We start from the raw sequence: 133088 nt of genomic DNA on the forward strand, positions 1-133088 counted from the left end.
GAGCGTCTCAGATCCATGTGTCAAGGCGGTGGAGTGAACGACACCACTCGAATTGCAGCTCGTTGCTCCCAGTGGGTACACAATGGAAAGAGGTGAACACTAGGATTGACTGAGAAATGGTCAAATCCATATGGCCAGGCGTTGCAGATGACAACATCAAGAAAGGCCGACTCAAGCTATCACAATGCATTAATGCAGACATACGAGACAATGGAGAGAACATATATCTCGATGTTATGGGTCATCCTATGCATCATATGGATTGTCCGTTGTGGTTTGCCAAGATGTTATACATGCATTATGTCTTGGGTGAAGCAGTGGACTTCAGCTCAAGGACACCTCATATGACGGTTGAGGACATTCGAGGTAGTGCAATCACTGTCACACGGCAAGAGATGTCATTGGCACTAGAAGGTGCATCAATGGAAGTGCACCAAGTTAAGGAGGAGCTTCAAACTCAACTCAGGCAAGCATCACAAGCTACACAAGGCTCTCATGCAGAAGCAACCCTAAATAGAGACTTGCAAAGGGAGGTGAAGGTGCTATCTCGCCACGTAAAAGAGTTAGAGGCGACTATAAAAAAACAAAATGCTGCCACATTGATTGAGCACCCAACATCTATTGAGGCCCCTCCAGCTTCTGGTGAGCACAGTTGTAGATCATTCTTTCATGAGTGGTGTGGTCACTTCAGCTTGCCATGCGGACATATGTACCATATATCATGCTTGATGCAAAGCATGATGAATAACTTTCATTGTGCTATATGTGAGTATGAGATATCCAAAAAGATATATGCAATGTTCAAAATGTCTGAAGACTATAATAGGCTTAAAGGTTAGCGTGAACAGGAGAATGAAGATATTCTCACAAATATTTCACTATCACTTGGATAGTTTTTGTAACATTTGAAAACATTTACTCGTTGTCTTGCGAGAATTTATTAGTGAATTGTGAATTGTCTTCACTTCAGCTTCAATTATGATATGTGATAATGCAAATATTTATTAGGGCTTTGTATATTATGAAGCTTTAATAGTGATTTGTGGCCTTGTAAAGGTTTTTAACACTAGGTTGGTAATGGGACACTTTTATGTCCTGGGACACTTTTATGTCCTATTAAGTGACCATTTTCCTTGAATTATGTCAAGAGTTTCAAAATGGATTTTGAGGTGCTATCTATCTAGAAAGTTGTCTCATGAGCTGAAAAAAACTCAACATTTTTTTGGAATATCAATTCTATCTTTAACATTGTCCTTGCACAACATTTCACAACCTAAACTGTGTGAAACAACGGGTCCTGTTTTTGACTTTTTTCAACTTTTTGCAACTATACCACTCTAGAATTCATGTTTGTGAGGTCTATAATTCTAGAGAACTATCTTTGGTAGTCCTCAACATGTCATGATGCTTCTAGGGAGAAATAAATATTAAATTTGTATGTTATGACCAAATTACAAAAATTGTCAAATCCTGTTTTTTAGCCAATTTTAGCTCTTCTATGATTTTTTTGGTGGATTTCATGATATCCAAATGCATTTTTTATTTTCTATGTCGCATATTGTAACATAAAGCTAATATTCCTTGAGTTTTGGGGCACCTAATACCCTATTTTGCATAGTACACAACGATGGTTGATTTTTTCAATTATAGAAGAAAACGAAACATTCTAGTATATCAAGTATAGCTTTTTTAATATTGTTAGTTTCTTGTGACAACTACATGCATTTTGTAGGTAGTAACCATATCTAGTCATAAGGATCAAATTTGGCTAGATATTAAATAGTTTCTATGGGATTCTACAACTCATAATGTTGAACCTAGTTTTTTCATGCTTGTTGTATTTAACACTTCGACATCTTTGTCCCCAAGATTCCCCTTGGTAAGAAATGTATTATTCTTTTGATATGCTCCATGGATCTTATGAACATAAAGGACAATAGGGAACTAAGAAAACATGCATATATTATTTGTATTGAGCGTGGATATAGAAACTTTGATGATAGGTTTGCAGAATGGTAAAAATTCAACTTTTTGTACCTATTTATTTTGGCAAAACAAAAAATAGTGAGTGAGAAGCAATCATATGTTCTGATCACCAACCCATTGAAGTTAACTAGGGAATATATCTCAAGTCCTACAAAAATCCCTAATCTTATTTTTATGCAACAAAACGTAAGAAATGACTGTTTTGATGAAAATGCAGTGGTCCATCAACTTTGGAGGCTTGGTGTGACCAAAAGATGATATTAAATTTTACGAGTTTCTTATTTTTTCCATGTGTAGTAGGCCTTGAACTATAACCTCATGAAAGGATTTTACAAAATGAGTGGATCTACTATGGTTTTGGAGGTTTTTTTCAAAACCCTGAAAGGACACTTTTATGTCCTGTTAGGTTACCAACCTAGTGTTAAGGGCTTCGTTTATTATTAAGCAAATGTCTAAACCTTAAACTAAATATAAAAAAAAGCTTATAAGATAAAGAGTTTATGAACTTAAACAGAAGTCACTCAACGGATTCGATAATCTATTAATTAAACCACCGTCGCTTGCTGCGACGGGTCAAAGTTGGTTCAATTTCCAAATTCTCTTCAATCTCTTCTAAAGTACATGTAGTTTCTACTTCATGAGATTCCCCTTGCAGCTCACTGTCTTCGTCCACCTCATCATTGGTTACATCATAAGTCCAGCGCGGCATCTCCTCTTTGTAGTTCTCAGCTTGCACTCTTGCCAATAGCCGATGGTTGCAGTACATATACACCAATTTTTCAGCTCTTGAATTTAGAAGGCGGTTTCTAATGGTGGAATGTACATATTTATATGTACTCCAGTTTCTCTCAGAACTTGAATTGGATGCACATTGGGCTAGGATTCTAACAGCTAGGCATTTAAGGGTGGGTGCACTACCACCATTCATCATCCACCACTTCCACGCTGGTTGCTCCGTGGCAAGTTTCTACACAAATTCTGTACCAAACTTACCCTCTTTGAGTTTAAACTTCATAAGATCAGTAACAGCTGATGCATGCTCATCAGGATCATCATAAAACCTGCCTATCACATCATAAAAGTCTTCCAACACCTCCTCATCAAGTTTGTCTATTTCCATTGCCCAATACTCTGGATCCAATAAGAAAGCTACGCTGTGTAGTGGACTATGTGCTCCAACCCATCGACCATGCATATACTTTCTCAAAATTTCTCTCCTCTTTTGAGTGAATGGTGTCTTCCAAGGCTTCACAATTGGCTCCTGGGGCTCCTCTGGATTTGCAAGGCTTTCTTGAACAGTCCACCAAGCCATCCACACCTTACCTATGTTAGGCAAGGCAGAATCCAGTTGGCGTAATGCGAGCATAATTGGCATCATGACATTGTGCACATCCACCACATCATTCCACAAGTGGTGATCAGCTAGTAGATCTCTAATCACCCCTATTTTGCTTTTTATCTTCTCCCTTTGACAGGCCTCCCATTCTGAAAAAGTGGCACAAACAAATGTCTCCATCACAACATTCTTATTTTTTATTAGTGATTCTACCGTATAGTAGTTGGTGCAAAATCTAGTTTCGCACGGCAGTTTTAACATAGTAGACATCCTCTGACGGTACATGTCAAGAACCCTCTTACGCTTCAAAACAAACTTGACTATTAAGCGAGCATTGTCTACTATCCATTTGAACCACTCTGTGTCCTCCCCTCTTGTACCAATCTTGCAATACCAAGTTCAAGCTGTGTGTACTACAACCAACACTATATAGGTGAGAGAAGCGACTTTCAAGTATCCTCCCTGCAGCCCTGCAATTTTTGGCATTGTCCATGATTACTTGGACAACATTTTCTTTTCCAAGTTCCTCAACTGCGTAGCTATAAAACTGCCAGACTTTATTTTACCAGAGCTATCCACAGCTTTGATAAAACATTCACCATGAGGACATACAAGCATGATGTTGATCAATGGCCGCCTTTGAACGTTGGACCAACCATCACTAACTATGGTGTATCCAGATTGTTCTCTTGCATTTAATATTACCCTTTGAATATCCTGTTGTGTGCTTGTGTAACATTTATCCAACAGTTGGTTTCTCACATGGTGATATGTTGGAGGGGTAAATCCATCACCATACTCCCCAATGTGTTTCCAAGCTGACTTCCATGCATCACGGGTGACAATGGCCAATGATCCCCCAGTGAAATAGACGGCTTTAGCTAGTGCAAGTTGTGCTTCTTCTAAGGCAAGCGTTTTGAAGCTCGTCTGTAAGCTAACCTATCTACTTTTTGACGATCCTACTTGAAAGTCAGGAGATCCATGGTTTGGAGGTGTAGTTCCATCGATATGAGAAGTTGGTTCCCTGCTTTGAGTGCTTCCATTGGTGGGCGTTACACCCAATGATCCCTCGTACTGGTTTGATCTTATCGATACCAGGGTGTGATGGTCGAAAGTAGAGAGTTTTGATCTTTTTCTCGTGGAAATTAGCTTACCAATTAAAGCTTTTAAACGCATAGCTGCTTCTTCTGCACCTAAGACCTTGCACTTTCCTCCTTGGATTCTGGTATTGCCACCTAGCAAATGATCCCTTATTCTTAGTGCTCCTCCAGATTTCTCTTCGCCACAAAAGTTACAATTCCAATCTTGATACTTATTTAAATTTGTGGCAAAATTCCACTCGAGTCCTGGACTTTTTCCACCTGCCTTTCGCTTGCCCTGCGAAGTGGTGCCCTGCAAAGCAGGACCTGGCATCGAGGTAGGAGGTCTCCTCAAGGAAGCCAGGCTTGAGACACCAACATCACCGCTCACATTCCCGGTGGAAGACATACTTATCGGATGCCTAAAATACCAATAAACATAGCTCAGTATGCTATCTCTTCTTTCAAGTATTATTCAAACCAAACATTAGTGTTATAATCAATATCACACACAAGCGTAGTAGTGAAGCCTGAAGGGAATAAACCTCAATCTACTCAAACATGAGCAAGAAAATACAACGGTGAATCAAATATGTGATCAGTCCATCCCAAAAGTAGAGATATTGACCCAAAGATTCACCTTCCTACCCCTTTCAGGAATCAATCTAGTCCAAACAAGAACTAATGACCCATGATTGGAGCTCTAATCGAAATAGCAAGCAAATACAGCGGTGAATCAAACATGTGATCAGTCCATCCCAAAAGTAGAGATATCAACCCAAAGATTCACCTTCCTACCTCCTTTCATGAATCAGTCCAGTCCAAAAAAGAACTAATGACCCATGATTGGAGCTCTAATCGGAATAGCAAGCAAATACAGCGGTGACTCAAACATGTGATCAGTCCATCCCAAAAGTAGAGATATCGACCCAAAGATTCACCTTTCTACCTCCTTTCATGAATCAGTCCAGTCCAAAAAAGAACTAATGACCCATGATTGGAGCTCTAATCGGAATAGCAAGCAAATACAACAGTGAATCAAACATGTGATCATCTATCCCAAAAGTAGAGATATCGACCCAAAGATTCACCTTTCTATCTCTTTTCAAGAATCAATTCGGTCCAAAAAAAGAACTAATGACCCATGATAGAAGTTCTAATCAATATAGCAATCAATTTAGCAAATATAACTGTGAACCAAACATGAGATCAGTCCATCCCAAATGTAGAGATACCGACCGAAAGATTCACCTTTCTACCTCCTTTCAAGAATCGGTTCAGTCCAAAAAAGAACTAATGATCCATGATCAGAGTTACATTAAGTTTTAATTTTTTTTAAAGACTATTCATTTTTTTACCTTTAGTTTTTCTTCTAAATTTTAAAGGATGACCAAATTTAGAGGAAGAGGTGATGTGATGTGATGTCTACTACAGGGTCATATAGAGCCGCCAAATATGGAGGGGGTACATGAAGGGTCCGGCGGGATTCTTGCTTGTCCCGTCGGGCCCGCCGGGTTTCATGTTAAACCCGCCGGGTCTGTCGGGATTGTTGGTTTTCCCGTCGGTTCTACGTTTTCTACCGGTTTTCGTAGGTCATGACATTAGATATGTTATTAACATGAAAAAAAATAGTGATAATAACAACAATAATTAACGTTTAACAAAATGCGTCATCGCGTAATTAAAATCCATGTTGCTCACATTGCTAGTAAGCACAATCAAGTGGCCGATGCACTTTCACGACGACCAAAAGTCAATGTGGTGTCTATAGCAACTCACAATGATCTATCTTCTATGATAGATGAGTATGCTACTGACCCTGACTTTAAAGATGTAATGTCAACCCTTGCTTTGGGAAAGAAAGAGGAACCATTCACCTTGAAGGATGGTTATCTTCTCCATGGCAATAGGCTATGTGTTACCCACTCCCTTCATGAGAAAGTCATGGATGAATCCCATGCTCCTCCCTATGAGAGGCATAGAGGCATTCAACCTACTCTTTGAGGGGTAGAGACATACTTCTATTGGCCTACTATGAAAGTGGACATACAAGAATATGTTTCAAAATGTGTGGTATATCAAAAGACTAAGTATGATACAGGAACGAAACGTGGATTACTCCAGCCAATGCCAATCCCTAATTCACCATGGGAAAGTATATCCATGGATTTTATATCTGGATTACCCAAGTCTATCCATGGGAATACGAGAATATGGACAATAATCGACAGGTTTAGCAAGCAAGCACACTTTATTCGTGTCAAAAAGACTATAGTAAGGCGCACCAAATGGCAACCATCTTCATATCTTAGATTTTCAAACACCATGGATTACCAACATCCATCGTGTCAGATAGAGATCCTAGAAAATCTAGGTACAATATTGAATTTCTCTTCAGCCTACCACCCACAAACGGATGGCCAAAGTGAGATAGCCAGTCTTACGATACTCGATCTACTAAAGACTTATGTTACAGAAGTAGATCAACGATCACAATGGGAGAAGTACTTACCCCTTGTAGAGTATGCGTACAATAATACTGTCCATACTACTACAGGAAAAGCACCTTTTGAGATCATAGAGGGAAGACCTAAAAGTCCCTTGCTACTTGAAGTACATGGGAAGATTTTTGTTGCTAATGAGTATAGCCGTGACCTACAAGAATCTTTTCAAAAGGTTAAGGAGGCTATATCCATCTCTCAAAAAAGGCAAAACATTGTTGCTGACAAGCCTTAACATTCAAAGAAAATGATTGGGTCTTACTTAAGTTTCCAAAAATTCATTCGACGAAAATGATGGGAAAAAATCCTACGGGCCATCAAAAGTATTATGCTAAATTAGCAAAAAGATAGTATGGTCCTTTTCAAAATTTGAAGCCAATCAATGACATGGCTTATCAACTCAACATGGCTTATCAACTCAAGTTGCCCAAACATTGGATCATACACGATGCTTAATTTCATGTGAGCCTACTTAAGCCCCACAAAGGAGAGCCACCAAGAGAACCAATTATTGAAGACCCTCCAAAAATAAAAGACCAAGAAGAGGTGCTACAACCCAAAGCTATCCTTTGGCATGAAGACAAGGTACTACAGCATGGTAAGATTATCCGACGATATCTTATTAAGTTCAAAAATTATCCTTTTGAAGATGCTAGATAGATGCAAGGAATACGTCTTAAGGATAGTATGAACCTTGTCAATGCTTACAATGTTGTACTAGATTAAGCAAATGTAAACGCTTTCTGAATGAGCAATGTTTTTGTCTTATAAGACTAATCCTCTTTTGTGCACAAATTTAAATAGTATGCATGCTTAGAATCATGTTTGTGATGACGACGTCACTCAAACACCAAGTAGAATGTATCGCTCTACTTTGGGAGTATGACATGGACTAAAGAGCAGACATGCTTGTGGCAGCTACATCTCCCAAGCACCAAATGGACTAGTCATTTATTCTAGAATGATGTCGTAGGGTGAAAAGGTCATTTATTCTAGAATGATGTCATAGTGTGAAAAGGGATCCTCTACCCACTAAGAAACGTAGACTAATGACTAAGACTTTATCTCTTCTACCTCATAGTCGAGGATGAGTATGATTTCAAGAGAGAGGTAATGTCATAAAATCTAATATCTAACGAACCCAAATTATTTTCTCATATTAAATTGATCATTTAATGTGGGAGAATAAACGGGAACAAGGGTTAGAATATAAACATGTGCTTATGGATCTGTCTCAACACGGGGCCAAGGTTAAAGGGGTCCAAATGAGAGATGGTCTATTAAAGAGCAATGCCACCTAATGGAGATTAAAGACCTTAGGGTTAGCTTCATTAAGGACCTCCAAAAGTTAGTGTTAAAAAGTCCTTTGACCTTAGGCAAGCTAGGGTACCCCTTGAGGTGGGAACCCTACTCAAGCATGAGGTGCTTGTTGACTTGCTAACCAAAGTGCTTAAAGTGTTTGTGGGAACCTTGCCAAAACTTGAGGTGCTTGTCATGCTTAAATGACTAAGGTTAAAGCTTGAAGAGTTCAATTCAAACATAAACTCTCAAGAGGCATACATGGTTTCCACTTAATTGACTAGGTGCTTGAAGTGTTCAATTCAAACATGATATCTTAAGAAGCATAAAAGACACAGGTCCAAATGATCCTCCACATGTGACCCTCATGATGTGCTTGAATCCTATTGGATAGGCTTTAAAGGGGTCCAATGAAAATTTAGATGCATAAAAATAAATAATTAAGTTCTTTCTCTTAAAGAGGAAAAAGAGGACACATGTCCAAATGAAATAATTAAATAATACGAGAGACAGAGAGCGCATGAGAGGGGGGTATACTCTCCCATACACACACACACACACACATTCTCTCATTTTGTGGAGTGCAAAGTGCAAGAGCTCCATCTCCTTCTCCAAGCTTGTTGAGAAGTGGAGAGCCTACTGTTGTATGCGTGTAGCGCGTGTACGGAGTGTGTGCAAGAGAGGGGAAGAAGAGAATGGGGAAGGGGATAATACACAGACAGCCTGTGTTTTGGGTTAGTGGAGAAGAAAGACAAGGGTCAACCCTCTCTCTTTTTCTCCCTATATTGACTAGGTAAAATCAAGTATACAAGGGTGGTTTCCCACGGCCACCTGGCCTACACCCCAACAACCTCCCACTTGAAGGTCATGGTGGCCAATAGTGGCATTAGTATAGTTAGTCTATACAAAGTTGATGAAGCATTGTTGAGGCTTCATCCTACACCCATAAGTTCTATACAATGTGTAAATCGCTCCGAGGATAGGCTCTTTGTGAGAGCATCTGCGGGGTTGTTGTCAGTGTGAACCTTGACAAGCTCGATACGCTTGCCAGCCAATGCATCTCGTATGACATGGTATCTGACCTCTATGTGTTTTGACTTTAAGTGAAACACTGGATTCTTTGCCAAAGCAATGGCACTCTGACTATCACAATGTAGTACTGGAACCTCGTGAATGCCCAAATCTCCCACTAGACGAGCCAACCATATGGCTTCCTTACTGGCGTCAGATGCAGCAACATATTCTGCCTCAAGGGTAGATGAAGACGTGCAATCTTGGAGACACGATCTCCAAGAGATAGCTGCTCCAGAAAATATGAAGACATAGCCAGATGTGGATCTTCTACAATACATGCAACCCGCATAATCCGCATCCGTGTACCCTACAATAGATGCATCACTGTTTTCGAAGCGTAAACACTTGCTAGCTGTACCTTTCAAATATCTAAGGATTTTCTTCACTGCTTCCCAATGCTTCTTGCCAGGGTTTTGCATGTACCTACTAACCACTCCCACTACATGTGCAATTTCTGGTCTTGTGGCTACCATAGCGTACATCAAACTGCCAGCTGCTCCTGAAGAATATGGTACTTTCGCCATTTCCTCTTTCTCAGCCACTGTCTTGGGAGAGTCTTCCTTGCTAATTTTGGAGTATGCTTGCATTGGGGTACTCAATGACTTCCCCCCTTGCATACTAAAACGTTACAAGACTTTGTGAATGTACTTTTCTTGAGATAATTCAAGAATTCCATGTTGCCTGTCTCTCTTGATGTGCATACCAAGAAAGTGATTGGCATCTCCCAAATCCTTCATTGAAAACTGAGTGTTTAGCATCTTTTTCAACTGATTGATCTCATCAATTGATTTGCCTACGATAAGCATATCATCTACATACAAGATCAAGATGATTAAAGAACCATCGTTCAATCTTTTTGTGTATAAGCAGTGATCCTCTTGACTTCTTATGTAACCCTGAGATTGCATGAATTTGTCGAATTTTTGATACCATTGCCTTGAACCTTGCTTGAGGCCATAGAGTGTCTTTTTAAGTCTACAAACCAAATCTGTCCCTGTTGGTTTTTGGGTTTCATATTCGAAGCCCTCTGGTTGTTTCATGTAGACATCTTCATCTAGATCCCCGTGAAGAAATGTTGTGTTCACATCCATTTGGACAAGTTCCATGTCCTGGATAGCAACCAAGCCAAGCAGAGTGCGAAGTGTAGTCATCTTGACTACTGGAGAGAAAATCTCATCAAAATCCACACCTTTTTGTTGCTTGAAACCCTTGGCAACTAGACGAGCCTTATATCGAGGCTCGGGATCTTCCGCTGTATACTTCTTTTTGTATACCCACTTGCAAGGTAAAGCATTTTTGCCTTTTGGTAATTCAACCAAATCCTATGTCTCATTAGCCACAATCTAATTGTATTCTGATTTCATATCCTGCTCCCACTTAACGCTATCATCCATTTGTATAGCTTCTTTGTATCAGGTTGGCTCTCCATTGTCAGTGACCAAAATGTGGTGTATACTCGGCTCAAAATGCTTGAGCGCACGTGATACTCTCTCAGAGCGTCTCAGTGCTTGACTGTTGGACTCTGCTCTCTCCAGAGCAATAGTAGTATCTTGCACTTGAGGAGTAGGTGCAACACTACTGAACTGAGTTGGTTCGGAGGCTACATCCTCAAAACGAACACGTCTGTACTCAACATCTTTGATGGGCTTCTTGTGCATTTTTGATTCATTGAAAATCACATGTGAGCTACGAATGACTTTGTTTTATTCTGGGTGCCAGAGACGATATCCCATCTCTCCGTTTGCACCATAGCCAATAAAAATGCATTTGTGTGATCTGGGATCTAACTTTCGACGAAGTTCTTTGGGCACATGTTCATATGCCTCACATCCAAATACACGTAAATGCTCATAGCTTGGCCTTTTGCCATTCCATAATTCCTCTGGAATTTTGAAATTCAAAGGAGAACTAGGTGACCTGTTGATGATGTGCACTGCTGTCAGAATAGCTTCTCCCCAAAACTCTGGAGTAAGCTTCGCCATAGATATCATAGAGACAACTCGCTCTTGAATCATATGATTCATTCTTTCAGCTATCCCATTTTGTGCAGGTGTGTATGGAGCAGTAAATTGCCGCCAAATGCCTCCTCTATTGCAAAAATCCTTGAACTCAGTGGAGACGTATTCTCCACCATTGTCCGTGCGAAAATCTTTGAGCTTTTTTCCTGATTGGTTCTCAACCATGGCGAGGAATTTTTGGAATGTCGAAAAGACTTCTTCCTTACGCTTAAGGAGATACACCCACACCTTTCTGGTAGAATCATCTATGAACGTGAGAAAGTAGTTCGCCCCCCCTAGAGTTTTATGTGGCATTGGACCACACAAGTCACTGTGCACCAAGTATAGAGGTTCGCCTAGTTTCTTATTCAATGGCGAAGATGTCAATCTAGTGTGTTTGCCATATAGAAAATGCTCACACAATGGAAAGTCCGTGTAATCTAACACAGGTAAGTAGCCAAAACGCTCAAGTGTTTTCATTCCCTTTTGGCTAATATGCCCTAGCTGGCTATGCCACAACTCAGGAGATGGTAGCTCAGCAACATAGATAGAGCGTTCGTCCACACTCGAAACAAACAAAGAGTACAGGGATCCATTTTTATTACCTTTCATCATGATAAGGTTGTTCTTGTGGATCATCCAAGAACGATTACCAAAAACTGTAGTGTAACCAAGATCATCCAATTGCCCTATACAAAGCAAGCTTTTCGTAAGCTTGGGCACATGTCTGACATTCTGCAGCACAAAAGTAGTGCCATTATGCATCTAAAGTTTCACATCACCAACGCCAATAATGTCAAGCTCATACGAATCACCAAGCTTGACTATTCCATGCATGGATGCATAAGAGGAAAACCACTCTCTATGCGGTGTGACATGAAAACTTGCACCAGAATCAAGGATCCAATTCTGTGCATAACCCTCATCTTGTGCAACCAAAGCATCTAGAGTGAGATCTGAAGTGAAAATGAGAACATCTGAGGCATCTGTTGTCACCTCGGCATGAATCTATGTGGGCATAATGAGCATCACTGGAGGAGGAGCATCCTCTACTGCAGTGGTAGGTATGGGAGACTCAACAATATTGAGCTCCTCAATCTTTACTGTACTTTTGCCTTTGCCAGAATTATCCTTTTGCATGTTTTTCTTATCTCTTAGGAAACTGCGACAATCCTTTTTGTAATGACCCTTCTTGTGGCAATAGTAACACTCGACATTTCTGGCATTGCGGTCTCTACTTTGGTTCCTGTGTCTGCTAGGACTACGAGGATTTTGCTCTCTACTTTTGCTTTTGTATTTTTTCCTGTCACGGCCTCTTGCCTTTGTTGAACTGCCAGCCATATATGCATCACCATGACTAGCATTATCGAGAGATTTACGACGAATCTCTTCAGTGAGCAACGTATCTATGACAGCATTGAACTCTAACTTGCCATTCGGAGCCGAATTGCTAATGGCTGTGCAAAAGATATCCCATGAACTCGGTAGAGAGCATAGCAAGAAGATAGACTTGAGTTCATCGTCAAACTCCTTAAATCCCTAAGATGTCAACTAACTCAAGAAGGAGTTGAACTCATTTAAGTGACCGAAAACTGTGCTACCTTCTTTCATGTTGAGCTTCATAAGCTTTTTCATGAGAAAAACTTTGTTGGATGCACTTTTGCTCTCCCATGTTGACCTAAGCTGTCCCAAAGTTCCTTGGTTGTTTTCTTCCCTATGATAGTGAAGAAGACTGACTCGGCTAGATGTAGACATATCGTAGCCATGGCTTTTGCATCCAAAAGCTCCCATTGAGCTTGTGTATAATCATCATCCTCTGCGCGCTCTTTCAACCGTTCTGAGAGGCCTTTGTTTATCAAAACATCTTTCATGCACTCTTTCCACATGGTGAAGTTGCTGACATCGAACTTCCAACTGAAATACTCCTCCTTTTCTGAAGAAGAAGCCATCGCTGACAAGAGGGTTTGAGAGGTGCCAAACTATGGCGAGAAGCTGTAGAAATTTGGGCAGAGTAACCTTTGTATCGAGAGTAAAATCTCAACCGAAATAGACTCAAAAGTGCCAACAATGAAAGTCACGACTCGCGGGAAGGAAATCCGGCAGAGTCTCCTTTGTATGAGGAGTCAAAACTCAACTCAAAATGCACATAAATGTGCCAACTGCACTAACTGGGCATCTGCTGCACAAAACCATTGCTATGTGACTACCAACTCGGTGTCAAAAGCATAAAAAACTGTCCAGATACATATCCTATGGCGAGGGTACCATAAAGGGGAACTCCAGCTACCTGTATCACCAAAGGTGTCTCAACATTCGAGCACACCCCAGCTCAAAGAAAACCTCACGCTATCGACCCTCCAAAGGCTAATGCAGACACAAATGGACTAGCCATAGTCTCAGAAAGGGCTCTTCCGGTTCGAGTCTCAGAAACGGCCGAGAAAAACTGCCAAAATAGCCAAAAAATAGCTCCACACGTAGTACAATGGGCAGTGTCCGCAACTCAACGTACATGAGTAAAACCGCGCTCAAACAGGCACCAAGAACTGTTGCATGCAGTGAAAGTGATCCCTGCGGGGATATCTGCTCTCAAAAGAGCTCAATAGCATTAGGTGTGCTCACAACAAAATGCATCTGTCAACGCATGTGTCCACAGAGAATCTGTTGTCGAAATGACTGCTAAATCACCTGTGAAAGCACTGTGTCTGGTAACCTGGAGAATCTGTGAGTGAATGGGCTGAAAAAAAAAAACCCTGTAGCCTGTAACCTTCGTGCCGGTGTCGCTATGTGTCGATTTCTGCCGTCGGGCAAAAATATGCTAGTAGAATAGCCGCCAAAGGTATCATAATTGTAAACTGTATCGTACAGTGCGATCGGTGCGCTCGGTGCCTATGCCGGGTGTCACTCCTCTATGAGAGAAGTATCTCACCCGTGCATGTCGCAAGCACGATCGTCGATCGCGGGAACGCGCTCGTCTAGGGTAACGATCGGTGTCTGGGTCAGATGTCGAAGATCTGCCGCAATGAGCAGTGTCGAGCCGGTGCGCATGAGCGATGTCAATATCGATGTCGCCTTCCGTCGCCGAGCGGAAGTGGCTAGTCGAGTAGCTGTAAAACGCTAATGCTCGAATCCGATATGTCAAGATCGCTCTCAAGCTCGTTGGACTCGGTGTCAATGCATGCCTTTTTTTTCGAGAAAGTATCTTCCAATCCTTAATCAAGCTGTCTCTCTCTCTCTCACAACTGCAATTTCTTAAAAACTGTCTTTCTTTTCATGAGCTCGAGGAGAGGGGTCGGGGGATTTAGTCGCAGGCTCGGTGGGAATGAACCCTTGCATACGGGATTTAGTCGCAGGCTTGGTGGGAATGAGCCCTTGCACACACACTATGAAGTTTGAAATTTTAAAAAAATCAATTTCTCTGCTCTCTGCCTACAGCTTTAGAGTCGACGACTCTGTGTGTGGCGCTACGGAACTGCGTGTGCGTGTGTGTGTGTGTGTGTGTCAGTTGACGGGTGCGCGTGTGTGTGCGGAAGCGTGTGTTTCTACTCGATTTCCCTGCATACATTTGACTCGCTCTGCTCGTAGCTTTGCAACTCCCACTGTGTGTTTGTGCTTGTACACATGGTCTCAAATCTCCTGCAATGCTCTCCAAGCTCCTATGGAGAGAGTGTGTGTGTGTGTGCACGCTATACACAACACCAAGCAAGTGCTCTCGGCTGCCTTGCTTGCCCGATTTTGCCCACTACTGAGACTGCCCGCTTTCCCCTACTCTTGGTTGATCTCGACCTGCTCTGATCACAAGCAATTCCACTTGCTCTCACAAGCCTTTGATTGATTGCACCCGATTATGCCTCGCCCAAAACTGATTGCACCACTCTCTGCAAATCCCCAATGTGTGTGCAAAATTTCTCGATATGATGGCTGCAGCTAGCTACACGCACTCCCAAGCTCACACCGAGCCTTGCAGAGAAATGATCTGCCTTCTTCTCCCGCGAGCTCAATACGAGAGCTTCGAGCTTACACCAAGCTCGCACAGCACACCAATAAAACGCAGCAGAAATTGAAAACGCGAAACCTCGATCCAATTACGGTCGGAACGGAGAGGGGGATGCACGGGGAGATACGTCGGGAAAGAGGGAGCGTCCGCACGCGATGCTACACCATAGCTCTGATACCAATTGTTGTACGCATGTAGCGCATGTACGGAGTGTGTGCAAGAGAGGGGAAGAAGAGAATTGGGAAGGGGATGATACACAAACAGCCTGTGTTTTGGGTTAGTGGAGAAGAAAGAGAAGGGTCAACCCTCTCTCTTTTTCTCCCTATATTGATTAGGTGAAATCAAGTATACAAGGGTGGTTTCCCACGGCCACCTGGCCTACACCCCAACACCTACACCAACACTCTTGGCTATGGAATGCAAATCCAACCAAGAGCGATGTTTCAATGATTAAGCTTGCCATCTTCTTCATCTTCATTACTATGCTATTATGCTATGCTAAGCAAGAAGAGTGATGATAAGTGAGGAACTATTTCTTTCTCCTATGGCTGATTCTTCTTCCTCTTCCCTACCCTCATTCCCCACTAGCTCTCTCCACCTTCAAAGGTGTTTGAGGCCATGGGACTCAGGCTTGGAATAGTTAATGCTTTTTCTAAAGTTTATGTTATGCTTGTGATGCAAGAAGCTTTCCATCTTCATTGCATCACCTAGGTCACAAGGAACACAAAGATTGTATTGTATCAAGTCTCTCTTGATGGGAGAATCCATCATACAAACGCCTTTTGGAGGGGGGACCGGCTCCAAGTAAATCCAGTCCTTAACTATTGTCATGTTCTCTAATACTCTCTCTCTTGCAAAAGTATTGTTCATGCCAAGTTAATTAAGTACTATCTTTATATTGCTACCGTCAGTTAAGTTCACCCTCTATGTTCTAAAAGTAATCTCACAAAAATGCTCACTCTAATTCTCTTAATTCCGCTATTCTCAAAGTTCATAGGCCATTTCCATTACATGAAGTACTTGCAAAAGTGACGTAGATTAAACCAGTCGTTGATTTACAATTCTCAACACAGCCTGCATAGTCAATGTCCATACATATCCCCTAATGGAAAACTCTCCACAACCTTAGCATAACTATCTATTTGTTGTGCCATTCAAGTATCTGAGAATCAAAATTTGACAACATTCCAATGCTTTTTTCCACGATTGGACATATACCTACTGACAAGTCCCCTTGCATATGCAACATATGGTCTCGTAGACACCATGGCATACCTGAGATTTCCACAAGCTAAAGCATAAAAAACCTTAGTCATCGTTGCTTTTTCCTCAATAAATTTAATTTTGGGAAAATCATTCTTGTCGAGTTTCAAATAGGCAAGCAATGAAATACTCGATGACTTTTCCTTTTGCATATTGAAATGTTCAAGCACTTTTTGCACATATTCTTTCAAAGACACATATATAAATTTATTCGTATGAAATCAAAGTAATGCGTGCATACCCAAAATATGCTTGGCATCACCAAATCTTTCATTTCAAATTGACTGTGTAGATTTTTCTTTTAGGTCAGTAGTGTCCTTTAGAATGACTATCAATGAGCATATCATCCACATAAAAAATAAGCACAATACTTTTTTTATTTCATGATATTTTCACTTAAAGGCATGGATCCTCAATACTACCTGTAAATCCTTGGGATTTCATAAAACTATCAAAATTATGATACCACTGCCTGGATACTTACTTTGTATCGTAAAGACTCTTCTTTGATCTGCACACTAAATGTTCCTTTTCTTTTTGCACAAACCCTTCAGATTGCTGCATAGAAATATCCTCATTGAGATCACCATGTAAGAAAGTTGTTAGTACATCAATGCCAACTAGCTCTAGGTCCTCTGTAGCAACTAATCCAACCAACAAACTCAGTGTTGCCATTTTGACCACTGGAGAAAATATCTCCTCAAAATTTATGCCATACTCTTGCTTGAATCACTTAGCTACGAACCAAGCTTTGTATTTTCCAACATTGGATGCAAACTTCCATTTGTAGACCCAGTTGCAAGGCAATGTTTTCTTACCTTTTGTCAATGGAACCAAATCCAAGTTTTGTTCTTTTTAATGCTAGACAAATCAGTTTTCATTGCAAGTTCCCAATGAATCCTATCCTTGGCTAGCATGGCCTTTTTGTAACAAGAAGGCTCACCACTATCTATCAGCAACACAAAATCCACACCAAGAACAAATCACTTTAGCGGATGCAAGGCTCTTTGAGATCTCCTTGATTGACTAGTCCTAGCCAACTTAGTAGCCCTATCATCTTAAGCATTTACTTGCAAAACACTGGCTCTTGAACTATTTGCATAGGAGGTGATACATCGGAGAAATTGACCTTCTAGAATTCAACCTCTTTTATTGGCTACCTATGCATCTTAGTCTCATTGAAGAAAACATCACTATTATGGATAATAGATTGACACTTGGGATCCCACAAACGATATTCAAATTAACCATCCAGTCCATAACCAATGTAGATGCATTTCTAAAATTTTGAATCTAGCATAGCAAGAAGATTCTTAGGTACATGTTCAAAAGCTTAACAACCAAATGTCATGACCTTTCCATACAGCAACTTATGTCCTGACCATAACTCCTCAGGCATGAAAATTGCAATGATGCATTTGGTGATCTATTCATCAAATAAAGTGTTTTGTAAAGTGATTTTTCCCAAAAAACTTTTGCTAAGCTTGTTTGTGACAGCATCGACAAGAGATTGAATCAGCATGGGGTCACATACATCACTATGTACAATCTCTAAGGGCTGAAAACTGAAAATTTTGAGGTTCCTATGGGCTGAAAACTGGTTGTTGTGATGATCTGTTGTGGGGACAAGGTGATGACAATGATGACGAGGCTGAAAACGCTAATCAAGGCGTTGAAGTTTGGTGTTGGCATTTTGATGGCTGAAAATGTTGATGCAAGGGTCTGAGAAAACGTTGGTGTTCCGGTAAAAGCGGTTCCATGTGGTAAAAATGCCAGGATGGGCCAATCTTAAACAGCTAGAGATTAAGACTAGCAGATTTAGGAGAGTACTAGTAGAGGATAGGATATGCCAATTGTGTCATATAGAGCCAGAGACAGAGTTACATCACATTTGTCATTGTCCAATATACTATGAGATACAAGGCCACTTTCATTGTTTATTCAAAGAGGGCTTTGAACCGCTAGCTAGAGTCATGAGATATCAAAATCAGACTTGGACAGTATCTATTTCACAACATCGACGGAGACCACAACTGAGGATTTGATCCATACTATCCCAACATCCAAAGTACATATGAGGATAGATTTATCACCCATTTTATCTCTCTCTTGTATTGGGCACCCATTGTATCAGTGATCACACATACCCAACACAATTCTAGCTAGTAACACTTCTTGATTCAATTTAGTATCTCTTTTTTTGTACTCGAACATGGTATCAGATTCACAAATTTGTAACAGATTGGTCTCATAGGTCTTTTTTTGGCCTTTTGAAGATGTTAATATATCATTTCGTTTCTCTCATGGCTTCTTACAAGACTGTTAAAGGGAGAGATGGACCATAGAGGGTCTAAAAGACCCTCTTCACTCTACTATTAGGGTGAAAATTTAGTATCTCTTTTTTTGTACTCGGACATGGTATCACATTCACCAATTTGTAACAGATTGGTCTCATAGGTCTTTTTTTGGCCTTTTGAAGATGTTAATATATCATTTCGTTTCTCTCATGGCTTCTTACAAGACTGTTAAAGGGAGAGATGGACCATAGTGGGTCTGAAAGACCCTCTTCACTCTACTATTGGGGTGAAGCAGGAATGCCCAATTTCTCCAACTTTGTTTGGATTGTGTATTGATGAGATTGGACGGAGGATTCATCAGAGACTTAAGACTATTCTAGCACAGCATGGGAGACACCCATTACAACTATTTACAGAGGTGAACATTGATGAAGCTCTTCAAATGACTGATGCAATACTTTCTTGGACAACGCTCAATGCCAAGAATCCTCGAGCATTGATGAGGATGAGAATGATGATAATGATTTTAGTTTTTCACTTTACTTCATGTCTATTCTTTGCACCTAGACATTGTATCTTTATTTTTGTACCCAAACATTGTATTAGATCCACCAAGTTTGTATCAATTTGATCTCATAGGTCATTTTGGCCATTTTAAGATGTTTAATAGAACATTCAATTTCATTCCTCTCTCTCTCTCTCTCTCTCTCTCTCTCTCTCTCTCTCTCTCTCTCTCTCTCTCTCTCTCTCTCTCTCTCTCTCTCTCTCTCTCTCTCTCTCTCTCTCTCTCTCTCTCTCTCTCTCTCTCTCTCTCTCTCTCTCTCTGAATTTTTTTTTGTCCATCTCTCTCCAAACTTGCACTGTAGCTAAGCAATCACAAACTTTTTTTTGATAACCAGTTGATCTCTGCATTCTAAGAAGATAGATTAGAACAAATGAATAACTATAAAACATTTGAAACAACACATAGTTACGTACGGCCAAAGTATGTGGAGTCGATGCATGTACAGCTCCAGCAGCTTCCTTCACTAGCGAAAAACGACGACACCTCCAATGGCACAACACGTATGTCTATGTCAATGTCACAAGTGACACCATAAGAGCCGACACACATCCGCAACAGTCCCTTATGGTCAACATCAGGTCATGGCAAGGGCGTGGCAGATACGTGGGACCCCAACCGAGAGGGTGTTAGTGTCGGTGTCGGTGTCGGTGTCGGTGTCGGTGTCGGTGTCGGTGTCGGTGTCGTCGGTATCGATGTCCGGGTTGGGGTCGGAGCAGGTCTCGAGGTCATACAGGTACGCCATCGGACTTGTCAAGAAGGGACACTATGTGCATAAATTAACAAAAAGATAATTAGATGAATGTTTATGGGAATATTATACTTCTATAATTAAATATCGAACTAATATTGTGTGTCCTGGTCCTTCTATGTGACCTCGCCATCTGATGGCCGCTAAGTAGTCTATATTGGTGGTTGAACAGTGGTAGCTAGCTCTAGAAGAGGGGTCTTGCTATTATCACAAGTGTATCATGTTTTGGTGAGACGAAATGATATACTTATATGCACAATATATACATACATACATACTTTATATAAAAAGAGATTCAACATGTGTGCTACTCTTGCTAAAGGGTCTCGAGAAGAGCCCTCGTCTGTGCATACAGGTCTCAAGACCTCATGTAGCCAGTGTATGGTAGCCTCCAACTCCTCATCGTGGAGCTGCTTGTACTCTATGATGTCCTCTTCTATCTTCTCCCTTTGAACGCCGGCAGCTTGTAACATGCCCTTCACCGCCATTAGTAGCCCCACTCGACCTAACGTGGGAGTCATCGAAATGATCTGTTCAAAAAAATTAGGTTTTAGTCAAAAATAAAATGATCCACAAAGCTTCTCTAAAGATGTTTTTTCTCTTATCAAAGAAAAAGAGAGAGGCTTTACACTTCCACAGATCTTTAATTCTTTCCTTGCTTCAACAATTGCTTTTAGCATGAATGATGGTTCCTTTTACTTTCAACGAAGAGAGGGAATTAGAGAGAGCAATAGAGATGTATAGAGGGAGAAAGAGAGAGAGAAGAGGAAAATGACACCCGAAGGGGTCTCAACCAACCCTCTCAAGGACCCCCCACACCGTTGCCGATATGGTATTTGCTTTTGATTGTTTAAATGGAATGTCGTTGCAGTAACTCCTCACGAAGTGGCACCTCCTAGGCTGTTTTGATGCACCATTGGATACATATCGATGTGGAATTGTGGATGGTCAGCAAGGGGTAGATCTTGGTTTGTGTACTTTCCATGAGGTCTCACCCAGACATGTAGATAGGCATTACATGCTTTTGGATTGGGATTGGCTGCATATCCCCGGATCTCTTGATGTTTTGATGAACAATGTCCTTGGACGCACCCTCCCTATCTCTCACATGGATAGAGATCACTACTCATACATCAGGATCAGTTTTAGCTAAATATGAGGAGCACCTGGATACAGGCAACATAGGAGTTGTGTGCACAAAGATGGCTTTCTATAGAGAGCATCTTCTCCCACTAACAGAGGCTGGATATGTGATCAGACCTATGTTTCCCTACGTTGGAATCTAGGAAGAAAATCCTAAAGAAGAGACCAGCACTCAAGCAAACTGGGATATTTTTGGGTGATGGGGTGAAAGCATGTTAATGTGTCGCGCTTTTTGTGCTAGTTAACATATGCCAACAAGCACATATTGTAAGCATAACACATGGATAGGACAGTCATGTTTTTTCAAGTGTGTGGGCCACCATCATGAACTATACAAAGTGTAATACTTGGACTTCAAAAAAATGAATCGTAATATTTTTAAAATCTCTAACAGTTAAGCTCAGTCTTTACGTTGAGGTAGTGGTGTAGTCATGAAGCATGGAGGGAAGAACAGCGCAGGGGCCATAGGTCAGAGAGAGGGAGGAAAGCGATTGTGAGCTGCAAGCAGGTCTGCAGCCAGAGGCCAGCAGTCAGCCCAAGTTGAGGATAGCTCACCAGTGGAGCCAGCCACCTCCGACAACAATCTTGACAGTACTCCACCGAGAAGGAAGTCGAGGGGCAAAGGTTTTGTTGCTTCTCCTCCGCGCAAAAGATTGAATGCTTCTAATTCCCAAGGATCCCCAATGTCAAAGTACATGCATGCAGGGAAGGGGAAGCAAGACTCAGGTACTCCCTCTTTCTCTCTCTCTCTCTCTCTCTCTCTCTCTCTCTTCAATGAGGGGGCTAGAAGTTGTAAATCAAGCAAAGCATGACACATTTCTCCAGCATGCCCCAACTACTAATTTGTTAGTGAATCCTCTCACCCATGAGAAAATTGTGTTGCTAAGCATATGTTGCAATCAACACAGAGGACTATGCATTTAGATTATATGCTTGTTTTTGCAGTAGCCCCTGGCTGCAATGTAGTTGTGGATTCTCTCACACTGATCAGGTGCTTGTGCATTGCCTTAGGCATTCAAGGTGCATGCTTAGATGATTGCATCTAAGGAGAGCCCGTGCAATTTCCTGTATATAAATTACTTGACATCCCTATTCTAGTGGGGTTTTGTAAGGTTTTAATCTTATAATCCTGTGTGGTGTGCAGGCTGATGGAAAGCTCCCAAGCTAAACATCCCATTGCAGGAAAAGTTTTGTGTAACAGCAGAAGAGTTTAATGTTGTCCATGGCCTCTCTATGGACGATGACGACCCCAAATTGGTGAAGTGGGAGCAGGTTACAGATTTGGAGTGGTTCAATGTATTCAGAGAGGCGAAGGATCGCAACAAATATTGCTTCAAATGTAGTAGCATTCGTGGCGACATGTACGACCAAGCACTTCAGCTGCACTACAGGGTGTACCAGAAGCCCCCCACCAACATGGAAATTAATTCGGCTTTTGCGAAGGGTTTTGTAAAACAATTCAGTCCAGTGGAAATTGCAAGTGGCTCAATCATGCAGTTCAATTGGGTTGAGTTTGTTGTCCAGCATTTGCAGGACCTTGGAGAAAAAGGATACTACAATGCCCATGTTGAAAAGTGGAGGGTGCGTAATACCCACCCCTCAAGTCAAAAAACAAAGAAGGGATCCGCGGAAACAAAGGACGATTGCGATGGCCAAGTAGCTCCGAACGTTGTTTCTGCTGCCAAGGCAACACCCCTCTCTATTAACAGCTCTCGCAAAGTGACAGCAAGTCTGTCATATTTCGGGCTGTCTAATTTGCAGCACATCATGAGTGCAAATGACCATCTCAAAAATCGACTACAAGATGCTAAACAGCATCTCAAGAATGCGGGTCAGGAGCTTAAAGCTACGAGGGTTCTGAAAGCAAGCCATGATATGGTCAGCCCTGTAGTATCTTGCTATGAGACATAAGCTTCATGATACTGAGAATGAATTGCGGTGTTTAGGCCTCACTGACAATGTGGATACAAGGAGAGAAATAGAGCTCAAGGTAAAGATCGAGACACTGGATGGTTTGGGGTTTCCTCACAGTGAGGACACCCCCACTGCTGTTGATATTGACATAACATGTCTTCATGTAAGTACCGATGGTTTTTGTGATTGAACCTTATGTTTTTAATATGTGCACAACTATCCTATGTACTTACCATGCCTCTGTTTTGATTGGTTTGTAGATTAATGTGGAGGTGCAGGAAGCGAAAGTGCACGCCTGTGATAGTCAATTACAGATGCTCATGCAGATAAGTAGGATGATACAAGGCTCCTTCATCCCCACTACCCTATGCAAGATAGCTATGGACACTTTTACAGAGTGTATAGGAGGGGTACGCGATGGGACAACAAGCAACGTGTGTACTGGCTGTGGTCTACCACTAGAAGTACACGAAATCTGTGCAATGGTTAAAATGCCATGTGAGCATACCTATCACCTAATTTGCTTTGTTGTTGAATGCTCCCTGGGGACCAAATGTAAAGCTTCCACCTACCCCAGCAGAGGATACCAGCTGAATGATGTGGCAAGGTCACAGGGTAAGGACCTCCAATCACACAGAGTTTTGGTAAGATAATGTTAAGGAACAGTTATCCAGCCTTGATTCCTACACTAGCCCTATGTATGCTAGTTAGCTTAGTGGGTATGGTGTCTAGCATATTGTGTATGGTAGTTGTCAAACCTAGTTATGCTAGTTAGCATAGAATGTATGCTAGTTAGCTTAGTGGGTATGGTATCTAGCATATTGTGTATGGTAGTTGTCAAACCTAGTTATGTTAGTTATCACACTATGAGATATAGCTAGCATACATTGTCATGGTGGTAAGCATACTGTGTATGCTAGTTAGCACAGATAGTTATCCTAGCTAACATATTGTGAATACTAGTTGGCATTTTTTGTATGCTAGTTAACATAATGTGTATGCTAATAAGCATACCTTCTATGCTAGTTAACAAACTATGCATGCTAACTAGCATAGAGAGTTTCCCAGTTAGACACAAAGTATGCTAATTAGCATACCCTGTATGTTAGTTAGCATTGTGAATACTAGTTGGCATTTTTTGTATGCTAGTTAGCATATTGTGTATGCTAATAAGCATACCTTCTATGCTAGTTAACAAACTATGCATGCTAACTAGCATGGAGAGTTTCCCAGTTAGACACAAAGTATGTTAATTAGCATACCCTGTGTGCTAACTAACATACAGGGTATGCAAACTAGCACACGCAGTGTGCTAACTAACATACAAGGTATGTTAATTAGCATATATAATATGTTAATTAGCATCCTTTTTATGCTAATTAGAATATTGTATGATGGCTTGCATGCAAGTATGCTAATTAGAAAAAAGGTATGCTAATTAGCATGCATAAGCATACCTTTTGTTATAATTATCATACTTGCATGCTAGTCATCATACACAATGTTCTAATTACATAAAAAGTATGCTAATTAGCATACCTTGTTAGCTAGTTAGCATACATGGCTAAACACAATGTTCTAATTAGCATAAAAAGTATGCTAATTAGCATACCTTGTTAGCCAAACACAATGTTCTAATTATCATAAAAAGTATGCTAATTAGCATACCTTGTTAGCCATGTGTGCTAACTAGCTAACAAGGTATGCTAACTAGCTAACAAGGTATGCTAATTAGCATACCTCTTATGCTAATTAGAACATTTAGTATGATGGCTAGCATGCAAGTATGATAACTACAAAAAAAGGTATGATAATTAGCATACTCAGTATGCTAGCTAGCATTTGGTGCATGCTAACAAGCATTCAAAGTTTAGTTAGCATACCTTCTTTGCTAGCTAGCAAAATGTGTATGCTTGTTAGCTTACCTCTGTGCTAGTTAGCATACATTTTGAGCTAGCTAGCATAATTTGTATTATAGTTAGCATACCTCTTTGCTAGTTATCGTAATGTGTATTTTAGTTAGCATGCACAATATGCTAACCAACAAAAATGGTATGCTAATTGGCAGAGACGTTATGTTTATTAGCATAATCTATCCTCTGGTTAGCATACCATCTATGCTAGCATACATTGTATGCTAATTAGCATACCATTTATGCTAATTAGCACACCATCAATCATAAGCATACCATTAACATACATACAATTTTGCCTATTAAAATTTTATATATGCTAATTAGCATACATTCTCTGCTAGTTAGCATACACACTATATTCACACTTCCTTGTTAGCATATTTTGTATGCTAGTTAGCATATTGATCATGGTGGTTAGCACACTTTGTATACTAGTTAGCATAGTTAGCATAGACAATATGAATGTCTATAGGATATAGATGCCTACCATACATGGAATGCTACTTGTCACATCTTGCATACAAGCAATCATAATGGTATCGATGAAAATTAATGGGTGAATGGAATACACAAGTATCAATGATGCACGATATGAACCTGACAAGACACCTGTCAATCAAAGGAAAGACGAGAAGCTTTGTAATGATGAATCTGATGAGCTGGATAGACAGCATGAAAGGGCAGATGTAATTCCACAGCATGCGACAGCACATGAGGCTGCTGCAGATGGTAAAGAAACAGATGATGATGATGAAGATTTTATCATGATTACTTATTCCAAACCCAAGCCCCCTACAAATGATCAAACAAGCGTCTCAGAGGAAACAGTTAGGAGTGTGCAGGAGGAAGGTAGGAGTGCTCAAGAGGAAGGCTTCAGTACTGACAGTGGGCTGACTGTGCAAGACACTGGTGATGACAGCCCCCTATAGGGTTTTGTAAACAAAGTGAAATTAAAGAGAAAAGGTGGCTTGGAACAGATTCTGGAAGAACTTGGGGACGAGAAATTTGCTGCCCCTTCGAGCACCCTGGATGACATAAACGAACACAGCAGAGGTGAAAAGAAAGCAATTCGCTCATGTACTTGCAAGAAATTATGTTGAATCTGTTCCCTATTGTGTCCAAGTTATGTAGTATTAGCAAGATCCACACCCTGTGGCATGTATCTCTCTAGATATTTGTAATGGAAAAAATCTTTTCAATATTATTTTACTGTGCCACAGTTCATTAGTTTTTGCTTGTCATTTATGATGTCTTTATTCGATACCATTTCTGTGTCACAGGGCAAGAGAAATTGCAGTTAGTTGCCCTACATGATTTGAATTATGCCATTGCATGCAAAACCATACGAAAGTGGCGTATTGCCAAGGCTAGACAGCTACAAAAAGAAAAAGCTGAGATTGAGAAGCGCCTAGCTAGCTATCTTAAACGCTTTTTAAAAAAATGAGTACTTCAGTTATGATCATCCCTCGGGGGAAGTTATTTTTGCTGAGTGGTAAGCACTGCCAGACCCAATATGCGTGCCAAAGCCATTGCCAGACAAGGGGCGCGCTTTGGTTCTTGATTTAAATGTCATGCTTGTTCAAGTTGTAGAGCCAATTCACTGTGACATTTCCCCTAAACATGTAGGGGAAATGATAAAGTACAATGTGCAAGATAGGAGGTTGGTATTTTGTTGCAAAGACAGCCACAAATTTTTGGATTGGTGCCTCTGTTTTTTCCATGTGTATATATGGAGCACCAGCATGGCACCTAAAGTGAATGCAATATTAGAAACAATATTGAAAGAGCAGCGGGATAAGCTGAGAGGTGTTTTTACACAGAGTCATTGTAATGGCCAGCCTTGGCAGATATATAATAAGCCTGTATTCTTGAAGGATTTGAGATTCACTACAAGAGGTTGTGTGCTCTTGTGACGCTTATAGCGACGAAAATGCACTGGGTTTTTTAAACCCCCGGCGTCGCTAAAAGCGTCGCTATTAGCGTCTATAAGAGAATGTCGCTATAGTAGTCGCTATTGGCATCGCTACAAGCGTTACTATATGCGTCACTATATAGCGACGCATATAGCAACGCTGTAGGGCCATAGATAGCGACGCTTATAGCGACGTTGCAGAGCCTAATATAGAGACACCCATAACGACGCCCGAGATTAAAAAATTTTGGGGGCAGGGCACCACCCATCAACCATATTGAATGTTTCATTAGTCTATTTACCTTTGAAAAAAAGTGCAAAGGTAAATATAGACCCAAAATAGTCACCCACAAGACAATATAATCATTAACTCCAACATCCATAGTACGTATTGTTTGCAAAATAAAGATACAAAAATGACAAGCGTGAATTGATGGAGTAATAAATGACAATTGTACACAGCAGCAAAATCACTTGATTGTTAATCATTGCAAATGTAATAGTTACAAACCATTGTCATTATTTAAAATATATACATGGTTTTCAAAAATACATAGTTACATGGTCTCATGATACATAAGCTACGACAAAAAGAAACTAATGCTATCTAGCTATGGCTAACTGACGTCGTCTAATCAGACGTCTCATCGCGTCCAAGCGGTGTATCTGTCAGATTCTGCAAAAAAAAACAATAAGATAGCCCATTGTAAGTATAAACATATGGCGAGCGACGTTTATAAAACAATACAATAAATAGAAAATAATAAACCCTAATACTAACCATGCCGCCGCGAGAAGTCAGTATGTCTATAAGGGAGTTTAAGGCCTTCCTGCCTGCGTACTCACGCTCATACGGAGTGGGATCACGTCCTATAAACGACCACTGTCAAAACATACAAAGAATCCATTATGTTAGAATTTCAAATCCCATAAACCCTAAACTATCGAACATAGATGCAAAAACACTTACAAAATCAGCCTCAAATGATGTCCACCCGCCGCTCCCCAAGTGGTGCGAGCTCCCTGCCTCTACTCGCGCTCTGGCTGCCTCCTTTTGTTGCTTCCACTTGTCGGGATTCTCGCGCGCTTCTTTCTTCACATGCTTCCAATCTTCTTTGGCCAGCCAATCTGGCCTGTTCCATCCATGCTTGATTGCTTTTTGCACTTCGGAACGCTTATGCTTGCAGCATTCGCGCATTCGAACCTTCATCACATCTTCATTGAAGCGGTCATCCCGTGTTGGAACGGGAAACTCGTCATGAAGCATGCTGATGACTCTGTCTTTTAATTCATTCAGTACTTCACTCCAGGTGTTTAGTATGTAGTGTCTAAACACCTGAGAGCAAAGACCGCACATGCGCGAAATCACCTTCTTACCGTCATCATCCAAGATGATGCCGCCGCTGAAGTCGACGGAGTAACGCAAGCCCTCTCGCCGCTGACGCGTGAACCTGGGTGTCTCGACAAGGGTCTCTAGCAGCGTGTCAACGGGGGTACGGACGCCAAGTGTCTCCACTGGAGTCTGAGCCCCGAAGCGAGGAGTGTCCATTGGAGTGACTCCTAGAGGAGTAGCTAGTGGTGTGTAGCTATGGGGAACGGCACTCACCCACGCAAAACCTGGTTTCGATGGCGATGCCGTGCCTGGTGTCGGGACAGGCAAAGAAGGGGAGGGTAAGGCGCCTCGTCGAACACGAGGCGGTATTCAAGCATCGGTGGCGCCACCCCCACAACACCGCCACCGCCACCACTAGAGCGTCGGTGCCTAGACGAGTGTGAAGATCGTCTCGTCGACACCGAAGCTTCGGAGCGCGCTGAGGACTCCGAAACAGAGGGAGATGCGGATGGAGTAGGAACACGCGATGGTGCGCCAGAGCGATGACGCTCCACGTACCACTGTCTCTGCTGGGGTGACAAAGAAGAAAGAAACTCGTCATCATCCATACCTGCATTAAACACACGAACATTTAAACTTAATATTGAATGAATGGAGTAGAAAACATGGACAAATAGATAGAGAGAGAGAGAGAGAGAGGAGGAGGAGGAGGAGGAGGAGGAGGTGCTCGTCGTCTCTACTAATGAGAACATACCTAGAGCATGCGTACCTGGAGTGGACACAAAGACCATTAAATACAATGACGCAATGACGCATATAAATACAATGACGCAATGACGCCACCACAAGATCTGCATCAAAGGATCGTCGTCGACTAGACTGTTCAAATTTTGCCATGATTCCACAATCTTGAGTAAAACGTTTTTTGTCGATCCGTTCCACCCTAAAATGTCGACCTTTACACCATGCTGTTGTGTATGACTTATACTACAACCAACAAAGATTATGAGTGGCCGTTCAAACATCTAGAAAGTTACTAGTCGTACATTGCTCATGAGTCGGGGCCAGTATGGTAACTCGTACCATAGAGATAGTCTCTTCATCCCTGGGGGCAATCCGTCATCACACATCTCCTTCTGCTCTAACCATGCTTGTGCAGACATCCTCGGTGGCTCTCTTCCCAAAAAGCCATCGCGTAACACATGATTCTCTGGAAGATACGCTTGATGACCTTCATAGATTTGCTTCTTCAGTGAGGGCGCCCTACTTGCATTCAGTCTAGGTCCACATGTGACACATGCTCTGTATCCGCTTGTTTGAAGCCCTGCATGTATACACATGATAATATATCAACTTGAGAAAAAGCAAGATTTACAGTGTCTGAGTGAGGAGTGTAAATAGATCACCTGAGCATTCTGTTAGTCCGGGATAGTCATGCATGGTCCACATTAGAATGCCTCTAATCAAAGCATTCCGTCGACCTGTGTGTCGGCTCATATCCACCACCTCTATGCCAATCCACAATTGTTTTAGCTCTTCCAATAGTGGACAAAGATACACATCCATATTCTTCACTTTATATCGCCCTGGCACAATCAAGCTTAGCCATAGGTGCCCCTTCTTCGTAGTCAACCACGGGGGAATGTTGTAGTTGACAATGACAACGGGCCATACACTGTAAGATGTTGATCTTTGACCAAATGGATTTACGCCATCCATAGCCAGGCCTAAGCACAAATTTCGAGCTTCCCTGGCAAAATCTGTCCATGTTCCATCTATATGTTTCCAGGCTGCACAATCTGCAGGAATCCGTAGCACACCATCCAAAGATTTATTCTCCTCATTCCATGATGCTAGGGCGGCCATGAACTTACATTTGAAGAAATGCTTGATACGAGGAAGCAGAGGAAAATGACGCAAAACCTTTTGCGGAATTTTTGTTCCGTGGAGATCTACTTGATATCTTTCGGAATCACATTTCGGACACTTCTCCATGTCTATGTATTCCCCTCTGAAAAGAATGCAGTCATTAGGACAAGCGTGGATCGAATTGTAATCCATCCCCAAGTTCTTGCTTCCTCTCGAGAATCTGGCATCACATTATCAATTGGTAGTATGTGCTCTTTGAGCAATCTACACAACATAAAAATACGGTACAATTGTGTAAAAATCTATCAGATCATTATACATTATAGAGTTTTATTAAAGTAAACTAATTGTAATAGATCACCTGAAAAGCGATGTGACGCTAGTGTCACTCCATCCAAACTTTGTTTGCATGTTGAGAAGAACCAGGAGCGCTTTCAATCTAAACACACGTGCTCCATTATACAATGGCGTATCGGCTTCACTTTTCATATCATCATAGACAAGCCTTTCTGAATCCATGATCGTCTCGATCATTTCATCAATTTCGGGCTCAAACATTGCCTCATTGGGAATGTGGTCTGCATGATCATCCCCCGAGCTGTCAGAGGCTACATCTTGTGGCCTCACATATGCTGCTTGACCAAAGCGCCTGCGAACACGTCTATTGGGTTGCAAGATTGCTGCATGTTGGCCAGCGTCAGAGTCCGACGAGTTATAATTGGCAACAACTCGATCTATAATAGATGGATCGAACTCGCCAAATTCGTGAACGTGCTGCAAAGAAACGCGTCTTGTCCGTTGCACAGCATGCTTGCAATGGTTACAAGGACATAAGATCCTCGTTGAGAGATAGGTGTTTCGGTTGGACGGCCCCACATCCTCGTCACTACTCATAATGAGGGCAAAAATCTTATAACCTGGACAACAAATTTAATCTTCTATTGAAATTTAGAATCTTATCTCTCTCTCTCTCTCTCTCTCTCTCTCTCTCTCTCTCTCTCTCTCTCTCTCTCTCTCTCTCTCTCTCTCTCTTTGTTCACACTGTAAACTACCTCACATTCTCTAGTCATGTCCAATCCCCGCACACCTCGGTCTAGAGGTGCACGGAGATCAGAACCACCGGGTTATAATCTCGTCTTTATTGGTCAATGCCTATATTTGTGGGTACAAGAAATCTACACATCCACGTCTACATGATACTGCATGTAGTAGACAAAACCCCTTTGCCTCTTCTCTAGCTATAGCATTTCATAGCATCTTAACATCTTTTCATAGTAGATCTTTGTTTGTAGCATGCAGGTACGTCATTCTTGCAATGTAGCTGATGTCTGCTCAAGGTTCTTATTCTAGATTTGACGGGATGTGCGTGGTGTGTGTGTGTGTGTGACCCTTGAAATCGTCATCTTGCATCACTAATTTCTGCGTATGCTCAATTTGCTCTTCCATTAGCTGAACATGAGGGCTTATTGTATGGTAGCAGCAGTCGAACATGCAGGTGGAATTGCTAGTCCGCATGGACTGTCGAGGCTGTGAGCGCAAGAAATTTTCTCGCCATTTCTTCTAACCTTATCTTAAACGATTTCCTCGCCATTTCTCCTAACCTTAATTAAATAACCTAAATCTAATTTAATATAACAACCCTAAACCTAAATTAATAAACCTAAATCTAATCTAAAATAACGTAAATCTAAATCGAACGTAAATAAACCTAAATCTAATCAAACGTAAATCTAACTAAAAATAAACCTAAATCTAATCTAATTTAACTTAAATATACCTAAATCTAATTTAACAAAAGTCTACATCTAACCTAATCTTTAACGTCTTTTGGGATAGTTCCCTACGACGTTAAAACTCTCTTCTTCTTGTGTGTGTGTGTGTGTGTGTGTGTGTGTGTGGGTGTGTGTGTGCCAATAAAAAGAGAAAAATGGTATAACCTTTCTATCACCCAAGTGTGGTAGATTGGTTATGCCATTTTCCTCTTGAATAACAAGTCTTGGTTTCAACTCCTCGTCTGCTAGATTTTTAGGTCTCTTTAATTAGTTTCCTACGACGTTAAATTAAACTCTCTTCTTTTCGGGTGTGTGTGCACGCCAATAAAAAAGGGAGAAAAATGGTATAACTTTTCTATCACCGAAGTGTGATAGATTGGTTATGCCATTTCTCTTATGAATAACATGTCTTGAGTTCAACTCCTGTCGACTAGATCTTTAAGATCTCTTGGGATACTTTCCTACGATGTTAAGACTCTCTTCTTCTTCTTCTTCTTCTTCTTCTTCTTCTCTCTCTCTCTCTCTCTCTCTCTCTCTCTCTGTTTTATATATATATATATCTCTCTCTCTTTTCCTCTCTCAATGTGTGTGCATTTTTTGATTATTCATGTATGTGTGCATTTTTTTGGTTTATGCATGCTCTCTCTCTCTTTTCCTCTCTCAATGTGTATGTGCTTCTTTGATTATACATGTGTGTGTGCGCATTTTTGGTTTATGCATGCTCTCTCTCTTTTCCTCTCTCAATGTGTGTGTGCTTTCTTTGTGTATGCATGTGTGTGCGTTTTTTGTTTATGCTTGTGCTCTCTCTCTCTCTCTCTCTCTCTCTCTCTCTCTCTCTCTCTCTCTCAAAAACACAATGTGTGTGTGTGTGTGTGTGTGAAAGAGAGGGAGAGAGAAAGAGGGGAAGGGACCATGAGAGTGAGGAGAGGGAAGGAGCATACCTTGCTCTCCTTCCTCTCCTCGTGTGTGTGTGTGTGTGTGTGTGTGTGTGTGTGTGTGTGAGAAGGAGAGAGAGAAAGAGGGGAAGGGAACATGAGAGTGAGGAGAGGGAAGGAGCATACCTGGCTCTCCTTCCTCTCCTCGTGTGTGTGTGTGTGTGTGTGTGGAGAAGAAGAGAGAGAGAGAGAGAGAGAGAGAGAGAGAGAGAGGGAGAGCGTTACCTTGCTTTCTTGAGCGCGCGTCGAAAACTCAGCTCTGAGATCTGAGTTTTCGGACAGCCCTGTCGGTGTCGCTATATGCGTCGCTATGTTACCTGTAACATAGCGACGCTCATAGCGATGCATATAGCGACGCCGTGCATTTTCATGTTTAAGCGTCACAGTATGAGCGTCGCTAATGTTAAGCATAGCTTGTAGTGATTGTTTTGGAAGAACAGCAACTTTGAGCCCCAAAATAGTCTAATTATTGATGATAGTATGTACAAAGTGTGCCAGAACCCTGAAGGAATTTGGTTTGTTACTCCTAAGATAGAGGACCAGACCAAAGAACAGCAGCAAAACTTCCTGATAGATACTTTGAGCAGCTGGCTATTCCTATGGCTGCAATCAGAGGATCGTGCTGCGTATATAGCTGAAAATGCGTTTGATACTGCCCTAGATGTTTTTCACATCAAGTGATTAGGAAGCTAGAATCAGAAATGCACTGGCGCAATGAGGCCCAGCGTAATGAATCCATGCGTAAGAGACAAAGGGAGGCTGATGAAGCTGAAAGACATAAGAGAGAGAGAGAGGCTACAGAGGGAAAAATTAGAGAAGCAGTAGCAAGAAGAATAAGAAAGAGAGTTGCAAGAACCAAAAGCTCAACAAGAAAAGAATTCCAGCGAGACCCAAAAGCTCAGCAAACAAAGAAGCAAACGAACACTGGGCAAAAGTGAGTGTACAAGTGCGCTAAACCACGATCTTATCCAGAGTAGGAGGCTCTCTGCAGTTTTGTAACATTATCAGGGAAATTTGTAAATTGCCTTTCCAATGTTTGTAACTATTCCAAAATTCACTTCAGATAGTAATGATCAGATCCTGTACTATGCTTGTTTTGAAGACAATACTATGTGTACTATTGGCGTCTTGAAAACATTGAATTTGTATAGATTCTTGTTGGAAATCAGCAAAGGTATGCTAATTAGCATAACGTTTATGCTAGTTAGCAGATTGTTTATGCTAACACAGCCAAAATAGTATGCTAATTAGCATACCATGTATTCTAATTAGCATACTCACTGTAGCTAATTAGAATACATTCTAATTAGCATACTGAGCTTTTTTGTTTGTGCTAACTTCCACTCACAGCATACCATAGTATGCTAATTAGCATACATAGTATATAAAAACTGCCATGTTTTCTCCTTGAAACCAACAATGGTATGCTAATCAGCATATTGTCTATGCCAACTGGCATAAACAATATGCTAATTAGCATGCTTGGTATGCTAATTAGCATTCCTCCAATTAGCATACTGTGGATTTTTGTTTTTGCTAACTTCCACTCACAGCATAGTATGCTAATTAGCATACACAGTATATAGAAATCTTCCATCCCTTCTTGAAACCAGCATATAGTATGCTAATTAGCATGCATGATATGCTTATTGCACTACAAGAGGTTGTGTGCTCTTGTGACGCTGTTAGCGACGGAAATACACTGGGTTTTTATAACCCCCGGCGTCGCTAAAACCGTCGCTACGAGCGTCGCTACAAGAGCGTCGCTATAGGCGTCGCTATATGCGTCGCTATACGCGTTGCTATATAGAGACGCTCATAGCGACGCATATAGCGACGCCTATAGCGACGCCTATAGCGACGCATATAGCGACGCTTACACAGAAGACTATAGCAACGCTCATAGCGACGCTACAGAGCCATAAATAGCGACGCTTATAGCGACGCCCGAGAGAAATTTTTTTTGGTGGAAGGGCATTGAATGCCCTGCCACCCATCAACCATATTGTACTTGATTCACTTTTTAAAAAAAGTGCAAGGGTAGATAATAGACCCAAAATAGTCACCCACAAGACGCATTGTTTGCAAAATTGACAATTGTACACATCATAGGCAAAATGAATTGATTGGCAAATGTAATAATGACAATTGTACAACATCATAGGCATGAAGAATTGATTGGCAAAAGGAACTGCGGTGACAAATGTAATAATATACATGGTTCAAAAAGACGTATAAAATCCGTCTCATGATACATAAGCTATGAGAAACCCTAAACTAATGCTATCTAGCAACGGCTAAACTGACGTCGTCTAGTCAGACGTCTCATCGCGTCCAAGCGGCGTATCTGTCGAATTCTGCAAAAAAATACAATAAGACAGCTTTCAGTAAGTATAAATATATAACGACATTTATAAAACAATACAAAAAATAAAAAAGAGTAAACCCTAATACTAACCATGCCGCCGCGAGAACTGAGAATGTCCATCAGGGCGTTTAAGCCCTTCCTGCCTGCGTACTCGCGCTCATACGGTGTGGGATCACGTCCTGTCATCGACCACTGTCAAAACATACAAAGATTTCATTATGTTAGAACTAAAAAACTCATAAACCCTAAACTATCGAACATGCATAAAGAGCAATGTGAAAACACTTACAAAATCGGCCTCAAATGATGCCCATCCACCGCTCCCCAAGTGGTGCGAGCTCCTTGCCTCTACTCACGCTCTGGCTGCATCCTTTTGTTGCTTCCACTTGTCGGGATTCTCGCGCGCTACTTTCTTCGCATTCTTCCAATCTTCTTTGGCCAGCCAATCTGGCCTGTTCCACCCATTCTTGATTGCTTTTTGCACTTCGGAACGCTTGTGTTTGCAGTATTCGCGCATTCGAATCTTCATCAGGTCTTCATTGAAGCGTTGATCCCGTGTTGGAACGGGAAACTCATCATGAAGTATGCTGATGACTCTGTTTTTTAAATCACTTGGTACTTCACTCCATTTGTTTAGTATGTAGTGTCTAAACAGCTGAGAGCAAAGACCACGCATGCGCGAGATCACCTTCTTGCCGTCATCATCCATGATGATGCCGCCGCTGATGTCGACGGAGTAAGGCAAGCCCTCTGGCCGGTGACGCGTGAACCTGGGTGTCCCGGCAGGGGTCTCTAGCGGCGTGTCGATGGGAGTACGGACGTCAGGTGTCTCCACTGGCGTCTGGGCCCCGAAGCGAGGAGTGTCGAGTGGGGTGGCTCCTAGCAGAGTAGGTAGAGGTGTGTAGCTTCTAGGAACAGTCAGCCGTGCAAAACCGGGCGTAGATGGCGATGCTGTGGGGGCGGGCAAAGAAGGGGAGGGTAAAGAGCCTCGTCGAACACGAGGCGGTGTGGAGGCATCGGTGGAGGAATCCCCACAACAACCGCCACCGCCACCACTAGAGCGTCGGTGTCTAGACGAGTGTGAAGCTCGTCTCGTCGACGCCGAAGCTTCGGAGCGCGCCGAATGCTCCGAAAGAGAGGGAGATGCGGATGGAGTAGGAACGCGCGATGATGCGCCAGAGCGATGACGCTCCATGTACCACTGTCTCTGCTGCGGTGACAAAGAAGAAAGAAACTCCTCATCATCCATACCTGCATTAAACACACTAATATTTAAACTTAATATTGAATGAATAGAGTAGACAATGACGCAAAGACCATTAAATACAATGACGTAATGACGCATATAAATACAATGACGCAATGAATTGAGTGATAGAAGAGGCAAGTCGAAAACTCAGAATTTTCAATCAAAAGATGTGAGCGCGAGTAGAAAAGAGCGTTATACACCATGAAAGGTACTTAGAGAGCCAGAGATTTTACAACACGGAGCAAAATTGTTCAAATACAATATTTGTGGCTTTAAGAGATCTCTCTCTCATCCTCGCATAACTCAGCATAACTTCCTATATCTATATAGAGCTCTCCGTTTAAACACATATCCTCTGTTTCATTTTGTAGCTCCTCTGCATGCACCCCATATAGAGTAGTAGCATCTTGATGCTGGTCTGGCACCACCGCAGCGGCTTCTGATTGAGCATCTTCTCTGATCTCCTCCATTGATGTCGTTGTGATTGGCACATGGTAGCCTTCATACGTCCTTGCACTACGAGGGGCTACCTCTATGACGTACCACCAATTTGATGTAGACTTTGTAGGATGAAATATTACCTGCCACAGCCACATAACTTACATGAGAGCTTTCAAGCACATAACTTATAAAAGGGGGATGTTAATTATTTACATACTTACTTGTTCACAATGCTCGGGTAGTACGAAAGTGTCTCTTAGGTCAGTCCATTTCTTAGTAGAATCCACCTCAAGAAAACCAGACTCTCCTCTATGCACAGTAGCGTTGCGACCCTCCATGATTATCTTGAACCATTGCACGTCGAACAAGTCGACAAAAAATCCTCTGTAATCGATCCTCAAAATCTCTTGCAGCGTGCCGAAGTAAGTGAGTTCCGCCACCACAGGATCTGCATCAGAGGAATGTCGTCGACTAGACTGTTCAAATTTTGCCATGATTCCACAATCTTGAGTAAAACGCTTTTTGTCGATTCGTTCCACCCTAAAATGTCGACCTTTACACCATGCTGCTGTGTATGACTTATACTACAACGAACAAAGATTATGAGTGGCCGTTCAAACATTTATAAATAAAGTCACTTGCTAGTCGTACATTGCAAACTTACCTTGGTCGCGCAACCCCGAGAGTACTCCCACTCTTCTACAGTCACTTCGTCACCGCATTGTTGTGCGCTTTTCAATTGGTTGTGCAACCATCTTAAGCTCATGAAGGTTGGTAGGCTCTCCAGAACCACTGGATAGTGCATCGGTGGTCGTCTTCCCCGTCTCCACTCGATTCGTGCCCTTTGTCGCTCTTGCTTTGCATCCTCATATTGTGAAATCCACTTTTGCATCACTGGATTGTGAAGCATGCAAAATCGGTTGATTTTAGCCTCTAGATCTTCCGTCATCTTCTTCTCAACACCGAGATTGCACATGACAATCCCAGATATGCGCTCATCATCTATGGTTCGCCATAGCGTGTCCCGGGATTTATCAAATCCGTCTAGCCACTCTCCAATGTACACTAGGGACTCTGATACCAACCAACCTTCTGCCATGCTACCCTCCGGACGTGCCTTTTGACGCACATATCCCTTAAGCGTTTTCATGAAACGCTCTAAGAAGAACATCCATCTGGAATGAACTGTGCCAGCTATTTCCACCTCATCAACTATGTGAACAAGAAGATGCACCTGAATGGTTAGCATTGTAGTAGGAAAATGTTTCTCAAACATGCACACAAGCTCCGCAGCATTTAGTTTGGCGAATGGTATGGAGTCTACGTTGATCTCCTTTTGTGAGATCCATTGCACCAGCTTTGCAAGTTTGTAGATTGTGTTACGGATGTCGAGAGACAAACATCCCTCAATGGCAACCGGTAAAATAAACTGTAAAGTATGTGCAGCAATGATATTAAAGTCCACATTTTATGCAATGATATTAAAGTCCACTATGAACGTACCTGACACATTTTATGCCAATCGTGTGACTTCAAACCGGTAAGCTTTCCTTCTTTAGTAAAACACGTTCGGAGCGAGTGCATTACGCCAGTGGGGGTCCGCAAAGATCGAATGGTCTCTTTTACTTTGCGTTCTTGGGCTCCTGTGAAAATCCATGGTGCTTTAGGGAGTTTTATCGATCCATCAGACGCTGTTTGCGGCCAATATTGCTCCATACGATCCACATTTCTAAGGTCAACTCTGGCTCCCAAAGTATCTTTCTTGCCGGTCAAATGGTCCCATAGTAGATTACCCACATTCTTGAATATGTGCATTGGATCGAGCAAGTGATTGATCATGAGTCGGGGCCAGTATGGTAACTCGTACCATAGAGATAGTCTCTTCATCCCTGGAGGCAATCCGTCATCGCACATCTCCTTCTGCTCTAACCATGCTTGTGCAGACATCCTTGGTGGCTCTCTTCCCAAAAAACCGTCGCGTAACACATGATTCTCTGGAAGATACGCTTGATGACCTTCGTAGATTTGCTTCTTCAGTGAGGGCGCCCTACGTGAATTCAGTCTAGGTCCACATGTGACACATGCTCTGTATCCGCTTGTTTGAAGCCCTGCATGTATACACATGATAATAGATCAACTATGGGAAAAAACAAGATTTACAGTGTCTGAGTGAGGAGTGTCAATAGATCACCTGAGCATTCTGTTAGCCCGGGATAGTCATGCATGGTCCACATTAGAATGCCTCTGATCAAAGCATTCCGTCGTCCTGTGTGTCGGCTCATATCCACCACCTCTATGCCAATCCACAATTGTTGTAGCTCTTCCAATAGTGGACAAAGATACACATCCATATTCCTCACTTTATATCGCCCTGGCACAATCACCCTTAGCCATAGGTGCCCCTTCTTCGTAGTCAACCACGGGGGAATGTTGTAGTTGACAATGACAACGGGCCATACACTGTAAGATGTTGATCTTTGACCAAATGGATTTACGCCATCCATAGCCAGGCCTAAGCGCAAATTTCGAGCTTCCCTGGCAAAATCCGACCATGTTCCATCTATATGTTTCCAGGCTGCGCAATCTGCAGGAATTTGTAGCACACCATCCGAAGATTTATTCTCCTCATGCCATGATGCTAGGGAGGCCATGGACTTACATTCGAAGAAATGCTTGATGCGAGGAAGCATAGGAAAATGTCGCAAAACCTTTTGCGGAATTTTTGTTCCGTGGAGATCTACTTGATATCTTTCGGAATCACATTTCGGACACTTCTCCATGTCTATGTATTCCCCTCTGAAAAGAATGCAGTCATTAGGACAAGCGTAGATAGAATTGTAATCCATCCCCAAGTTTCGCAAAATCTTTCTTGCTTCATCTCGGGAATCTGGCATCACATTGTCAGCTGGTAGTATGTGCTCTTTAAGCAATCTACACAACATTAAAATACGATACAGTCGTGTAAAAATCTATCAGATCATTATACATTTAGAGTTTTATTAAAGTAAACTAATTGTAATAGATCACCTGAAAAGCGCTGTGATGCTAGTGTGATCACTCCATCCAAACTTTGCCTGCATGTTGAGAAGAACCAGGAGTGCTTTCAATCTAGACATACGTGCTCCATTATACATTGGCGTATCGGCTTCACTTTTCATATCATCATAGATAAGCCTTTCTGAATCCATGATCGTCTCGGTCATTTCATCAATCTCGGGCTCAAACATTGCCTCGTTGGGAATGTGCTCTGCATGATCATCCCCCGAGCTGTCAGAGGCTACATCTTGTGGCCTCACATATGCTGCTTGACCAAAGCGCCTGCGAACACGTCTATTGGGTTGCAAGATTGCTGCTTGTTGGCCAGCGTCAGAGTCCGACGAGTTATAATTGGCAAAAACTCGATCTATAATAGATGGATCGAACTCGCCAAATTCGCGAACGTGCTGCAAAGAAACACGTCTTGTCCGTCGCACAGCATGCTTGCATTGATTACAAGGACATAAGACCCTCGTTCAGAGATAGGTGTTTCGGTTGGACGGTCCCACATCCTCGTCACTACTCATAATGAGGATAAAAAACTTATAACCTGGACAACAAATTTAATATTCTATTGGCATTCTTCGTCTTATCTCTCTCTCTCTCTCTCTCTCTCTCTCTCTCTCTCTCTCTCTCTCTCTCTCTCTCTCTCTCTCTCTCTCTCTCTCTCTCTCTCTACCTCACATTCTCTAGTCATGTCCAATCCCCGCACACCTCGGTCTAGAGGTCCACGGAGATCAGAACCACCGGGTTATAATCTCATCTTTATTGGTCAATACCTATATTTGTGGGTACAAGAAATCTACACACCCACGTCTACATGATACTGCATGTAGTGGACAAAACCCCTTTGCCTCTTCTCTAGCTGTAGCACTTCACTTCATCTTAACATCTTTTCACAGTAGATCTTTTCACTGTTCGTCTAACTCTAAACCCTAAACCGTAAGTAATTCTTGCGTGGACTCGATCTAACATAAATAAGCGTAAATCTAAATAAACGTAAATCTAACTAAAAATAAAGCTAAATCTAATTTAACGTAAGTCTAATGACTAGAGGTTGTCTAGATGGTCATTGTGTCGGGGATGTAGTGACTCTTGCCGCCCTGAAGATCCACCTTCTTCCCTATCTTCTGAAGACATTTCACCAGTACTTTTCGATCGACGGAGCCCACCATGAGTGAAGGCAGCAATACCCTATATTCCATTGAGGGCTTTCTTCACCCGCTTCATGCAGGCATCGCAGTCTATGGAGACCTAAATCTAATCTAATATAACGTAAATCTAAATCTAGCTTAAATAAACGTAAATCTAGTTAAAAATAAACCTAAATCTAATTTAATGTAAGTCTACATATAACCTAATCTTTAACGTCTTTTAAGATAGTTTCCTACGACGTTATAACTCTCTTCTTCTTGTGTGTGTGCGCATGTGTGGATGTGTGTGCCAATAAAAAGAGATAAATGGTATAACCTTTCTATCACCCATGCCAAGTATGATAGATTGATTATTCCATTTCCCTCTTGAATAATAGGTCTTGAGTTCAACTCCTCGTCGACTAGATCTTTAGGTCTTTTAATTTTAATTAGTTTCCTACGACGTTAAATTAGTTTCTCTCTCTTTCTCTCTCAATGTGTGTGCGTTTTTTTGGATCGTATGCATGTTTTCTCTCTCTTTTCCTCTCTCAATGTGTGCGTTTTTTGTTTATGCATGTTCTCTCTCTCTTTTTCTCTCTCAATGCGTGCGTTTTTTGTTTATGCATGCTCTCTCTCTCTTTTTCTCTCTCAATGTGTGTGTGCATTCTTTGTTTATGTATGTGTGTGTGCGTTTTTGTTTTTGTTTGTACTCTCTCTCTCTCTCTCTCTCTCTCTCTCTCTCTCTCTCTCTCTCTCTCAAAAACACTATGTGTGTGTGTGTATGTGTGTGTGTGTGAGAGAGAGAGAGAGGGAGAGAGAAAGAGGGGAAGGGAACATGAGAATGAGGAGAGGGAAGGAGCATACCTAGCTCTCCTTCCTCTCCTCGTGTGTGTGTGTGTGTGTGTGTGTGTGTGTGTGTGTGTGTGTGTGTGTGTGTGGAGAAGAAAAAGAGAGAGAGAGAGAGAGAGTGAGGGAGAGCGTTACCTGCTCCTTGCTTGAGGGCGCCGAAAAACTCAGATCTGAGATCTGAGTTTTTGGGCGCGCTCGGTTATTTTTTTACCCCAGCCGGCGTCGCTATAAGCGTCGCAAATTTCTTTGTAAATTTGCGACGCTCATAGCGACGCCGGGATTTTTTTTTTTGAGCGTCGCTGTGCGAGCGTCGCTAATATGAAGAGTCTCTTGTGGTGTTGGCATACATAGTATACAGAGAGCTGTTATCTGTTCTCCTTGAAACCAGGGAACCTATGCTAATTAGCATATTGTTAATGGTGTAAACTATGCTAATTAGCATACCCACAAAATGTGAATTCCACTCACAACATAGTATACCAATCAGCATACACAGTATATAGAAATCTATCATCTCTTCTCCTTGAAAACCAGCAAAGTTATGCTAATTAGCATATTGTTTATGCTAACTAGCATATATAAGTTTATGCTAATAAGCATAAACAGTATGCTAATTAGCATTAGCATACACAGTATACAGGAAGCTGCCATCTCTTCTCCTTGAAAACCAGCAAAAGGTATGGTAATTAGAACATTTTGTATGCTAACTAGCATTAACAGTATGCTAATTAGCATACCATTTATGCTAATTAGCATACCCAATGGTATGCTAATTATCATACCCACAGAACACAATTAGAACACAATGAGATAGGTTGTACAAATGATCTCTCTTAAACTGAGACCCCTCTGTAATAGACACCAAAGCCATGTATACACAAAGCACACAAGAGACAGAAGATACCCAAGTTTTTGATAAAAATGCATTCTATCCGAGCAAGAAGTATATTGAATATGCAATGATTACAACTTAAAATCTGAAGGGCATGCTATTATAGATTGCTTCATAGCTTTCTGGGTTGATTGTGTACACCTACCGTCTCCTTGGGATGTGCTCCATGGGTATTTTGATGCATCGTACCAGATGTGAAAGTATGTGGATGATGGGCTGCTTGTGGTCTAGCTTGAAGGTGTATGCATCCAATTTCTCGTAATACAGACCTTGCACGACATATGAGCCTCTATCAATTGCATTACCCCAATCCTCGAGGTACCCCTTCTCCACCTTCTCCTTTGCTACAACACACTTGACCAGGTAGAAATCCACATCCTCGATGTTGGTCGAATCATCTGGATTTACAGCAAATGTGTCGCCAGCACATAGAGCGCTACTCAACACATCATGATGACCTTCGTATGTGAAGTCATCGTAGGCGGTTGCTTCATCTTCCGAATCTGACACAGCCTCATCAGATAATGGCAGTAGAGTATGATAATCCCAAGGCTGCACGTGAGCTTTATTGACGCAGCGATTCCATCTTCCGTGCATGCATGCATCACAAAAGCAAGCCAAGGCTCTTGTTGCAAGGGCAGTTGGGTCCCCAGGGTTGTGGTCATGAAAAGCATGCAGAGAGCGAGTTTTTGCCACAGTGGCACAATTCCACTTCACCTCCCTGTTAACTTCCCCCTCTTTAACCTCCCAGAACACACGGGCACATTCCCTTTCTTTTGAAGGATAGTGTGAAGATGCTCCCTACGACAAGTTGGCTTGGCAATAAGCAACCACATCAGCTGCACACCGCAAAATAGCTCCATTAGGTTTTAGTTGTTCATGGGTCAAGGTTCTTTTCACAACTGCTCCTACACCATCATGCTCTCCCTTGCCGTGCCTTCATCCAAAGAAGAACTAGCTCATCCCCATCTCTGTGAGTCCACCATATCTTGCAATGAAGTAAAAAGGCCTGGCTCCCTTGAACTGTGAGGCCGCACCATCAGACCACACCCAATGTTGCTTAGGAGTGACACCCTCTTGTTGTAACCAGTCACGGTGTAGCATGAAGCAGTGTTGCACGAACAACGTGTCATACACCTTGTCATCTGATATAAAGAAGTGGATGGTTTTGACTACATCCCCGGCCCTGCGGTAGTATGTTATGTGTACAAAAATGGTTACTTGACTAGAGTGCCAATGCATTGACTGAATCTCATTTTGTTCCTTGAAGGCATAATTCTCCACAAAATCAACAACTGACACGACGACATCGTCCGGAAACCGAAGAAGGCAATCCTTGAACTGTTGTCCTTGCCATCGAGCCACATAGTTATGAGTGATAAAGAGCTCCAACTTGGTCTTCAAGAGTTGAAGAAACTCCCAGCACTGCATTTCTTTGTGCAAAAGATCTTTTCTTTTGTTACTATTTCCATGCTTGTCTTGAGCTTGTACATATGCAAATACTTTCACATTAATACTATTAACTGGATTTGCTGTCTCCAAGGAGCATAATTCCAATGTATTCACTCCACATGTCAAGCACTCTCCCATCAGGCATTCCCTTCTATGGAAAACTGCATCTGCGGGCTTTGGATAGAGAACAGACTCCCACATATGTGTGACACCTTTGAAAGTGTGATGTGAAGCCAAGCAACCCTTGCTAATGTTCTCACCTGGGGCACAGATACTGCATATACAGTCACAACCTGCTCTATGCATCCCAAAAGCACGAGACCGCATGTGGTTCAGTGTGTCCTTCAAAAAAGACATTTGCACATGGTATTCGCAACAGCATGTGTATCTATCCTTCAGCCGCCTACACAAGAATGGCTTCAACATCTCAAACATTCTCATGCCAATCTTGCAATCTGGATGTTTTTCCTTGAATCTACGAATTAAGAACTCAACCTGCAACATCCAAATGATGATCAATATTCAGATTTCTAACTAGGACATCCAGCAATTTCATGAAAACAAATCATAGTGACAATCAACATCCTAATGTTCATGCAACAACGTATGTTAACTAGCATAAGAGTGTTACCTAGCATATATCTTGTGTTTACCAGTAACTCTGTATGATAGGTAGAGCACAAGGCATGCTAACTAGCATAGACCATATGCTAACTAGCATACTCATTAGGACACCCATCATGCTGTTGAGCATAGTGGGTGTTAACTAGCAAAAATTATGTTAATTAGCATACATCTTGTGCTGACTAGATAGCTCTGCATGCTAGGTAGAACACAAGACATGCAAGCTAGCATACTCCATATGCTAATTAGCATACCCAGCCCAGCTGCTAGTTCTAACTAGCATACTAGGTATGTTAACTAGCATACCGGGTATGTTAGTTAGCATACATATTGTGTTAACCAACTAGCTCTGTATGTTATTTAGGACCCAAGGCATTCTAACTAGTAGAGTCCATATGCTAACTAGCAGAGTCCATATGCTAACTAGCACAGTCTATATGCTAACTAGCATACTCCATATGCTAGCTATCATACTCACTATACTAACTAGTATACGCATTAGGACACCCATCATGCTATTGAGCATACTAGGTGCTAACTAGCATAAATGATGTTAATTAGCATACATCTTGTGCTGACTAGCTAAATTTATATGCTAGGTAGAACACAAGGCATGCTAACTAGCATACTCCTTATGCCAACCAGCATACTCCATAGGCTTACTAGCATACCCAGCCCAACTGCTAATTATAGTTAACTAGCATAACCCTTGTCTTAAATAGCATACCCATCATGCTAGTGAGCATACTAGGTGTTAACTAGCATAAGTGGTGTTAACTTGCATACCTTTTGTGTTGACCAACTAACTCTGTATTCTATTTAGAATTGAAGGCCTGCTATCTAGCATACTCTGTATGCTACCTAGCAAACTCCATATGCTAACTAGCATAATCACTTTCTATTGGACAACGTACTTATCATGCAATTGAGCATACTAGGTATGTAACTAGCATACTAGGCTTGTTAACTAGCATACCAGGTATGTTAATTAGCATACATATTGTGTTAACCAACTAGCTCTGTATTCTATTTAGAACCCAAGACATGATAACTATCATACTCCATATGCTAACTAGCATAGTCAATATGCTAACCAACACAGTCCATATGCTAACTAGCAAAAGTTTACAGATCAGTATGCTATTGATCAGCATATACAAGTTACTAAGCACTAGAGACGCAATGCATAAAATGCATAAGTTATGGTACAAGTATTTGATTGATCACCTGAGGCTCGTCTAGGAGGTGCACTGGGTGTTCTGTGTACCTGTTCCTCCCCATCCTCTTTCAATAAACATCCTTCCTATTCGGTGAAATGCGAGTCTCCACTTTCCAAAATGTGTAGACCAATTCTTTAATTTTATCTATGATAGGGCTATGACGGTGTTGCTTGTGACATGCAACCAATGAAAACAATTGACCATCAACATCGGGCTTCACCTATCGTGATCTCGCCTTGTGCAAGGTGCGACAATTGACATTTAGGACCCTGGCAATTTTTGCAATAGGCATGTTTTCCTTTGAATTCAACATCATCTGCAATGTTGCAATCTTCAAAACAACTCCTCATTGGAACCTGGCTGCTTGACGGTAGCTAGTGTGCTGCGGACATTGGAGACAATTGCGGTCTGTACAGCAGCCTCGTCTTGGAAAGACTCATCATGGATCTCGGGGGGTTCACTATATTTAAGACCACTATATCACGTGCGTTTAGGCTCTTTTTCTAAAATCCCTATTTTGTGAATTTTCTAGGAAATATACTGAACCCTTTTCTTTTAAATTCTGTAAATTTTTTTGAGATTTGTAAAAAACATATCCTTATGTAAGTTTTAAGGGATTTAAATACCCTTCAGTTGAGCTCATGTGATAGGTCGCATACTATGTAAGGTGAACCCCCTGGGTCATGGATCGCCTGAACATGCGGATGCTGAGCAACAAGATTCCAGATTTCTAACTTTGCTTCTGTACTAAAACCTTCAGTCCTACTCTTGAAAGCTCTCACAATCTCCGAGGATATTTTCTTTTTCTCCTCATCGTTGAGGGATTGACATTGTCACTCAAATTTCATTTGTTTCTGCTCCCCTTGTTTCCTCTTTCTTACTCTCTCATATTCCCTAATTACAGAAAGAGCTAGATCTTGGGAGTTGTAATTCATTGCATGTAGTGGCTCTCTTCTGCTTTTTCCTGAGAACTGTGGACGTGCATAATATGTTACTTACTTAAAATCACTTAAATGTATAGCTGTCAACAGTTGATGTTGTAATACACACATACTATAAACAAATTCCCTCACAAAACTATAGATGTGATCAACAAAACCAATGACTTCATTTGGAGTGGGTGGGCTACACATAAGATTTGCTTACCATCAAATTACAATACGGCTTCATTTCCAGCATTGGAGCTAGTGGTAATAATGTTGGCTGTTGGTTCTCCATTTTTGTAGGTCTATGTCAGAACAAGAGGGAGAGATCAGCTTTGACAGCTAATCTCTCAGGCAGGATTCCCGGTGCAAGGAACGAACGAGAGAGAGAGAGAGAGAGAGAGAGAGAGAGAGAGAGAGAGAGCAAGACTCAGCAAACCATCTGCTAGTCTGAGAGAGAGAGAGATAGATAGATAGAGAGAGAGAGAAAGAGAGACTCCCCATGTCGTCTTCAGTAACTGAAAACAGAAGCACATGAGGAGGGAAAATAATTTTTTTATGGAACATTTGAAATTCAAAGGACTTGCCCATCCGTTTTCAGTATATGCTAACAAGCACAAGTAACGAGCACTGTCCGGGACAACATATTCAGTGACACGTTAACATGCTTCTACGCGATGGACTCACTCCAACACAGGTAGCACACATGCAAGAGTCGATGCCTGAGATCAAGGTGGCAAGGGAGAAAGGGAAAATCGCTTTCTATAGGGGAGGGAGAGTAGTGGTGTTGGAATAATGCACCACATGATGGTGCAAGACCTATGGGGCCAACCTTAAAATGGCAGCATGAAATTGTAATGGATCAATGAAGTTAGATGTAGACACTTATGTAAAGAGGATCCGCTCTAGGGGCACTCACATATATATTGATAGAGACACTGCAGGATGTAGCAGCAGAGGTATACCCACACACTGAGACTGGGCAATGATGATGTTTTGGGAGCATACCCCAGAATAGCTCTCTCTATTGTTGCTTTGTGGATTTTTGCAAAGCCTTTGATATAGTGCGTAGAGCTAGATTGACGTGTAGATTACAGGAGATGGGGGTACCCAAAGAGTTGATTTGGGGGATCATGGCTCTATACAAGTTAGTGGTAGGGAATGTATGCACTCCAAAGGGGATTTCTAATTTGGTTCACTCCACTATTGAGGTTAAACAGGGCTGCCCGCTAACTCCTACACTATTTGGCATGTATGTGGATGAGGTTGCTAACAAGATTGAGAGGTTCGATGATAGAGGAGCACAATCTGCAGGGACATGGATCCCACTATTGTTATATGCTGATGATATTGTGTTGATCCCACTATTGTTATATGTTGATGATATTGTGTTGATCCCACTATTGCTATATGTTGATGATATTGTGTTGATGCTTTGTACACATTTGCCAACAATAGTGGATTTTCTATTAACCTATGGAAAACCAAGGTTATGGTGTTTAACAGCACACCATAGTGGGTTGGCAGTGATTTTGTGCTTGGATTCATGGTCTTTGCAAATGGGTTTGCATATGGTTATGGCGCATGGTTGATGCCCATTATACATGCATTTTTGCGAGCACTTTTGAGTTCTGGTGAGAGCACTTGAGAGCAATGTTTTTACATTAATCGGGTTTTCGGATTGCAACTCATCTAGCGCTTGTTTATGCACAGTCACTTCGTGGATGTACGTTGAGTGTGGATTGCCATTGTATGTAAGATTGTGGAGCTATTTTGGCATTTCTACTCATTGGCATTGAGTAGTGTTATGGTTTATGGTTTAGAGTCCTCTTTCGGAGACTTTAGCAGTCGAGTTGGACTCCCACTTTGACAAGTTTTGTCAGCTTGGACACAGTTTGGTGTTCTTGTACCCACTCTTGCAGGGAGTGAGGATTGTGTATGCTAGTGTGGCTATAGACTTTGCCAGTCACAAGTTTCATAGGTTTTTTGCAGACTTTTGCAAGTAGTTTCTCTTGTGCGATGCATTTTGAGCTAGTTTTCTTTCTACTTGTGTATATGGTTATGCACCCCGTTATGCACTTTACGCTTGGTTTGGCAATTTGTCCCAGATTGTATGCTGGCAGCTTGCAAATTGTGGAGTTCTTTAATGCATATGTGAGCATTGGTTTTGATGTGTTTGATCATGTTTTCCATGATTGTGTAGTGGTCGAGTTATCTCCCACTTTGTTTCCTTTTTGGCATGGTATATGGTAGAGATTGTACTTGAGGCTTTACTCAATTCACAGGGGAGACTCTGTCAGATTTCTCCCAAGTTTTCTCACCATAGTTTTTTGCCATACACTTATGGTTGCAGACATGTGTGATAGTGAGAGACGAGGGTCTTGCAGTTGCCGGTACTTGCGTTGTTGGCATTGTGGTCACACACATTAGGCACCGTTGTTTCAGAGGTATGAGACAACAGCAAAGATCTATGCGTGATGCAAATACGTCTTTGATACATGTTAGAGAGCCACTTATAGTGGTAGTCTATGCCAGTGATGGTGATGTCATGCTTGCCTCGAGTGTACCTCTTGCAGATATGTCTATAGATAGAACACTTTCTCCACAGTGGTTACTAGATAGCAATGCTACTTTTCACATCACACCATGTCGTGAGTGGTTCAGCACATTTTCTAGCGAGAGACTTGGTGTGTGCAACTTGCTGATGGTTCAGCATCATGTGACATAGAGGGTGCAAGAGATGTTTGTTTGTCTTTGCCCATTGGTGCATTATATATGCTATGGCAAGTGCGTTATGTTCCTTGGCTGAGATAGAGCTGATCTCAATGAGATAATTAGAAAACTTTGGTTGTCAGATACTACTTAGAGAGAAGTCTTTTTAGATGCATTGTGGTTCATTAGTGATTGCCAAAGGAGCCCACAACAGCTTGGTATATCCTATGCATGTGTCTGAGGTACGAGATAGCATAGTCTCAATTTTGTTGCTGGCATGATTTGAGCGAGAGATGAGACGTGTCTCTTCATGGGTGAGCTCCACCATGCTCACGAGACAAAGCATTTAGCTATGTAGGATGTGTCAGTAGACTCTGTAGAGACATAGGTAGAGCGGCAGTGCTCTAGTGAGACACAACAAGTGTTGTCAGAGTTTCTGCAGGCAGAGGTACAACATGTATGCTTCCTAAAGACACAAACAGAGATGATAGACATAAAGTTCTTTGATATGCTCATGCTAGAGGCTGATGAGTTGATTCCAGGGCACACAATTCTACCTATGGATGAGAGAGATGTAGCCATCCCAATGTCAACATTGACACATCCATACATGATCGGTAGTCATGATGATGTAGTGATTGCAGATAGTGCAGGGGAGGCGAGTACAGCCTCGTTTGCACAGATTTTGTCAGCATTCAGGTATCTCATGTTTGACTTGTTAGTGTCGAGGCCCGATCTAGTAGCTGTAGTGGGAGCATTTGCAATAGGGGTTGTCAGTCGTGCAATGATTGACACGAGCATGATGCATAATGGAGTTTTGTATACCATACAAAATTGTGTGTGTGTGTCTGCAAGATTTACATGCAGGCTCTAGCGTAGGTACGCACGCTCGCCTACCATGAGAGTCGATACGAATGCATGTAGATCGACTGAGCGAGCCAGTGGGTGTAGGTTGAGAGAGTCTCTCACCTGTTTTCTTATACATACTAGTAATTTAGCTAGTAGGACCCACTTATCGGCACATTCGCCTTTGAGTGGGAGATTGTTGGGGTATAGGTGTTTGTGCCTTTCCCGGCTGCCCAGGCTATGGACACCCGTCCACTGATACCTTATTCTTATGTACATATACAAAGAATAACAGGCAGCTCATAGTAGAGTCTTGCTCCACCCACACATTGTGTACTCTCTCTCCTTATCTCCCTCCTACACGCACACCGCACCATACACACACACATCCGTGCACACACAGTCTTCAATATCTCTCTCAAATAGTGATGTTGGTAAATGTGATATCCATCAAATACAATAAGTACTTGTGTGTGGAGGTAATTTGAAACACAAGGCAATAGAAGTGAGAGGAATCCTCATAAACCTTGCTCCACACTGACTAAATTGAATTCCTTGAGTTCTTAAGCCATGTTAAACACAGTGTGAATGGAGCATGTGCTAAAGAATGATCCCCACCTTGTAGGCATATGATTTGTTTTAAGGGAATATAATACCCAAAGTGGACCCTTAATTCCAAAAACTAACACAAATAAGGAAAATTAGCAAAGAAAATACTTTGTACATAACCACTAGTGCTTCTCATAATTGCTACCCTATAGCTATGCATGATCATGTCACTTGCATTAAGAGAAATTGTGCAATACTAGCATTTATGAAACACCTTGTTCTATAAAACATGCATTAATAGAGTGCACAAAAATCTTGAGGGAATCGTGCTAGTATGATTATCTTGAAGGAACCCTTGGTCTTGTCTTGTCCATGAACCCATGGTCTTGTCTTGGCAACCTGAAACCCTTGGTCGGCTTTGCCCGTGTTATAGGCAACTCAAAGGTCACACAGATACAAAATGATACTACTTAACCCACTCAGTAGATGGGGACCATTGTAAGCTTTCTTGCTACTAGTAGAGATTACAAACAAATCAATAAAGTGAGCTTACTTACTACCATGTGACAATTTAGAACTTATTTCCTTGAAAGCACAAGTGTGAAGCATCAAGTAAGTGAACATTGAATGAGTGAAGTGTCATTCACAAGCTTGGTTATACACAAGCTATACTGCGCCTATAGATACAACCAATGCTATAGACTAAACACAATAGATTCTCTCAAGTTGGAATCTAGATCATTAAAGAAATCATATCATGCCATTGAAAGAAGAGAAAGATTCTCAATACCCAAAAGAAACTAGTGGTACAATGTTTTCCCCAAATATACCTTGCATAAACATAAGGGATAGGCCATGCATGTTTTCCATAGAAGAAATCGTTGTCAGTAAGATGTGTAGCACACTAAGTGCATACATGTGTAGCTCAAAGAATGATCTCGACACTAAACAACTCAAAGAGATGCAAAATTTGATAAAATTGAGCAAAATAAACGGGAGAGTGTGTTGCCCTCTTGTGGATCAAAGAGAAGTTCATAACTTGACTACATTTAAGATGGGATCTACCATTTTCAAATACTAGGACACAATTGTTAAGTACTAGTTTGACACTAATTAATATCACACATGTTAATAACAAGTAGTGATGAAGGACATGTCAAAATGCCTTGCATATAGTGAGAAACATGCTATAGCTTTTGACTCAACTTGAAGTAAGATGAATGTTCCCACATGCTGCTTAGTGCATGCACTTTGTGAATAGAGACTACTTGAAGTAGAATTGACCTTGTCGATCATCAAACTATCATCGATAGAGTATATTGTATCATACAAGAAGTGTAAAAGGTGCTTGTCTGGAATTAAGTCCAGTTATTATTGGCACACCTTGAATGCAACTCATAAAAAACAGACTAATAGGCCCATGGCTACAATGGTGATGTCAATAGCATTAGCCAATATCTTTAAGTGCTTTGCACTACCAATAACTGGTGATGATACAATTAAGTACAATTTGACCTTGTCATACATAAGATGTGAATGTGTATCTCAATAATGCCTACTCCCTGGAACATCTTATATGGATAGCCCTGCTAAGTTTGGCAAGTTTGGGTTGTTTCTTTGTAAAACAAACTCAAGATCTAGTTCAAAAGAAATAAACTCAATAAACCCCCAACCTTGTAGCCCCAACTATGGGTGCTACCATCTATGTGTAGACTCCTTGGCCAAAGCACTCTAGAAACAACCATCTCATACATGATAAAATAACTAAAAGTTTGGTTCACCTCCATGAGCACCTTGTGCATAACCCAAACTAACAAGAACCCCCGGGGCAGTCACTTATCAAAAGACCCCTATATCACGTGTGTTCAAGAGGTAATTAATAATACCCCAAAATACATACTATACTTACACTGTGAGACTATTTAAAAAACCCCCACCCCCCTCTGTATGTATACATGTTTATACATTTTGGTCTTTTAATAATCCTCTCCGGTTAACTCATGTGATATCATACACATTCTAAAAATTGACCGCCCCGGGCAAGAACCTTGTCTTCTTTGTGACACTACTTAGAAGGATTGCTTTGTTTGAATGCTTATGAAAACATGAGCTAATAAACTAAAAATACCAAATATTTGTAGATTCCACAGCACCCTTTAAAACCCTAAACACTCAAAAACTCCTCTCAAGATAGGATAATCAACTCATAATTAAAAAGCTTGGTTGTCTCGGTTCTTTGATTGGAATACCTGAGGAGACCTTGACTTACTCTAACCAATTAGAGTACTCAAGCCATGCTTACCAAAATTTTGTGGCCTTCAATTGGAAAGTTTGAAAAGACCTTACCTTCATTCAACAAGCATAATAAAAACCCTAACCCGTTGGTTTGTCAAAGTCTACCCTTTGTAAACTATCAAGGGTTGTTTTCATCATCAACCTCATCCGCAGTCTTGCTCCTCAAGGATTTGTGGCCACCTTCTTGCTTGGCTGTGATTCAAAATTCTCCCCTGATCGAGGTTTCAAAATATTTACAAATCTTGTGGAAAGAAATGAATTGGGACATGGAATGAAGAAGTCTAAGCTTTGAGACCATGCAACTCTACGTGCACGAATCCCAAACAAAGGACAAAATCCTACCACCCCTAGTTGGCATACAATCACCTAACAAACCTACAAAATCAATCAAAAAAGTGCTTTAGCATCCATTAAAAAGGATCACATTGAAATTGGTTTCCTTGGGCGTGGAAAGGAACCCGAAATAAGGTGGGGTGTTTCCTTGGCCATGGGAAGGATCCCCAAATAAGGTGGGGGGTGACCAAAATAGGGTGCCCACTTTCTAAACTATGAACTCCAATTTGAAGGTGAGAGATGGCAAATGCACAATGCACAAAGAGAGAGAGAGAGAGAGAGAGAGAGAGAGAGAGAGAGAGAGAGCAATTCATGGTGGTCCATTGAGGCCGTGGCAGATGTAGCAATAGAAGCAAAAATGGTGCATAATAGTGGGGCACTCCCCTTTCGAACCAGAAGTGCAACAATCAGCCAACCTTCCCCTGTCCTCTTCCTCGATGCAGGGATGCATTCTTGCATTGCTTCGTTGCCATAGCTTGTGTGTGTGTGTGTGTGTGTGTGTGTGTGTGTGTGTGTGTGTGTGTGTGTGTGTGTGTGTGTGTGTGTGTGTGTGTGTGTGTGTGTGTGTGTGTGTGTGTGTGAGAGAGAGAGAGAGAGAGAGAGAGAGATAGATAGATAGAGATAGATAGTTCTATTATCGTCCTGGGAGGTCAAATATGACCTATGGGACCAAATGAACATGTCACGTGGTGTGAGTGGAGTTCATAAGTGACTCTCGATGCTCAAAAATGGCTGAAATGAGCGTCGCAATAGAGAGTCCACATCGTGGTTGGGAGAGGAAGGTATGTAGGGAGAGCTCATGGCTGAATATATGGGGAAAAGAGGACCTAATGTGGTCAAAAGCTGAGCACTCAAGTAGTGTGTGGTACTCACTCTCTCGCACTTGACGAGGGCATAAGGTGCAAAGTCGATGACACTCCTCGCCAGTGCCCCAACGTCCTGTCTCGCAGCATAGAGAACCAGCGTAGAGAGAGAGAGAGAGAGAGAGAGAGAGAGAGAGAGAGAGAGAGAGAGAGAGAGAGAGAGAGAGAGAGAGAGAGAGAGAGAGAGAGAGAGAGAGAGAGAGAGAGAGCACGCACATGCAAGGCCAAACTCCACAACCTCCCCTCCTTTCCGTGAGCTCTAATGCCAATGCAAGGTGAAAGGAACTAGGGAATGCTCATCTCCACACAATCATATCCCTTTATAGGCCTGTAGCACACATTTAGGATCCCCAAAATTGCATGTCTAGCAGATCTTGCCTAGGGTCCGTGCCCCTTGGTCTTATGCTTATCTTCGCAAGCAGGCATGTCTAGCAGATCTTGCCTAGGGTCCGTGCCCCTTTGTCTTATTCTTGTCTTTGCAATCTTTGACCTCTACTAAGATATCCAAAGTCTCTTGCGATAGAACCACAATTTTGAGAATGCCTTGGAGGTGTTTGCCTTTCTTACAAACTATCTACTAAGCCTTGCTCTTTGCAAGATGCCTTGCATGGCTTTTGCATAGGCGTTCTTTGCTTTGCCTTGCACTAACTATATATGGAGCATTGCTCCTTGAATTTGAGAACTTTACATGATGCCTTGCATTAGATTTCTTGGCTTTGTTAGCTTTGAAAGCCTTGCACAATTTCTTAACAAGCATTGCTCAATTAGCTTTTCTTGAATTTTGAACAAACCTTTCCCCTTCAAGAGCCTTGCATTGTTTCTCAATGAGCATTGCTCCTTGTACTGCAAGTCGTGCTTGTTGATCACTAAATTAGTAAATAAAAGTGCGATTTAAAACCGCTTGAGAGAAAGGGTTACAAGCCGTGCTTATAAAGAATCAAGCATCACTTGATATCCTCCATGCTTGTAAAGAATCAAGCATCACTCGATATCCTCCATGCTTGTAAAGAATCAACCTTAAGCCTTGCTCAAACCTCCTTAGATAGTGACACATGTATGATAAAAACCTCGTCAAGATTTTATGGCTCCTCACCCTGCTTGAAAACCATGGTTTGCTCTAGATTAAACTCCACATCAACATTAACACATGAACTTTGTGAGTCACAGCTTGCACACCAAGAGACCCTCTTTGGTTGCTCCTCATGTGGGAACGTCCTCTCAAGCCGTGCTTGTTTGTGGTCTACCAAATTCAGATGCAAATCTTTGATTACACCTACCGCTCTTCAAAAGCCATTCTAGATCAATTCTCCGCTCACCGACTGAACTTGCATGCAAAACTTGAGCCATGAGGGGATTTAGAAGCTTTGCATGAACTTGGCAACATCAATCTTCTCTGTCAAAACTGTGAAAAGCCAAAACTGTGCTTTTTGACCAACTATCAATGTGCATGGAATAACTCAAAATCAATGTAAAATTCAAGAAAAATTTCTTCCACAAAGTTGGAGACCACGGGAAATCTGATCAGGTGAGTGGGCAAATTATGAGAATTGACATGGATATTTAGAAAATAGAGAATGTTTGATTTAGAATCTTGAGAGGATCTACAAATTAGATAGAGAGACCTTCTCCTCCTTCTTCTGCCATATCTACCACTGAAAGGATAGGGGGACCAATGCATGCAACCCCTAGCTCTATCTTTGGGAGACTCCTTTACTACATGCCTATAGTTGGCCTTGACTAAGGGTCGTGCCTCCTGGTCCTACCCTTGTCCTAACAAATATATTGGGCAATGGACATCTCCTAGTGTGTGTTTTATGATATGCTCGATGGTATGGTGCCGATACTTTCTTGAGAATGCCTCAATGATAATAAAAGTTTGTTAATGTTGGGCCAATTTCTCCTTCAAACATGGTAATCCCAATTGATGTATCTCTTGCAAATGTGGATTTTGTTGAGCGCAGTTGTACTTAGACCTTCTTTAGTCCACTATGCAAAAGGAAATGAGCCTCATGGCAGAGACTAGCTATCTCATATGATGGATGAGCACTTGCAATGGCAATAGAATAAGGGAAGAGTGGTGCTAAAGTGCTTTGCTTCATATTTCTATTTAGTGGGTAGATACGGATTGGAGGGAGAAACCATATTCATGAGCCTTCCACATTGCCCTTCCTTCTCTCACATGACCCTATGTCCATAATCCACACATTCCAAAATCTATCCATGCATGTGTACACACACACACAACATACTCCAAATCTTCATTGATATCCCATTGCATCTTGGACCTCCTTCAATCAATCCCTTGCCCACCAAGTGCCACTCTCTCTCTCTCTCTCTCTCTCTCTCTCTCTCTCTCTCTCTCTCTCTCTCTCTCTCTCTCTCTCTCTCTCTCTCACACACACACACACACACACACACACACACACACACACACACACATTGTGGGACTTGAATCTGCATAAGCAATGAGATTCCTTGCAAACAAGGTGAGGTAGCTGCTATGAGAGAGCACATGCAAAGCATGTGCATGCACCAAAATTTCCCATAGGCTTGGGTAGGTTTGTAGCTTGTGTGGTAGGTGTGAGGATTAGATCCACTCATCACATTTTATGCTCACTCTGTATAATATGTTCAAAGTGACCTGACCTTTGATTCCTCAAATGGCTTTGATGTCTGTATAGCTTAAGAAATTATAGAAACTAGTTTTCCTTCATAGCATCAATATGGAAATGGTGTGGATTCAAAAGGTGGACTAGTGTTGTATCTTTCACCTCATTTCATAGCTTATTCTTAAGGCTTTGTAGCATCTCTCCTCAAAGCTTCTCTTGTAAGCTCTATGAAACCACACAATTCGAATTTGGAGTTACATTACGTGTGAAGGAGAAGGATTTGCAAATGTGTGAAGGAGAAGAATTTGCAAATGATAATCTCTAAAAATGGAAAGAAATGCATTTCTTGCACAAGGATGCTTGTGACCATTATATAAAAAAAGTAAATACCATGCATCAAATGGTGTGGAGTTTGTTGGGGTGTGTGACACATCCGCACCACCAACTAGCAAAACTCCCCTCTATTTTGGAAGCCTACATCTAACATCATCGCTTACACCACTAGATGCTCTCTCCCTACTCCTATAAAAGAATCCCTAGCTACACACTTTATACCCAAGCATTTGCACCATCATTTGAACCACTTTGTATCCACCATTTGCATCTGTTATCATCAATCAAATCCATGTTTTGCTATTTCTCTCAAGAAGTATCTTTTTGATGCATTGGTGACACCGGTTCTTCTTTATGGAGTTGAAGTGTGGGGTGGGAGCATCTCAAAGTCTACTTGGAAAGAGTTTGAGAATGTCCAAAAGCGTTTTCTTACAAACTTTCTCCAAGTTAAGACACAAACACCATATATGCTCCTACTTCTTGAGTCGGGATCTCTTCCAATTGAGGTTATGGGCATGGAAAGGGTTGTGGAGTACATGATAAAGATGCGTCAAAACCCCTCACATCGACTTCCTACAATTGCATGGGAAGCAAGCAAAAAAGTTCAAAAGACGCATAAAAGCAAGATCTTGCGCACGGGATGGATGCAATACATAAAGAAGTGGTTTGGGAGATGGGATGCATTACACTTGCTACATGATGCTTCAATTGACTCTCAAGTGAATGAAGCTTTTCTACAACGCCAATGTATTACGGCTTGGGAGAAATCCGGTGGGTCACGCTTCATACATTACACCACCTATATTGCCCCCAACTACAAAACCATGTTCTTCGCTGAGAGAGGAAACCGTACTCACACTTACATGCTTGAGCCTATTCCCTTGTCCGCGATACGCACTATCGCAGCAATTCGGCTTAGCTCCCATTTCCTTCGATGCGAGATAGGGCGTTGGGGCAATGGAGAAGAGTCAAATCGATTGTGCACATTATGCTCACTGCAAGTTCGAGAGTCTGAGTACCACACACTACTAGAGTGCTCAGCTTTTGATCACATCCGAACTTGCTTCTCTCACATTTTCAGCCATAACTTAGACCTACACACTTTCCTCTCCCAGCCAAAGTGTGGGCTCTCCATTGCGACTCTCATCACTACAATTTTGGAGCATCGAGAGTCACTCATCAGCCATACACATACTACATCACATGTAACTTTGGTCCCATAGGTCATATTTGACCTCTGAGGACAATAATAAAATCTATCTATCTCTCTCTCTCTCTCTCTCTCTCTCTCTCTCTCTCTCTCTCTCTCTCTCTCTCTCTCTCTCTCTCTCTCTCTCTCTCTCTCTCTCTCATCTTTTATGATTAATAAACTAACCTCACCATGAATGGCTCACTCGCATTTCCGCCATAACCAATCCCTTTTCGTGCGGTTTTAAAGCCGATGGTTCACACCTAGAGGCATTCATCATTTGACCTCCAACATCGAAAGAAGCACCATTTAATTTTGATCTACCACCTAGTTTCCTATTCTCTAGCGGAGGTGTATTTTGGCCTATACCCTACTGTTAAATTCTCTAAGGAAAGACGTTTGATCCTACACCTAGTAGCAAAATCTATCTAGAGGATGATTGACTTTGATCCTCACCCTGTTGCTAAATTCTCCAGGGGAGGATACTTTGGGTGCTACTTTGACACACATGGGGAGGCTTGTTGGGGTGTGTGACACATCCTCACCTCCAACTAGTGGAAACCCCCTCTACTTTGGAAGCTTACTTCTGACATTATTGCTTATGCCACTAGATGCTCTCTCCTACTTAGCAACACACTTTATATCCAAGCATTTTTCCCATCCATTGAACCTTTTTGTATCCACCATTTGCATGTAGTTTATCATCAATCAAACACATGTTTTTCTATTTTTATTAGTGTCAATCTCTGTCTCTCTCTCTCTCTCTCTCTCTCTCTCTCTCTCTCTCTCTCTCTCTCTCTCTCTCTATAATAGCTTAAGACTAATACACTAACCTCACCATGAACAGCTCACTAGCTTTTCCTCCATAACCAATTCCTTTCAAAGTTGGCACCGTCTTGCACATTGATAATAATATCGTAGGGAATGTGCCATTCCCTCATCACTTTTATCCCCTCCAGTGTTGGAGGGGGGCTTATGCTTCTCCTCTAATGTTAGAGGGTCTTTTTTCTTTTGAAAATTATAGTCACATGTAGAGTAAGTCATCACCTTTAAGCTTATGTCGTATGATGAGCTTCTTGTTGTTATGGATGCCATGCCATGTTTGCTTCCTTTTCCTTAATCCAACACACTGTTTTCCATTTTTGGACCAGAACCTCTGACATCAAGTGGCCCCATACAAGTTTTCCATTTAGCTGGCTATCATGAATGGGATGCTTTCTTGCTCCTCTATACGAGTTAGAATGGAAAGAGCCTTGTAGAGTTTTGGCCATCTTTCAAGCTTTGTAGTAGGTATGGTGTTTTGGGTGCATCTCCTCATATCCCCACACTTTAGGACGTGAAGAGCCTCGTTGATGCTCTTTGCCTTTAGCATGCCATCTATGAGAATGATGTAGGTGACTTTGTTAAGGGTGCTTCCACTCTTCTCCATTTGAGTCAGCATGACAAGAGCCATATCAACTTCTGTGGTCTTCAACATGTCATTTATAGGCTATTCTGGGTGAGGATGTCTGGGGTACATCCCCTCTCCTCCATCTAAGTGATGATGGAAAGAACCTTCTTGAATTACCTAGCTACAGACAATCTCAAAGTGTACTGGTCTCACAATTTTGAACATGAGATTATAGCCCATCTTCACATTTTTTAACTCATATTCAATGTGATTTGCAACAAATGACGAGAGTTTGCATAGGAAAGCTTTGAGACTTTTTTTTGCAAATACAAGCTTGTGATTTAATAAAAATTCTAGTTGGCTTCCTTGGGGCATCTATCATGCTGCTACACATATCGTCGTTTTGGGTGCTTTTCCTATTCTCCATTAGAGTCAGTATTGCAAGAGCCTTGTTGATTTTCTTTGCCTCTAACAGGCAATCTATTAGGCTAGTCTAGGCCACCATTTTTGAGGTGCATCCCGTCTTCTCCACTCGAGTCAATATGACAAATATTCCTTGTCTTTTAAACAACCATCTATCAAGCTGGTGTAGGTGAAACTAGTTGGAATGCTTCCAATCTTCACCTTATAAGTCAATATGGTAAGAGCTATATCAAATTCCTTAGCCTTTAGCATGTCATCCAAAAAGATCTCATGGGTGACATTGTCTAGGGTGCATCCTCTCTCCTCTATCTAAGTCATGTTGTTAAGGACCTTGGCAACTTCTCTCATCTTAGACAATCTTCGAGTGCATGCCATCCAATAGGCTATTGTGGGTAACGTTGTCTAATGGTGCATCCTCTCTCCTCCATCTAAGTCACAATGGTAAGAACCTTGTCCATTTTCCTTGGCTCAGACAATTTGGTCTCATGGTCCTAAACCAGGCTCGTGTAGGTGACCATGTTTGGGGTGCATCAACTCTTCTTCATATCAGTTAGGATAGCAAGACTGCCTAGCATGTACAAGGATTTTTATTAGGCTATTGAAGGTGATGGTGTCTCGGTTGCATCCCTTCACTCTACCTGAGTTAGAATAGCGATAACGGTTGTCGACTTTCTTCGACCTTAATACGCCATCTATCAAGCTGATGTAGGAAGACTTCTAAGGGCATGAAAATGTGATTGCATTTAGAGAAATGCCTTCATTCAACATCTATCAAAAATATCCCAAAGCTTTCTTGCCAAAACCATGCTAAGGAAAATCCTACAATCAACCCGCTCCAAGAGACTACTTTTTGGTCAAGAAACTATTCAAGAACTTTTTGTACTATCAAAAGGACACCGTATACACACTTGTCGAGCAAAGCACCATCAAGCAAGACATGTTTCTATGAAAACCCTAGAATGGCAATTCATTGTGAATTCTCTCACCCATGGCAATGTCTTGCATGATGGCATAGGCCTTCAAGGCACAACCATAGGTGATTCCATTTGGAAACAATGCCCTCACATTGCCACTACTAGAAACAACCTAGAGCTTCTTTGTCATACTCACGCAAGCATATCTTGCAACCAACCTATCCAAGAGATGACATTTCATACAAAAAGCTCATGAAGAACTATCCATTGTCTCATGAGGATCCCACATTTTCTATATATGCCAACCAAAAGAGTTCCAAGCAAGACATGTTTTTGCCACAACCCCAACCTAGAAATGCCATCAAGAAGTCTCTCACCCATGTCAATGTCTTGCAGAATGCTGCACTCCGTCAAGGCCTAAGCATAGGTGACTGCATTTGAAAACAAGCCTCAGTTTGCGTCTTTAATTGTAGTGATCTCTTCCCATGTGCCAACGTGTTTTTACCTCATACTATCAAAGGGATTTGGCCCTCTTCTAGTGACTTTAAGTATTGATAACACTAGCAAAAGTGATTGTAGTTGATGATGTGCCCTCTTGTTACATAGTCCAGAGCTTGCTTGTCCAAGCATATCCTTCTACAAGTATATTCCAAGGGATTTTGTATGAAGAGAACCTTTACTTAGCAATTACTAAAAACAACCTAGAGCTTCCTTTTTACGACTATGTTGGACACATCTTGCAGTCAACACGCTTCAAAGGAGAACATTCTAGGTAGAAAGCTCATTTTGAGCATTCCTAAGGACACCACCTTTTCTGCGACAACCCATGACTAGCAATCTCACTGTGAATTCTCTCGCCCATGTGGAAGTCTTGCTTAGAAAAACCTGGATCTACTACATAGTAGATTCCATGAATGGCTAAAGATGCTTCTACAATGTTGGTTGGCAACCACCATTCCTTATTCTTGGTGGTGTTGGGTCAAATATTCTTGTCCACATTTCACAAGGAATGGCACTATAAATTGGGAGCATAATCAACTCTAAAACATTGGGACCCAACTTTTTGACAATAACCTCATAGCTGTTAGTGTCAATTACGAGGGTGAGGTATATCAATCCCTTTCTTTGGAAGTCGCAAAATTTGTGTAGTTGCAATCATAATAACATCCTTCCCACATAAATTCTTCTCCAACTTTTGGATGAGATGGGAGTGATTATTTTTTTTTGAAGGCTTTGTAGAGCATGTAAGGCTAATGGATGATAGTAGCCTTCTCACATGTTACTCTTAAACACATGGTTTATGTTCTTAGATAAAAGAGAGCCTGAGCAATGAATTCCTCAAAATCATAAGGCTACATCCCCTTCTCCTTGCGGTGCTTCCTCCAAGCAACATATATGGCGACGGATCGTGCAATTCTATGTGCATACATCATAAGTGTTCCGTTGCCATCTCAGCAATGTCTATGCCAATACGAGCTAGACCATGAGGAATCGTGGGAGCTCGTAGAAGAAGGGAGGCATAAGCGGTTCCTTCTTCCCCCTCCCCTCTGTCTCTCTCGTTAATTAGTTAGCTTCTGTCTATAGATAGCAAGGGATTTTTCAATGCTACTTCTACAAACCAATGATAACTCCCCAAGTGACATGCCTTAGATTGTTCCATTGTTCAAATTGCTCTTATACAATCAAAATAAATATTGGCCGTCCACGCGAATGTCGCGTTGCCTATAACACGTGCATTCATGAATTTGAATCACTTCCTTAAGAGAGCTCTTCCATGCTACACCAATAGTGTTTAGAATGAAGAAAGCCAATCTGGCTTGTGTTCTTGGAAGCACTGATCCCAATCGGAGGGAGAGAGAGAGAGAGAGAGAGAGAGAGAGAGAGAGAGAGAGAGAGAGAGAGAGAGAGAGAGAGAGAGAGCGCTAAATGGAGGCAAAAGAGTCGCATAATAAGTATAAGAGGGCTATCACATCTAGTAGACAATGAGGAGGACCCTCCAAATTTTGGAGGCCATGCAAGGCTTCAAGTGTAGTCCCATACAACATATAAGAATCGATCAAACTAAAATGGCATAAAGAAAAAGCGGCTTGCTTATGAGAAAAATATAAAGTTTTGGGACTTGCAATCGGCTACTCCATGTTGTAGAGGCGCTTCTCAAATTTAGAGTGTGGTTCTACCACCCTCTATCCTATCGGCGTTGTCAAGATGCACACATGAGAAGGTGCATAACAATCAAGTCTATGGGCATGCACAATGAACCAAGAAGAGCCTCATAAAGGCACTTTTATCTGGCTTATGTGAAGGCCATTTAACTTTGCCAAATTGGCAGAGTTCGGATGGCTTGGGCTTTGTTAAGCCTCACAACAAGCCAATCAAGGCCGGAAGGTTGGGTCTCATGACACTTTTCAAGTGGAATCATTGTTTTTCAAGAGTTGGGGACGATGGGATCGGTTCTCCACTGTCCGATCCTAGATGTAATCCAAAGTGAACACCAACTAAACTCCATTAAAGCGAACGTCTTGTGAACTTATTGTGAACACTATGTGAGCTACAAAATACCACGTGAACACATTTCTTCCAAAGTGAACATGATGTGAATACATTCATTACAAAGTAAACGCCATGTGAACTCCATTCTAACATTTTTACCATATTATTTTATACTCCCGCTCTCATAGGTTAATGGTTAGGTAGGTGACTTGTGAATGAAACACGATGGGTTCGAGGCATCAAAACATAATTGTGTTTCATAAAAGTGAGCATGATGTGAATACATTCATTACAAAGTGAACGCCATATGAACTCCATTCTAACATTTTTACCATATTATTTTATACTCCCGCTCTCATAGGTTAATGGTTAGGTAGGTGACTTGTGAATGAAACACGATGGGTTCGAGTCATCAATTATATTACCACACATATTAGCTTCAATTAAATAAAATCCTATTAAGCAGGGCGATCCCCCCCGCATATTCCTCCCTCCTTTCCACGAGAGAGAGAGAGAGAGAGAGAGAGAGAGAGAGAGAGAGAGAGAGAGAGAGAGAGAGAGAGATCCGTCTGTCTCGTCCTCTCTTGCAGGGTAGTCCCCATGGGCTCAACAGTGAGCGTCTGTGTGAAATAGAGAGGGACGAAGCGGTGTGTTGGTTCGTTGAGAGGTACACCGAGGGGGGCGTGGGGGCTCAAACACAGAAAGATTTCTAGAAGCACCCGAGAAGAGAGAGAGAGAGAGAGAGAGAGAGAGAGAGAGAGAGAGAGAGAAACGTGGACGTCAAGCATGTGAAAGTGCGTGCATTCACACCCCCAAAAAAATTTGCATCTCCTCGTATTCTCTACTTTTCCGACTTTTCTTAAATCGACCAGTAGGTGCTCTCAATTTTGGAAAATGTCCAAATAGCACGAATCTTAGGGGATACTGTGAAATATTGTGAACTCGGCTCATGAACTCGGCTCAACCTGCCTTCTTTTCGGCTGCTCCATTCCTTTATATCTTATTTGCTATACATGGCAAGAGCTTACAAGGGAAATCCAAGAAGTGCAACCTACTGGCTCCTAACTACTAACTAATTGGCTGTGTGTTGCCAGCTAGTGATCCTGTCACACCTCCCCCCCCACGAAGAAAGGTTTCTTCGAAGAAATACGGCTTCATTCGAATGACATGGGCTGTGGTCAAGGACTGGTTGCTATCCCTCTGTAGTAGATATGTATTCTCCCTCATGCAGTGGAGAACCGTATATGGGCCAATCCATCTGTGCATGAATGATTTGGCAAGGCCAAGTTGTCTGATGGGATAATACAAGCTAACCTTTTCACGGTCTTTGTATTCCTTGGGGTGTCGGTCAGTGTCATACCACTTTTTTTGGCGTATTTGGGCTTGAATCAGGTTGTTCTTAATGGCCATTCTTAGGAGGGGTTGAGTTCTAGAGAGGAATGCTATCCAATCAACTGCATCCTGCCTATTGGCTGAATATCAATTGTGGCAAGATCAGTGGGAAAGGTGGGGTCGCGGCCATACAAAGCTTTGAAAGGGCTTACCCGGTTGAAGCTTGCACAGAAGTGTTGTAAGCATGGATTACAAAGGGTAGTGTTTGATCCCAATGTTGCTGGAGAGGATCAATGTAGGCTGCCAGCATCTGTTTGATAGTTTTTTTTAAGCGCTCAGTTAGCCCGTTGCTTTGAGGATGGTATGGGGAAGTAAAGACATGGGTGACGCCTAAGCATCGGGAGATAACCTGCATGACTTCGCCTTTGAACTGAGGGCCTTGATCTGACAATAGTTGCCGGGAGCAACTATGACGAAATATGAAGTTATGGAGAAGGGCTAAGGCGACAGTAGCTGATTTGGAGTCTGGGAGAGCTTGAGCTTCACACCATCGGGTTAGATAATCTGTCATGACCAGCACAAATTTGTTGCCTGTACAGAAGTGGGGAATGGACTCATGAGGTCCCAGCCAATCATTTCAAAAGGTTCATTTACTGCAATCGGCATGAGGAGACCTGGTTTCTGATTGGATGACTTAAGCTGTTGACAGATAAGACACTATTGCAATTTTTGTGAGACTGTTTGTCGCATTTGAGGCCAATAATGTTTGAGGCGCAGATTGTTTAGTACCTTGTGAAAACTGAGATGACCAAACAGGGGATGCTTGTGGTAATACTCCATAATGATGATGTAGACTTTCCGGTACATAGAGTCGTGGGGGGTGACCTGCCTGTACATAGTAGACCATACCATCAATCAAAAGAAACTTTTTGTGAAACTGATGTGGTGTAGAGGATCTGAGATGATGGATAATGTTTTGAATCGTAGGGTCCTTTTGCTGCAAGGAACGAAGAGTGTTGAGATCAATGGGTTGGGACGGGGTGTGTTGCTGGGTATTCTGAGTGTGCACTGTGGGGTGTCCTAGACAGGCTATCAACGATGTAGTTGGTCGATCCTTTCCTATAGCTGATTGTGAACTGATATTCTTGAAGTGTGAGGGCCCACCTAAGAAGTCACTCTAGAGGGTGTGATTTCTGTAGAAGGGGGATAATGGGCTGGTGATCAGTTTCGACAGTGACAGTAGTTCCCTGCAGATAGGGGTGAAATTTGGTAAAAGCCGAGACCACTGCTAAGAGTTCTTTCTCCATTGTGGAGTAGTTAAGCTCTCGTTTTGTAAGGTCCCTGCTAATAAAAGTTATTAGCTGCCATCGTCCATGGTCATCTTGCTGAAGTAGAGCAGCTCCCAAACCTGAATTAGAGGCATCCGTCTATAATAAAAAGGGTTTGTGAAAGTCCGAGTGAGCTAACATGGCAGATTTTTGGATAGCCACTTTCAATTGGTCAAAGCTTTGCTGGCACTCAGGATTCCACCTAAAATGAGCTCCCTTCTTTAAAAGTTCTCTCAGAGGTTGCGTGATCTGGGCAAGATGGGGAACGAATATTAGAGAGAAGGTGGCCATGCCCAAAACGCTTTGAAGGGTTTTAACATTGGTGGGGGTTGAGTAGGAGGATATGGCCAGGACTTTGGCTGGATCTACCTGTGCCCCTTGAGCTGAGATTACATACCCTAGAAATTTGAGCTTGGTGGAGCCCATTTACATTTGCGCAACTGTAGACGAAGATTAAACTTCTGAATTCGACTGAGGACTTCTTGTAGTATCACTAGGTGCTCTGGCCAGGTTTTAGTGTGCACGAGAATGTCATCTAGATAGACGGCAACCAGCTTTTGTTGTATCAGATCAACAAAGATAGAATTAGCTATCCTTTGGAATGTGCTACCAGAATCTGATAGGCCAAATGGCATCCTAGTGAACTGATATAGGCCCTTAGGAGTACGGAAGGCTGTCTTATGTGCATCTTCTGGATTGAGTAGAATTTGCCAGTACCCAGATGCAAGATCCAAAGATGTGAAGTAGCACGATTGTCCTAATTGATCCAACAAGTCATCCAGACGGGGTAATGGATAGACTTCATGCTGGGTCACCTTATTAACATACCTGAAATTGTACCATCATCCTTGCGAACCAGATGAGGCTCAGATGCCCAATCGCTATGTGAAGGAATAATCACGCCTTGTCGAAACATATCTTCTATAGTGTGATTTATATGATCCACCTCAGCTAGAGACCTTCTTCTTATAGGGGTTTTGACAGGGGATGCATTGCCTGTGCAGATAGAATGAGTGATGGGAAGATTGATTGTAGATGATGTGCTGGTTTTAAGAAAAAGGGAAGGAAAATTGTGCAAGAGGTGTCGAATGTCCCTTGTGCGTTGAATAGTGTCTAACCTTGTGTGCTGTGTTTGAACAAAGTTTGGTCCTATGTGAGAGGAGATAAATGGTATGGGTAAAGTGTGCGAGAAACTTAGTGTCTGAGTGTCAAAATTAAGATGTGCTCGAGTGGACACAAACCAATCACACCCTAATGTTATGGGAAACAACTGACGAGGCAAGACATACAACTTATGTTGGAATTGAATTTGACTGGTGAAAAATGATAAGTTGACTACATAATTGGAATGATAGAGAGTTTGACTATCCCCAAACAATATAGAGATTGGGTCGGCTATTTGTGTTTGAAGGTCTAAGAGCTGGACTAAAGATGCACTAATGGATGAAATAGTACTGCCTGAGTCTATAACGGCTTCATGAGAACTAGATGCAATTTGAGTTAAAATTGAACAGACAAGACGGCCGGAAGAAGTTGCAGCTTGAATGTGGCATGAATGGGTGTCTTCTAGCATCCATTCACTTAGATGTTTCTCGGAAGTTCTGCTAGAGTGGCAGCATCACTGAGCTGAACTTGTACATTTTGATTTTGATTGCGGGTATTATGAGCTTGCAATTTCTTACAATGCTTACGGACATGACCATAATCGTAACAATAAAAGCACTTTGGTCTCCCTTGTGCATCTCGGTCTGGTAAGCTCCTCCAAAATGCAAATTGCGCATTCTGAACATCGATCTCCATGGGGGTTGGATGGTCAAGCTGAGGTCGTTCCAGTGGGGTAGGTTGTGAATGCATTGAAATTGGCTCTGGTTGGCTACTGTTTTTGATCGCTGTGCGATTTGAACTGCATCATGAAATGTAGTTGGACCTTGGTCTATGACACGTCGAGCAATGTCGTGCTGCAACCTTGGCCAAAGAAAGTACAATTTCATATCCTCTGACATGGAGGGGTGAGTACGTAACAACAACTGATTTAACTTCACAGCAAACTGTGCAACTGGTTCCTGTGATTGTTGTCGAAGAGTATATAACTGTTGAAGTGCGGATTGAGTGATGTTCTGGTGGGCAAATTTTTGTACTAGCTGTTGCTTCAAAAATGCCCAATTACCTTTAGCCGGTGAAGATTGCTGCATGAACTAGGTGGCCGTGACTCCTTTGAGTAGTGTCCGAACTTCCAAAGCCTTGCACTGCTCATCCCACTGATGGTATTCTGCAACATTCTTGAGAAGGTCAAGCCAAGTGAGGACGTCTTCAGAGGGTAAACCAGAGAAAGAACGAGGACGGATCTTGGGATATGTGCGCTATTTCTGAGTGTGTGTAGATGACAGATAACTAATCAAAGATTGATTGTTGTGATTGACTTGCTGTAAGATTGTGGACATAGCAACAAGCATGTGATCTAAGGGTGGCTGGGGCTCTGAGGGAAACTCGGGGTTCATAAAGGCGTCTTCATCCTAAGGGGAAGCAGGAGCTTGGTGAGGGGACGTGACATGGCTCATGGTGGATAGCTGAGCAATCAGAAGTGTGTGCACCTTGATGAGTAATGTGGGTGGGAGAGTCCTCGTCGTCTCCACCAATGTGAAATACTGTGAACTCGGCTCAACCTGCCCTCTCTTCGACTGCTCCATTCCTTTATATCTTATTTGCTATACATGGCAAGAGCTTACGAGGGCAATACAAGAAGTGCAACCTACCGGCTCCTAACTACTAACTGATTGGCTGTGTGTTTCCTGCTGGAGATCCCGTCATAATACTCACCTTTTACTGAAGAAGAAAGGAGAAAGGTGAGGAGTAATTTGCGGTTGAGCGTGCGAGGTAGACGGACGAAGAAGAGGTGGCGATGAGCATGCAGGGGAGGCAGAATGATAAGGAGCGCTCACCGATACAAGGTCGCGCGTGCACTACCTTGGACGAGGAGCAAGAGTAGATTTTTCTCTAATACAAAATGTAGGTCTTTTGAGCACCATGCTTATTAGCCCGAGTTGTTAGCCCAACCAGAGACGTAGTGAACACCGCACGAGATCGCCCTGGATAGCTCAGAGTTTTGAAAATCCATTTAAAATGTGTATTTTGTATGAGATCGATACCTAGATAGCTCTGGATAGCAGCCATTCAAAATGCGAAAGCGGGATTTGTGCAGATTCTCTGTGCGTTAAATAAAGAACCTACCAGAATGGCACCAGCAAAAGAATGGGGTACCAGTGTTACTTTTGCCCGACTTTTCTTTCTTTAGCCTAATGTGACGGCCCATATTGTTGGCACCTTTGATCCCACCTTTAGAAGAGGTTTGACTTCAAATAGTCTCGAGGCAACGATAGCTTCCTCTGTGTGTGTGTGTGTGTGTGTGTGTGTGTGTGTGTGAGAGAGAGAGAGAGAGAGAGAGAGAGGGAGTGAGTGAGTGGGAGCATTGATGCAACTATGGAGGATGGGCACTTGTTAGAAGACGAGAAGTTAGATGATGCTTTGGAGAGGGAATTTCAGCGTGCCCAATCTCCGCACGCACACAAAGATCCTCGAGGACTACCCCTTGCGCACGATCCTCCCCAGCCCTCCTCTCTCACATTCTCTTTCCCAGGCTGGGGAGTGCAGATCTTTCGAGACAGCAAACGGCGCAAGCCCTCCATTATCAGAGACGCATCACAAGGAGATGCACAAACCCAGCAAGAAGAAGCAGAATCACTTCCTCTCGCTTTGGGATTTGCGGATGACCCTGGCAATGGCCACTCTGTTTACCAGATGCCCCCGGAAATTGTGGTCAACATCCTCAAGCGCCTCTCTATCAAAGACCTCTGCTCTGCCATGCGCACTTGCCATTGGTGGCAGCACCTTGGCTCGCAAGATTATGTGTGGCAACGGTTTCATGAAAGCAATGACACTCCAATCCCTCTGCCCAGGTTCGTAATATGCTTTGTCTTTCCTACACTAGGGGCGATGTCCTCTTGCATCTTGTTTGGGCAGCAGTGAAATTAAGGTTGCATGTTGTCGAGCTTTTTAGATTGCGTTATGATATTTGTGTATTAGTTCATTTTGGGTCCTTATCTTGGACAATTTCATTCCTTTTATAAGATTATCTTAATTTATAGGCTTTGTATTGCGGTATAGGAATCAAGTCTTTGGAATCCAGAGAGATGTCAAAACTCGTGAGCAATATGCAATTGTAAAGAGAGGGTTTCGTGGACGAGGATATCTGCAAGAGAACTCTAAGGTTGAACAATACACGTCCTTAGTACCATCCAACCACCACCTCGAGAGACGTACGAGAAGTAAATCCTGTGTGTTGAAGAAGAAACCAGCTCTAACAAGATTCTCCTCCACTCAATCAACTCACAAGTCGCACAACTAGCATCTGCAGAAGATATTGCTGTTGATTGCTCCAAGAAAAAGCATCAAAATTGAGGGTAAAGGCATAAACCATTGGTAGCTGGATCATTTCTCAACTCTCAAATGGTCCAACTTGGAGGAAAGAGTCTAAAACTTGTATCTTTGGTCACATACCACATGTGAGAATCTCCAATCTACTACTGGAAGCCCAAAGAATATGGACAACGGAGGTCATTGAGATATGAATTGTCCACTGACGAGGAACCAAAGAACCGTAGCAACCACCATAGATCATGATGAATCACAATCTATATCAAAAGAAATTTTATCGAAATTGAGAGTGAAAAACTACTAATGAGCTTCATCTGTTTAAAACACATTGCATGGTTATTTCCGTTTAAAGCAAAGTCTGAAGTATTTATGTGTTTCAAACAATTTTTGGTTATGGTTGAAAATGTCTCGAAATGTACTATGGACATCTTTCGTTCCGATCGAGGGGGGAGTATATGTCTCATGAATTTAATGCATTTTTGACTAATCGTGGAATAAAACACCAATGTACAATGCCTTATACGCCTCAACAAAATGGTGTTGTTGAGAGGAAAAGCAGGTCACTTACGGAAATGGACGATGTATGTTCAAGAGTCAAACTTTGCTGCATTTATTTTAGCTTGAGACCATCATGTGTTCCACTTATATACTTAACAGGTGTCCTATGAAAGCTTTGCAGTTTATTACTCCATATGAAGCATGGCATGATAGAAAGTCTTCTATTGAGCACATGCGTGTTTTTGGGTGTTTCATATGCTTTGGTGTCACAAACACAGCGCAGAAAATTAGATGAGAAGACTGTCAAAAATATTTTTGTCGGCTATAGTGCTAAAAGCAAAGGTTACAGGTTGTATCATCCGCAAACAAAGGGTATCTTGGTCTCACGGGATGTTGTGTTTGTAGAAGATTTTGTTCAGTCCTTGTTGTCATGTACTAGAGACAGTAATGTCAGCTCATAGGATATTTATGACACTTTGTTATCTCTTTTCAGTGGTGGAAGTTCAAATGTAAATTCCAATGAGGCTAATGTACAGCCTATGGCGGTTTCTGAAAATGTTGCAGATCAACCTATTACTGATGCAGATGTATATGATGTACTTGATGAGGAAAGGACTGAGAATGAGCAGGCTAGAGGTATGCCTAAATGGCTGGTGCATACTTTGCGTAATAGTAAATTGGATGCACCTTTGTTAAGTCGTACTCGTTCAGGTTCTCGCTATGCATCTTATGGATCATATTGTTATGCTTTGGTTGTGTCTAGTTTACATGAGGTTGAGGAACTTCTATCTTTTGATGAAGCACAAAATTTAGAAAATTGGATGGCTACCATGTAATCTGAATATGATGCACTTATAGAAAATGACACATAGACTTTATCTGATTTGCCTCCTAGCAAAAAGGTCATTAGTACGAAGTGGGTTTACAAGTTGAAACGCAAGCGGGATGGTGAGATTCATCGCTATAAGGCTCTACTTGTTGCAAAGGGTTATGCACAATAGAAAGACATAGATTATGAAGAGACTTTTGCTCCCACTTGTCGTATGACTACTCTACGTTTTCTATGTGCATTGACAACTCATTTTGTCACGTGCACATCTACCCTATGTGTACGTGGACAAGCTACTTCATAACATGGGTTCAACTCAGTTCAGTCAGTCTAAATTAGGAAGTAATGTGGCACTTTTGTGAGTCTGTTCGCAGACCGTGCATGTCCGTACACTTAAAGTCGATGCATATCGTCTGGTTGCACACAGCATGATCATCAGATTCCTATCAGAACCCATCAGAAGCATTTTTACAGTGCATAGATCTATTTTCCCTATTTTAGTCACTTTTCACTTATTATTTTTAAGTGACTTTTGTTGGAAACTAGGTAGGGAAAATTTGACAAGTATATATAAAAGAAACCTAGCGCTAGCACTTTCTGGCAGAAGAAGTAGCAGAAACTGCGTGTTCAACAGACACCTTCTCAGCAGGAGCCCCACAAGACACCTAGCGTTTTTGGAGCAGATACCTAGCGTTTTCTGCTGCAACAACCTAGCGTTTTCAGCATTACAGATCAATCAGCGTTTTGCATTTGCAGATCCTCTGCCGATAGCAGATAACAGATCAGCCCTACTGTTAGCAATTTGTATCAGTAGATCAATAGCGTTTTTGCAGATCAACATACAATTTAGCCTAGCGTTTTAGGATCAGCATGACCACTTAGTGTTTTGTTGTTCCATCGCGACAAGATCACCTTTATCACGTTTTCAGTTTTTAGCATAAGATTTCGTAGTAGAACCCCCGAACCTCGTAGATCTCACCTTTTGCAGTAGATCCTCGCCGTACGGTCAGATCCACCAAAGTTTGCAGTTTCAATCCGGAAAACGCAGATTTCAGCATCTGCGTTTTCAGCGCGTCGTCGTTGCATCGTCGTCATTGACATCGTCGCCGACATAGAGTCAGAATTCAGCAGATACAAGATTTGCAGATTTCAGCCATTAGCGTTTTCAGATTTCAGCCCGTCTTGTCGTCGTCAACATCGTCGGCAAGTCCAAAGCATTGTAGAGATTTGTGCAATCAATAGTAGATCGCTCTCGCCATAGAGAGTGGGGCCTTCAGAGGAGGGTTTTACGTCTCTGGTGTCGTATTCTCTTCTCTCTCTATCTCTCAGTCTTAGTACCTTCATTCACAGTGTTTATCCACTTTGTTTGTGTTCATTGCACTCTCTCACTAAAGGAACAAAAGGCATAGTTACCAAGAACAGGAAATCGGAACGGGGGAACGCGGAACGGCAACTACCATAAAACCCCATTCCCTCTTACGAGTACTCACGTTTGAAACACGGAACGGGGATTCGGAACGGGAACTTAGAATGGGAACGGGGAACGGAGACCTGAAAACGGCCATTCCCTGTTACTATGATAAAAGGCTCTTCCTTCCGTACGTAAAAGGAACCCTTGAGCACAGTTCGGAGCACTCATCTTGAGCAACATTGGTATCAGAGCTTTGGCAGTGTTCTGTATCACTCAAGGAAAGAACCACATTTTTTTTTTTGCTTTTTGCGGTCGCACGGTTACCAAGTCCACTTGGGCGTGTCGATTCCTAATCGTGTTTTTGAAGAGTGACAAGAAACCCAAGAAAGAAGGGCTTGTCCAACCTTCCCTTGTTTCTCTTTTCACTCATTGAGGCACTTAGTGGCCGGCCAATCGACGTGAGGTGGGAAAAAGCAACCTTGGTGTGAGCGCAAGGCCGCCAAGGGGTGTGCCCGCGGGAAAGAGAAGAGCTCGGGTGAAGAGAAGATCCTTCTCTAGCACAGATTGCAAGCTACAGAAGAACCTCAAGACCCTCAAGAACCTAAGAACCTCAAGACCCTCAAGACCTCAAGAACTCAAGAACCCAAGACCCCAAGACCCACAAGAATTCAAGTTCCTCGTGAACTTAAGAACCCAAGACTTCAATGGATGGTCATCACCCGAAGCGGAATGGATACTTCGCATGGAGGTGGTGAGCATGGGAGTGGCGAAGAAGAGTTTTCCCCACCAGGAGGTTTTTCCGACCCTCCCCCTTCCCCATCTAGGCCAAGGATTGCACAAACTCCTATGGAGGCTTTCGACAAGATGATGATGGATAGGAAGTTAGAATGCGAAGCAAGAAGAGCAGAAAGAAAAGCAGGAATAGCCCGCGAACACAAAGAAAGCATGGCAGCCATAGCCCGTGAAAACGAAGAAAGAATGGCAGCCATAGAGCGTGAGCACAAGGAAAGGAAAGCCGCATTGTTCTGACTCTTTTCTAATGTGCAGGTGCAGCTTAAAGAGATTCGGGAGAAAGAGACTCTCTCAGTCTTGTCTTCTCCAAAGCACGACACACATGAATTGCATGATAATGATCAGCATGATGATTTGCATGATAATGATAAGCATGATGATTTGCATGATCAAGATGTGATTATTCACGAGCATGATGATTTGCAGGATAATGATGTGATTGTTCACAAGGCTGATGGTTTAGTTGATACTTTGTCTAGTGAAGATAACCTCATTGCAGATTCAATCGATCACGAAGAACTGATCTTGGCTCTCGAGTCGAGGTCCTAAGAACCCCCATAGAAAGTATTGTGTATGTGCATGATTGGTCAGTACGCATTGTTCAAGTGTTTCATTCGTGATGCTTTCCTGTTGTAAAGTGCAGCTGAATGAATGTTTGAACTTTGCTCAAGATGAGTGCTCCGAACTGTGCTCAAGGTTCCTTTTGTTCTTAGGGAAGGGAGAGCCTTCCGTTCTTAATGAGAGTGCGATGATCACAAACAAAGTGAATGGACACTGCGTGCAAGTGTATGAGACTGAGAGATAGAGAGAGAAGAGAATACGACACCAGAGACATAAAACCCTCCTCCGAAGGCCCCACTCTCTATGGCGAGAGCGGTCTACTTATGATTGCACAAATCTCTACAATGCTTGGACTTGCCGACGATGTCGATGACGATGAGGACGACGACGAGACGGTCTGAAAACTGAAATCGGTAAGGGCTGAAATCTACAAATCTTTATTTGCTGAATTTTGACTCTATGTCGGTGATGATGTCGATGGCGACGATGCGACGGCGACGCGCTGAAAACGCAGATGCTGAAATCTGCGTTTTCTGGGCTGAAATTGTAGACTTTGATGGATCCCACCGTGCGGTGAGAAATTGCTGCGGGAAGGTGAGATCTGCGAGGTTTGTGACTTGATCTGCGGTGTCTAAAGGCTGAAAACTGAAAACGCTGGTGGTTCTTGATGTTCCTCGCGAAGATCTGCAAAAACGTTGGCTTGTCTGGTAGATCCAAAAACGCTAGGGCTGAAAACTGATTTGCTGTTGCCGGATGTCCTGCAAATGCAAAACGCTAGGCTGATTTGCTGTGTCGTGTTGACGCCGGGCTGATTTGCTGTGCACAAATCGCCAGGGCTGGTCTTGTAGATGAAAACGCTAGGGTTGTCCCGCTGATGCAGAAAACGCTAGGCCTCTTGGGTTCTGCTGAGAAGTTGCCTGTTGAGTGAGGGCTCTTGCTGCCGCTTCTGTCAGAAATTGCTAACTTTGGTTTGCTTATATATTAACTTAGCAAAATTGCCCTACCTACTTTCCAACAAAAGTCACTTAAATTAATAAGTGAAAAATGTCAAAAATAGGGAAAATAGGTCAAATACACTGGAAAATTCCCCCGAAGGATTCTGATGGGAATGCTTATGATCATGCTATGTGCAACCAGAGGATATGCATCTAAAATAAGTGTCTGGACATGCACGGTCTGCGAACAGACTCACAAAAGTGCCAGATTACTTCCTATTCTAGACTGTCTGAACTGAACTGAACCCATATCATGAAGTAGCTTGTCCACGTACACATAGGGTTAGATGTGCACGCGACATCCCCTCCTTTTCAAAGTGAGGTACTGGTACTGAACTGTATGGCGTCGAAGGAGATCGCCAATAGCATCCGGAATCCTGGAAGGGGCTCTTCGCCGGCCCACAATGATGTGTGGGTCGTGCGGTACTTGAACTTCATAAAGGTCTGCAAGGCTTGCTTCTTTGGGCCGCGCCGAAAGCGACACAAAGTCTTCTGTGTCTCCTTCCTTGCTTCAATTTCGTCTAGAGTCATGCTTCTTCCTTCTTCAAGAATCTCCATGGCTGAAAATTCCTGAAACCACTTCCAACACAAAAACATGAACATATCTATTCCATGTAAAGTGAGTGGAAAAAATCTTGTCTTCCTCAAAGACTGTGAGTGTAATGGAGATGAACAAAGAGACGGAGTGCTAAACCGTTCACCACACACGCAAACAATGAGATTGAATTTTGTCATGCTGATCTAAATCAATCAACTGTGGCAAAACACAATGGAAATGCCCATGCTTGGTGCTCATACTTTCATGTGCTCTTTCTATAACTGTGTCGTGCCAAGGAAGAGACATGGAATGTGACTTCCTTGAATGTATACGTTTCAGCTTTTCATGAAAAATCCGCATACATTTGTGCTCATTCATGAGTGAAACGTGCTCAACGTACAATAGGTCATGCCTAGGAAAAGGGATCACATAAAGACGCTGACTAAAATACAGGAAACGGTCACGAATGAAACACTCGAACAATGCGTGCTGACAAATCATTCGAACACATAGTACTTCCTGTAAGGGTTCTTTGGACCTAGGCTCGAGAGCCAAGATCACTTCTTCTTGAGGGGGTTCTTTGGACCTCGACTTGAGAGCCAAGATCGATCCTTCGTGATTGATCGCATCTTCAACGAGGTTAGCTGCGCTAGAAAAAGTATCAACTAACACATCATCCTTCTTGTGAACAATCACATCTTCTTCATGCAACTCATCTTGCTTGTGAGAAATCACATCTTGATCATGCAAATCATCATGCTTGTGAGAAATCACATCTTGATCATCATGCATATCATCATGCTTGTCATTGTCATCCAAATCATTGGCATGCAAATCATTGGCATTCAAATCATCATGCTCATCATTATCATTCAATTCATCATGCTTCTCATAATCATGCAAATCCTGTGTGTCATGCTTTGGAGAAGAAGAGACTGAGAGAGTCTCCTTTTCCCGAATCTCTTGCATCTGTGCCTGCACTCGAGAAAAGAATCGCAAGAATTCTTTCATGTGTTGGTCGCTCTTTTCTTTGATGGCTTTGTTCTCGCGATCAAATTTTGCTTCTTTTGCTTTGTTCTCTTCTCATCTTTCTGCGCGCTCACGATCCAATTTGGCTTGTCGTTCTTTGGCTTCCAAGCGTGCTGTCACAAAGTGATGACGTGACTACCGACAACAGAAACCCTAATTTCTACCAAAAACCCTAATTTGCAAAAAACCCTAATTTTTGGAAACCCTAACCTTAACTGCTGGTTGAAACCCTATTGCGGATGGAAACCCTAAATTTGGAGGCTGAAATGCCACGTGGCAAGCGATACGGATTTTCGGAAATTACGGAGCTGAAAAACAGCCCTCTGGGCGACACAAATTTCTTGCTTTTCTCCACGCTGATTTGATGTGAGAGAGAGAGAGAAGGATACTTGCTTTGTTTTTATTAATTGCAGATCTTTTCACAAAGGCATTGTCTCGTGAGAAGCTTGAAGCTTTCTGCAAAGCTTTGGGCTTACTCTCCTGTGTGGACTGATCATGTCCTCAGGGCATGGTACTTCCCTTTACTCTATGCGCCAGCTCTTGTTCACCGCATCACTCAGGGAGGGTTTGTTACCCTATACATGTGGTAGTGATGTGTGTGAACACACTTAGGACTGCCAGGGTATTTTTTCACTCTTTAGGAGGTTTTTTCCACCGCGCATTGTATATATGCCCATCATTCTAGGCCTTGAGCTTACTTCGTCTTTTTCAAGCTGTGTTTTTTCCTGCGACCCTAATTCCAGCAGCTATTTTTTGATGCTCAAGGTGCATGGCTCTACATGCAATGGCAGGCTTGTTGTTCCAAGAGTAGTATCCATTGAAGGACTGCCAACACAACCAAAAACACGAGAGAAAGAAAGAACTTTTTAAGGATTAGCGGACTAGTGCAAAATTTTCAAAGCTTTGATATCAATGTCAGGTTTAGTGGAATTGTAATGGTGAAGATCTAGTTTTACACTTCCACAATCCTTTCTATCCTTCCTTGTGTTAGTGATTGCTTTTGCTTGAATGAAGGTTCCTTTTACTGTCCCTTGAAGAGAGGGGCCAAGAGAATGTAATAGAGATGTGTAGAGGGAGAGGAAAACAAGAGAGCGACACCCGATGGGTCCCAACCAACCCTCTCAAGGGCCCCCCACACTGTTGCCGATGTTGTATTTTCTTTAGATTGCATAATTGGAATGTAGACACAATGCAATATGTCACAAGACGAGCACCACGTGCTAATAGAAAAGAACAGACTGAACAGACTTTTAGCGCTTCAATAACAATTGAATTGAGAGAGAGAGAGACGACATGCGACATGGTGTGGCAGAATTCCACCCCAGAGAGTATCGGCCCCAAACCTTGGCGCCCCTTTCAGTATTTCTTTATATTGCATCAACACAGTACAAGCTGGTACTCTAGACTCTGCAACTATGCCAGGAAGCATGCCAGAGAATGAGCCTTAACCTCATGCAAAAAGGCCCTTGGCCTGAAAAGCAGTTTACATGAAAAGCCTTAAAACTCAAAAGCTTCTGGTCCCAAAAGCAATGCCAAAAGCTGCCAGCGTAATTTATGGAAATCTGTACAGCTGCCACGTCATCAGCCAGTGCAAAACGCGGAAATCCGTACAACCTGCCACGTCATCATGCCAGTGCAATTTTCAAAAATCTGCCATGTCATCAGTTTTTGCGGGTCTTGCTTTATTTTAATCTTTATGTCACTTGGGGCCCCATCCTACGGGGTCCCCGTAAGTTGGTAGGACTTCTACTTCTGTTACTTGTCCTCTTAGGGTTTAGGCACCTCGGCCGGCATTTGTAAGTTGGCTCCATGCTTTAGACTTTGACACGTCAGCAGTTTGTTACACAATACCTCAATTGGAGACTCTACTGACTCGAATGACGACAATCACCTCGGTAACTCCTCAAGACGAGGCACCTCTGGGGCTGATTTAATGCACCTTTGGATCCTTCTCGATGTGGGATTGCGGATGGCCACCACGGGGCTGATTTGCACTCCCGATTTGAGAGGAATGAAGGGTTGAAAACGCAGATCTTGACGATGACGATGACGATGATGGACAACAATGGAGCACTCGATGCCGGCGAGGTAATGGCCAAGGGGAGGCTTGATGGGCTGTGGAAGTACCGGACTGCAACGGGAACACGCGAAATCAGTTTCCGAGCAATTCTATCGCGAGATGGTGGGCTGAAAACTGAAAATGCTGGACTAATCTGCTGCTAAGGATAGCGCCTAGGCTGAGAATTGCAAAACGCTATGGACTTGCAGACGCAGACGCCGACGTTGACCTGCTGAGCTGAAAACGCTACTGCTGGTTGAAACCACCAGCTGATCTGGGAAGAAACACAAGGAAAGCCTCGCTCTCCAAGTAGCGCTATGTGTATGTGCAACTTGGTTTCAAGTGAGGGCTCTCCTGCTCCGCTCCCTTTATAGGGCTGATTATGACTTATGAATTATTATAGGCTTAGGTAGGGCAACTGTCCACCAGGTCACCCAAAAATAAATCAATAAATTGATTTATTAAAAATTAAAGTGTCCGTTTGGGTGAAACTATCGTACATCCGCCCACCTTCGATTGACGGGGAATGGCTTGTTGGATTCCTCCAACCTAGAACTACATGCACGTCATGCCAAATGCCCACCGTAGTGTAATAACATCTGTCAAAAGCGTATACAAACTATTTATGCAAGAGGGTTCCAAAAGTGGAAAACCTAATCTAATGGACTCGTTCGGACATGCAGGTCTTGTAAACAGGCTCACAAATTTGCCGATACTAATCCTCCTAGGATGCTAGACACTCTTATTGTTAGGTGTAGGGGAAGTGAATGTTGAACTTTGCTCAAGATGAGTGCTCCGAACTGTCTCAAGGGTTCCTTTTACTTACGGAAGGGAGAGCCTTCCGTTCCTTTAGTGAGAGAGTGCAATGGACACAAACAAAGTGGTGAACACTGTGAATGAAAGTGCAGGAGACTGAGAGATAGAGAGAGAAGAATACGACACCAGCATGTTGTCAAACCCTCCTTTGAATGTCACGTGACACATCTAACTCTATGTGTCCGTACAACACGACCAGGGTTCAGTCAGTCCAGTCAGTCTAGATTAGAAGTGATCTGGCTCTTTTGTGAGTCTATTCGTAGACCGTGCATGCCCAGTCACTTAGTGTAGATGCATATCCTCTGGTTGCACACAACATGATCATAAGCATTCCCATCAGAATCCTTCAGGGGAATTTTCCAGTGCATTTAGCCTATTTCACCTATTTTTGACATTTTTCACTTATTATTTTTAAGTGACTTTTGTTGGAAAGTAGGTAGGGCAAATTGAGTAAGTTTGTATATAAGCAAACCTAGACTAGCATTAAATGGCAGAAGAGGCAACAGGAGCCAAGCTTAACATGCAACTTCTCAAGCAAGACCCTTGGTGGACTTTCCTCCAAGCAAAGACATCATCGCCAAAGACCACCTTACCTAGCGTTTTCCTCATTTGCATCAGCCTAGCGTTTTCATCATGAAGACCTTCACCGCAAGAAGTCCTAGCACCTAGCATTTCCAGATGGCAGCCCTAGTGTTTTGCACACCAGATCGCCCTCCCTTTTTGGCTGGCGTTTTTCAGCAGATACAACCTCAGCAATGCAGCGTTTTTCAGCCATGAAGCACTTGTAGATTCAGCCCTAAAAGAGTAGCAGATTCAGCCCAAAGAACCTCAGTTTTCAGCCTTTAGTAGATGCAGATTTTCAGCCCTAAAGACCAGCAAAATCAACGTTTTCCATAGCGTTTTCGGCAACAGCAGATTTCAGCCCATAGCGTTTTTGGACAGCAGATAAAAGATTGCAGATTTCAGCCCTTAGGTCGGTGTCGCCATCCACGTCGTCATCGTCGACATAGCCTAGACTTTCATCAGTCCCATGCATTCAGTTTGTACCGGTTTGTGCAATCATAAGTAGACCACTCTCGCCGACGAGAGTGGGGCCTTCGGAGGAGGGTTTTACGTCTCTGGTGTCGTATCTCTCTTCTCTCTCTATCTCTCAGTCTCATACACTTGCACGCACAGTGTCCATTCACTTTGTTTGTGATCATAGCATTCTCTCATTAAGAACGGAAGGCTCTCCCTTCCATAAGAACAAAAGGAACCTTGAGCACAGTTTGGAGCACTCATCTTGAGCAAAGCGCAAACATTCATTCTGCTGCAAATTACATTGGTATCAGAGCTTTGGCAGTGTTCTGTATCACTCAAGGAAAGAACCACAAGAATCACAAGAATTTTTTTTGCTTGTTGCGGTCGTAGGAACCCAAGTTTGCCTGGGCGTGTCGATTCCTAATTGTGTTTTTGAAGAGTGACATGAATCCCAAGAAAGAAGGGCTTGTCTAGCCTCCCCTTGTCTCTTTTCACTCATTGAGAGCGGACCGTGCACTTAGCGGCGAGCCAATCGATGTGGTGGGAAAAAGCAACCTTGGTGTGAGCGCAAGGCCGCCAAGGGGTGCGCCCGCGGAAAGGAGTAGAACTCGGGTGAAGAGAAGATCCTTCTCAAACACGGTTTGCAGGCGAAAGAAAACCTCAAGAACCTCAAGAACCTCAAGACCCTCAAGCACCCAAGAACCCAAGACCCTCAAGAACCCAAGTTTCTTATGGACTTAAGAACCAAAGATCATAGTGCATGGTCATCACCCGAAGCGGAATGGGTACTTCGCATACAGGTGGTGAGCATGAGAGAGGCGACGAAGAGTTCTCCCCACCAAGAGATTTTTCCGACCCTCCCCCTTCGCCATCTACGCCACGAGTTGTACCAACTTCCATGGAGGTGATGGTCAAGTCAATGTTGGACATGATGGCCCAACAACAAGAAGCCAATCGCGAAGCGACTCGCCTTGCGTTGGCACAACAAGAAGCGAATCGAATTGCGTTGGCACAACAAGAAAAGCAAATCGCATTGCTTTAGAACGCGAGCGCGATGAACGAAAAGAAAGAAAAGCACAAAGGAAGGAGGAACGGGAAGCTCAAAAAGCGGCCTTGGAGGCAGAGCGTGAGGCTTAAAGAGAACTACGCACTCAAGAATTGGTTCGACAAGTACTTCCCTTGAAGTCCGAACCAGCCAAAGATCGTGGGAGTTCATCGAGTGGCACAATCCACGATGCAGATTCCAACAATCCAGTCACAGAGAAGTTGACTTTCAGTAAGTATGATGGTAAGATGGATGCTACGGTTATTCATTCTTGGTTGCATCAATTTAATGCTTATTTTGCGACAACTAAGAAGACAGGAAATAGCAAAGTTGTATCTTGCCGGTGATGCCATCAATTATGGCAAGAGGCACAGTTAGCCGCGCACCTAGAGGAAGCCGACGAATTCACGTCCCTTTCCTTCAATTGGGTTGATTTCCAAGACAAGCTCAAGGCGCGGTTTATGCCACCTCAATACCTCGCACGATTGAATGACAATTGGCGTGCTCTCAAGCAAAATGGTATACCGGTTATATCTTTTTCTAATCGTGTTTTGCAGCTAGGTACCCAATTATGCAAGTCGGATGATGAACGCAAAGAGGCATTCCTTTATGGATTGGACGAGTATATCAAGTATGATATCGAGGTGCTCGATCCAATCGATCTCAACAAGGCGGTAGCGATTGCCTTTGTACAGGAGATGAAGCACAACAAGGGAAAGCCGAAGGAGAACAAGACTTCCAGAAGTATCTCTCAAACTTCTCAGAACCCTCACAACGGTAAGAACGGTAACTCTTCTAACCAATCTTCCAACAATCTCTCAGAAAAGAATTCTTTCAATGAAACTAAGGATAAGGCTAACACAATTGCTAAACCTAAGCTTACTCCAGATGAAAAGGTAGCACAAGGAATTGTAGGAGGATACATCACGTCGGAAGAACAAAACACTTATTCTAAGGAAGGTCGTTGTTTTCATTGTCACATTAAGGGTCACATAAAAAGAACATGTCCTAAGCTTGAATCGAATGAATCTAAAGAATCCACAGAACCCACTTCCTCTGTCAATGCAATTAATGATAACACGAGTGTGCCCCAAGTTTCTCTTGACCCTCCCATTGATGATTCTCTCATTAAATGTTATGGTCATATATCGGGGTAGCGTTTTGTCATATTGTTTGACCCAGGTAGTATGCATGATGTGATCAGTCTCTCTCTTGTTGAGAGAGCCCACCTAGAAGTTAGTCAGAAATCTCCTCTCGAGGTCTCTGGCTTTGTTCCTGGTATGGACTCTCTCATCACGCAGGAGTGTCTTGGTGTGTTGTTTACAATTCAAGAAGCTGCCTTCAATAGAAGATTTTTTGTCTCTCCTCTCTCAGGATGTGATATGATTTTGGGCATTCGATGGTTTCGTGATCTTAACCCTCTCATTGATTGGGAGGCTAACACTTTCACTCTATGCCAAAAGTGATTCTCCCATTGTCATTCGTGGAGAGGACATTGTTCATTCTCCCTCTCTCATTGCTAATATGCAGGACAAGATTGAAAGGATTCAGGAGAAGGAGACTCTCTCAGTCTCTTCTTCTCCAAAGCATGACACACAGGATTTGCATGATTATGAGAAGCATGATGATGATTTGATTGACAATGATGAGCATGATGATTTGGATGACAATGACCAGCATGATGGTTTGCATGATCAAGATGTGATTTCTCACAAGCATGATGAGTTGCATGAAGAAGATGTGATTGTTCACAAGAAGGATGAGTTAGTTGATGCTTTTTCTAGCGAAGCTAACCTCGTTGCAGATTCGATCAATCACGAAGGATCGATCTTGGCTCTCGAGCCTAGGTCCAAAGAACCCCTTCAGGAAGAACCGATCTTGGCTCTCGAGCCTAGGTCCCAAGAACCATTACAGGAAGTATTATGTGTTCGCATGATTGATACACACGCATTGTTCGAGTGTTTCATTGCCTAGGCATGACATATTGTACGTTGAGCATGTTTCACTCATGAATGAGCACGAATGTATGCGGATTGTTTATGAAAAACTGAAAAGTATGCATTCAAGGAAGGCACATTCCATGTCTCTTCCTTGGCATGACACATTTGTAAAAAGAGCACATGAAAGTATGAGCACCAAGCATGGGCATTTCCGTTGTGAATTGCTGCAGTTGATTGCTCTAGATCCTAAGAGAAAGATTTGATCTCATTGTTTGCGTGTGTGTGGTGAACGGTTTGGCACTCCGTCTCTTTGTTCATCTACATTGCATGCACAGTCTATCAGGACGACATGATTTTTTCCAGTCACTTTACATGGAATAGGTATGTTCATGGTTTTGTGTTAGAAATGGTTTCAAAAATTTTCAGCCATGGAGATTCTTGAAGAAGAAAGAAGTATGATTCTCGACGAAGTTGAAGCATCGAAGGAGCCACAAAAGACTTTGTGTCGCTTTCGGCGCGGCCCAAAAAAGCAAGTGTTGCAGACCTTTATGAAGTTCAAGTACCGCACGATCCACACATCAGAGTGGGCCGGCGAAGAATCTCTTCCAAGATTCCGGATGCTATTGGCAATCTCCCTCGACACCATACAGTTCGGTACCAGTACCTTATTTTGAAAAGGAGGGAATGTCACGTGACACATTCAACCCTATGTGTCCGTGGACAAGCTACAACACGACCAGGGTTTAGTCAGTCCAGTCAGTCTAGATTAGAAGTGATCTGGCTCTTTTGTGAGTCTATTCGTAGACCGTGCATGCCCAGTCACTTAGTGTAGATGCATATCCTCTGGTTGCACACAACATGATCATAAGCAATCCCATCAGAATCCTTCAGGGGAATTTTCCAGTGCACTTAGCCTATTTTACCTATTTTTGACATTTTTCACTTATTATTTTTAAGTGACTTTTGTTGGAAAGTAGGTAGGGCAAATTGAGTAAGTTTGTATATAAGCAAACCTAGACTAGCACTAAATGGCAGAAGAGGCAACAAGAGCCAAGCTCAACAGGCAACTTCTCAAGCAAGACCCTTGGTGGACTTTCCTCCAAGCAAAGACATCATCACCAAAGACCACCTTCCCTAGCGTTTTCCTCATCTGCATCAGCCTAGCGTTTTCATTATGAAGACCTTCACCGTAAGAAGTCCCAGCACCTAGCGTTTCCAGATGGCAGCCCTAGCGTTTTGCACACCAGATCGCCCTCCCTTTCTGGCTGGCGTTTTTCAACAGATACAACTTCAGCAATGCAGCGTTTTTCAGCCATGAAGCACCTGCAGATTCAGCCCAAAGAACCTCAGTTTTCAGCCTTCAATAGATGCAGATTTTCAGCCCTAAAGACCAACAAAATCAGCGTTTTCCATAGCGTTTTCGGCAACAACAGATTTCAGCCCATAGCGTTTTTTGGACAACAGATAAAAGATTGCAAATTTCAGCCCTTAGGTCGGTGTCGCCATCCCCGTCGTCATCGTCGACATAGCCTAGACTTGCATTAGTCCATGCATTAGTTTGTATCGGTTTGTGCAATCATAAGTAGACCACTCTCGCTGATGAGAATGGGGCCTTGGGAGGAGGGTTTTACAACGTCTCTGGTGTCGTATCTCTCTTCTCTCTCTATCTCTCAGCCTCATACACTTGCACGCACAGTGTCCATTCACTTTGTTTGTGATCATAGCATTCTCTCATTAAGAACGGAAGGCTCTCCCATAAGAACAAAAGGAACCTTGAGCACAGTTCGGAGCACTCATCTTGAGCAAAGCGCAAACATTCATTCCGTTGCACCTTACATTGAAGGCCCCACTCTCTATGGCGAGAGCGGTCTACTATTGATTGCACAAAGGAAAGCATCACGAATGAAACACTCGAACAATGCGTGCTGACTAATCATTCGTACACATAATACTTCCTGTGGGGGTGCTTTGGACCTTGACTTGAGAGCTAAGATGGGTTCTTCGTGATCGATCGTATCTACAATGAGGTTAGCTTCACTAGAAAAAGCATCAACTAAACCATCATCCTTGTGAACAATCACATCATTATCCTGCAAATCATCATGCTTGTGAATAATCACATCTTGATAATGCAAATAATCATGCTTGTCATTATCATGCAATTCATGTGTGTCATGCTTTGAAAAAGAAGAGACTGAGCGAGTCTCCTCCTGATTCTGTTCAATCTGCGTCTGCACACTAGAAAAGAGTTGGAACAACTGCTGCATGGGTTGGGCTCTCTGTTCGGCCGCCAAGCGCGCTTGCTCGCGTTCGCGATTCAATTCGGCTCTTCTTTCTTTGTGTTCACGCTTTATGGCTGTCCTTCTTTCTTCGTGTTCACTTGCTATGGCTGCCATTCTTTCTTGGTACTTACGATCAATTGCTGCCTTTCTTTCTGCTTTTCTTTCTTCGTGCTCGCGCTCCAAGGCGGCGGGTTGCGCTTCTTGTTGAATCCTCTTGTCCATCATCGTCTTGACCAAAGCCTCCATAGAATTTGGTGCAATCCTTGGCGTAGATGGGGAAGGGAGAGGGTCGGAAAAATCTCCTGGTGGGGAAAATTTTTCTTCGCCTCTTCCATGCTTATCACCTCCATGCGAAGTATCGATTCCGCTTCGGGTAATGACCATACACTTGAAGTTGCGGCTTCTTAAGTTCACGAGGAACTTAGTTTCTTATGGTTCTTGGGTTCTTGGGTTTTGAGGTTCTGGAGTCTTGAGGTTCTTGAGATTCTTCTTTCGCTTGCAATCTGTGTTAGAGAAGGATCTTCTCTTACCTGAGCTCTTCTCTTTCCCACGGACGCACCCCTTGGCGGCCTTGCGCTCACACCAAGGTTGCTTTTTCCCACCTCACGTCGATTGACCGGCCGCTAAGTGCATGGTCCGCTCTCAATGAGTGAAAAGAGAGACAAGGGGAGGCTGGACAAGCCCTTCTTTCTTGGGTTTCCTATCACTCTTCAAAAACACGATTAGGAATCGATACGCCCAAGAGGACTTGGTTTACGTGCGACCGCAACAAGCAATTTTTTTTTTGTGGTTCTTTCCTTGAGTGATACAAGAGACAGCCAAAGCTCTGATACCAATGTTAGGTGCAGCGGAAGTGAATGTTGAACTTTGCTCAAGATGAGTGCTCCGAACTGTGCTCAAGGGTTCCTTTTACTTACGGAAGGGAGAGCCTTCCGTTCCTTTAGTGAGAGAGTGCAATGGACACAAACATAGTGGTGAACACTGTGAATGAAAGTGCATGAGACTGAGAGATAGAGAGAGAAGAATACGACACCAGAATGTTGTCAAACCCTCCTCCGAAGGCCCCACTCTCTATGGCGAGAGCGGTCTACTATTGATTGCACAAATTTCTACAATGCTTTGGACATGCCGACGATGTCGACGATGATGAGGACGACGACGAGACGGGCTGAAATCTGAAAATGCTAAGGGCTGAAATGTGCAAATCTTGTATCTGCTTTATGTCGATGACGACGATGCAGTGACGATGCACTGAAAACGCAGATGCTGAAATCTGCGTTTTCCAGGCTGAATCTGCAAACTTCGATGGATCTGACTGTGCGGCGAGGATTTACGGCGGGAACATGAGATCTGCTAGGTTTGGGGGCTGCGGTACGGTGTCTACACACTGAAAACTGAAAACGCTGGTGCTATTCTTGGTTGTGTCACGATGAATCTGCAAAACATTGCAAACCAAAAACGCTAGGGCTGAATTTGGGGCTGCTGCAAAAACGCTATGCTTCTGCTGTCTTGCTGTCGTCGGGTTGGCCTGCAATTGCAAAACGCTGGGCTGGTTCTGCACTTGAAGAAAAACGCTGGTTGTTCTTGGCTGAGATCGCCGAGTCTTCTTGCCGGGGTGGGGGGGGGGGGGTCTTGCTTGAGAAGGTGCATTGTGGATGTCAGGTCCGTGCTGCCTCTTCTGCCAGATTATGCTAGCGCTAGGTTTCTTATGTACTTGACTTGCTAATATGCCCTACCTAGTTCCCAACAAAAGTCACTTAAAAATAATAAGTGAAAATTGACAAAAATAGGGAAAATAGGTCTATGCACTGTAAAAATGCTCGTGATGGGTTCTGATGGAAATCTGATGGTCATGCTGTGTGCAACCAGAGGATATGCATCTATTCTAAGTACTTGGACATGTTGTAACAAACTGCTGACGTGTCAAAGCCTAAAAAATGGAGCCAACTTACAGATGTGGCCGAGGAGCCTAAACTGTCACAAAGTGATGACGTGGCTGCTTGAGAGTAGAAACCCTAACCCTAATTTTTGCCAGAAACCCTAACTGTTGAAACCCTAATTCTAGAAAACCCTAACCCTAAAATTTGCAAACCCTAATTTTAAAAAACCTAACCCTAAAACCTGCAAACCCTAATTTTGTTGCCAAAAATCCTAACATTGCAGAAACCCTAACCCTAACCCTAACCCTAAGGACAGCAGGGAGATTTCCGCGTTTTGGCAGGATGATGTGGCAGGCTGTATGGATTTCCGCGTTTTGCACTGGCTGATGACGTGGCAGGTTGTACGGATTTCCGTAAATTACATTGACAGCTTTTTGGCTTTGCTTTTGGACCAGAAGCTTTTGAGTTTTAAAGGCTTTTTAGTGCAACTGCTTTTCAGGCCAAGGGCCTTTAAATATGAGGCTAGGGCTCATTCTCTGGCATGCTTCTTGGAGAAGGTGCAGAGTCTGGAGTACCGGCTTGTACTGTGTTGATGTAATATAAAGAAATACCGAAAGGGGCGCCAAGGTTTGGGGGCAATACTCTCTGGGGTGGAATTCCGCCACTCCGTGTTGCGTGTTGTCTCTCTCTCTCTCTCTCTCAGTTCATTTGTTATTTGAACTGCTTAAAGTTGTTCAGTATGTTCTTTTCTATTGGCACGTGGTGCCTGTCTTGTGACAGTGGTATCAGAGCATCAGGCGTGTGCTTTTCTGAAAGCATACCGATCCTACCAAAGAGCAGACAGAGCTATTGGAATTTTAGTTGAGGTATCTTCGCCCTCCGACCCCAGACTTATTAGCCACTCCCACCCTTACTTCATCACGCATCGGGCGCGCTCCCGTCTTCACTGCTCATGTCTTACAGGGCATAAGCCAATTAAGATCACTTGCAAGAGAAGGATCTAGATTTGTTTCAAGTCACTATTTTTCTTAGAAGCAATGCCATGCCGATGTTGATGTCTACAGCTACCAAGCAGCATACTCCAAGTACTTGGCAAGCTTTCAAGATTTTTTTTTTGCCCGAAGTTATATGGTTTGTGACATCTTCCTTCGAAGTGCAACTTCTGGCAGAGTGGGGTATCCTGAAATGCTTGCCATGGAAACCCTAGCAGATTATAACTTGAAATTTCTCGACATCTCTCAGTAGATGTCTCTTCACGAGCAGATGACCTTGGAGGTCAAGTGCGATTGCTATCTTGGGACTACCATCACCGTCAAAGAAACATTGGTTGTCCAAGAGCTGATGAACCATGCTGTGCTCGGCTACGACCTTATGGAATGAACCTAACCCTAATTTTTGGTGCAAGTTTTAGGATGGAAAGTCAGTCGACTTTTCGAGCTCGACTGATGTCGAGATTGCTTTTTAAGTTTGAAATCTGTTTGAGAACTTGTTTGGTGATCCTGTCTGGAATTTGTTTCAAATGGATGGTATTTGTTTTGGACTTGTCTTGGTGCCGAGTTGAATTGTTTGGCTCTGGTTTTAATTTTGGTTTCAATGATTGGTGATTTTACTCCCGGGTAAAGTAGTGAGAAATGATGTTTGAGAAATCATGGCCCGGACCCTTGTGGTTATTTGTGGGGGGAGTATTGAATGATTAAAAAGTGCCGTTTTTTTAACTCATGGCCCGGATCCTTGTGGAGTATTGTTGTTGTGACTCCCTGCCCGGACCTGGATGGTTATGCGGGAGGAGTATTAAGAAGTCTGAGTGGTGGTTACTCTCAGCACCTCCAAACGACGCAGGCTGCGGTCTGGGGGACGTTTGGTTGTAAAAAGTCTCTATATCTCCCGGCCCGGACCTTTTTAGGTTATGCGGGAGGAGTGATGAGGGAGTCGTTGAATATCTCCCGGCCCGGACCTTGTTAGGTTATGCGGGAGGAGTGTTCATCGGCGGCTTTATGTTTCTATGTCTTGTAACATGCATATGTGAGCATTTATGTTGCATTGTGATGTGCCAACCACTGAATATTCCTAATTGGATGAGATTGCCTGGGTATGTAATTTTAGTGCATCAAGATACCCGTGGAAGATCAGTATGGTCTGGTGTGATGGCTAATTTTACTACGCCGGAATATCAAGAGTTCCGATATGGAGAAAGGAGAAGCTAACTCCTTGATCAAAAGAGCAGAAAGGAGAAGCTAACTCCTTAATAAAAAGAGCAAATTGATTGTCCCTCGGAATGACCCTCGGAAATTTTTGAGCTAACTTGAGTTGTTTTGCAGATATGCTGTAATCGCGGACGATTACTCTCTTTCAAGAAGGGGAGATATAACAAACTGCTGACGTGTCAAAGCCTAAAGAATGGAACCAACTTACAGATATGGCTGAGGGGCCTAAACTGTCACAAAGTGATGACGTGGCTGCCCGAGTGTAGAAACCCTAACCCTAATTTCTGCCAAAAACCCTAGCTGTTGAAACCCTAATTCTAGAAAACCATAATCCTAAAACTTGCAAATCCTAATTTTGAAAACCCTAACCCTAAAACGTGCAAACCCTAATTTTGCTACCAAAAACCCTAAAACTGCAGAAACCCTAACCCTAACCCTAAGGGCAGCATGGAGATTTCCACGTTTTGCGCTGGCATGATGACGTGGCAGGTTCTATGGATTTCCGCTGGTTGATGACGTGGCAGGTTGTACGGATTTCCGTAAATTACGTTGACAGCTTTTTGGCTTTGCTCTTGGACCAGAAGCTTTTGAGTTTTAAAGGTTTTTTACTGTTCTCATAAGTGGCCTTACATGTTCCTTATGGCTGAAACTAAAGTAAACCCTTCAACTCTACTGGTACATCGTGTGACACGGCCATTTTTATGTAAGTAATGGCCTTGTTGTTGACTCTGGCCCAATTCTCATCAGACATATCTTTAGGCTTGCCTCCTATTAGTGATTGTTCGCATTCTTTCAAGAAAAGAATACCTTCAATGCGCTCCTTCCACAAATCAAAGGCATGACCATCAAATTAGCCATGTTGCCTTAATGTTTTGATTTTCAGGGATTGTTTTGAAGGTTTCTGATTGCAAAGATAGGGTTTAATTTGCTACTTAACTTGAAAACTTACACCTATAAGCTGAAAATTCTGAATTTCAGCAAATTTGTCGTGAAGATTCCAGTGATTTTGGGGCTGATTTGAGGCCCTCAAATGATTGTGCTCGTGTGGAGAAGCTCCCATTCACCTCTTGAAGGCTCTGATACCAGTTGATGGTGACAAAAGGGCTCGTAGGAGTTCGACAACAAGTGCAAGTAGAGAGGAATGTAGTGTAGTGAGTAGAGAAGAGAATGTGCTAGAGGGTGTGTGCAAGTGATGGAACCACTGTATGCAAGTGGAGTTCACTCAAAGAGAGAGAGAGAGAGAGAGAGAGAGAGAGAGAGAGAGAGAGAGAGAGAGACTCGTTTCAAGAAGGCTCACATTTTGTGTGCAACCCCCTTTGTTGTGTTTTAGGTTTTATTAAAGTTTGACCTTTTCACATGACTGGGTGGCTGGCCAGTTATAAAAAATAATGAACGGCTCATATTTAGTAGTATAATGAGTCTGTACAGCCAAAGACAGCAGATCGGCGAGTGTTTTCAGATTCAGCCCTTAGATCAGCTAGCGGTTTTCAGCTTTCAGCCCATCCTTGAAGTCGGCCACAGCAAATCAACCCATAGCTTCATCGAGCCTCCAGATCCCATTCAACATCCCTAGCATTTTGCATTTTCAGCCTTAGCCTTGTAGATCCAAGCACTTACAACAAGATCCCATCATCATCTCGGCATCTAGGACCATTGTATCAACATTTGTGCAATCTAAAGCAAATACCTCTCTAGCGCTAGAGAGTGGGGCCCTTGGAGGGGGGTTTGGGACCCCATCTGGTGTTGGTCTTCTCTCTCTCTCTCTCTCTACCACTCACAAAAATCTTCATTCACAATATCATTCTCTTCTCTCTCTAGTCTTTGCACATCTCTCACGGAGTTAAAGGAACTCTCTCATGAAGTAAAAGGAACCTTGAGTATGCACTAAGCACTCATCTTGAGCATTTACCATCAATCACTTCTGCTGCACATTACATATGAGAACTGGACCGACATTTTCCTCTAGACCTAATCTACATGCCTGTCTTGCCTGATGCCCATTGAAAGTGTAATAATATCCATCAAAATGTGTATATTGTACAAACCACTTATGCAAGAGGGTTCCAAAATTGGACAACCTAATCTACTGGACTTGTCTAGCATGTGAGTCCTATGAATAGGCTCACAAAATTGCCGCTACTAAATTCCCCAGCCTCTAAGACACTGCCATGTAGAGGATTGCGTCATGTAGAGGATTGCGTCTGGAAGTGGATGTAGTATGTCCACGTGCCAAAGAGCCATGTGCATGTGATTCCTGGTCCTTCTTGGAAGCTATTATGTAAATGGGAATGCATGCGTGCATTCTTGTGCTCGAGTGTATTATTTTGGGCGAGGGGGGGTTGCCATGATCTTTTATGGACAATAAGGTGTTCTAAGGTTATTCCTGGATGGGAATCGACCATTTCTGCAGCACGGCAGGGTATTTGTAAGATGGGGATGTGTGGTGCTGGACCATTAAAGGAGCGTATTCTTGTGAGGGTGAGGTGGCGGACAAAGTATAGACTTCAACGATGAGAAATTCTTGTAAACTTTAAAATGAATATTCAGAAAGATGTTGTACATGTTGCGTCTTCTTCTGGGTCCAAGGCTTCTTGCTATTCACTTTGAAGTATGTGGGTTCAATGTTTAATCCATGTGACACAATCAAGGGTTGTCTGATTTTATGTGGTGTCTACAAGTGCTTGATGGAGTCTCTAGGCTTGCTTTATGTTTTTCAACCTTTCTTTTTCTGAAACATTCGACCTTTTAGTCAACTTTCAAACTTTTGATGAAAAAAGCAGGTGGGGATTTGTAAAACATGATGCTTTGTCGTTTCAAGTGCAAACTCGAGAGGTTCTTGGTCGTGGTGGATATTTTTGTAAAGTCTTCTCACACCTAAGAAATGCATTGCGTGCATGGTGGGATACTGAAAAACCCAGAGAGCCATATGGCTCTAAATCAATTGGCGGCCTTTTACATAAGATATCTGTGCGTGACTGGACGATGCTTTATGAATTCTTGGAAGTGATGTTTTCTGAAAGGGCAGATTGTTTAGCAACTTTATTATTGAAAGAGGTGAAGGAGCAAGCTGAAAAACGTGTGCAATCAATATGCCCCTTTGGTTGTGATCATCAATCTAGAACAGAGCAGGATAAGATGCCTAGCTATGATAATCTTGTAGGTTTCTCAGAAAAGCTAACATCAAGCAGTCATGCAATTGAAGAAATCCAATACTCTGTTGAGAGCTTTATCGGAAAAAGTCTCTGGGATACTGTTTACTCTTTCTGGAAGTGCTACACGCAGTGGCTTATGCTCATCTTCGAACATTGCCCCGTGCTCAATGTTCAAGTGATGGTTGAAAAAGCTCGGTCAGTTTCATTGCTTTGATTTTACTGCTGTTGCCAATAATAGTTCTCAATCTTTGAAACAGGCTAAGGGAGTTTTTTTTTATAGCAGAGCAACAGGTTGGACCACGACACCGAGCCTTTATGAGAAAGGAGTTATCTGTTTTAGGTAATAAATTTTTGCAACCCATCGTTATGCCATAAGTTCTTGCCGATTGTACTGTTATGCAGCCTCAAAGCACTTGAATTGTATAGATGAGCCTTCGATTTAAATCCCATATTTACCAACTTATACACAGCTTTAGTCAGTATTCTAATCTGATATCAACTGACTCATGCACATTGTTTATTAATATTGGTTGGTGGGTCTTTCAGCTCTTTGAATCAAGGTACAGTTTAGACTTTTGATAGACAGGGTGTAATGAACGACTTTCATTTCTGAAGCATAAGGAGAAAGACTGCTTGACTCTTAGCTATGTCATCAATTTCTAATTATGCTATGCTGGTCTGCTATATCTTTTGAGGTTTGTAGAGGGGTCTTGTCTTAATGACCCTAGTCTCTTCTCAATAGTATCTCCCTAGGTTGATTACAAGTTGATGAAGGCCCCTCTCTTTGCAAGGTCAGAGTGAATTGAGTGTAATGTGTAGCGGAAGTGATTTATGCTGATAATTACGATGAGTGCTCAGTGTGTACTCAAGGTTCCTTTTACTTCATGAGAGAGTTCCTTTTTCTTCATGAGATAGATGTGCAAAAGACTAGAGAGAGAAGAGAGAATGATACTGTGACTGATAGAGAGAGAAGAAAGCTAACACCAGCAGGGGTCCCAAACCTCCCTCCAAGGGCCCCCCTCTCAATCGCTAGAGTTTACTTTGATTGCACAATTGCTAATACAATGGTCCTAAATGTTGATGGAATCTTGCTGTATTTAGGTGCTTGGATTTGCAAGGCTAATGGCTGAAAATAGGAAACGCTACTGGAATTGATGTAAGGTGCAGCGGAAGTGAATGTTGAACTTTGCTCAAGTTGAGTGCTCCGAACTGTGCTCAAGGTTCCTTTTACTTACAGAGGGGAGAGCCTTCCGTTCCTTTAATGAGAGAGTGCAAGTGATCACAAACAAAGTGGATAAACACTGTGAATGAAGGTGCTGAGATTGAGAGAGAAGAATACAACACCAAACAAGTTGTCAAACCCTCCTCCAAGGGCCCCTCTCTTGATGGTGGGAGAGGTCTATGCTATTGATTGCACAAATCTGGTACAAGATGCTCATGCAAGTTTGTGAGGCTATGATGCAATGTGGATCTAAGTTTGGAGACGACCTCGACGACGAGAGCGGCGATGACGTATGGCTGAATTGCTATTTGCTGGTTGTTTCTCTAACTGCTGAAAACATTTCTTGCATGCTGTCCAAAAACACTGAGTTCATGCTGTCCAAAACGCTGATTTGGCTGGCTAAAAAACGCTGATTTTGTTGGCTTTGAAAAACGTTGGATTGTTGGTTGAAAAACGCTAGCTGGCTAAGGCTGAAAACGCTGTCCAATGGGGCTGATTTGCTACGAAGGTGGCTACTGAAAACGTTGGGTCTCACTGATGGAAAACGGCATGCATTTGCAAGGTTTCTTGCTTGATCTTAACATCCCTATCTGAACTTAACATCCCTATCTGAAACAATCGATTTTGGCAAACCACAGAGGGGGTACCAATGCTTTATGAACAACCGTGCCACATCTTGTGCAGCGACTGTGGCCTTACAAGGAATCAACATGCAAAACTTGCTGAAACACCAACAATTGTCAAACATTGAGTGTTCTTTGAATGCAAACTAGGTGGAATGTTAGTCACAAAATCCATGGAAATATCTTGAAAAGGTCCATCGGGAATAGGCAGAGGAAGCAAGAGGCCTTGCTGCTTACCCCGAGGAGCTTTTACCTTTTGACATATAGTGCACTGTGTGACATAACAAAACACATCTTTTCGCATTTTAGGCCAATAAAAGAATCTTTCTATTTTTTCCAAAGTGGTGTTCATTCCTCTGTGTCCACCTGTGAGAGAGTCATGTGCATCATGCAATATGGTTGGCTTGAGAGAGGGCAACACACATAGACGTTGACGAAAATACAACAAACCATCACGAATGAGATAGTTGCTTGGCCCTTGGGAAGCAAGAGCCTGCAACCATTGCTTACCAAACTCGGAATCCGCATATTGGTTCTTCATGCTGTCGACAGACACACCTTGAATAGAAACTGTGGATCTTGATTCAAGAGCCAAAATCTGTCCTTTGCGACTCAATGCATCTGCAACAGGGTTAGCTTTTCCAGCACATAATCAAACCTCGAAATTGCTCAAAAAATTGTGACCACCGTGCACGGCGTTCACTCCAATGTGCAGTAGGCATAGACTGGAGCCACTTGAGGGCTTGGTGATCTATGCGAAGTGTGAACTCTCTACTACAAAGAAAATGCTTCCAATGCTTAAGAGAGTGAATGACAGACAAGTTCTTTATCATAAACTGAATAGTTCTTTTCTGCACTATTGAGCTTCTGGCTAAAAAAAGCTACTGGACGACCATGCTGCTGAAGCATAACACCTACGGCGACATTGCTCGCATCTGTCCATACCTTTAAGGGGTCATCCCAAGAGGCAAGGATAAGACACGGTGCTTCTGTCACCGCAACCTTGAGAGCTGCAAAAGCCTCAATGGTTGCTTTGGGCAAGTCTACGCGCTGACGGCGAGTCTTTACCCCTTTCAAAGCATCAGTCATAGGTGCGGCAATGCGTGCAAAATTCTCTATGTGCGAACTATATGCTTGACATAAACGAAGAAAAGAGCGCACATCATATGTAGTTTTGGACAAATCCCAAGTACGTATCTGTTCCACCTTTGCGGGGTCTAGCTTGACGCCTTCTGCAGAAATGATATAACTCAGATAAGTAACTTCAGTGAGAAAAAACTCAGATTTCTTAGCTGCAATGTACAACTGACACTCATCCAAACGGGTTAGTACACTTTCGACATCCTTTTCATGTTGTTCCCATGATGCAGAAAAAATGAGAATACATCTAGAAAGATGAACACACATACACCAACCATATCGCTGAAACGGCCTACCATGACACAATTAAATGTACCCACGACACTTGTCAATCCAAAAGGCATAACAACATATTCTCATTGTCCTCGCTCTGTGCGAAAAGCGATTTTGAAGATGTCGCCTTTGAATACCTATACCTGATGGTATCCACTCTTGAGATCGACCGTACTGAAAACCTTTGTCTCATTGAGCCTATCAAGGATATACTCAATGCAAGACATCGGAAACTTGTTCTTGACGGTCATCTTGTTCAATGCCCTGTAATCAACACATAAACGAGACGAACCATCTTTCTTGCGGACAAACAAAATAGGAGCAGCAAAAGGACTTACATTCGGACGTATGGATCCTCTAGCCACCAACTCCGTGAGTTGCCGCTCTAACTCTTCCTCCTGAGTCTTGTTCAAATGGTAGGGAGCCTTATTGACAGGCCGTGCCCCCTCCATAAGCTCGATGCGATGGTCCTCCGGCCGCTCGGGTGGGAGACGAGGTGGAAGATCATTTTGCAAAAAGAGATGCTGAAACTTGGTAAACAAAGCTGAATACCTGTCTGGAGCCTGAATGCTCTAGGTAACTGGAACAGCATAGATGAATGCTACTTGTGCTCCTCGTCGTAATTCACGCTTTACCTGCACATGAGAAATGAGAGGCAAAGAATGCAGACCCTCCTCAGCACGAATGATCATGGGAGAGTCACTCTTGGCATTTAATGTGAGAGTGTTGGCCTCCCAATCAATAAGAGGGTTATGCTCACGAAACCATCTAATGCCCAAAAGCATATCACATCTTGACGCTAAGTTCACGGTCCGCTCTCAATGAGTGAAAAAGGCACAAGGGGAGGCTGGACAAGCCATTCTTTCTTGGGTTTCTTGTCACTCTTCAAAAACACGATTGGGAATCGACACGCCCAAGAGGACTTGGGTTACATGCGACCCGCAACAAGCAAAAAAAAAAAAATGGTTCTTGTGGTTCTTTCCTTGAGTGATACAGAACACTGCCAAAGCTCTGATACCAATGTAAGGTGCAGCGGAAGTGAATGTTGAACTTTGCTCAAGATGAGTGCTCCGAATGGGCTGAAATTTGAATGCTAATGGCTGAAATCTGCAAATCTTTTATCTGTTGAATTCTGCTCTATGACGGTGACGACGTCGATGGTACGATGCGAGGACGACGCGCTGAAAACGCAGATGCTGAAATTTGCGTTTTCCGGGTTGAAACTGCAAACTTCGCGGATCTGACCGTGCGGCGAGGATCTGCTGCGGGAAGGTGAGATCTGTGAGGTTCGGGACTTGTTTTGTTGTGTTGAAAACTGAAAACGCTGATGCTTCTAACTGTTCGGTCGTGAAGGATCTGCAAAATGCTAGGATGGTATGCTGATCCAAAAACGCTAGGGCTGAAAATGGTTCCTGCTGCAAAAATGCTGTGAATTTGTTGGTGCAAACCACTAACGCTAGGGCTGATCTGTCCTCTGCTGTCGCCAGGCGGATGCAGATGCAAAAACACTGGCTGATCTGGGTTCTTGATGGAAAATGCTAGCCTTGCTGCAGATGTTGCAAAACGCTAGGCATCTAATGCTGATGGGGGGTCTTGCTAAGAAGTTGCACTATTCAACAAACTGTTCCTGCTGCCTCTTCTGCCAAAAAGTGCTAGCGCTAGGTTTTTATATATACAAACTTAGTAAATTTGCCCTACCTAGTTCCCAACAAAAGTCACTTTAAAATAATAAGTGAAAAATGTCAAAAATAGGCAAAATAGGTCTATGCACTGTAAAAATGATCCTGATGGGTTTTGATGGAAATCTAATGATCATGTTATATGCAACCAGAGGATATGCATCTACTCTAAGTGTCTAGATATGCACGGTCTGCGAATAGACTCACAAAAATGCCAGATCACTTCCTATTCTAAACTGACTTGATTGAACTGAACCCTAGTCATGCTGTAGCTTGTCCACGGACACATGGGGTTGGATGTGTCACGTGACACCAAGGTTGTTATTTCCCACCTCACGTCGATTGGCCGGCCGCTAAGTGCACGGTCCGCTCTCAATGAGTGAAAAGAGGCACAAGGGGAGGCTGGACAAGCCCTTCTTTCTTGGGTTTCCTGTCACTCTTCAAAAACACGATTAGGAATCGACACGCCCAAGAGGACTTGGGTTACGTGCGACCGCAACAAGCAAAAAAAATTCTGTGGTTCTTGTGGTTCTTTCCTTGAGTGATACAGGACACAGCCAAAGCTCTGATACCAATGTAAGGTGCAGCGGAAGTGAATGTTGAACTTTGCTCAAGATGAGTGCTGCGAACTGTGCTCAAGGTTCCTCTCCCTTCCGTAAGGGAGAGGAACCTTGAGCACAGTTCGCAGCACTCATCTTGAGCAAAGTTCAACATTCACTTCCGCTGCACCTTACAATTGATGGGATTTGTGATTGACGATGAGGCCATGGGCTGATCTGCTAATGCCCATGTCGAGGATGTTGATGGCGATGGCGAAAATGAGCTGAAATCTGAAAATGCTCTATGGATCTGGGGCTGATTTTACTAACATTAGGGCTGATCTGGTATTGCATGCTGAAAATGCTGGTGGGCTGAGTGACCCATCACATTTGATGCATTGGGTTCTTGAGAGCTAGCCCCAGTAGGTATGTTCCCTCATCTTGTACCCCATCATAGTAACAAGGAACGGCGTTTCTTGCCTAAAGAAACTAACCTGCCGTTTCTCATCGTCTCAGACCAAGAGAAATGGCATTTCTGACCAGTTTATTTAAGGTAAAAAAATGTGCTTGTCCCTTTTATCAAGACTCTTGTGGCTTTTGAAGACACTTATAGCGGCTTGTGGACATTTTGGGAGCCTCTGTGAGTTTTATAATGGTTTGTACACTATGTTAATTTTTTACATAATAGAAAACACCGTTTCTTGATAATTTTTGCGTCAATCGAAACTCCGAAAGTGTGGGTCGTTTTCCATTTTTACCGTTCTCTCTTTTGGGTGGTGACTATGTATTGTGGATTGTCTACAAGTAGATGGGAGTTGCCTACTTTTCATTCCAAAATACACATTAAGAGAATGAGGTTGAAGCAAAGATGGCCGATGATCCAGTGGGTTTCCACATTATGGAACGAGCAGGATGTGATGCTTTATTTGGCATGTTATATTTCTTCAAGTATTATGGCACTCTTAATGCTTGAGAGCGATAGGTCACTTTGAAGCACAGAAAAAAGGAGATATTGCTGAACATGAGTTTGACTACTGAGACGGAGGAGTTGAGTACGGTCCAAAGTGAATAAACGAACTGAGCAAAAGTTCACTTTGAATCATATGAACAAGGAGATAGTATAAAATGAGTAAAAGAATTGAGCTCATGAACCATGAATTTTGTATGTGTGAATATGAACTACCTTCTTTTTCTTTGAGTAGATAGCTTAATCTATTGTATGGTTCCAATGCATGCCTAGTATCATCTTTACCACCAAATTTATCTTCCGTAATTTTTAGAGCTGCCTTTTTTCTTGAAATGTTGAACACTCCATCTTCATATTCCTTTAAAGTGAATAGGAAGAAACTGGGCATGTCATTGATGAACAGACTTAAGAAGAAGATCAGAATTGCGTGAACCATTATATGTACTAAACTTTATCTTATTCTTGAGTTAGGAGGGACTTGAAGTTGAAGAAGAAGAGCTAATTGAGGAAGAGAGTGAATAGTATTGACACCTTCGCTTATGGTGAGATTTTCTCAATGAGGAAGTAGCTTCTTATCACTATGATAAACTTGAGAAGGCACTTGATGTTTTTGAAGAGGAGGATAGACCTCGACGTCGACGAGTTCTCTTCCTTTGCTTTGAAGTAGAACGTCTTGTCTCCTCTTGAAGATGTTTGAAGAGCTTGTGATATAGCACTTTGTTCCTTCATTTGCAAATAGAATTATGCTCAAGCAATTGTGCACACAAGGAAGTATATAAGCCCCATTAGTGTAGGGTTGAGGATCAAACCAAAGTTTTGATACCACGATAAGTGCCCTGAACAATGTATGCTCACCACTTAGAAAACTCAATCAATGTGCTCAAGAAAAATCAAAGAGACTAGAAAGAGACACAATGAGGATTGAAGATCGGAAACCCCCAGAAGAGATTTAAGTTTGCTCAACCCAAGTATCTTAGGATTGAGCTAAGTTTGAATCATTGTAAGAACAAAAAGAGAAAGTAAGAAAGCATTGTGACAAGTGTCCAACTACATGTCAAAACGATGGACATGTCTCAAATTCTGGAAGCTTTGCATTAAGTGTCCCGCCACTTATCCTTCTAGAATCTTCTAGAACCTTCCATCTTTGAAAAATTGCTAACAAAAAGAAACATCAATATGGATGGATATCGAAGGAAAGTGCTTTTTGTGTATAACACAATTCAAGCTTTAGAAAAGGAATACAAAATTCTTATAAAGAGATAAAAGCATTTCATGCAATTAGCTCACATATGCATATTGAGCAATCCTTATGATTATGCAATCTTATTGGAAGTAATTGTCTTTTCAAGCAAATTTAGCCCACACTCCAATGCATTATTCCTTTATTTGTGCAAGTTTAATCTCGATATGCAAGAGTTTTCAAATCAGAGGTGCCTTTTACGATTATTTAGGTGGAAGTGTGCACCAGTTTTTCTTAATCCACTGTGTGGATCCACCATCACTTGTGATACTATTCTAGATATCTTTAGTTTTAGAAAAGGAAACAAGGTTTAGGTGAATGATATGCTTTGCTAGTAAAATGATACAAGTTCTTTTTCTATTGAGTTGTGACAACAAGTTATCATCTCAGGCACCATCCATAGTAGCAAATTCTCTGTCCCACATGACATTATCAAAGCAGATTTGGTCACACCGCTCATGTTTATTTTTGACAGTACTTTTTTATCTAGAGATTGAGGGAGCTACAATAGAACAAACTTTCATGCATATCTCTGCAGACATCTAAGCAGCTGGTAGCTGTGTGACATGAAGCGTTTCATGGTTTTGTCCGTTTTGAGGTTTTAAAACGTTTCGTTTTGGGGCAAGAGAGAAGCAAAAACCGATTTTATATAATATATATACATATGTAATAATATGTGTGTGAGTGTATAACAATGTATGTGTATGTACAGAGTTAAAATACCCATATCTATATTCATAAGCACACACGTTCATATGTGTGCACATGCATGTGTAAGTAAGTTTAGATACACACATACATTAAATTCCTTCTACACATGCATACACTCAAATATTCAAACATATATACAATTCGAGGAGACAAAGGAAGGTGAAGATATGGGATTGAGTGCCAGTGTTGAGAAAAGGATAGCAAATATCAATTTTCTTGCAAGAGAAAAAACCCAAATCTATTCTTTCGTTTGAGCACATGAAAACTTTAAAAGTTTTACTTGTTTTGAGGAGTTTTGCGTTTTGACTGTTTCATCTAAAATTTTTAGAATTTTGGGGTTTCAAAGCTGCAAAACGCATGACTTGAAACAAGTTTCGCGTTTCGACCGACTCCTTGCAAGTTTTTGCGTTATTTTGTCACATTAATTGGCGGAGATGACACAGAGATTCAATGCACATGGACATTGAGTGGCTCCTTGTCTCCCACCGCTTCAAAATGGCCGAGCCCATTTATATACCTCTCACATAGTGAGAGGACCCAGGTGCTCAAACAAGATCTCTATAGTTATACATACGAGAGAGATGGTTTACACTGAGGGAACATTTTCTACCAAAGATGTTGTATTACATGTTAGAGTTCAGTTTTCTGTCCTGTGGTAGCTCCGGTATCTCCCACGAGCAGATTAGGGAGTGAGGGCTGTTTTGTGGTTGTGCCCGGCTGTACTTGAGGCAGACGTACCTGTACACGGCGGTGCACTTCACTGTCTTGAGTCTTCTGTAGTTCTGCTACTAAATATGTGTCCCAGGTCACTTTCAATGAGTTTACATATTTATTAGCACATATTAGCCATTTATGGGATCGTGGGGTTTTTTGGCTGAGGTAGGGCAAAATGGTAGTTTCCCTATATAGGCACCCCCCCCCCCCCCCAAACAACCCCTTGTACTTTTGGCATGTTGTTCAGTACAGAGGTCTAGCGTTTGGGCATTCACTCTCTCTCTAGCGTTTTCAGCTTTGCTAGCATTTTGTGTTCGTGCACTTTCTCTCTAGTGTTTTTGGCATCCTCATCGATCTCTCTTGCTGCTGTTTTGGCAGCGATACCTCTCCCTTGCTAGCGCTCCCCTACTACAGCGTGTGCACACCCTCTTCGGTGTGCCACATCCCGTGGTGTGTGCTCATGCCTGTTCGGTAGGCGGTATGTGCTAGGACCTTGATGATAAGGAGATCTATTGTCGCAGGCTTGGGCACCCCAAGTCGAGATCCCGACACGACACACGAGAGAATCACTTAAAATACTTCACAACTTTAAAATCACAGTTCAATTTGGTCAACACAGCCCGGTGTAGTTCCGTGCCTAGAGGTATTGGCCCCAAAACCTGGCGCCCCTTTCGGTGTTTCTTTATTATATTAAATCTTGAGCAAAGTACAACCCCCGAAGGGGTCCTCTGCTCTCAGACTTTGTGTCCAGATGCTCTGAAGAGTGAGGCTCCCAAGGGTCCTTTTATTCTTACAAGGGATGCCAAAAGCAGAGCCCCAAAAGCTTAAAAACTCAAAAGCAAACAATCCCAAAAGCAACTGGCAAAAAGCTGCCCCAAAAAGCCAGCAGCGCAAATCGCAGAATTTCCATACTGTTGCCACGTCAGCATGTCAGTGCGTCATGCGGAATTTCCACCACGTGGCATGCTATCCACACAGCCTGCCAACGCAATTTACGGAACTGCCATGTCATCAGCTTGTCAGCCACATCATCAGCTCTGCCACACGTGCGCATGTGTGTGTGCGCGCGCGCATGCGAGTAGCATGGCCATGTCATCATTTTGTGACATCTATTGGCTGCCGAAACGGAGAGGTAGTTTGCTTGTGGTTGCAGACAAGTTCATCACCCGATTCACCCTTTTCCCTTGCACCTTTGACATGGTATCAGAGCCACGACGTGCTCTCGAATCGGATTGGTGATTCGTGCGAGTTTGTGGTGCTGATTTTTCGCGACGAAAAGATACGGTTTATTGTTTTTTTTTGCGTTTTTCACTCTTTTGGGGCTGATTTCGGCTGTATTGGGCAGATTTTTAGATTTTATTTTCTATCTCGACCTAGCCACATGCTTAGATTCTCCAACACCATGTAGAGGAGTGATGATTCTGAAACCAATTCAACCCATGGTGATGAAGTAAACCATGAGGATGGGATCGGCGGCGGTGAGACCACCGTCAATGAAGAATGGGGAGATTGGTCCTAGCTCTACTCCGGCGTAGGTGATCAATCAATCAAGATACCTACACTCCCTACCTTTCCCTCCGATTGGCAATTGAATGGAGACAACTATGCCATTTGAAAAGCCACCATGATGGCGGTCTTTGACTCTTACGAGCTTGGAGGTTTTGTCTCGAGCAGCTTTCAAAAGCCAAAGGACCCAAAGGGAGCAAAGTTATGGGAGCGTGTCAATGCTCGGATCTGGTCCTTTATTATCCTCAACACTACACCATCGGTGATTTAGCCATATACGGTTGATGAAAGATGAGTTGATTTGGGATCGGCTTTCTTCCCTTTATGATCGAGTTTCTCCAATGAAGCGTATAGCTCTCGAGGTGCAGTTGAGGACCTTGGATGCGAAGCACTGTGCAGGATCACATCAACAAGATGCAGGAGCTTCAAGAGGAGATACTTCATATGGGAAAGCTTATCGGTTTAGAGGACATGGCCATTCAGCTTTTAGCCCAATTGTCTCCTCGATACACCAACTTCTACTCTTCCTTGATTATCAGTGGCCGGTTGAATACTATCACTTCGGACGGGATAGTTCCAATGGTTTTGGACCAAGAGGAGCGGTTCAAAATGGGGAAGAAGTTAAGCTCTGAAGCCTTGACTGGTTCTTCCAACAAACATCAAGAAGCAGAAGGGCAAGAAGAAAAGCAACAACACCAAAGACAAGAAGAGTGATGCCGAGCGTGACTCCTTGAAGGCGGAACGGCATTGCAACAATTGTGACGAGAAGGGACATTATTGGAGGAATTGTCCAAAGCGAGTTGGAGAGGCTTCGACTTCCTCGGCGGCAGTGGTTCAGTCACCAGCCTTTGTTCATTGGGAGATTCTCCCCTCGACGGACTCTCCAAGGACATCGGAGGCTATGATGACTCTTGCGGGTCAAGACGGTCGTGATTGGATTCTTGACAATGGTGCCTCACGGCACATGACACCTTCGAAGGATCTTTTGTCCAACATGCGACGACACTGTGGTACTATTTTCATTGGTGACAAATCTGAAATTCCTATTCACGGCAAGGGTTCCATGGAGCTCATTCCCGATGGTAGAGGGGGTATGCATACCTCCAAGGTACTTTATGCTCCAAAGTTGGGATTTCATCTTATGTTTGTGCACGAGGTGTGCAAGCTTGGCATGGAGGTGATCTTTACAAAGGACTCGGTATCTGTTCGGGATCGGCAAACGGACAAAGAGGTAAGAGGGGGCTCAATAGAGAACTGACTCTATCGGCTCCATGCTCTTTCTTCATCGACTCCGATACCCCCAGGTGATCTTTGGCATTACAGGTTTGGCCATTTGAACAATTATGCTCTTCGACTTGCTTTTCGTGACAAATGCTTACAGGCTTACCAGATGTTGGGAGTAAAGCATTGAAAATGCATTACTTGCATTTGTAGGAAACAACATCGAGAATTTATCCCGAGGCTTGCTACATGCCGAGCCATTGCTGAATTGGAGTTGGTTCACACCGACCTTTGTGGACCTATGCAGACCCCTTCCCTCGGCGAGGCTTTCTATTTCATGTTACTGGTGGATAATTTCAACCGCTTTACTTAGGTATATTTTCTGCAACACAAGCACGAGGCATTTGGCCTCTTCAAGAATTGGCGTACTTTTGTGGACAAGGAAAGCAATCAAGTGTTGAAGACTATTCGAACGGACAAAGGTGGGGAGTCTATCTCCGATGCTTTTATTCAGTTTTGTTCGGACCATGGTATCAAGCGAGAGCTTGCGAATACCAATTCACCTTCAGAGAATGTAGTCGTGGAGCGGAAGAATAGGACAATGGTAGAAATGGCACGGACCATGCTTGAGCATCGAGATTTACCTAAGTCCTTATGGGCTGAGGTAGTTGCGACGGCTATCTACACCATAAACCGATCTCCAACCTCTTCACTTCCTAAGAAGACACCATTTGAAGCCTATTTTGGTAAGAAGCGCGACGTCTCCCATTTTCAGATTTTTGGGAGCGATGCCTATGTCCATGTACCGAAGGAGCAAACGGGGAAGTTTGACCGCAACACCCGGAGAATGTTTTTTGTCAACTACACCTCTCTTTCTGTGGGATATCGACTTTATGATCCAGAGAAGAAGGACGTTGTAGTCAGCCGTGATGTTGTCTTCAATGAGATCTTACCTTCAGAGTCCTTCCACTCCCAAGCCTTCCACGATGACGCCCGACTTGCCGATACTTGGAGACCCGGATTTTGATTTGTCCATTGATGAGTCCTCTTCTCCTATCCTTGTCCCTTAGTCACGGAGGAGCCGATGATGTAGATGAAGTGGTTCTCATCATAGTGCCAAGCTAGAGCTAGATATACGAGTAGCTCCCACAAAGGGAGCAAGCCCGACAAGTTGCTAAGTGGCTATTGGATTTTCCACCAGATTGGTGTGGAGCCGGTACCACACGACGCTCTCAGCTCTCAGTGACTTCGACTTACTGAGGTGGATGAGCCTTTACTTGAGGTGAATTATGCATTGACGTCTACAGTGATCAGGGATGGAGTTCCTCTTACAGCTGAGGAGGCACTTCCACAACCAAAATGGAAGTTGGCTATGCACAAAGAACTTGATTCCATCAAGAAGAACAACACATGGGTGTTGGTTGCGCAGCCCACCAAGCGGAAAGTGATTGGGGTCAAATGGGTTTATAAGACCAAGTACAAAGCTGATGGTTCTTTGGACAAGCACAAGGCGTAGACTATGAGGAGACCTTTGTAGCAATCGCTCGGATGGCGACCATACAATTTTTTTTTGCCCTTGCTGCCTTTTTCGGGTGGTCAGTTTTTCAAATGGCTGTGGTTTCGACATTCCTCAATGGTGATCTAGAGGAGGAGGTTTATGTGGAACAACCTCCAAGGTTCGAGGATCCAAACTTTGCAGACATGGTTTGTGCTCTATGCCCTCGAGCAATCCCCTCGAGCGTGGTACTAGAAGATTCGTGGTACTAAGACACTCCTTTCGATGATCTTCAGCTGACCTAGACTTGTACATTTAGCATGAGGGAGGATTAGTGACGCTTATTATTCTCTACGTCGACGTTGTGATTATAGGTAGGCATGTTGAGCACATCCACAGTATTATGGCAACCTTGGCAGAGGAGTTTGAGATGAGAGATTTTGGCCTGCTTCATCATTTTCTTGGATTAGAGGTTTGGCAAACAGAGGGGGTATCTTCCTCTCTCAGGAGTGGTATATCCAGGAATTGTTGGAAGCATTTGGCATGACCGAGTGCAAATTTATCTCTACTCCCATAGATCCCAATCAAAAGTTGTCACAATTTGATCTCCCTATTGTAGCAGATGCTACACAGTATCGGAAATTGGTTGGTTCTCTCATTTGTGTTCTCGATACCCGATTTGATTTGAGTTTCTCAGTGGGTCTTCTCAATTCCTCATGCAGAAACCTGCCAAGTTACATCTAGAGCAGGCTCTTGGACCCTGCGATATTTGAAGGCGACCAAGTCATTAGGCATTCACTATGCGGCTGGAGGTAACGCCGAGATCATTCTATAAGGATGGGTGATTCAAATTGGGGAGGTGATCCAGACGGATGACGGTCTACTACAGGTTATACCTTTTCTTTTGGTTCAGGAGTAGTTTCATGGAACAACAAGAAACAGCCAACAGTTGCCTTGTCTTCCACATAGGCAGAGTACCGTGTTGTTTGCAGTGCTACATGTGAGTCAGATGCTACTTTTGGAGATGGGCTTTCCGTAACAGACGACCATTATGTACTCAGACAACAAGAGTTGTATAGCCATTGCAAGGAACCGAATGTTCCATGCCCGGACCAAGCATATAGAGATACAATACAATTTTGTTCGTGATAAGACCAAGGATGGCTCTATCCGACTAGAGTACATCGTGACTTTGGATAACCCTATTGACATCTTCACCAAACCTCTTCCACAAGAGACATTATCCTCTCATACCAGCTCCCTAGGACTTGTTTCCTGTCCAGGAGCTGAGACTCGAGAGGGGGTGTTAGAATTCAGTTTCCTGTCCGGTGGTAGCTCCAATATCGGGCCCAGGAACAGATTAGGGAGTGTGGGCTGTTTTGTGGCTGTCCCTGGCGACACTTGAGGTAGACGTACCTGTACACAAGTGGTGCACTTCATTGTCTTCCTCACTCGCTAGGCCAGCATGAGGCGGGACCCTTGTTCTAGGGTTTCCTGGGGTCAGAGTCTCGAGTCTTCTACAAACTTTGCTACTAAATATGTGTTCCAAGTCACTTTCAACGAGTTTACATATTTATTAGCACATTTTAGCCATTTATGGGATTGTGGGGTTTTCTTGCTGAGGTAGGGCAAAATGGTAGTTTCCCCATATAGGCAGCCCCTCCCCCCCCCCCTCCCTCCCTTTTGTACTTTTGGCATGTTGTTCAGTACAGAGATCCAGCGTTTTCAGCTTTGCTAGCGTTTTGTGTTCGTGCACTTTCTCTCTCTAGCATTTTTGGCATCATCATCGATCTCTCTCTTGTTGACGTTTTCTGGCATCGATACCTCTCCCCCTTGCTAGTGCTCCCCTTCTATAGCGTGTGCCCATTCGGTGGGAGGTACGTGCTAGGACCTTGACGGCAAGGAGATTTATTGTGATAGATACGAGATCTATTGGCTGCCGAGTACGGAGAGGTGGTTTGCTTGCGGTTGCAAACAAGTTCATCACCCGATTCACCCTTTTGGGTTTCACCTTTGACATTACAAAGGTCATTTCATTACTATTCTAGAGGACGACTTCATCCTTGACTAGGATATATGGACAAATATACGATACATAGTGCTAGAGTGGTGATTGAACATGTGAGATTCATCTCATAGACTAGAGGTTGAGGTTGATTGGTTAGTCTAGATTGACAGAGACTGGAGGATTTCGTAGTGGATGTTACATGTAGAGGTGGGGTGGAGAGGGAGGAGCACTATGTATGCAAACGCCCAACGTATGAGAGGATACGGAGACAATGTACAACCCTTTTCACAGGATAGTTCATTTTTACGAGTAACTAGAGTTGAAAGACCAGAGACAACTGGGTCGCTTCTTACTAGAGATTTAGAGACATAGGGACACTCTCTAGTCACTTGCGCACCCCATTGGAGGGCAACAGTCATAGCTTATAGACTTCTTTCAAAGAGCTTCTCCAATACCACCCAACGACATTTTGAGAGAGGTCATACTTCAACAGGCAAAGATTGTTCGTGCCGTCGACGCCCCAGAGCACGAGGATACCAAGCCTAGAGAGTGTACATCATAGGGCCATCCGAGAGATACGACTACATGAGCGAACCAGACAAAGGGAAGACCCTGTTGCTATGCTGCAGGGACTCTAAACTCCCTACCCACTGATGCATGTCGTACTACACTCCTAGTTTGGTACTGGATGGAGCTAGCTTGTCTTTTGCATATCATTGTTGTATTTTTCTTCACATATAGTTTCACATCCATTTGAGATAGAGTTCCATCGCTCATCCCTCATATACATGTATACACACCCCACTCCAATCTATTTTATTTTGTGGCATGCTATTTTCAGCACTTCTGTTCTTTTTTCTGGATAGCCTAGCCAGAGGACACACACATGTACACCATTCTGGCCTCTTAGTCCGCAGAATTCGGCCTCTAGAAGATGTTAAGAAAGCTTTCTTTCTTTCTCTCTCTCTGTGACATCCCTCTTTTGTGTCTCCACTCCACTTCACTATACACTATAACAAGAATGAACTAACATGAAACAACAAGAGATCATTTGCATCTGTGGCTGTTTTCAATGTTTGTTTACTTTAGATGCAGGGTTTTTCTCTGGGTATCATATAAAGTTCCTTTTCAGTCTACCCGTATGCTGTAGAAGGTGGCTCCATAGATTGTGAGATATTTGCTACAGTAAGGCTCTTTGGAAGGAGACTCAAAGTTATGGATTCTTATGATAAGAGGAAGATTTGTTTTATAAATTCTTAGCTGCACAGTGTTAATATTTGTACCGGCATAATAGCAACAAGTTGTTATCAAAGCATCTCATTTGATAATGGTTTTGTTCTGTGAAGGAGTCAAATACTTCTGAGGTATGGGCTGCGGAGAGTTCTTCAATCAGGGTACACTTTGCTGACTTGTAGTGATGCCAATGGTTTGACATCAGAGTCTGAAGTTGACCTTCTGCAATCTATTCAACATTTATTACAGGTATACGTGTTGAACGCAAATGCATTTGTGTAGTATTTATTTATTTTGTAGACTTTCCATGGTAGATCCATATTATCAATGAGGTAAAAGCATATGGACTTTAAGACATATTTATATTATAATCTATGCGGGATGAAAAGCATATGATTATTTATTTGAAGTTAGGACAGGATTGGTGTTTTTCATTTCTTGGTAGATATGTATACGGTAAAAGGAAGGGCATGAACATTGGGTTAGTGTTAGGCTTAACAAGGTGTGAAGTCCACAACATGTATGTTGTCTTTTGACAACTTTGGTTGCTGCAAGAAATCGACTTATCAGCTTATGTGAGAGTTTTTTGGTGTCTGTAGCACAAAAGCTAAACTTTATATAAGGACCTCTGACCCAATCTTTGGTCTGGCTTGACTTTCTTTTGCTGGTAAGTACAAGACATTCTGGCTCTGGTTGATCAAGGGACAAGGGCTCATGTGCTGAATGTTCCAAGAAAAGTCGTTATTATAGACGACGTAGTCAGTACAGGTCAAAATGCTAAAGTAGGTCAGATGCAGGGTGCCTAGGGTCAGAGTTTGGCTATTTGTGGGACTGGCTACCTTATGTATATCGCCCCGAGTGGGTAGACTTAGTGTTTTTTATTCTTGCTGTTGGTCTACTGTGGGGGATTTTCCAGTTGTGGGAGGCCCTCACTTTTATTGTAGGCTGCCGTATTGGATGCTTGGGACCCAAATTTCCAGCAGCCCCCTTAGTGAAATCATGTTTATGAGCATTTGTGAGCAATTTACACCACGGCACACACTCTCTGACTCTCTTGGCACCTCTTTTAACCCGCTGTTTTGCCTGCATCTGACATTGGTATCAGTACCTAGGGGCTACACAAATGGTGAGACCTGTGTGTTAAAGGTGAAAAAGTGTGCAATTTCTGGATCAGATGGTGGTAAAGAAGTCCGAGACACCTGGATTTTTCTTACATACTTCTTCAGGACCATGTTTCAGCAAAGAGGGAATCTGTGTGTTTGGGAGGAGGCACTTGGGGCAGTTCTAAAATTTTTAGAGATTGCCAGTACTTTTCAAGTTTTTGATGCTTTAGAAGTGAGATATGGCTGCGTTTCTTGACGGAGAGCATCATACAGTGTTCACACCTTGTTTCAATTGCCTCCCAAGCCTACAAAACTTGCTTATCTTCCCATTTATAATAGGCTGATTATGACGACATTCATCACAAACCTTCATAAGAAGTATGCGGGATGCTTCTTCATATTGGTAAAGATGATTAGATCATCAAAGAATGTTCTGACAAAATCTTGCTTTTGGAAAAAAATTTATTCATTGTTCTGGTGAATGTAGACAGAGAAGCAGCGACGGGACGAAAAGTTATGAGTGGCTTGGATTGCTGTCTTTGGAATGTGTTCAAGATGAGAGGGTCTCACATCGCCATATTTCTTCTACCATGAGATGAGTGGAAGCTGCATCTTGTGATTTGCCCTCTAGGAGAAAAAAAGAAGAAAATTGAGATTTTCATGAATGAGAGAGTATGGACCTCGGTAATTTGACTTAGAACATATAACTTGATTGGTTGTGCTCTTTCGATAGCAAACTCGTGCACCCACCTAACCTTGCAGTCACAAAGGTGAGAGATGAAATGAAGAGCTTTGTCAAAGTAGTAGTTTACATTGGCATCAATCAAATTGTCATCGAGGAGGATGGCTTCGCGATAACAATCATCGAAATTTTCATAGCTCTTGCTAATTCTTATGCGCATTTGCACATGAATAGATGATTATGCACATGCAATAACGTTAGTAAATACATGATCATTTATTGTTTTGGGGGGTCTGGACCTCACTCTATGGAAAACTCTCTTGCCATGTAGATGGCCACATTGTCAGAGATGTTTGTGCTGAAGGGGAGATTCGGTAGGCACCGGGCCTCTGGTTGTGAATAGAGTTAAGCTAGATTATTAAGAGTAGAGAGACAATCTTTTAGGATGATTAAATGTTAATTACTAGATATAGCAAGATCAAGAGAAGATTAGAGAGATAGAGAGGATTTGAGAGCCAATAGACGTAGATTAATTGAGTTACAAGAATTCACAAACCCAATTCACAAACCCAATCAGAGCACAACAACCATATGCGCAAAATCCTGTTGGCATACACCTTGATGGTTGCACCGGATCTAGAAACCAAGCCCAACCCTATGCATGTAGCTTTGATCCGCCTTGAAAACCTCCAATTGCAAACCCAAAAGCTCCCACTTTAATCGTGGTTGGTAGAAGCTTGTAGATGATCACACAAGACCTTGAATGCCGATTGCTAAATGAGAGAGAGAGAGAGATAGAAATCTCCGTTTGCTTTTCTCTTCCTCCTTCCTCGCACAGCTACGAAATTTGACAAAGCAAAACTATTTCACGTTATCCCAAACACTCCTTTAATAATGCGCCGTTTGGGCACTCCTGAACCTGCACATCCTCTGGCATGTCGAAGAAATAAAAGTACATCGGTTCATCTAGCGGGCCCGCTGTTTCCGCATATTTGAGGCTCGCCCTGTGCCACCGGCAAAGACTGTTCGTGACTTTTGGCTAGAGCTGATCCATAGTCTCAGAGGACAGCTTGAGGGACTACAGGGCAGCTCCGACCGCATGCGGGAGCGCCGAGAGGCTTTCCTTCGACTCTGGCGCCCTGGGCCTTTTTACACCATGGTCCAGGGGGTGCTCAGATGGCACTACTGTCCACCTGTGTGGCTTTTCCCTCCTCCCATCTCTTGATTTAGCCCCATTGTATATATGCTGTTTTTTCATTGGGAGAGTCTCCCCATCATGCTTGTTGTAGCCCTCTCCTGCAAAGGTGGATGTAGCCCTATGAGCAGTTTTCATTAACTAATAGAAGGATCTTTTTCTCGGAAAAAAAAAAAGAAGTGAGCATAATACCTTTAACACTTGAAGAGCGATGCACGCTTCTATTACACTGAACCCATATGTACAATTGATGTGCTAGCTCTACCCTTACCTCTCCTTTGAACACGTTGAGTTGGGGCATACATAGGCTGTAACCCAAAGGCCTCAAGGTAAAGCTGCAATACAATTGGTGACTCTGAGAGTTCATACTCTTCCATCCACTTTGCATCCATAGGTGGATAATTCTTGAACTTCACCAAATAGCGTCTTGCAACTTGTTTCTTAACTTTTCTTTCCTTATGTGCCAAAATCTGCTCAGGTACCAAGTTCTCATCAAGTTCCTCAACTTCTGGTTGATCCTCCTGTGGCATATCTTCTGGCACATCACCCACAAAGGGTCTTAGAAGACTCACGTGAAACGCATTATGAATCTTCCAGGTGTCAGGCAATTTCAGCCTATAAGCAACATCGCTGATCTTATCAAGCACTTGAAAAGGTCCATAGTAACGCATGCTGAGTTCAGGAAACAGGAGTTCCTTGCCCCTCATTTTCTTTAACCTTGCCTTTTCAAACCGTAAGAGTACCCAATCATCAGATGAAAACAACAATTCACGACGGTGATGATCAATAGCCCTTTTAAGACTTCTCCAAGGTAACTTTGGTTTTCTTATACATTTCATCCATGTTCTCAACATATCGATCTGCCTCAAAGATCTTGTCCTTTGTATGCAAAATGGGAGGAACCTTTTTGCCACCTTTAACAATCTCAAAAGGTGCCTTGCCGATTTTGATGCGAACATTTGCTCACATTTGCTCGCTGCTGCCCTCGCCCTCTCCCCTTGTGCACGTACTGCCCCCCCCCCCCCCCCCCCCCAACCCAGGTGGTCTCGCGCTGACCTATCCTGCCTTGCCCGCTGCCCGCAGTCATCCCCAGCGCACAAGCAGCCGCAGTCCGCCCGCCCCGCCTCGCAATCCCGCTCTCTCCGCATCGCCACTCTCCCCTCCACCCTTGTTTTCTGCTCGGCTGAAGTCGTCATCTCCTTCAACGTACTCGGTCGCTCGCAGAAGGCCACCACTCGTCAATGACTCTTCGCCCTTTCTTCACGGTAGCAAACACTGATGGAGGCTCATGCTCCACCTCAGAGGGACTCTTAGGAAGCCCGCTCGCCTGACCGTGCAGAGCCCACCATCCACTTGCTCTCTCGCCGATAGAGCAAGCGAGCCTCGCAGCAGAGGTGGAACGCCTTTAGGCGACTTCCGTCATCTGCAAGATTCTCAACACCAGACCTAGCAGAAGAGAGGTGCGTGATCTTCTCCAGGCTTGCCTTCTCGCAGAGGTGGGCAAGATCTTGGATGTTCAGTTCCTTCGACGCGGCTACTATCAGATAGAGTTCGATACCTCTGAGATGGCGTCCAAGGTCATCGCGATGAGCCCCTTGGCCATCCAAGCAATTCGAGCCCACTCTTGACAGTGGAGGCATGGTTTCGATCTAGCTACTGATGTTCTGGTAGAGGAGGCAGACATACCCATCTCCGTCTGCTTTCTCGGGTTGAGAAGGGAGTACCTGCCACTTTTGTCCAGGATAGGCTCAGAGATTGGAACTGTCTTAGAGACACCTCGCACGACAGTTTCTATAGCTGCCAAGGCGCCCGGCATCCCCACAGTACGTGTTTTGGTTCAGGACACCCACACTCTTCCGAAGGTCATCCTACTACCTCGGGTGAGTGGTGGTTGGTTCCGTGAGAGTGTGGAGTATTCGGGCCTCCGAATCAGTGCTTCATTTGCAGACAGATGGGCCATTTGGCAAAGGCTTGTCCTCGCAGAAGACCCCGACCCACAGCGCATGCGTAGCCTTCCAAGGCTGAGCAGGCCCAACAGCCAGACACTCAGGACACACATGCTGGTACCTCGAGTGAGACCAGCGATCAGATAGCTGACGGTTGGCAGCAGGTGCTTGGCCACCACCGACAGGGGCGGGCTCGCCCCACTGCTCCCCCTGGTGGCTGACCTGCTGCAGCTCAGCAGCACTGGGTTCCGACTAGGAACCGTTTTGACCCCCTTCAGCAGGACCCGCCTGAGGAGGCCCCGTCCACTTCAGCTCCTTCACCTTCGCCTCCTCCTCCCTCAGACGCTGCCGCTCCGCCTCCCCCGCTTCCTCCACCCCCCCTCCCCCACCTCCACCACCGCCTCCCGGACCTCCTCTCTCCCCGGTGGGGCCCTCAACCTTATCTCCCGACCCCTCCACTCCTCCTCAGACGCAGGACACGCATCTGCCGGGATGCCATCTCTTGGTAGTGCCTTCGCTTCGAGCCGTGTGGCTCGAGAGGGACAACCCCACCTGAGGCCGCCTTTTTTGGTGCAGACTTCTCTTTTTGCAGCAGTCCCTAGAGGTTTGACTAGCTTTGACATTCGTAGATGCTAGGACTTCTTCGACTATAGCTTCACGCGGTTCCTTGGCAACTCTTCTCCTGACATGGAGGAGGCTTGCTTTCGAGTCCACGTCCTCTTTCTTGCAGCTAGAGGCATTGAGGCTTTGGACACAGCGGTAGGTTTCTCCTTTCCGATATGCGGTAGGGATTCCACAGAATGGACCCAACACACAGTTCTAGACTGGCTTCAGATTCAGGCTACTGAGTTCTCACACCACACAGGGGACTTTGGGGTGATAGATTTGGTGCAGACACTTTGACCTCTCGCCAAGTTCAGCATGACGCCTCCGGATGCTTCGGGTTGCAGGCACATTGTGGTGCATTTGTTTCCTTACACTCAGAGCCCTCCCTGTTATGTATTTGTACATGAGGATTCTTGGATAGAGGATGTAGCCCTTCGGGCTGCATGCTCGGCTTGGGCCTTGGTGGGACAGTCACTCCTATCTCGATTATCTAGAGGTCGTTCAAATGCGGATTGCTCCCCATCCAAACCGGCCTCAAAGATAGCGAGGTTGGCTGTTGTGATAGTAGTTGTTTTCTCTCACTGACTCCATGAGGATCATCTCATGGAATGTGCAGGGTTAGGAGGGCTCCAGTTTCAGCATCAGAGGGGTCGGCTGCGTCAGGAGCTTCAGAGATGCCTTGTGGATGGTGACATTGACATTCTTATGCTACAGGAGCATCATCTTCGTGAGAGCCTCATTCGACGATGTGGTCAGATTTTGCGTGGTCGCTATGAGACGTTTTGGTCAGCTGCATTTGGACCTGGAGGCATCAAGGGAGGGGTATGTATGACTGTTGCGGACTCTTTGTAGTAGCAGGCCATAGTGGGCAGAGGGATTATTGTGCTAGGCAGGTCTCAGTGGATCACTATGCAGGTTCAGGGTTGCCTCTTGGGCTTCCTGAACATCTATGCGTCCAATTTCGCGAGTGCACGTTTAGAGTTTTGGTCTCATATTGTTGAGTCTCTGCTGTAGACAGAGCAATGGCGCATTGGGAGTGACTTCAACATGTTGGAGGACCCCTCTGACAGGATTGGAGGTAGCCATACTATTATGCATGGAATTGAGTTGGCAGCTTGGGAGAGGTTTTGTATGACTGCGGGTTTCAGATGTGTGGCATCATTCTAGCTTTGTGAGGCCCCTTGACAATTTGGCCCTCTCTCGTTCGGACCACAGAGTGGGAGGAGTGAATCTATCTCGAATAGATCGCTTCTACACTAGTGACCACTTCTGTGACTTGGGTGGGAAAGTCTGCATTCTAGCTGGTACTTCTTTTTCAGACCATGCACCAGTGATCCTCACAGTTACAAATAGACAGAGGAGGGAGAGCACAATGCTTTGTATTCTTGGGAGGGTTTTGCTGGACTCTACGCTCAGAGAGAGATTGGTGGCTCTTTGGACAGAGGGCTTAGCTGTGTAGAACTCTCCTGCTCACAGGGTGGCCTTTGGACTTGCTCAGCTCAGTCGGCTTTTTCTTCAGGAGTCCATGGCCCTCTTGGCTACAGCGAGAAGCAGCGCCTCCGACGGGGCGTTGCTTCCTTGTAGAGGATGCAGGAGCAACATCCAGACAGTCCTTGGTTGGAGGAGCAGTTGCAGCAGGCTCGTCAGGAGCTTGCCAGCACAGAGGAGAGACGCCATGAGTTTGCCTTCCATCGACAAGCATCTTAGTGGACCCAGGTGGGTGACAGAGTGATAGGGGCTTTCTTTAAGGCAGTGGGACCCCGGCATACGCAGTCCAGGGTCAGCCAGTTGAGGAGGCATGACGGTTAGTTGCTTCAGAGCCTAAGGACATGCGAGCAGTTGCTACCGACTTTTATCGTGACCTGCTTTCAGCAGAGCCTCAGTTAGAGTGTCAGGATGCTTACAAAGAGCAAGTTTGGGCACATATGCCTTGTCTTGTGACTGAGGAGATGCGGTAGAGGCTTGAGCAGTCTCTTCACTAGAGGAGCTCCATGTGGCCCTCAAAGCACTTCCCCGTGGTAGCTGTCTAGGTAAGGATGGTTTGACTCCTAGTTTTCTCTAGAGTATTGGGACTTGCTTGGCTCAAATCTCTGCAGCGCTTTTCAGTACATCCTGCACATAAGAGAGATGCCTGACAGCATGAGTGAGGGTCTCATTTACCTCATTCCCAAGGAGGGTGGCTCCTTGGATGAGATTTGACAGTGGCGGCCCATCACCATCCTCAACTCAGCCTACAAAATTATTGCCAAGGCTCAGAGTTTGAGGATTCAGCCACTTCTAGAGAGCATTATACACACAGGACAGGTTTTGTCAAGGAGCATAGTATCCTTGACAACATCTTTACGTTTTGGGAGGCTTCTACCCTTGCTCGCCTCCGTGGTGAGGATCTGGTGATACTTCTTCTCGACTTTGAGAAGATGTGGCTTTCTCGGTTGGTAGTGCTCCTACGCCAGATTGGTTGCCAGGTGAGGGTTTCAAATGGATTCCCCCGAGACTGCAGTTCGATACTTGGGTTGTCAGGTTGGTTTGGACTTGTCCCCTGAGCAACAGATTGCTTCCCTCCTCCTGTCCATCAGGAGGAAGCTGTTACATTGGAGTTCCGCACGTCTTTCCTTGGCAGGGAGAGTTATAGTGGCCAACCAGGTGTTGTTGGCTACTATGTGGTACATCACTTCGTGCTGGATCTTTTCGAGTTCCTGCTTCAGTCAGGTACAGAGGCTGATCAGGACTTTTTTGAGCCCACTTATTCATGTGCTTGTTTTGATCTCTTCTGCATTGTGTTCATTGCGTCTTCCGCTGCCTATTCTGACAACTTCACCCCGGTCGATTTCGTGTCGGGTTCACTGGTTGGCACCAGGCCTTTGACTGTGAATAGAGTTAAGGTAGGTTAATTAAGAGTAGGTAATTTGAGTAACAAGAATCCACAAACCCAATCAGCGCTCAATAACCATAACTGTTGGCATACATTCTGATGGCTCCAACCCAATCCAGAAACCAAGCCCAATCTTGTCTGTGTAGCTCCGATCAACTCGAAAACCTCGTGCTGCAAATCCAAAAGAAATGCACAAGCTCCTGCTCCAATCTTGATTGGTAGAAGCGTGTGGGTGATCACACAAGATCTTGGATGCCGAGCCAATTGAGAGCGAGAGAAATCTCCATTTACTTCTCTCTTCCTGCTTCCTCGCACACGCACAAAATCTGCCAAAGAGGAACCTTTTTCAAGTCATCCCAAAAACTCGTTAGAACTCGCTGCTCCAAAAATAAAAAAAGAAAAAGCGTTTTTAATCATTTTTAGCACTGTCATGAAAGACCCCTTATGGCGTGTTAATATCCGTAGGAATGCCCTCTTAAGCACTTTGGTCGCCTAGTGTGAAACCTGAAGTTTCAGCCTTCAACACTGTTCAACAGCGCATGGCCAAATGGCTGCTAGTCACCCAATGGCAACAATCACCGCCAGCACCACGAGCGTGCCCACCTGCGAGGACAATGACCCACAGTGCAATCTGCCATAGCCAAGGAAGGAGAGCTCTCCTCTCCGTTGGAGATACCCATTGAGTGTTCACCATCTCCGCCATTGCGGACCTGATCTATCAATACTTCCTTCCCTAATTTTCCCTCTACTGCATCAAGAGTTGCGAGTGTTCTACTTGTCATCTTCAAGTCGTGCATGTGCAAGGACTTATTTATGAGCCTCCTGTTTAGTTCTAGATTGCTCTATTACATTTGTGTTAATTGCAAGACTTTTTATTAAATTTTGCAACTTTTGTACAGTGTAAGATAGACTTTAGTGCAAAATGGTTCCATATGGTGTAAAATGGACTCATCAGAAAAGGTGTAAAATTTAATATGGTGTAAAGAGGACTTTTCAGAAAAGGCAGCATATTTCACATCTGGCTATTTATTCAAACTTAATTACATGTTGCATGTTCAATTTTGTTGACGTCTCTATACTGAACATTTTTCACTGTACTTCTAAGTACTTTTTGAGATGATGGTAAGTGCTTTTTTATTTTTTCATTTTGAGAAAACTGTACGCATTCCTTAGGCTTGAGGTTGTCTTTTGTTGGCTTCGGCTGACTATGGTCCCGTGTTCGCCAAAAAAGTGGGGTTTAGTGTATTTCCAACTGGTTAAAATTGCAAAATCCCGGCTAATTTTTGAGCTTGCCTTGAAGAAAACAGGCAAAATTTTACACATTTTAGTGTAAACACCGGAACCTAAAAATCAGGAGAGTTTTATGTGGGCCCTTTTTTTCTCTGGTTAGCAAAAAGGTATTTTCAAGGGCCAAATGCTACATCTCACCACTAGGGACTACATCCATTAAATACTGCTAGCATGACAACTGGCCAGTTGCACTTCTAAAGAGAACTGGCTTCCAAGAGAAGAACCTCATTAAATATTTGTCAGTGGGTCCTAGATACATGTGGCTCATCTTTGTTTTATTGCATTTATGTGATATCTTCTAAAGTATTTGTTTACTTTTAATCAACTTGTAACACCTATGGCCTGCAGGAAGTGGACGTGCGTGATGATACTCTTTCAAGACAACCCTTTACCCAAACAAAAATGCGGCGGTGTTTCCCGGTCAGAAGGTTAAAAGACAGCCAAACCAGGCATAGTCAGGATAAGAACAAGAAGTTGTGCTCGATCTAGATTCTCCTCAAAAAGAAAATTCCCACTTGTTGGGTGCAACAAGTGTGAACAGCGTAGTCATTATGGATGATAAAGAGCTGTAGTCTGTTGTATAATTAAATGTAGCATATTCAAAGTATTATTCAAAGTATGTGGGAGCTAGTCCCTCATGCTCCTTGTTGTACCTTAGTTAAAATGTTGACTCTGAATGAGACTTTTCTCAATGAGGCACATGCTGATTGGTTCTTTCTTTGCATATGTTGTCTGTTGTTAAGTTGTACATGTGCTCCTCTAAATAAGAAAAGGAAATTGGAATAACCTCTTTATCACCAAGTGTGGTAGATTTGTTATCCCCATCCCCTCTTGAGTAACAGGTCTTGAGCTCAACACTTGTCAGATAGATCCTTGAGGTCTCTTGGGATTGTTCCTACAAAGTTAAAACTTCTCTATTCCCTCTCTTTTCTCTACAGAGGGGTGTTTAAACCTGGCGTAGCAATGCCTTCCGCCCTACTTTGCTGTTTTGTATGGACATAGCCAGGGGTTATAACTAATGAGCATGAATTGCCTTTGATTTGATATTGGCTTATTTTGTTCTTCCTTCCTGCAATATGATTAGCAGGAAAATACAAGTGCTGAACATGGCTATATTTTTAAATATAGTTGTTCGTTTGTGGTCTCAATCCTGAACCTGCAATGGGAAAAAAATCGAGCGATATTTGCGAGGGATAAACTTGGTTAGCCACGTCTTGATATTTCTTAGTTAGCATGGACTTCTGTTATGGTTTTCCTGGCCCTTGAAGAGATCCCTATTGTCCACAAGGCTAATATTAGAAAGAAAACTGTTCTATAAGCAAGGATTGTATATATTTTATATAATAATTACAATTGAGGAGCGGTTTTCGCATAACAATTTACTATCCCTTGTCTCACTACGGGCAATTTTTGTATTTGCACCAAGTTAAGATATGTTCCTTGGTCTTTGAATAGTATAATGACAAAAAAAAAAAAAAAGCAAGGCATTTGCGGTTTCTCCTTGTGCAACACTTATATGTACTAGGCATGCTATATTTAAACTTAACAAAAAATCTCAAAGGCTTAATACTAACGACATGCATGCAATATTTAACACCTTCGTCCCCATATGAAACAAAAACAAATGTGGTCGGTTTAAGGAAAAAAGAATTTTGGAGATGAGCTATTTTTAATCGTGAGATCTAGACCACCTTGTGTTCACTCTTTAGGTTAATCATTAGCATTCTTTGATTGCTTCTCTACACAGCTGGCATCATGAATGGGGCCTCGCAACTATCCCTCCCTTGAGAAATCTTGCGAGTGCCTCACTTGCTGCGTGCAAGACACGAGACTTATACAACAAATTGATACTAGACTTCACATAAAAAAATTAGGATATTTGCACCAAGTATATGAAGCTTGCCTTGAAGTGGCATTTAGACAAGCAATCGAACTTCATCATCAAATCTTATAGCTATTCAAAAACTCTACCAAGGATGCTCTTATATAGGGAAATGATGTTGATGCCACCTCTCTGACTCGCCCGATAAATATAGTTGGCAAACTAGGAACAAGAAACTGTCCCACATGTTCTCATCAAGCAGGCTACCTATGTTGTGGAGCAATGAGGGAACTTCTCCTTTCTACTTTGCATGCTTAGTTTGCCTTAAGCTTATTATAGTAGTGCTCTTGTTGTCTCCAATTGTGACCAGCGTGTTTAACGTTTTTTGTGAACATGAGAGATACTATAACCCTTTGATGGGTATGGCCGCAATGAGGCACTTATATGTTTTTAATTAAATTCTTGTTTGTTCCGAAAGGAAATTCATTTTATAGGCAACGTTGAATTTCGTGACCTGTATTCAGTTCTGCCATGAAATTTTGTCGTCAATGTGCTCCTATGTCCCCATCGTGACAACGATGTCTACCCAAGACTACTGCATCATTGTAACTGTCAGCCCCAAGTGACACATGCATGCCGGGAGAGGATCAAGCACAACATCATTTTGGGCACCGTCATGAAATTGGTTACATAGTTTTGATGCCCCAAATTAACAAAATTCCGCCGTGAATACCCTTAATTACTAAATTTCTTGAATTTACCATTTATGACATCATGTTGATTCCCATATATTTGAAGTGTGATGTGCCGGGCTTAAGTCTAAGGGGTGGATGCCGCCCGAATTATTTTCTCACCCAAAGTTTTAGATTTGCCTTGAATTTATACAAGTGCATCGGGCGGTCCTCGTGTTCCCAACCGATGATCCCCTCTCGACATGCCAGTGCACACTTAGAGAAGAGAAATCGCAACCATGCTCACTAGTCTATCCCTATGTGCAAGAGAGTTGTTTCAAACCCACTAGTTGAAGCTAGAGATTGTTCCAAAGCTTCCAACTATGAGAATCTCTTGCAAAGGTGTCTCTTCCAACTATGAGAAGCCATTGTAAACTTAAAGGTGGAGAGAGCTGCAAAGCTTCCAACTATGAGAATCTCTTGCAAAGGTGAAGGTAGAGAGAGTTACAAAGCTTGAGAGAAATACCAACAATGAGAAGCTATAATATAATGTGAGAGAGCTTCTCATGAAAGGTGGGTTTCAGACAACAATGTGAATGAGCCAAGGAGAGAACCTTCTCACCACAGGTGTTTGTGAAGTATTTCAAACAAGGTGAAGGATCATGTTGCTATTCTAAAACAAACAAGTGATAACGAGGTGATCTTTGAAAGATCACTTACACATGCTAAAACTAACCATGCTCGCCATCCAGTGTTCGGGAAAAATCATTTTTCCAAACATACAAAATTCCTTTCCTTGAATTTGCCAACAAGAAAATTTGAAAAACTAGGTTACTTTTTCAGGTTTTTACATTATTTTTCTCTATTTTGGGGCAGAATTTCTCCTTTTCCCCTTGCGCTCAACCGGAATTTTGGAAATTGAAAACAACACGATATTAAGCTGAGACACATTTTTCCCGAACACTGTCGCCATCCAACTAATAACATTAGTCAACCTATGACAATGTCAAACTTAATGCATAAAGAATACGCACTGAGTGAGTTGAAGGAGATAATGATGGCATGATTAAGAAGTGGTTAGGGGAGGATTGGAAGAGAATAGGAGGGACTCAAGTAAATAAATGCATCCATGAAAACCTTTACATCTTCCATAATTCAAAATACAATCTCAATCTTACCCTTGTAGATGAAATGAACTTTCCTATTTTTACGTGAAACTAAAAACTAAAGCAACTATTGTGAAGCTCTTCATTTGTTGATAAGGTCTTCAATTTTCCTTGCAGAAGTTTTGAAAGTAAAACTTAAGGAGATGAAAAACTTAAAGTTTTGTGCAAAAGAAAAAAAGGATCAAGAATTTGAAGTATAAATATTTTGAGTTTGCTGCTTGAGTCATAATATTCCATTTTACAAAGGGAAATTGTGGCTCATCCAAAAAACACAAGAAATAAGCAGCCAATGAGTAACAAAAAAATCTTCACTTTTAATGTTCCTATGGAGAAACAGAGTTACTGGACGCAGACCGTGGGAATGGGGTAGGTGGGATGCCGTGGCCAAGCCTAAGAATCAAGGAGGTTTGGGTATCTTGGACCCTCTCATACATAGTGACGCTATGTGTGCAAAATTGTTTAGGAAACTTATAGAATCGAACAAGAGATGGACATGTATGGCTAGGGAAATGGTGTTAAATGCTCATATGAAATCTAAAGGGGACAAGTGATTGAATCTTAGTTTACACAACAAACTTTCGTCCCCCAAAGGAGTACAGATTGAGATAGGAGGTTTCATTGGTAAATTCATAGTCAAATGCTACAAAGCTGCCTTTACTCTCTTCTAGAATGAAGAGACCACATACTGGAGAAACACATCCCTACACTGGTCTCCTTGGGGCCCCATTGTACAAGATTTAGTTCTTGATAGCCACTGGACCAAGATTGCAAGATGATAAAATAACAAGGTACAAAGGATTTGACACTCTGGTCTCTTTATGGAACCATCATCATGAAGGAGAATGACAGTCTTTATAAAGATTAAAGGAGGTCAATAACCTTTTCCTTCAAGAAGAGATCCTTGTGAGTAGACTCTTAGATTGCACTCTTGTATGTTTTCCTCCCACTATGTTCTATGACAGTTGAGTGGGAAGCATGGAAGGCTGGGGGGAAGGTCATTGCTTCTCCCACGACAAGGAGCATTTATGAGAAGGTGGCTTTTTCTGAGTAGTGGGTTGGACATCTCAAGAAAACCTGGTCCAAAGGTGGAGCAAGATTAAATGGAGATAGATACCCCAAAACATCTGGCACTCTAAATGCGAAGCTGATCAGAAGGTTTTCTTGTGGAGAATGTTGTTTGGTTTCCTACCGATTGGGGACAAGGCCATGGTAAGAGGTCTTTGTTGGGTTAAAGGCCAGTGTGCCCGGCTGCCCGTTGTTCAGCCGCCCATGTACAACCATTCATTTACTCATTCATAAAATAACTATACTTACAAATGCACATTATAGTGTGAGTACCGCCCCGCCACACACGGTGTCTATCTCCTTCTTCGTGCTTGCTCTCTGCGTGTGTGCTCTCCGATCCCAACAAATAGTATCAGAGCTTGGTAGTGAGAGCATTGAGAGCTTCATCATCGTTGTTGAGTGTGCTGAAAATTGATGCTGCTTTATTGCTGATTTTCAGTTTCGCGCACACACGCATTTCTAAAGAGCAGAAGGTTTTTCCGAGCAGCTTGGCATTTGGAGGTTCAACACTCCACGAGTGTTTTCAGCAGGTGTCCTGCGGTTTAACCCCCATTTCGGAGCCATTCCTACCATCAGAAACCCCACCCGAGCTACATACTAGGAGCCGCATTTTTTCAGCTCTCTTTGGTAGTTTTTTGCTGCAGAGTTTCCATAGCCAGTACAAGTGCCATTGCTACAGTGTCTTCCACTTACGTGAGCCCATGGCTCATTTGAGAGTGTGTAGCCTCTTCTTGGAGTGGCCTCATACACACAGATAGAGTGGGAGTTTGGCAGCATTGTCTTCTTCGACTACAGGTACAGGTTACAGAGAGCTTTGGATACAGGTTTCTTCTGTGGTTACATAATATGTATTTTGACTGCGGGACAGCCATGTATATGGTTGTGGTTTGAGAGGGAGCTTCTACTTTTCTGGGCAGTTGGTTTATGCGTGTTCTTGAGCTACAGGTTTACATCATCTATGTATGTTGATGGATGTAGATATGACAGTTTGACAAAACTTTTTATGCATGATATTGTGGAGATTTGGTTCACTTATACATAGAGCGGGTTTGCTCTTGCTTGCAATGTTTGCGGTTTGAGTACTTGCAGGTACTTGGTTGACAATAGAGATTGGGTTTCGTTGAGCTTGTGCATTGGTTATATGCTCATTTGGATTCATTTATGCTCACAAATTTGTGTAAGCTTGGTCAGCTTATGTCTCTATTGTGGTTATTCAGACATGAAGTATGTTTATGCCTCTATGACAGCTCATTGTTGATGCATTTTGTGGCACGGTTTGCCTAGGCCGGTTGAGTTACAGGTATCATAGGTTTATGCATTCGTTTGTGGATTTATAAGTACGTTTTTTACCATATTATGGGCTGATTTATACTCTATGCGTTTGCTCTTTGATTGAGCAACAGGTGTTGTTAAATTTGCAGCACTACTTTGTTGTGGCAGTTTGTTGGTTGGCTACAGGTTTCTCATTGTTGCATTCTTGTTGTAATGGGCACTAAAGAGGACACCGTTTTCAATATTGAGAAGTTGGATGGTGCTAATTACTCATATTGGAAAGATCAGATTTGGGATGTCTTGGTGCAAAGAAACAGATTTGACCTCTAAAGTTGCAGGGTGTTAAGCCAGAGAACATGGAGAGGGATGATTGGGAGGAGTTGGATGAGATGTGCAGGTCTACCATTAGGCTTTCCCTTTCAAGGTCTGTTTATTACAATGTGAAAGAGGCACTTGGTGGAGCTTATGAGCTATGGTAGCGGATTTGTGATATGTATGATAAGCATTCGGCTGCTTATATGGTGTATTGGATTAAGAAGCTTATTGATTTGCGAATGGAGGAAGGTGCTTCCATGAATTCACATTTGAATGAGTTCAATACAAATTTCAGCCAACTTGCTACGCAGAAAATTACGTTTGAGGACAATGTAAAAGCTATGTTTTTACTTGTCATGTTGCCTGAGTCATGGGACACATTTAGGACAACCATAAATAACTCGGTTCCTGTGGATGAAGTACTAATGTGGAGTCTAGTCTTCTCACGGAAGAGATTAATCGAAAGAATAATGCAGGTAGTAAGTCTTCTAGTGCAATGGTTGTCAGAGGTAGGACTATGGACAAGTATAAGTCCAACATGGGTAAATCTAGAAGCAAGTCCCATGCAGGCACAAGTAAAAAGGATGTGGAATGTTTTCATTGTGGTAGAAAAGGCCATTTCAAAAAGGATTGCTACAAATGGAAAAGGAAAGATGGAGATGGTAAGAAGAAAGACCATGATGTTAAGGACAAGCCTAAGTCCAATGTCAAGATTGAGGAGTTGAATGCAACACAGGGAGAATGTAGCTCTCAAGATGACTATGTATGTGCTCCGACTAGTGCTACTAGTGAGCTTGGTGATGTGTTTCTTGCCTCCTCTTTTGATGATGCTTTTCTTCTCACTCATGAGAGTAGTATGCCTATGGATTGGGTCATTGACAGTGGTGCTTCTTTTCATGTTGCCTCATAGGTTGTGGTTTCATGACTATGATGCTTTGAGCACAGGTACTGTCAGGATTACCGATGGGCATTCTATGCAGATTCATGGCTATGCCAAAATCTACTACGTTTGTCTTGTAGCGTGTGTGTCATGTGCCGGATCTTGCAAAAAGGTTGATTGGTGTGGGTCAATTGGGGATATTCATTTGGCTATGCCAAAATCTACTACGTTTGTCTTGCAGCGTGTGCGTCATGTGCCGGCTCTTGCAAAAAGCTTGATTAGTGTGGGTCAATTGGATTCACTTGGTTTCAATGTATCTTTTGGTGACGGAGGTTGGAAGCTCACTAAGGGAAGCCTTGTTTTGGTTAAAGGTGCTAAGAGGAATATGTTGTATTCCCTTTGTGTAGCTACTGTGGCTTATCACATTGTGGGGATCACTGAGCAACCTTCTGCTTCTTTATGGCATCAACGTTTGGGGCATATGTCACTGAAAGATTTGAAGTTGTTGGAACGTGCCAGACTACATTCCCGTTTTAGATTTTGGTGGCTTTGAGTTTTGTGAGCATTGCCTTTATGGTCGACATGCTCGGTCTTCTCATAAGAGGAGTGTTCCACATAGATCTTTGGAAAAGCTAGCTTTGGTGCATAGTGATGTATGTGGGCCGATGCCCAATGCTTCTCTTGTAGGTGCTATGTACTTCGTTACGTTCATTGATGATGCTAGCAGGAAGGTATGTGCATACCCCATTCGTAAGAATGATATGGTGTTTGATGTATTCAAGCAATGGTTGGCTCTTGTTGAAAACCAATCAGGTTGTAAGTTGAAGTGCTTACGTACGGAAAATGGAAGTGAATTTATGTCTCATGCTTTCACTACGTTATGTGTTGAGAAGGGTATACGGCGTGAGCTTAGCGCTCCCTATACACCTCCTCAAAATGGTGTGGCAGAGCGCATGAACAGGACTATACAGGAGAAAGTCCGTAGTATGCTTTCTATGGATGGTTTGTCAGATGATTTTTGGGCTGAAGCAGTTGCCACTTTTGTACATTTGATAAATCGTTCACCTAGTGTTCCTTTGGGCTTCAAAGTTCCTGAAGAGTTATGGAAAGGTTTGCAACCTTTGTATGGTCATCTTTGTGTTTTTGGCTGTGAAGCTTATGTACATGTACCTAAGGCAGAGCTAAGGCAAAACGCAGCAAATTGGAACTAAAGAGCAAGAGATGTATCTTCTTGGGTTATGGTAGCTCTGGTGAGATGGGTTATCGATTGTGGGATCCTATTGAGTGACAGGACGATTGTGCGTAGCCATGATGTTGTTTTTCATGAGGACTCTATATATAGAGCATCACCGCGAACGGTTGAGGTTCGGCGTGTGATATTTGAGGAGGATGGTCATCGGTATGATGGTCCCATGGCTGCTCGTGGGCATCCCATTGACCCTCAGATGGGAGATCAGCCCTTGTTGGGAGATCATATAGATGTGGGATAGCCAGATGCACCTCCTGCACAGGTTTTGAGGCATTCAAAGCGGCGTGCAAGACAGCCTCAACATTTTGTGCCTTCTATGGATTATGTATTGTTGACTGATTGCGGGGAGACATCATGTTATGATGAGGCCATGTCTAGTGTTGACAAGCTCAAGTGGGAGCAGGCTATCTAGTCAGAGATGGATTCGTTGATCCGAAACAATACGTGGGAGCTTACTCCTTTGCCAGAGGGTAAGAGGGCACTACCATGCAAGTGGGTTTACAAGATAAAATTGTGTTCAACAGATGCAAAGCCTAGGTACAAGGCAAGGCTTGTTGCTAAAGGATCCAACCAGCAGAAGGGCATTGATTTCGATGAGATCTTCTCCCCAGTGGTGAAGATATCTACTTTGCATGTGTTGCTTGCTTTGGTAGCTAAAGAAGACATGGAGGTGAAGCAAATGGATGTGAAGACAACTTTCTTACATCTGGACTTGCACGAGGATTTGTACATGGAGCAACCAAGTGGGTTTGTTGTTCATGGTTCAAGAAGATGGTATGCCGACTTCTTAAAACCTTGTATGGGTTGAAGCAATCATCTCATAAATGGTATCGTAAGTTTGATACATTCATGAGTTCAGAGGGCTATGTATGCAGTCATGAGGACCCATGCGTCTATACTCGCAGGGTTGCAGATGGTAGTCTCATTGTTTTGGTTTTGTATGTGGATGACATGCTGATTGTAGGGAAGTGTATTTTTGAAGTGGATGCCTTGAAACATAGGCTACATGAGACCTTTGCCATGAAGGATGTTGGGGATGCAAGTGATATTTTGGGTATGCGGATCACTCGTGATAGTTCTTGCAAGGTGCTCTTTCTTAGTCAGAAAGAGTACATTGACAGGGTGCTTGAGCGTTTTCATATGGAAGGGGGGAAGGCCATTAGTACCCCGTTGCCTCCATATGTAAAACTCAGCCATGATGATTGCCCTCAGATAGATTTGGAGACTGCAGAGATGTCTCAGATTCCCTATGCATCAGTTGTTGGTTCCTTGATGTATGCCATGGTGGCTACACGTCCAGATCTTGCTCATGCAATTGGTGTGGTTAAGCAGGTACATGTCTAACCCAGGCAAGCGTCATTGGGATGCAGTGAGAGGTATTCTCAGATACTTGAGAGGTACTTCAAAGTTGTCCCTATGTTATGGTGAGAAGGATATGTCTGTTTGCGGATATACAGATTCAGACTATGCAGTGTCAATGGACTCGAGGAAGTCTACTAGTGGCTATGTGTTCACAGTTGTAGGTGGACTGGTTTCGTGGGCATCACATTTACAGCCATGCGTTGCTTTGAGCACTACAGAGGCTGAATATATGGCTGCCACTGAGGCTTCCAAGGAGGCCGTATGGCTCTCACGACTAGTGGGAGATCTTGGTATGGCTGGTGATGCTCCGATGCTACATTGTGATAGCCAGAGTGCCATAGCATTGGCACAGAATCCTGTCTTCCATGCAAAGACAAAGCACATTGAGGTGAGGTATCACTTCATACAAGAGGTGCTAGAGGACAAGTGCATAGAGCTTGTCAAGGGACACATTGATGATAACCCTGCTGGCTTACTCACGAAGTCGTTAGCCTCACAGCGGTTTGCACACTGCAGATCGCTGATGGGTATGGCTTGACTTCTTTTGCTGTAGGCCACTTTAAAGGCACACTGCCTTTAAGTGGGAGATTGTTGGGTTAAAGGCGAGTGTTCTCGGCTGCCAGTTGTTCAGCCGCCCATGTACAACCATTCTTTTACTCATTCATAATAACTATACTTACACATGCACATTGTAATGTGAGTACCGCCTCGCCACACACGATGTATATCTCCTTCTTCGTGCTTGCTCTCTATGTGTGTGCTCTTCGATCCCAACAGTCTTGGAAATGGCACTTGCATCAGATGTAACCAACAAATTGAGACCACATCCCACCTCATTTGGGACTGTCCAACTACCAAGAGATTCATTGGCAGAGTCTGCAGGTGGGTTTTCTTTTAGCTAGGCATCCCCTTCTTTAAAAGAGACATAGTATTAGGATCTAGATGCTTGGTCGATGAAGATCTGATGACTCAAATTTGTATTATTAGAGTTGTTGTCCTGAAATCCATATGGATTTCTAGGGGAATGAACAACTGTTCAAAAAAAGAACAAAGCTTTGCATGCAGAATTAGTGTTGGAAACTTGTGGTTGGTTTCTGTCAAGCAAGGGAGATGTAGGTTTCTATTACCTTGGGGATTTGCGTCCATTGTACTAACCTCTTTGTATACATTGGATGACCCCTATGCAAAGGATATGCCAGGGTTTGATGTATTTTGTTCAATCAATGCAATTCAAGCTCAAATGAGCATTTTTAAAAAAACAAGATCTTCAGACTTGAAACTCAAGTTGTGATACCAATGAGAGGCTTAATGGTGTGTAACCCAATACTCCACCTAGCCATCATGTCCTTTTTTGTAGGTTAGTCCCCTGTGGCAGTCACCACCTAGCCCCTGATCTCGCAACAAACACTCTAAGAAGAAGAGTTTTGGAGATTTGTTTTTAAATGTGCTTGGTACTTTATTCAAATCTTCATTAAAATGACATAGGTGTTCTATTTTGATACAAGAATAACATTAATGACGTGAACCCATATAAGGCTCTTAAATCAAAGGATCCTTTTACAATCTAAAATACCATACAAAATTTTTGTAATCAATACTTCACATCAAATGTATGCCTAACCCCCTTCTTCACCAAGGCTTGCACAAAAAGACTTAAGGAGTGAGTAGGGTTGCACCATTTTCAACTCATTTATATTGAAAGGAATCAACAAAGATTCGTGAATAAAAGGAAATTCTAGTAAAAAAAGAAGAGAAGAAGGGGGGAGGGCACTTACGAGTAGGGGGAGCATTGAAGCTTTCATTAGTTTTTGGCCTATGAAAAAAGGCCTAGTGAACAAGGCATTAAGAATTGCATTTATTATTTTAATTTGTAAAGGAGTCTTTTCATTTAAATCCTAAAAAAAGTCCATTTCATTGAGTTGTTTTATTATTTTCTATGCTCACTAGACCTAAATTTTCTTATGAAAGCTATAAAATAAAATTTTATTTTAATGTATGATGAATCCCTTTGGTATAGTTATTTTATTTTACTTCCTTTTCATTTTATTGTTTTAGAATGCCAATCAACCCTCACCCTTTGAGCCGTTGATATAGAAATTACGGATGGTGGACTAGTGTCCTTTTTGATTACAAAGGAAGGTTTTATAATGATTATATCTACCTTTTACAATGTAAATGGGTCTCTTCATTTAAGGACTTAATGACTTTCTTTTTAAACATTTTATTTTAAGCATGATTTTTTAATTGTAATTTTTTTTCATTTTAAGACAATTTACAACTAGAAAATTGTTAATTATCCTTAAATGAAAGAATTTCTTCACAAGAAATTGTAAATTATCCTTGAATGAAAGAATTCCTTCACACAACTAAGATTTTTTTTTCAACTTTTGGTTTTAATATGCAAATATTACCTTGTTATTTTAGTGTAACATGTATCATTATTAGGGATTAAGTTTAAACATTACCAATATTGATAAGTTACATTTTTAAAGAAAAACTCATATATGCATGTCACATGTAACACAGTCAAGAGAATGTTGCAAGAAGAAAAATGGAATTAATTAATGTCATCTTTATGAATTATTATTATTGTTAACTTAAATTTTTACACAAAATTACTTAGACCCAACATTCCTCTAGTAATGTTTCTATAATCCTGTGATCAATGTCATTTGATTATACTTCGATGTCATTTAAATATCAATATTAACTTTAAAATCCCAACATATGTTGAAATAATCAGATTGGTTTCTTTACATAGTTTACTACAAAATTTATCTCAAAAAGCAACAAAGTAAACTTCCAAGTTTGGC

At 42.8% G+C, this 133088-nt stretch overlaps 1 protein-coding gene across 1 annotated transcript; it reads left to right on the forward strand.

Annotated features, from left to right (window-relative positions):
* Window positions 1-66232: 66232 nt before the first annotated feature.
* On the forward strand, window positions 66233-121193 carry LOC147420503 (uncharacterized). The gene is made up of 5 exons (XM_086504339.1): window positions 66233-70679; window positions 93837-94403; window positions 94492-94548; window positions 110893-111028; window positions 120822-121193. The coding sequence occupies exons 1-5, from the start codon at window positions 70204-70206 to the stop codon at window positions 120960-120962; spliced, it is 1377 nt and encodes a 458-aa protein (XP_086360465.1). The 5' UTR covers window positions 66233-70203; the 3' UTR covers window positions 120963-121193.
* The last annotated feature ends 11895 nt before the right edge of the window (window positions 121194-133088 follow it).

This window comes from Adiantum capillus-veneris, chromosome 28 (assembly GCF_014529385.1).
Source record: "Adiantum capillus-veneris isolate H3 chromosome 28, ASM1452938v2, whole genome shotgun sequence".
Lineage (NCBI taxonomy): Eukaryota > Viridiplantae > Streptophyta > Polypodiopsida > Polypodiales > Pteridaceae > Adiantum > Adiantum capillus-veneris.

Excerpts from the sequence above, each read along its gene's own strand:
- LOC147420503 (XM_086504339.1), top strand. The coding sequence starts at position 70,204 with ATGGAGGATGGGCACTTGTTAGAAGACGAGAAGTTAGATGATGCTTTG. Across the intron at positions 94,549-110,892 it reads AAAGGAGTTATCTGTTTTAG|GAGTCAAATACTTCTGAGGT; the intron begins GTAATAAATTTT and ends TGTTCTGTGAAG. Across the intron at positions 111,029-120,821 it reads CTATTCAACATTTATTACAG|GAAGTGGACGTGCGTGATGA; the intron begins GTATACGTGTTG and ends TATGGCCTGCAG.